The 144,179-nt window shown below is 40.5% G+C and overlaps 1 protein-coding gene across 1 annotated transcript; it reads right to left on the bottom strand.

Annotated features, from left to right (window-relative positions):
* Nucleotides 1-31,811: 31,811 nt before the first annotated feature.
* Nucleotides 31,812-143,843, bottom strand: OTOG (otogelin). The gene is made up of 56 exons (XM_056851946.1): nt 143,786-143,843; nt 142,700-142,760; nt 141,238-141,292; nt 136,392-136,473; nt 131,014-131,106; nt 130,125-130,279; nt 129,256-129,374; nt 128,664-128,869; nt 126,523-126,656; nt 124,626-124,732; nt 124,215-124,324; nt 121,203-121,328; nt 119,908-120,016; nt 119,444-119,490; nt 116,585-116,730; nt 113,546-113,678; nt 111,773-111,950; nt 109,623-109,747; nt 108,842-109,054; nt 108,103-108,268; nt 106,917-106,991; nt 105,070-105,113; nt 104,158-104,308; nt 95,171-95,278; nt 92,399-92,537; nt 90,218-90,352; nt 89,792-89,938; nt 88,580-88,699; nt 87,111-87,227; nt 84,518-84,674; nt 82,431-82,457; nt 79,581-79,748; nt 78,602-78,880; nt 68,019-68,133; nt 66,613-66,692; nt 61,926-65,182; nt 60,519-60,687; nt 59,567-59,712; nt 58,999-59,067; nt 56,680-56,863; nt 52,794-53,014; nt 50,451-50,589; nt 49,456-49,650; nt 48,299-48,511; nt 46,722-46,826; nt 46,019-46,129; nt 44,542-44,643; nt 44,014-44,112; nt 43,302-43,342; nt 41,022-41,101; nt 40,076-40,250; nt 38,819-38,923; nt 37,435-37,554; nt 35,267-35,312; nt 32,164-32,243; nt 31,812-32,043 (listed from the first exon to the last, which is right to left on the bottom strand). Exons 1-56 carry the CDS (start codon nt 143,841-143,843, stop codon nt 31,843-31,845), a joined length of 10,143 nt encoding a protein of 3,380 aa, XP_056707924.1. The 3' UTR covers nt 31,812-31,842.
* Between the last annotated feature and the right edge of the window lie 336 nt (nt 143,844-144,179).

The raw sequence follows: 144,179 nt of genomic DNA, 5'->3' as shown, positions 1-144,179 counted from the left end.
ACTACTGAAACTTAGGCAGTGTATTGTTGGTCATTTGGGAGGTAAAAAAATGAGAAACTGAGGTGTTTTCTCCCTCTCCCATAATACTAGAACGAGGGGTCACCTGCTGAAGCTGGAGGGTGAGAGATTCAAAACAGATCAAGGAAGTATTTTTTCACACAACGCATAGTTAAATTGTGGGACTCCCTGCCCCAGGATGAGGTGATGGCTGCCAACTTGGAAGGCTTTAAGAGGGGAGTGGACATGTTCATGGAGGAAAGGGGTATTCAGGATGCTGCTGCAGTTGTCTTGTTTGGGGACTTCCTAGAGCAGTGGTGGAGAATCGGTTCTCCTGGAGAAAATGGCTGCTTTGGCAATTGGACTCTATGGCATTGAAGTCCCTCCCCATATGCAGGTGCAAACCAATTTATACAAAATAGATAATGAACATTTATTTCTAGAGGTAATGAGAGTCTTAAAGTGAGTTAATTCCATCTGAGCTCCCATTTACGGATTTTGGCAAGAAGATTTTAATTTGAAGGAACTGGAACACTGGAACACTGCCATTACTGTGTTCAGAAACTGCAGTGAATTGTACTATTTCCATATTTTTTGTCAAGTTGCAATATGTATCTAATCTTGCCTTTTCCCAGCAAGTGCAATCAGCTTCTCTCCAGCCTACCCTGGAAGCTAGTTCTTTTACTGCTGATATTAGCAGAGAAAATCATGGAGAGTTTACCACTGCAGTTTCTAATATGCAGTCAGTGTAACAACTATGATTTCTATAGTCTCACTCTGGATATGAGAGTGATTTGGTTGCGACATCTGTCACCCCATTGATCCCCAGGGTTGATTCGGCTGATCTGGCTGGCTAGGCGGGTGTCCCCTACCTCCCTCACCGCTCCATGTGCATCCTTCCCGAAGCTGCGCGCTCGGTGGAAGAGGACGACGATCCCAGATATGAGTGTACCGTACTTTGGTCAAGGATATACGATAGCTGCGCTCCCCTGCTAGAACCTCCAAACAAGAACAAGGTCTATTTGTAGTCTCACTCTGTTTTTTTCAAGGTACCCTTTATTAAGGGCATTGTCATGATTGATTGTTCCAAAGTTATTAAACCTATATCTTTATCATTCACCCATGAGGATAGCTACTTCAATCTTGACAAAAAATAGTATAATGAAATATTTGGTATTGCCAATCTACCCTCCTTCCAGATCCTCTGAGCTTCACACCATGATAATCTTGGCTTTTTCTTCTGACAAATAATTTAATCAATACATTCTGCTATTCTGCTGGGTTTTTATTGGTTACATGCACCAGAGTATTTTGGAATACAATTTTTAGAATGTTTATCCTGTCTAGAAGAGACAGTGTTAAAATCTGTCATCTAGAAATCACGTCTTTAACCTTTTTCAATACTGGGGCATAGTTGGCAACAAATATTCCTTCCATACTCAAAGATGCATAAATATCTAAATATTTAACAGTTACTACGCCTAGGTTTACTTGTCTAACCCAACTCTTATTGTCTAGCTCAAGGGGCTCAATATAGTAAGCTAATAGCAATATTTAAAAAAAATCAGTTTAGTACTTTTCAAAAGAGACTGATGACTCAGTTTATTAAGTGAAGATTATTTCCAGGAAAGTAGTGTCTTACCTATATTTAATTGATAGTGCTCTTCAGTGTTCTGGATAGGTCCGCAAGATGGGGAGTCTTCCTGATTCTGCTTGAATCTGTTTTTTGTTTGTTGTTGTTGCTCTGTATCCTATTGCAGCATGCACTGTATAAATAATAAAGTAAAATCTATTGTTTAATAATCCTTTCTCTTTAATGTTTCTTACCTAATGAAGACTTCTTATTCTATTCACAGTACCAGAAAGCCGAGTTAGGTGCTTATTTGTTTTGGATCAGGGTAGGGTTGCCAATCTCCAGGTACTGGAGAAGAAAAAGGCACCTCTATACTAATACCAATTAGGTTAGGAAAACAGTACAGGGGCAACAGTCATGTACAAAAAGGTGCAATTTATATAAGCTACTGAAGTGAAAACATGTACAATATTATACTCAACAAGGTAACCACGCAACAAACTAACAATCAATATGTACAATATATATAGAAGGAGCCACAATGATTTTCCAAGAGTCTCAGCAGAGTAACAGTAGCAATACAGTTTCTGTGTACAAAATTTCATAAGAAGCCACAATCTTCCATAGGATACGGCCGTTTCAGATTCACAATGATATGGAATCCTTCTTCAGTCCTTCAAATATTGCTTCCAAAAAGTGTGCTGTCATACACAAACTTGATATCATCCCACTAGGGTAAGCATAAATCAGGTTACAAAAAGATGTCAGCAAAGTACATCACATAATGCAGCATCAGGGTCATATGGGGGCAGCAGGTGGAATCTTTATCCAGGGGCCAATGGTGACTCTCAGTGATACATTTTCTTATGTTATTTTTTCCTTGCTTACATTTTCTTAAGTTGAAATATGCTCCATAGTTTAAATCATCAATAAACCTTTCAACTGAACTAGTTCATATATCTTGGTTATATCAGTCAACATGAACTAGTTCATATATCTTGGTTACAATAGTCACTTGGTTTTATCAGTCAACATGCAAGACTACTTTTTCCCCCCAGAATACTTGAGGATATTATAGGTAAAGAAACATAAATCTCAAGTGGTGTCAGTACCCATGGACATACACTGTGCCATACCAAACAGAAGACAACTCCTCCACGAGGCAATAACTGTCAGTATCAGGCGTCTGTCCCTAGCATCCCATAAGCAAACCCATCCAGGCAGGTAGCTCTGAAGCAGTAATACTTTATTAGGAGCAAAACGACAGATTAAAGGACTGACTGCCTACAGGCAGGTGAGGCTAGTAATGGTGAACACAGGCAGGTTTCATGCTTAAGACACTATGGACTGAAAAAATAAACATTGCTAGGCAACCCCGAGATAAGCGATTCCCAGGAAGACAGACTAAACATTACCACAGCTGCAGAAAACAGGATGAGCGGAACTGTACACAGACGTTCATAGGCATGAGAACCAAGGACGTGATGTGTGGCCAGAACCTGGCCTGACTCATGTCAAGAGCCTTTGCTCCAGCAAAAAAGGCAAAGGCCTGACAATAACCCCATGGCAGAAATTATCCCCAGTCAGGGTACTTGCTTTTTAAATGGTCATGTACTCATCTAGGTGTGCACCACATGCAAGATATGTTTTTAATGATGCAGGGGAAACTATGACTTCCATTGGGGATGGGTGAAAATTTGCATGTGCACACAGATGCAGATCCAGAGAGACTGGCAGCCATTGAAATCAATCAGACAGGCATAAACATGACATGGTACAAATGTTTTTGAAGTGTTTATGTCTACATGACTGGTAATTTTTGTTCATTCCTCATTGGTGACAGAGCAGGCGAGGCAGTAGCAATGGGCCTGCAAGTAGGCAGGCACAGAAAGTAACCTGGCAAACAGGTTTGAGCTGCTCACAACCATACTGTCCACCATACAATCATGATGGGCAAGTGAGATACGAGCTGAAATGGCAGGTGCTCAACTGTCTCTAGTAAAGCAGCCCCTTTCCCGGACCTCATTAGTCAAAATAAACTTTGCTAAACCTGATGTGCTAGATCATCACAATCTAATGTCATCATCATCATCATCATCATTGTATTTGCAGTCATAGACCATCAAACAAATTGAGTTTACATTACTGAATAATATAGAGTAAAACAAGTACAAAATACAATTAAAATTTAAATGCTTAAAAATGTAAAAAAATGCAGAGGTACATAGCTAATTAATATCAAATAGAACAAAAGCTGTATATTAATAAAATTGGAATGCTTAATAATAACAAAAGCTTGGTAAAATACGTCTATCAGAAATAAGTCAAAATAAACTTTGCTAAACCTGATGTGCTAGATCATCACAATCTAATGTCTTTCACCCAGGTATTCTTGAAGAACTCTGTTCCTTTACTAGAAATCTAAACCTAGATTAGAATGTAGAAACAGAACAAAAATAAGAAAAGCTGGAATCTTATTTTCAGCCGTATACATGTAGCAATATTTTTATTGATTGGTTTTATTTTTATTTTACATCATTTATAGTCTGCCTCTCTCTGTGGGACTCAAGGTAGATTATGCAGCATAGGTCAATATAATCAACAGGATGAGACATCCAATAGACTATGAATTTGACTGTAGAAATCTGGAAACCAAGGAGAGGTGAAGCACAGCATAAGCATTAACATGTCATGTCAAACAAAGGCAAAAATGACACTGTAGTCTACCGTCCCTAACCCTTTTCCCCAAGCTTCTTTCTGAACCATGTTGTTACAGTGCAGCCCAATTCCCTGTGCAAAAAGTCCTCTTGAATAATTCAGTTTTGCCTAGCTTGCAGGGGAATGGAAACCTTCCTGACCTCATCAGGCAAACCCATAAGGTGGGAACCTCAATAGAGAATGCACATGTATGGGCAGTTGTTGATTTTGCCCATTTGTAGGATGGTACCCATAGAAGGCCCTACTCAGATGAGTGAAAGTGTCCTCATGGAGCATAGAGGGAGAGGCTGTCCTGCAGATATGAGGGACCAAGGCCATGGAGGGCTTTGTAAGTGATAGCCAGTACTTAAATTGAGCCTGGAAACTGATGGGCAACTAATGGAATGACTGCAGAATGGGAGTTATATGCATACTCCATCTGGCTCATGAAAACCAAGCTGCAGCTTTCTGTACCAGTTGGAGACTCTGATTTGGCATTGAGAGGAGACCTATGTAGAGTGCATTACAGTAGTCTAGTCTTGATGTTATGGTGGTGTGGATCCAGGTGGCCAGATTGTCCATGTCAAGGTAGGGGGCAATCTTCCGGACAAGACTGTGTTGGAAGAACGCAGTTTTGCACCCACATTAATTTGTTTCTCCAGCAGTAGTATTGGATCTGGTATAAACCCAAGGCTCTTAACTGAGTCAGCAAGGGTCACCTGAATCCCATCAAATTCAGCAATTCAGGACCAAAGCATCTTGATGTGTCTCTGTTCAGGATACCAAGAAATGTGACATGAATTCATGCAGATGTTAATATATCTATCCTGTTCTTTTGTTAAAAACACATCAGAGATATGTCCCCATATAGAGAAGCCAAATTTGGAGGTAGGGAGGCTTTTTAAAAGACCTGCTATCATAAGCAGTTACACCTTTCCAAAACCATTGACTTCAATGGATTTACAAGGGTGTAACCCTGCTTAAGATAGCATTGAAAATAAGCAAAGTTCTTCACTTGTGTTCTCCCTTACCTCCTTACCCTTCAATTGTCTACTCTCCACCTCCCCCCATTAAATCCTCAACCAAATGATCTAGAATTGACATTTTGTGGCAGGAAAAAAGAAAAGGGGAAAGGGAATAGTAAGGTGAGATGAGTCAAATACATGAATATAAAAAGTGTCAAGAAGATCTAAGAACGTTGACCAAATGTCATTACATTTAGCAAAAAATCTCGTTTACTAATCATATTTTAAGGAGAGAAAGAAAGCAACAGGACCATTTTCCTTTGGTCAAATGTGATGGAAGAGACAGAGTCACTTCTGAGTCTTCTACAATACATTTGAATCTTCTAGAATACTAATGGGAGCTGAACTTTTTTCCTTTTAATGCCACTGTGGCTCTGGTGTACTAAAGAATATTTTATATTCCAGATTTCCAAACACTATGTGGCAAAGTTCTTCATTTGTACTCCAAACTCTGAATCTGTACATGAAACATAGGAAGGGTAAAAAATAATAATAATAATACATGTATTCCAGCATAATACCAGAAGAAAAAGTTCAGTGCATTATTCCTATGCATCCTAAGATACATGGGTTCCTAAAGCAATACAACCCTCATATCTCTCCACAGAGAATATGTGTCACTTCCACACAGCCACATGGCAGTTTCCTGTGTTTTGACTGGAACACCAGCCAGGGATCTTCTGAAGGGTTGCTGTCTAGATCCAGCAGCCTTAATGGGGTGATTGCCCATCCCTTCATAGATTTTCAGCAATCGTAAGTCTAAACCTCACCTGATAATGGTTTGTTCATGATCCCCATAACCAAGAAGGTTGACAAAAAGCTTAATAACACAATGAATGTTAATGGGTTACTTACGATAAATTAACAAAACTGTAATACATTATAGTTTTAAAATTTCATTAAAAGCAAAGGTGTTTCAGCCAATAGGCGTTCCTCAGTGGTATAAATCGTTAAAATTTGTTTTAATGGGGGGAGGGAATTACAATTTGTAATGTATTAAAGTTTTGTCAGTTTATCATATGTAACCTATTAGCAGCCCAGACCTGAAAGACCCAGGCTAGCCTGATCTCATCAGATCTCAGAAGCTAAGCAGAGTTGGCCCTGGTTAGTACTTGGAAAGGAGACCACCAAAGAATATAAGAACATAAGAAAAGCCATGCTGGATCAGACCAAGGCCCATCAAGTCCAGCAGTCTGTTCACACAGTGGCCAACCAGGTGCTTCTAGGAAGCCCCCAAACAAGACGACTGCAGCAGCACCATCCTGCCTGTGTTCCACAGCACCTAATATATTCGGCATGCTCCTCTGATCCTGGAGAGAATAGGTCTGCAACATGACTAGGATTCATTTTAACTAGTAGCCATGAATACCCCTCTCCTCCATGAACATGTTCACTCCCCTCTGAAAGCCTTCCAAGTTGGTAGCCATCACCTCATCCTGGGGCAGGGAGTTCCACAGGAATACCGGGGTTATTATGCAGAGGTAGACAATAGCAAACCACCTCTGTTGGTCTCTTACCTTGAAAACCCCACTGCGTTGCCATATGTCAGCTGCAACTTGATGGCACTTTACCTGCACACACAACCCATTAGCATTCATTCTGTTATTGGGCTTTTCCTCACCCTTCTTGGTTACCTGGCTTTTCTGGGTTGAAATTTTTTTCTTCCCCTTTCTGTTTCGGTTATGTGCATGACCCCACCAGCCCTCAAGCATGTAACGCTGAACCAGACTATATCTTCAGGCTTCTATAAAGTATGGTTACTGTGTGTAAAATAAATGCACTATTGTTTTACAGAAAGAGAGAAGAATCAGGATACAAGCTGTTTCCCAATTTGAGGCATTCTTGCTGTTCTATAGATAATCCTGTAGTTATGAAAACAGCGCTATGACACCACCTAGTGAAAATTTATAAGCATTACATCATAGATTATTTAGAGCATCATTATAAAACTGTGGACAGGGTTATGGGAAGGAATATGAGGGAGTGGAAGTCTATGCCTTGATACAAGTAATCAACCACAAAAAGTCAACTACATCTATTAGTCATGTTAACTCACCATTTGGGACAGATTTACTTCTGGCTCCAAGGTTTCAAACTGATGAGTGATTAATTGCATTGCATATTCTAGACGTGTGTATAAAGAAAGAGACTTCATCATAATATTTGTAAGGTACATTTTATCACTTGAGTTTCTGCCCAGTAAACTCCTACTTTGTGGTTGTCTCTCCTTTCTTCATAGCATTTTTCCACCCAATAGTGGTTGCCTGCACATTAACAATGGAACCGCCATATTTAATTGATTCAGTTGGAAATATCAACTGCTGTTAAAACCACTGCCTTATCTTCTGATTTCATTAGAAACTAGTTTTATGCCCATTGTGGCTCTTTTGTTTGAACAGAAGTTTAATAAGAAAAATGGCATCTTCGATTTTAAGAGAACATTTTCTAATGCTGAGCCAAATGTTTTCAGCCTAAACTTCTTGGTTTGAAGTAGGGGCTGAGGGTGCTGAAAGGTTTTACAAAAGCTCCCACTTCAACTATTTCATATCCCCCCCCACCTTCCATCTGGATGGGGGAAAAGACAACGACCACTGCCAGGTGCTATTTTTTTAATCTGTCCTTGGGATTATTATTTTTTCTTAAAAAAAAAAAAGGCAGGAAGATTTGCCTTCATTCTGTTTTGGCTTCATGAAGATGCCATGTAGCAATGAAATTTGACTATGTGATGACATCTGAAGCTAAACTACATGAGAAACAATAGAGGAAAAATGATCAAGAAAAAATATATATTTATTTGGAAAATTTCTATGTGGCATCTCCCAAGAGAACCTGCTTGAGGTGTCTCAGTATTCAGCAGCGGCAAATATGACCAGTGCCATGTGTAGATAGGTGCTTCCCCCCCTTTCACACATGTCACCCATTGTCTACAAGGAGCCACTGTTCCCAAGCAATGGGTAGCAAAAATGAGGGGGGGGGTTTAGATCAACCCTATTTTTTTCTTTATTACCATGCTTCGAGAAGAGATGACATGGCTATAAGAAACAAATGATAATGGCTGAGTACTACAGAGTCCTTAGAGAGAATCCTAAGTAGGTCTACTCAGAGGTAAGTGCAATTTTATTCAGTGGGGCTTACTCCCAGGAAAATGTTCTTAGGATTGCAGCCTTAATGCTGTAAGATGCTCTCGAGCAGAGCCAGCGTGGTGCAATGGTTAAGAGTGGTGGTTTGGAGCAGTGGAATCTGATCTGGAGAACCGGGTTTGATTCCCCATGAGCGGCGGAAACTAATCTGGTGAACTGGAATTGTTTCCCCACTCCTACACACAAAGACAGCTGGGTGACTTTGGGCAAGTTACAGCTCTGTTAGAGCTCTCTCAGCCCCACCTACAGGGTGTCTGTTGTGGGGAGGGGAAGGGAAGGTGATTGTAAGCCGGTTTGAGTCTCCCTTAAGTGGTAGAGAAAGTTGGCATATAAAAACCAACTCTTCTTCTTCTCTGACCTGTTGTTCATACAGTGTGAAGGATTCATCTTTTCCATTCATGTGAGGCATACATATGTGTGAGGAGAGTATTCAAGTTCTCTTTCATAATTGTGAGTACCAAACCAGGAGGAGATAACTATCTTGGAATAATCAGCGTAGAGCATATATGATACAAGATTTTGCAATATTCAAGACACATATTTTAACACAATAAAGTCAATATGAGTTTTGCCTCAATGGGAGCTGAAAGATTTGGACTGCTAAAACCATGTTCATCAGGGAATGAGCAACTGCCACTTGGGGGCTTTATAGGGCAGGGACTGGTTATACATTTTTAAATCCCATTTCCTTCCAGCAAAACAATAGATTTACTGTGACTTTATAGCCCCTAGATGTCAATCAGTTGGGTTTCCATCGCCAGCATTCTTTCGTTACCACTGACCTGTTGCTTCCACTTGGCCCTAAGCCTCGCAGTAAACCCTTCCGTGCTCTATAGTTTGATTCAGACAATGCCAACAGCCCCACTCACGTGCCCTTCCTGCTTAGCTGAAGGCTGTGGTTGAACATCTTGTTTTTTCATTTGCTATAGACATTTGTTCTCGCAGCTGACCATAGACAGAAAAATTTGCTTGTGTTCCAGAAACGGACAGCTGCGCCACAAATTACCTTAAACCTCCTTGCTTCAGGGATTAGCCGAGTACAGTGAAGGGTGTGTATCTTAGAGAGGGGGGCTTTTCTTACCATAAACATGGTTATTAACCTTTTATTTACTAAGGATGTTTCTAAACTCAGAAATGGATATAATTTGGGTGTCATTGGCCACTTCTGGTTGATAATTTATTCTTTAAAAGAGACCCTCTTACAGCATTTGCTTTGACAGTGGCTACCTCTCATCCCCTCATGAATTAGCCTCTTCTGCTTCTCTCTACTTTCAGCCTTTGTAGCTGCTGTAGGCCACAAGTACTATGCCTACTGACTTCAATGGAATTAGCACTGTAAACCAGCTAACTGCAGCCTCTGGCTTCAATGGGAAACTATGAGGAACTGTAAGATTAAATAAATGCACAATAACTAACTGGTCTCTGATGTGAATGGGAAGTGAAGCATAAATATTTATTTGTTCATATACTTATTTCATTTATACCCTGCCTTTCTCCCCAAAAAGAACCCAAAGCAGTTTACATTATTCTCCTCTCCTCCACTTTATCTTAAGCCTATTGTGCATGCAACATGAAACAATGATGCCATTCCCAAATAACCATTGGGAATTGCAAAAATCATGAGCAGCCATGAAAACTGTCTTGAACATGACCTGCTAGTGTTGGAAAGAATAGCTACTGAGAGCCGGCATGGTTTAGTGGTTAGATTGCTGGACTAAGAACTCGGAGATACATGTTCAAACCTCTACACTATATGCCTACCAACCTCCAGGTGGCTCCTGGAGCAGGGTTACCAACCTTCAGGTAGGGCCGGGAGATCTACTGGAATTACAGCTGATCTCCAGATTATAGGCATCAGTTCCCCTGGAGAAAACTGCTGCTTTGGAGGGTGGACTGTATGGTATTACATCCCTGCTGAGGTCCCACCTCTCCTCAAACCTTACCCTCCCAAGGCTCCACACCCAAGTTTCCAGGAGTTTGTCAGCCCAGAGATGGCAATCACAGCATGGAGTCCTCCTGCGATTACAACTAATCTCCAGATGACCAAGATCAGTTCTCCTGGAGGAAATGGCAGCTTCAGGGGGCAGACTCTATGGTATTACAAGGCCATCCCTACTGAGCTCCCACTCCAAACCCCAACCTCACCAGGCACCACCCCCAAATTTATGGAAATTTCTGACACTGGAATTGGCAACTCTACTGCACTACCATGAAGTCTGCTGGGTTATCCTGGACCAGTCACTCTTTTCACAGTCTACCTCCTTTCACAGACCTATAATGAAGAAAAAATGGGGAGAACCATGTGTACTGCCCTGACCTTGGATGAAAGGTGGGATAAAAAAGTATTAGATAGATACGCATTAAAAATTTCTTGAGAATGCACTGCTAATGTTGGCAAACACTATCTGTAGGGAAAACTAAATAGTTCCATATCTCAGTGATAACAAATTATCGGTGTCTGCCTCCAAGTTAATAGTCTAAAAACCTTTAGAAAGACAATGTGATTTGAGACTAAACATACACATTTATAGTGCATTCCTAAGGAGAGTTACTCCAGTCTAAGCCCATTTATTTCAATGTGTTTGGACTGGAGGAACTCTCCTTAGGAATGCACTGTAAGGGTGGCAAAAGGCTTTCCAATCTCCTTAATTTAAGAAATATCCCTCTAAATTTTGTTCAGAGTTTAACCCATTGCATTGCCATGGATTCAGAGGCAATAAGCACACGAATGGTGAAGGAAAATAGTTTTACTGAAATCCCTCTGGTGTTTCAATACCAGAAAAGAAATCAGCAAGTCGTAAAACAGAGGATACATGCTTACAGCCCTTCTGCTGACTGGTAACCCCAAGGACGACAGTGGGCGGGACTCCTATAACTGGCCCATGTGCACAGCACTGCTCTACTGTCCAGCCTGAGCAGAGGTTCTCTATTGGAGCAGTTCCCAGGGACTTATATACTATTTAGGAACACGTGATTTTCACCTGCATGTGTGTTTGCTTGCTTTTCCCATAAATGACCTTGGTAAAAGGTAAAGGTCCTCTGTGCAAGCACCAGGGTGATGTCACCTAGGCAGACTTTGTTTATGGGGTGGTTTGCCAGTGCCTTCCCCAGTTGTCGTCCTTTACCCCCAGCAATTTGGGTACACATTTTACCGACCTCGGAAGGATGGAAGGCTGAGTCAACCTTGAGCCGGCTACCTGAAACCAACTTCTGTCAGGCTCGAACTCAGGTCCAGAGCAGAGCTTGGACTGCAGTACTGCAGCTTACCTCACTGCGCCACGGGGCTCTTTTGGAGGGGAGTAAAAATCTTGAGGCCAACTGATGTGGCATTCCAGTATCAGGTGCATCAGCATGAATATGAAAACCACCCACTCCCAAAGTGTAATAACAAGAAATAAATTAATATTAAGAAAGAAAAACATGTTTTTAAGAAACAACATCTCCAGTGCCAGTAACCTCTTCATGTCTGGCCCACAGAGCATCTTGGGTACAGATGGAGGAACTGTGGGTAATCCACTAACTCCTGGAATTACAATAGTCTTTCGCAAGTGCCAGTACACCACTTTGTTGCAGTTGCTAGAGTGTTGGCTTTGGATGTGGGAAGAACAAATATATATTTACCTGCGAAGCTCATTAGGTTGGTGGGTTATCATCACTTGGACTAATTTACCACACAGGACAACTGTGAATAAGAATTGTGAAGTATTGTGTTACATTGTAAAGTATTAGATAATATTAGATATCTTTTGTTATGATTACCTGAAAGTATTTAATTAGTAGCATGCAACAGTATTGAATGATAATTGATATATAATGGTATCGCATTTCATAGCTAACAATAATACTTAGCATTTGTATAGCGCTTACAGTATTCTTATACGGTAGGTCAATATTTTGATCCTTCAATCAAAGGTGGGATGTAGGAGACTGAGGCTGAGAGGGAGAGGCTTGCTAAGCCCACCTGGTAACTTGATGGTAGAGGTGAGATTTTATCTGGGAATCTCAGCTCATTCTCTTGGCCACTGCGCTACTCTTGCTGCAAGTAATATGCAATGATAAATCATATATTTTGACAGCATATAAGATTTCATTGTTGAATTTCATCAAAATCAAAGTAGTCAGAGAATGTAAACAAGTCTAAAGCATATGAAAATGGTTCAAATGTGGGGGAGAATCACATTCAAAACACAGGTTTTAATTTTGCTTTGAAATGTGGAACCTTATCAAAAGCCTTACTGAAATCAAGATAAACTATGTCTATAGCCTTTCCCTGATCCAGCAAGGTAGTAACTTTCTTTTAAAAAATGATAAGATTAGTCTGATTCTTAGTAATCAGATCCATCCTTCCTAAATGCTCAAGGACTGACTGTTTGATGATTTGTTCTAAAACCTTTCCAGGCATAGACATCAAGCTGATGGGTCAGTAGTTACTAGAATCTTTTGTTTGTATTGTTGTTTGATTGATTTTTTAAATTCTGTATGTGTATATATTTAGTTGAAAATTAAAAATATAAAAAATGAATAACATTACAATATATTTTCCAGTGCACTATAAGCAAGCATTTTTAAATCATAGCAAAATACTGGGATGGAGGTAAGGTAAAGGTAAAGGTCCCCTGTGCAAGCACCGGGTCATTCCTGACCCATGGGGTGACGTCACATCCCGATGTTTTCTAGGCAGACTTTGTTTACGGGGTGGTTTGCCAGCGCCTTCCCCAGTCATCTTCCCTTTACCCCCAAGCAAACTGGGTACTCATTTGACCGACCTCGGAAGGATGGAAGGCTGAGTCAACCTTGAGCCGGCTACCTGAAACAAACTTCCGTTGGGATCGAACTCAGGTCGTGAGCAGAATTTGGACTGCAGTACTGCAGCTTACCACTCTAACACTGGGCGGGGAATGGTGAACTTTGAATACTCATTTTGGCTCCAGTCAGAAAACTGTGACTGAATTCCAAAATACCCATGATGATAATATGTGTATATTACGGTATGTGAAGTGAATGCTGAATATGTAAACCAAAACAGTTTGTCACATTAGTTACAGCACATTTGCTACCATTTACTATATCATTTCAAACATGTACTGTTTAAAACGTGTTCCCAGAAAATATTACCAGGAAAAAAAATCATTACTTTAAATAATCCTTGTAGCTTGAAAAAGTAGCATTGGTAAAGAGGAAAATATTGCCCAGAATTGTATTTGCATTTCTTACTATCCCTCTTAGCTGCTGTCTTAAATTTCTTAATAAAATTCCAGCAGCAATTAACAAATTTATTTGGAATTATATATGTCCAAGAATAAGAACTAAAGTGCTCCCTTCCATATTCTAAAGAAGGAATAGCAATTCTAAAAACGGATACATTATAAAACAGCAAGTTTGCTGGCCCTATGATTATGGCTAAGAAATGACAACTTGTGCACAGTCTGGAATATTGAACAGATGGAAATTGATACTATTCACCTGGATTAGGTGGAGAGAAAGGGATAGATTATGTATTTACTTACTTAATTTATGATCTACCTTTCTTCCCAATGGGGACCTAAAGCAGTTTATATTGTTCTCCACTGCATTTTAAGAGAATTTGTAATCTGATGTTTTTAATGGGTTAACTTTTGGGATTAACACAGGTGACAAATGCCTCTATTGGAATCAATTATTAATCAACCTGAGTTTAAAATGGCCAAACTAGCAGCTTCAGTGAGTGGGTAAGACATGGTTTGATCAAGTTACTATACTTCAGAGGCATCCAATCAATAATGCCTTCAATGCAGTAAAAGAAAAATGTAGCCCAGATCTCTGTGTACCAATATATGCAATTAAGGCACTTCATACAGGTTCTGTATCTGGTTACTGAAAAATTCTATGGGGCCATTAGGGAACAGACCATGCCAGTATTATCATTCAAGAAAAAATGATACAGAGATTTGTCTGTCACCAGGTCAACAAAAGAGTGGTGCAAGTTGCATAAAGTAATGTATACACCTGGGCTGGATCTAGGGGGGCTAAAGGGGCAGCTGCCCCAGGCAGCATGCAGAGAAGGGCAGCGGCAGCAGCAGATGATATAAAGAAACATATGTATGTATCGGGGCTGTCAACTGGTACTTTTGCCCCTCTTCAAAAAAGTGTAGATCTTATCCTGGTACACACCTACTACGAATGTGGGGATTAAAGAGAATGGGATTAAGCTGCTGTATATACCCCTGTTGGATTTACACAAATCTTCCATTCAAAATGCAACAAATGTGATGAGATGACTGGCACCTTCTTACATATCTGGTGGAATTGTTTGAGATCCAAATATACTGGGATAAAATATTTAAATGCATAAACAAGACTGGGGGTACACAGATCAAGAATAATCCAGGTTTGTCTCTTTTAGGGATCCTATCTGCAGCAGTATCATATACATTTGCACTAAGTATGTTAGCAGTGGCAACCATCTTCATTGCTCAGTTTTGACAGAAAGCATTTCCCAGGCATGCATAAATGGCTTAGGGAAACTTATGAATAAAATAACAGCTATTAGCGGTATGTATCTAAGGGAAAAGAAAAATTATAGGGAAGAAACATTTACAGAAGAATGGCCCTACTTTGTTAGTTATTGGAATCAGAAGCTGAGTTTAAGTAACGTTCAGCAAGAGATTTTATTTTGTGCTCACCATAGATTATTGTATTTGTATTTTTCCCCATCATCATTGGATATTTGTAAATTTGTATATATTTATAATAAAAAGAAAAGAATAGGGAACATTCATTCATCCCTATATTTCAGGACCATTGTGGAAGATAAAAATGGAGTATTAGTTTCATGTGTTTGTCATGAATTGGGATAAGGATAACAGATATAGTAGTATGATTCCCTCAGTAGCCAAAGTATGAAAAGAACCCGAGTTTCCTGGCTTCTGAGACAGTTGTCTCTTGCTGTAGAAAAACCCTCTTTATAAGCCTTCGGCAGTTATTGGAATTCTGTCAACCTTACTGATTAACTTTCAAGACATTAAACCATTTAAATGTCTATTTTCAGATCTGACTAATTCATATCCATGCCCCACCTACTGTTTGCAGACAAAACATTTCAGGTATTCAGATCACACCGCTTGAGGAACTTGAGCAGTGCTGAAAGAGTTAAGAGTTTATGGCGTATTTACACATTTTAGGGGGTCATCTTTCAACAATGGCAGTAAAATCAGCATGTAGCTTAAATTTTCTATGGTTGAACCTTGAACGTGAATCATTATATTACAATGTAGTTATTGATTTCAACAGGAAGAGGATTAAGCCCAGAAAATCAGGTTGGAAACCTGAAACTTTACTGAGGAAAATGGAATTTTTCTGGTGCTAAAAATCTCTTATGTTATGTAAAATACATTAAATTTTGAGACACAAGATTTGACCATTTGGAAAAGATCTTTGCATGTCTTCTCAGAAAATACAATTCTGCAGTATGGTACAGAAGTTCTTTATAGTTAAAACAAAGCATTTTTAAAAATAAACACATGTTCCAAAAAATATGAACCCACAAGTTGGCAATACTAATATTTTCTTCAGCTCTCATGAATAATATAAACAATGTCACTGGAAAAGCACTCATTTACAGGCATGGCGTATAAACTATCTTTGAACTAAGTCAAGGCATTATCTGCTGATGTTTTAGCTCAGATCACAACCCAGTATTATAAGTATGCAGGGCCAAATGATGCATATGTTGGTGCACCATCATCAGATCCTTAGCCGTGCAATTTAGCTGCAAAAAGCAGCTGCAGACCACAGGGCAACATGGATCAGAGCGGGCACTGGGGAAGGAGAACTTGCTCTTTGTGTCATTCCCCCAAGGAGAAATGACCCTGCCCCACCTGCCCGAGCACTCGTAACAAAAAAACAAAAACAGTCATGGATCCATATTGTGCACAGCTTTTCCCCTGTGGGCTTAAAGCAACCCACTTGAGCAATTTCCAATCAGGAAAAAAAAAGCAGGATAGAAAGAGCTAAAATCAAACCAAAACCTTTCCCCTGTGCAACAGCCCCAGTTGATATCCCCCTTCCCCAGTGCTGTTTTGGCAACTAAATTATACATCTGGGGTTCCAAACATGAACCCTCAGCCTCTCATAAAGCTTGGTCCTTCCTGAGCATTCTGTGTTACACCATCTTCTGAATTTAGAATGCAATTTTATAAATATATACAGACACAAATACTGCCCTGATGGCTCATAATAGGCTCCATCTAGTTCTGCATTCCACGGTCAACGATAGGTCAGCCAGATACACCCCTTGAATTGTTTTGTTTGTTTTATTCAAACAGAATAATAGAATCATAGAGTTAGAAGGGGCCATACAGGCCATCTAGTCCAACCCCCTGCTTAATGCAGGATCAGGCTACAGCATCCCTGACAAGTGATCCTCCAGCTGTTGCTTGAAGTCTGCCAGTGAGGGGGAGCTCACCACCTCCCTAGGCAGCCAATTCCACTGCTGAACTACTCTTACTCTAAACATTTTTTTCAATTCTCAAGTTACTATTCTCAGGTCTCAGTTACTCTGTAGCCCTTACTATCCAGGTCATGCATTCGTAAGGGACACCAACAAGGCTTGGCATAACGGATGTTTCTGAGGGAGATAAAAGCTACTGCAGAAGCAAGAACAAATATCATCATCATCATCTGTATACTAATAACCAAGAAAGCTAAATCTGAGGAAACGTAAATCCGGTAACTGGAGCTGAAAAATCTGCAGGAAAATCTGAATTGGGGGGGGGGGAGTTGGGAGTTTAGAAACCCCGAAAATGATAAAAAGAGTGCCTGTAGCTTTAAGCAACAGATTCTCTCAGTGGCCATTGCTAGGCAACCAGATGTTTCAGTTGGATATAATGCCATAGAGTCTACCCTTCAAAGCAGCCACTTTCTCCAGGGGCACAGAGGTCTGTCATCTGGAGGTTAGTTGTAATTCTGGAAGATCTCCAGGTCCCACCTGAAAGATGGAAACCCTAGGCCTGGCAGCAACCTCTGGGTGTCTTGATATCAGCCAACTAGCATGACTCAGCTAGGCCTGGCTGCTTGCTACTAACAGCAGGCACCCTATTAAAGCCAGTGTGACATAGTGGTTAGAGGTTCAGCATATGGTCTGGAAGACCCAGGTTCAAATTCCCATCTTTCTGTGGAAGCTCACTGGGTGATCTGGCACCAGCCACATACTTTCAGCCTAACCTATCTCACAGTGTTGTTGTGAAGAGAAAAAGGAGGAGATGAGAATAATGTAAGCTGCTTTGGTCTTCACTGTGGAGAAAATGGCTGCTTTGGAGGGTGGACTCTATAACATTATACCCCGCTGAGGTCACTTCCCTCCCCAAACCTTGACTCCCAAATCTCCACCCCGAAATCTCCAAGAATTTAACAATCTGGAGCTGGCAACCCTAAGAAGAGAATGAAGCAAGAAACAGGGAGTCTATGGGGACTTTCAAGGAAGGAAAAGAGAAAATAGTGGGGGAGGGGAAAGTGAGATGCCCCTCCACAAGTCCTTTAGGGTTCTTTATCATGCCAATGGGCCTGGCCCAATGGCAAGCACCACACAACTGGGCCATAGTTTTCATAAGTAGAGGATGAAGGGGAGGGAAAGGGAAAGCTGAAGACAGAGGGGCGGATAAATGTAGGAGAAGGAGGCAGGAAAAGGGAGAGGCTAGAGGGGCTTTCAGGAAAGGGAAAGAGGAAATAATGAAGGAGGGGGATATGAGATGCCTCCCATAAGTCTTTGTGGGTTCCCACTTTTATATTATAATAACCATGTGTCACCCCATGTGAAGTATCTTCACATGCAAACTGAGGGCCATGGCTTCCTTTATGTGGTCCTGCTGGCTGTCTCAAGAGATGCTCTCTGGCTGCAATCCTGAAAGGGGGGGCAAATCTCCTTAGGGGCCAGCGTGACCCCACACCTGCGCGGGTGCCACTTCCTCTTTTCCTGCTGCCTTAACTTTTCCTAGCATTACTGTCTTTTCCAGTTACTCTTGTCTTCTCATAATGTGACCAAAGTACAATTGCCTCAGTTTAGTCATTTTAGCTTCTAGAGAGAGTTCAGGCTTGATTTGATCTAGAATCCACTTACTTGTCTTTTTGGTGGTCCACCATATTTGGTCCACCATATTTGGTGGTCAACACCATATTTCAAAGGAATCTACTTTCTTTCTGTCAGCTTTTTTCATCATCCAACTTTCACACCCATACATAGTAAGTAATAGGGAAACTATGGCATGAATTAACTTGATCTTGGTTGCCAGTGACATATTCTTTCACTTAAGAATCTCTACTAGCTCCTTCATGGCTGCCCTTCCCAATCTCAATTTCCTTCCGATTTCTTGGTTGCAGTTTCCCTTTTGGTTAATGACTGAGCCAAGGAATAGAAAATCTTGAACAATTTCAATTTCCTCATTATCACCCTTAAAGTTGACTAATTCCCTAGTCATTACTTTTGTCTTCTTGGTGTTCAGCTGCAATTCTGTTTTGACACTTTCTGCTTTAACCTTCATCAGGATTTGTTTCAAGTCTTCACTATTTTTTCTTCAGGAATGTTGACAGAGGGGGAAATTAGCTCTTCCCCCCCCCCACAGAAGTCCTTGTAGGTTCCTTCAATTTCCAGCCAAAGATTCCCTATTGACACTTTGCACTTCCATCAACATGATCTCCTCAGATCTCAGAAGCTAAGCAGGGTTAGTATTTGGATAAAACATTCACTAGGTAATGGTGTCTAATATATTGGGTATTGGGGGTGATATTACCAAATATATCTTCCCCCCAATACCCAATATATTAGTCACGATTACTTAGTGAATGTTTTATCCCCTCCTCCCAGGATGAGGGAGACAAGAAGGAAGGAGGCAAGACTGAAACATTAAATCGTTGGAGTATGTATAAAATCCTCAAAACACCTTATAACATATTACCAAATATATTAATTAAATGTTGTAAGATGGTTTGAGGGCTTTATAGTTGAAAAGCAAGAGATGAATATAATAAAAAGGAAATGCAATCATTCCATTGCATACTTTAGTTCTGCTTCCCTGTGCACATGTTTATGTGGTCCTGGTGGCTGTCTCAAGAGATGCTCTTTGGCTGCAGTCCTGAAGAAGGGGCAAATCTCCTTAGGGGCCGGAGTGACCCTGCACCTGCATAGGTGCCACTTTATCACGGAAGTGGCACCTACGCCAGCATGGGGGCAAACATGCTGGTGTCCGGGAACCACAGAGCTCCACCAGCTCCTGCTGCCAGTGCAGCCACTCTGGGAACAAACCCCCAGAATGCCCATGCCAGCATGGGAGAGGCATTCCCAGGGCATTCCCAGGGGCACAGCTGCATTTGGGCAGCTTCCTAACCCCATTTGTCCTGGGAATACCCCCTTGAGCTGCGACATGGCTGTGCCACCTTATTTTGTGGTGCAACCTCGCTTTATACAATGGAGCATTTCCCCCATTTTTTTAAACTATTTTAAACTGCTCTTTTTTCTTCCACAGCGGCCTGAAAGCCGAGGAGGAGGCGGTGTGGCTGCACCTCTCCCGGCTGCCATGGATCTCCCCCCTCCTTCAGAAATGGGCTGCCCAAGACCTATGTTGCTGGAAGAACCCCCCCTTTCCCCTTTCCCATTCATTGTTCACAGATGTGGTACTTTCACATCTCAGGTACATGTGGTGTCCTCTATATTTATCAGCAGGCAGAAGAAAGGGGATGTCCGACAGTCTACAGAAGTGATTTGAATGTGTTAGTAGATGAATCTTCTAGTGATGGCAATAGTATCTCATTTTAGCTCTGCTTCGGAAGTTTTCAAACTAATTTGCAAACATATCTTGAAGTGCCAGAATGGAATGAAGCAAATCACTAAAAAAAAATAGTATTTGTGTTTATAAGCCAAACTGCAGTATTCTAAAGGTCCATCAGGCAGCAGGATTGTTATCTTTTTAAAAAGAAAAGAAAGTAAAGAAAAGAAGAAAGTGTACATGTATAAAAATAACATTAGGCTGATTTGTTTTATATTTAAATCTCTATAGATTCGTTTGGCATTTGATGATAGAGGACAGGGTCCATGAACCTGTGTTCAAAAGCAAACATTCAAAACTAGCTTTGGCACTGAGCATGCACCTGGTATCACTTCCCATCTGTTCCCAGGCACCTTTTACAAAAATAATAATTTAAGCAGGATTTACACTAATGCTCCATATTAAAAGCACATCTTAAATGCTTTGGAGGAGGATTTTCTTAAACACTGTCTTGCACCAACCATTATGCTGCAAATGTTTGTGAAACTTTAATTTGAACTTCAAATGACATATTAACCAAACTAGTCTGGGTGAGCAATGAGAAAACAAGTCTCGGGCTTTACTTTGTAAACATATAGCTCAGGTAGTTTTTCAATTAATTACAACCAGCTAAATCATAATTTCTGAGAAGGGATTTGCAATGGGAGACAGAGTCTTTGATGGCATATTGGCTAAAATAGCACTGGAAATACCGAAGTTTTTCTAGAAACAGATAGAATATGACCTTTTATTTTTTGACATCCAGCTAGTTGGATATGTGTCACCAGACTATTAGATACTGGCTCTGCAGTGATGCACAACCAAGTCAAGAGAATCACATATCAGACTGAAATTCTTGATGATTAAAAATAAGGTGCATAGCTGCAGTGCTCTAGCTCCTGGAGTCTCATTATATTGCTGAGCTACAGAGTTATCCCCACAGGGTTAGAAGCCGTGTCAGATCACCAGAACTGTATGTCCCTTCTTTCAGACACTTAAAAGCCCAATGCCTGCTTCTTGTAAAATACTGCTTCATCACCTCTGATCACTCAGGTATCAGAGTTAGGGTTGCCAACCTCCAGGTAGTAGCTGGAGATCTCAAATCACAAAATCACAAAAATCACAAAATCACACAAGGTTGGAAGAGACCACAAGGGCCATCCAGTCCAACCCCCTGCCATGCAGGATCCCACAATCAAAGCACTCCCAACAGATGGCCATCCAACCTCTGTTTAAAGACCTCCAAAGACCGGGACTCCACACACACACCCCACGAGGCAGCTCATTCCACCGTCGAACTGCCCTCACTGTCAGAAAGTTCTTCCTAATGTTTACAAAAATCACAAAAATTATCCTGCTATTACAACTGATGTCCAGCTGATAGAGATCAGTTCACCTGGAGAAAATGGCTGCTTTGGAAATTAGACTCTATGGTATTGAAGTCCCTCCCTCCCCAAACCCCAGCCTCCGCCCCAAAAATCTCCAGGTATTTCCCAACCTGGAGCTGGCAACCCTAATCCGAGTTGAAGAAGGTAAACATGTAAATGTATAAAGTGAAACATCTGAGCAGATAAATATGGCTGCATTGTGGAAATAGAAATGCACTTATCTGATATCACTGAATAAGCTTCAGACTATGTCGCTTTAAAAGCCATGGCAAATTTATGAATGGGACTTTGCAGAGAGGATTTAAATAGAGCTTGGCAGCAAGTGTTCAGGGGCCTGGATGTAGCCTGCCACCGGGGTAGCATGAAATTATTTGATAATTATACCATAGCCAAGGTGGATTAGCATACCATAAAAATATAGGACTGCATCATTTTTATTTATATAACAGATAGATCCAAGAAAGGGATTTTTTTCACACACAAAAAAGAAACAAAGAAAACATGAATGCAACACCATGCCACTGTTGACAGAGGATTTAAAAGTGTCACGATACAGCCAAGCCAAAAATGGGAAAATGTTCACCAGTCTCTCCGCCTGCCCCCAGTCCAGGAGAAGAAAGCTGAGAAACAAATGTTTAAATGATCTTGCATGCTGGGAATTACTCAGGATACAATGTTGTCAGGAAATATAGGTTGGCAGTATCTAGGTGGTTTTATTTTCAGCCCCTTACTATAAGGAACTTTGCTATACAATTAGCACTATGATACTTTGGGAAATTATGAGGAAACGAGAACAAAAGATGAGTGTGAATGCAGAATCAAAACTCTCGTTTTATCTGGTAATTTATTTTGTTCACTAACCTGCAAAAATACTGCCAAATTATCTAACTTTCACATAGAGGAGTCTGAAAATGGCACCTAGTTTTCTGAGGGATCAAACTACAAAAGGGGAAAAAAACAATCATATTGTAATATTTTCTGTGCTCAACAATTACAATAACTCCATCAGCAATTATGTTTCAGTTTACTTTCTAAAAACATGCATCTACAAATTCTTTAAAATGGACATCACCTTGCATCACCGTCAGCTTTAATGTTAACAATTACTTAATTTTAAAATATTTTTTGTAGGCAAATATTGGCTGTGAATAATCTTTGACTCTACTGGGTCTCTTTAGCTACCTTACCACATTTATCTGCTACATAGCAGCAAGATCAGAAAACAGTACGTGTTCACCATAACTCCCCCCCCAGATTCAGTAACAAGCACAAAAAAAGTGGGCAAAGAAGAATGATGCAAGTTTAGAGTTTATAATCCTCTTCAGATGGAATGGAGGGGTCCTGCAAACTTAATTAGGTCAGGCCCTGTCTGCTGGGAAAAGATCTCAGGTTGCAGGATGGCCTGCTGAGGTGAAGGAGCAATTGCTATTAACCCTTTGAAAACATAAAAATAGCAGTTATTTCTATTTGTCGCTAACTTTAATTAGAACACACAGATCCCTTGTAAGACAGAGAACTGTGGTAAAGAAAAACACGCTAACCCTTGTATTAGCAAAGCTGGAGATACATTTTAGATGGTGCTCTAGAAGTAGTTAACAGAAACCAAATTGGGTAGTGTTATTTAGTGGTTAGGAGCCCCGGGGCACAGAGTGGTTGTATTACCCATGGTTCAGAAAAAATGGATTCCAACAGGCAGATATTGGGGAGGAAAAGGTATGCAGCTTTATTAAACAAAAATAACCCTGTATCCAGGCTAATAACCTTAGGAAGATGGGAAGTCGTCTCCTGGGAGGTAAGCCACTTCGTCCTGTCTGGTAGCCCGTCCTTGTTCTGCAGACGCTCCTTCTCTGGCTTCTTATCTGGAGCCCTCTTCTCCTCCTCTCTTCAGTAGTGAGCAAGCCAGATTTATTTCCCCATCACCAGGTGCTCATTATTTACAGTGCAGTGTGACAATTAATTCCCTGAGATTGCTCTCAAATGGAGAAGGGCTGTATTGAGCACCATCTACCTCCTCGTAATACAATGGTCTTCCGCAGTTTCCACTACAGTGGTAAGCTGCAGTACTGCAGTCAAAAGCTCTGCTCACAACCTGAGTTCGATCCCGACAGAAGTTGGTTTCAGGTAGCCGGATCAAGGTTGACTCAGCCTCCCATCCTTCCGAGGTCGGTCAAATGAGTACCCAGCTTGCTGGGGGTAAAGGGAAGATGACTGGGGAAGGCACTGGCAAACCACCCCATAAAACAAAAGTCTGCCTTGGAAACGTCAGGATGTGACGTCACCCCATGGGCCAGGAATGACCCGGTGCTTGCACAGGGGACCTTTACCTTTTACCTTTATTTAGTGGTTGGGAGACATATTATTTCCCCCACAGATCCCTTCCATCATCAAGTCGTCTTTCCTTAGCTATAGGATTCCCTGCCTGGTTGGTTAAATTTGGTGTTCCCCAAAGCAGACAACAAATTGCTTCATATTGTGTGACTTTTTTAGTTGGCCCCAATAAAAAAAAAAAAATATTATGTTACTGTTGCAGCCTGATTTTTTTCCCTAATGGACCGACACAGTTGCCTGTGATTAAGTGATTAAAATAATCCAACAGAAAAAACCACAGCCCCGGACTTATCAGGACCAAGCGAGGAGAGAGGTTCCCCAGTGGCGGCCTGGGGGGCGGTGGGTAATTGGCAGTTGACGGGCAGCTAATCAGCTAATCAGCTGCCAGCCCAGTCACGAGGGGCAGGGCTTCCAGGCAGACCCGGAAGCCAGGGTTCCAATTTAGTTTTGCTCCTCCTGCCTTTAAGAGAGCCACTACCATCGGCAAACCTTGCTAGTTGGCTCTGGCTGCTGAAGAGTAAGGAACAGCATCGGAGAAGATCGCCGAGGAAGTCAGAGAAAGAGAGAGGAGCTAATGATGCGGCACAGAGCATGAGCCCGCGGCAGCAATCTTTTGCAGGGGTGTCCTTTGGCAGCCATTTTCTTTTGTCATTGCAAGCCACATCCATAGTTGTGAAGGCGGGGAGCTGAATTCACAACCAGCGCTTTTGCTTCCCCGATGTGTTTCCTTACAGACCTTGTCAGGGGTAGCTGCAGGCGAAAACCTTTTGTTCAGCCTCTGAGGGGCCAACTCATTGGGCAGCTAGTGCCCCCTTTTTTGTAACAGGGCACACTGTTACAGCCCTGTTACAGCCCCCAGTCCCTTAGCAACCCCACCAAAGGCCAGCAAGCCTGCCCTTTTCTTGTTGTTCCTCTTCTATGCATTTTTACAGCCTTTTACAATGCACCCAAAGAGAGCACACCCAGATCACCAGGTGGGACCTGATCAATGATAAGTCATGGCTGCTGATCATGGGTCCCCACATCAAGGGCCAACCAGATCCAACCAGGGTTGCAAAGGTCGGACTTTGGTGCCCTGTGGGTTTGCTGGTAATACAACCAACGAAAATGCCAGCATACCCACTGCAAACTTGAACACAGGTTCAAACCCCCACTTGTGCCATGGAAGCTTACTGGGTGACCTTGGGACAGGCACATTCTCTCACCTAACCTACCTCACAGGGTTGTTGTGAGGATAAAATAGAGGAGAATGATAAGGGGAGGGGCTGTGGCTCAGTGGTAGAGCATCTGCTTGGCATGCAGAAGGTCTCAGGTTCTATCCTCGGCATCTCCAGTTAAAGGGACTAGGCAGGTAGATGATGTGAAAGACCCCTGCCTGAGACCCTGGAGAGCCACTGCCGGTCTGAGTACACAATACTGATGTTGATGGACCAAGGGTCTGATTCAGTGTAAGACAGCTTCATGTGTTCATGTGATGTAAGCCACTTTGGGTCCCCTTTGGAGAGAAAGGAAGGGTATAAATGACTTAAATAAATAAATAAATTGCAATAGTTGTTTGAGCTCTCACCCTAGGACTTCCTGTCCCCACAACACCAACAATAGTCAGCCCTTTCAGACTGGCCAACCCTCCTCTACAGCCACTAGCAGGAAGGATGGAGGATTGGATGCCTCTCCAACCACTGCACCTGGAGCCCCAAAGTAGTCTGTTGGGGCCTGGCAATTCTTAGCTAGGGCTAGCCTCCACCCCAGTCCGCCTTGCAGTGCTCTGGCCTTTGTTCCAGAGCTACCCCAACCAAGCAGCCATCCATTACCTCCTGGATGGCTTCCACCATGGTTTCAGCATCCTGTTTACTGGCCCCCATACCAATACGATTTTGGGCACAACATACCCAAGGTCATGGCCATGAAGGTAACCAAGGAATGTGCTGCGAGGCAGGTGGCAGGCCTCTTCAGCTCCCATCCCATCCCCAACCTCAGGATCTCCCCACCCTAAGATGGCACCAGGTGAATTCAGGCTTACCCACCACCTGTCATACCCTAAATGAGGCCATCCCCTAGAGGTTTTGCTTGCACCCTCTCCAGCAGCAAGCATACATTGAAGGTCTCCTAGGGCGACTTAACTTTGCCTGCAGGGTTGTGTCCCCTGGCCCGGCCTTCTGTGCCTGCCTCACAAGATACACCATGGGGGTTTCCTCCCCACACCAACACATCACACATGGTATGAAGGCTGACCTTCAGGTCTGTCTCACCTTCCTTTCCCAATTTAATGGGGTGTCCCTTTGGCAATCTCTCTTGTACTTGGGTAGCTCACTACAGATACACAGACACCACCAGAAGTCTTGGGTTAATGATTTACCTCTCAGGTTGCTGGTCTCAGCGGTGGCCCTCATATGGGTTGGTGCCAGCATTTTCAGGGATCTTACCTTTTTGGAATTCTTTTTCATCCTGGTAGCTATTATTATCTGGCAGGGCCTTTTCAGCATCAAGTGGGTGATCTTTTGGTGCGTAAGCCAGACTGTTGTCAGGGACATTAACAATAGGTCCTCATGCTCTGAGCGGGTCATGCGCCTATTGTGTAGGTTTATTTTGGTCTCAGTCCAGTATATTGCAGGTGCAGATAGCAGCATTGCAGATGCCTTGTCTTGCTTTCAGGAGGAGAGGTTCCTGAGCACTGGCCCCTGACACGAACCATCATCCAGACCCCTTCCCAGAGGAGCTGTGGACTCTTGGCAGTAATTTCACAGGGAGTATTTAATTCCACTGGAAAAGACAGTCATGCTAGGAAAAGTTGAGGGCAGCAGGAAAAGAGGAAGACCCAACAAGAGATGGATTGACTCAATAAAGGAAGTCACAGCCTTCAATTTGCAAGATCTGAGCAAGGCTGTCAAAGATAGGACATTTTGGAGGACTTTCATTCATAGGGTCGCCATGAGTCGGAAGCGACTTGACGGCACTTAACACACACACACACACATTTAATTCCATTGTGCCCTCCACCCAGCGCTCTTACTCTCAGGCCATGGCGGCATTCCTCACCTTTTCAGAAGAGAAAAGTGGCAGCAGCTCCTTGCTGGCCTTGGAGTCCATAGTTTTCGAATACCTAGCCACTATGAAGGAAAATGGTCTGGCCTCCAAAACCATGGGCATCCACTTGTTAGCCATTTCCTTCTACAGCAACGCCCTGGACTTTAGTGACCTTTGCAACTACATTATTGCCCCACGGGTTGTTGAGGGCTGGAAGAGGTGCTCCCCTTGGGTGCCCGCCCTCGCTGACTCTTGTAGCACCCAAGTACGAGATTGTCCTGTTTCGCACCGCCTTCACAATAGCTTTCGTAGGGGCTTCTGCAATTATGAGCTGGTCTCGGCTTCACACTGGGGCCACTCAGGATGGGCTCTTAGGTGACAGGATGTCTCCGCTGAGGGGTCCGAGTTCCGTCCAGTGCTCAGGCTTCATGGCATTTGCAATGGCCTGCTTTCTTGGGTGCAGTCGTAGGAGCTTTGGTGAGAGATGGGGGTTGCCCACCTCTTGTGGCACTTTGGGCATCGGGACAGATCCAATTTGGGGGGGAAGGCTGAGCCTGGGTGCCTGCCTCCCCTGGTCTGGGGACCCCCATAAGGGGTCTTGGGGTTTGGCCTGTTCAGTGACATGCCCAACACTGGGGCTGTTGCTCAACTCGAGCCCTCAGATGGAACCACACAGTAGTTTACGCTCATATGGGACCCCACATGGTTCCTGAGGCAATGGTGGTGCCATCAGTCAACAGGCAGGTTGCCCCATGCTGTGCCAAATGCTCTTGTGATTGTACTCAATAAAAGCTGCGGCCTGTTTTTCTCCAAGTGGTGAGTCTGTTGATTCTCCTCACCCTCTCTTGCCCCCTGGACTTCAATAGTGTGAAATAGGTTGCTTCTTAACGAAGCCACTACTTTTTAAATAGTGCCAGACATTTTAGCAGGTTAGTTAACAGCAATTCCTTTAAATGAAGGAATATACTTCAGAGGCTGCATCCAGACACCCTAGGGTGGCCAGGTCCCTTTTTGCAACCAGCGGGAGGTTTTCGGGGCGGAGCCTGAGGGGGGGGTTTGAGGAGGGGAGGGACTTCAATGCCAGAGAGTGCAATGGCCAAAGCGGCCATTTTCTCCAGGTGAACTGATGTCTATCGGCTGGAGATCAGTTATAATAGCAGGAGATCTCCAGCTATTACCTGGTATTTGGCAACCCTAAGACACCCCGTAGAAGCAAATGCCTCTAAGGAGTTCACCCTGCACACAGGCAGCCTAGAGATCTGGCCTATTAGGGCCTGATCAAATGTTAATTTCAAAACTACTTGTCTGCCTTTTGTCCTCTTTAGGAAGGAAGAAGTCAACAACGCAGCTGCTAAAAGGGAATAGGGTTTAGATAACACAGCTGTGGGATTAAGAAGGAGAGATCAAGAGCAAGAGTGTTCTTTAAGCTACTGTTATAATTAAAACATAAAATGTGGAACAAATTGCATTAGGGAAGATCAAATTTGTAAAACAGTTAAATGTATTTATATCCAGTTTCTTCTATTAGTAAGATAATTATGAAAACACAAAGGGCCCTAGATATCCATGCTTAACATGAAAAATGCTTACATCAAAACAAACCTGCTAACCATTCACCATTGCTAGCAGTAACTATGGCCTATACTCTCCAACGTTTAAATCAACCAGAACTGGTTCATATGTCCACTGGAACAGCAGGAGCCTTTCATACCATCATGTATGATACATTGAGTAAAAATGGTTATGTTCAATTTTTATATTCATGTAAACCTTTTATTCAAAAAGGTGGACGCTTGTTACACTTCCCTATTTATGTTTTGAAATTCCCTATTTATGTTTTGAAATTGGGTGTAGAGAAGCATTCAGAAAATGACCAGCACACAGTATTGAGATATCTGACAATGAGATTACAACTACCAATGAAACACCACAAAATTGGATCTTTCTCACCTCCCACCTGTAGCTCCCTAATTCTCATAAAGCCTCTGCCAACGACTGTGGAGACTCTTTTCCTACTCTTTGCAGTTACTAGTGCAGTATGGCACATCATTGTCAAAGGTTCCTTGACGTTCAGAAGCATGGTAATGTAGATGTAGAGGGTTGGCTGCAAGAAGGGGAAGGAGTGAATGATCCACTACCATGAACCTCAGATCCAAGCCACATGACTTTATAATGTCAGGAGGATGACATGTACCTTCAGCTATTTTCCAAGTGTGAGTGACAAAGCAGAATTTTACAATTATTTCATTCTAAATTGTGAATATATCACAATACAGAGTTTTGGAGATGGTGGACTGCCATCAAAAGCTTCTTCCTATGTGTTCTCAGTTAATTGTCATGGGATGTCATCTTGGTAGAGAACCTCACACATGAATACTTTGTTGAAGAGTCACTTTTTAATATTTACAGGACAGATAACACAAGGATGCTTTTAATTTTTATTATTTAGTGTAAAATGTGACTTTTCTCTTGTAAATTTTGTTGGGACAAAATAAAATAGATGCCTTGGAAGAAACGAAATTGCCACATGGGAAAGTTGTATATCAAAAGTTGAGTGAAGAGCTGTACAACCAAAATATACATGAAGGATACAGATGTAAAAGAGTATTGTTACATTTAACCCACTATCCAAACAACTAACTGTATCAATATAAGCCTTCCTGCTTATTACAGTGAATATCATGTATAGTTTGTAAAAAATAATAGCAAACAAATTCTTGTGACCTTTCCTTTAATCATTTTTTATTTAATTGCAACTTATATTATCAGGGATTCTCAGAAGAATGGTCAAACTCTATTAGTGGATTATGGAAGCCTTCTTAGTAATGCACCAGATTACTAACAATTAGATTTAGGTAAAATGAATCAGCAGTCTGGCATATGGGTATTTTGGGTAGGTTTAGTGGTGGAATCCATGAGAAAGTCTCCTGCTGATAACCTGCTGTGCAAACTCCATGACTTCATTAGGGCCAAGGTAGAAATACTAAATGTCATGTCTTTAATAGAGATTTAGAGATGTTTTGCTTTTTGATCAATTGTTTCTTTAAGAAACTATACCCTGTTACAAGCTTAGAGACTGGTTGTTTTAAAACTATATGATTTGCAAACTGGCTATATTAAACTTTTTTTAAAAGCTGAGATAAGGTATTGGAAGCTTTCCCATATAATTTTATTTGCCTTAGTTTCATAAAACATAATTAACCAAACAGCACCTTCAATTAATCAAACATTTGATCAAATTAAGTCTTCTTGAATTTTTGTTGCTATGACAAAAATCTTTTATAACATCTCTCCTTTTGATTTGAAATGCATAGTTACAATCCAGAAAGCTACTCAGGTGTGACCAGAAGCATTTATTTTCAAGTTGTTTTCTTTGAATAGCATTCTTCCATGCTATATTGTCAACTGTTCTTGAAATTCTCCTGATTTTCAAAAGCAGCTTAGTGTAGCAAAGGAATGCTACTGGGTTTTTTTGAGGGGGGGGATCACCTGCCTCATATGTGCTGTTTTGTAGATTGCTACCATCCTCTTTATAAAAATGAGCAAGTCACTTGTGCAATATGATATCCCTCAGAAGGCAAAAGATGTGTAATATTTAAGCTGGATAATGTCAAAACAGTAGCTCTACATTTCCTACAAAATATGCTTTTACATAACCCCATAAAATACTGTCAGAAATCATTTTGTACCAGGGAATCTGTATATACATACATATATAGTTATTAATATTAAAAATATTTCCCTGATAAAAATGCCTGTAATTGTATCATTTGCCTTCTTTTGTATTAGCAGTGTGATTTATGCTGAACAGCCTTGAAAATCTTTCTTACAATCCTCCTTGTAAGTTTCGCAATATGTTTACATTCAGTACTGCATGACATTCTAGGCATTTCACCACTTGAAGAATCTTGAGAAAGCAGTGGTGCCATTGACACCAAATGAACCAGAGTGCAACTGAAAGCAACACCAAACCATCTATCTCGTTGTGTCTTTTGAAGGCAACCCCTTTCCTTTTGAAAGTTGGCACGTGTCACTGAAGAACTGAACTTTATGAAATTAACAAGCCCCCAAATCCTGCAAAACTTTGAACTGTGTTGTAACAATTGATTAAGAAGGATAAGTAATAAAAATGTCTAGCTATAAAAACAGGGACTAAGAGTAACCCATTTGTCCTGATCCAATAGAGGGCTGCAAGCAGAAGCTGCATTCCACACACGCACAACTAATATGGATGTGCCTTTGGATGCACAGCATGACCTGCACTGCAAGGCCCATCTTTCAACACTGAATTGGCAGTACATGGGGATGCACTAGATATACCCAGAGACCAGTCTCTAACAGTTGGTTCGGAGCCATTCTGTGTAATAGTTCTAAAGACTGATTCATGTATCAGTCAGCCACTTGTTTGCTCATGTAATTGTTCAGATGGTTGGTATGCTCAGACGAATAGTGTAAGATATGAATAAGGAATACTCATAATACTGTAAAAGCAACTTTATTGAACAGGGAAGTGTGAAAACTTACTTCCTGTTTATCATAACTGCTGCCATGGTATCATGTGGATTCTCTCCTCACATATTACATTGCTCACATGGGTAGACTCCTTACCACAATCGTTTAAATACTCCTGTAAACTGGCCATCAATGTCATAAGAATTCACACTCAGAACACTGAATGCTCGAAAGGAGCAGCTATTCGTGGGACTGTGTTCAAAAAATGTATCATTGTCGCTGAACGTTGACCTAAACACAACATACCAGGGGATTGATACATATTTAACTTGGGCTCTGTTTATAACTGTGGGTAACTGCATTTTTCAAAAGATGAGATGTTAATGCTTTTTTATATATAATTATCTGAGTAAAATCAATTTCCTGACTTCTTTTAGCATCCCTTCATGACCACTGGCAAGAACAGTCTGTGGGTTCTTGAATTGTGTAGCTGACCCAGGTTGAGTTGCTACTGCAATATAGCTGCACATTTCGTCTATGCAGTCCAAGTTCTCTGCAGCATTTGCAGAATCTTGCGTATGCATTGATGTTATAATTATATATACTGGCTGAAGGGCACTTTCCATCACAGGAAACAATGTTTACCTGAAATAAGCACACACAAAAAACCTATGAATAAATTATTTCCAGTAAGTAATAATACTAAACTTTATTAATGGTAATAGGCTATGAAGAGTATTGATGAGCTGATGGTTCTTTACTTACCGGTGTGTTACTTCGGCAGTCGTTCTTGCGTATTGTCATTCTAACAGTGACTTTTTTACAGAATTTTCCGTCTTCCTTGCCTGCCAAGAGTGAATTGATTGGAAAACATCAGTTCCCAGTTTCTCACATTACTTAAGCAGGAAAGTCCCTGTAACTGCATATGTTGTAACCACCAGTCACACAGTGAGCAGAACAGCTGAGAAGAATTTCCTTGGTCAATCAATTAATCAATCAATCTTTATTAAAAACATACAGCTCTTCTACTCTCCTTGGTCTTACTTCTAACTGTACCAGAAAAAAGCAAGTAACAACTAAAAAAATCAACAGCATTTATACATTATATCAGAAGCTGGAATGGTTATATTTAAACTGATTTATGCTGTTAGCCTAATCAAAGTTACATGATTCTAAGTCCATTAAAGTTAGAAGGGTGGAACTCCACTTAGGATGGCACTGTTAAATGTGCTTCGTTCAATACAACTAACAGCCAAAATACAAGCGACTGTGGGCACAGGCCCTTCCCATGTCTGCCAATGCTGTATTTAAAGGATTTGAAGTTTTAAAAAAAACTGCCACAAGGCCCCAATCTGTATTGGGTGCACAGCATTGCATAAATACAATCCAATAAGTACATCCTTAAAACCATAATCATTAAAACTATTTTAAACCCTAAACAGATGGCCGTAACTATACCTAGGCACCACAGCAATAAATGTCAGCAGGTCAGCCCCCCCAGATTTCAAAGTGGGGGGCGGGATGGGGAGGCCAGTAAAGATAGATCTTCTTGTGGCTGTCCTCAGTTATAGGCCTGGAGGAATAGCTCCATTTTACAGGCTCTGCAGAATGCCTTAAGGTCCCGCAGGGCCCTGATGTTTCCAGGAAGGCTATTGTTATCTTGCTCTTCATTCATGGAGCACAGAGCAGCACATCTAGGGTTCTACTCCAATTTTATCATCACAACAGCACTGTGAGTTGGCTAAAGTGAGAGTGAACTATCCAAAGTCGCCCAGTGAGCAGAGTCACCTTTGTCCTACCCACCTTTAACCAGTGCAGCACTTACTTCTGAGTAGACCTAATCAGGAGTGCTTCCCTAGTGTATTAAACCAATAAATACCCATAATGCTAACAGACACCAATGAAATTGCCTGACTGTGTAGCACAGAATTAGATGGGAGGTTGTGGTAGCGGTTAAACTAGAGATGACTTATCTATGACTCCATTCTAAATCGTTTTGCTGCACCCCTTCAATTCTGTTTTGCACTGGAATTACAAATTAGCCTCACATTCATCCCCAGTTATGTGGAATCACACCATGTGGAAGTGCCTAGTTGTATAAGATTTCAGTGTTTTTAGCTCTTCGCGTGCATGCAAATACCACATTATGATTTCAGTAATATTTTATAAGGAAAGAGGATCTTTAGGTATTCATTCACCCTATACCATTGAGCGCAGTAACATACATGTATGCCATATTATCTGCGGAACTGTTATTTGAACAGCAAGTTTTAAAAAGCAAAGCAGTTTCTATGTTCTACATCATTATTGAAATTACTGAAATGAATCAACTATTTAAACATGCAGCTAGAATCGACAAATTAAACATGCAGCAAACTAAACTCTATGCAAATACATTCTACTCACAGTACATTGTTGGCTAACAACAATGCACTGCCCATACAGTGCAAAATGAAAAGATATGTGTGCAAATCTGAACAGTGAACACTTAATACTACAATGCAGCTTCTTTCAATTAGATTTTGTGGCCTGAGGCATGACGCTCCTATGAGGAAGTACATTGTTGGGAATCAACAATGGTTCTCATCGGTTTGTTTCTATTGATCTTTTAAAAATGTACCTGTGTTACAGTTAGCACTAGGTGTAGGAGTGATTGGGCTAACAAGGAATGGGAACAACTGTGATATTGCAGAACCTAGTAAGAACATTACACATTGAACATATTATATAGGATACAAAGGTGTCCCCAAAACAAAATCTAAATCCTGAATAGTCTTTTAGATAAGTAAATAAAGACCGTGTGTGTGTATAAAGTGCTGTCAAGTTGCAGCCGATTTATGGAGACCCCTTATGGGATTTTCAAGGCAACAGACTAACAGAGGTGGTTTGCCAGTGCCTTCTTCTGCACAGCAACCATAGACTTTCTTTGTGGTCTCCCACCCAAATACTAACCAGAGCTGACCCTGCTTAACTTCCAAGATCTGAAGAGATTGGGCTAGCCTGGGCCATTCAGGTCAGGGCAAAGCCAACACAACAGTGATAGAACGCAGGATTTCAGCTGCCCCCATTTTTGCTTAGTGCAAAAATATTCTACTTTTGACGACCAGCTGTGTGCATTCATTCAGGGGGGAGTGGGAGAGACACTCATCTACCCCAGGGGGAACGGAACACATGAAGCTGCCTTACTATGAATTAGACCACTGGTCCATCAAAGTCAGTAATGTGTACTCAGACTGGCGGCGGCTCTCCAGGATCTCAGGCAGAAGTCTTTCACATCACCTCTTAATCCTTATAACTGGAGATGCTGGGGATTGAACCCAGGATCGTTTGCATGCCAAGGAGATGCTCTACCAGTTAGCCACAGTCCCTTCCCTTTCCAAAATATTCCCAAAGTACAGGTGTAGAGGCATTCCCAAGAGGACAAGGGACTGAGTACTGATTGTAAAGGAACCTTTCTTCCTTCATCTTGCCTACTAGAGGGATCTCCAACAGTTCACAATGAAAGATTTTTCAAGCTTGGTTTATTGTATAGGATTCTAAATAACTTTTCATGCTAGAAAGACCACAGATGTCATAATATCTAAGTGATGTACTGCAGACCAAACTATGGATTAAACTGGTTTGGAATCCTCATTTTTAGCAAAGAAACACATTTCAGTTTATCCAGGTAGCGTGCATTATGAAAATCGTGACTTCTTCCTTCATCAGCAGAAGGGCCCTTCAGAATGTCACTTCTTTTTAAATCAGTTGGTAAACAAATATTAGTACTGCTTCCATCTCTGCCTATTGCTATTTAGATATTTTAGAAGGCAACCAATGCCTTCTTAGTCACATGTACACGAAAATCAGTTTTTCAATGATCACTTACATGTTTTGCAGCATCCATCTAGGAATGGTACAATATATCCTCCAACCTAAAAAAGGAGAAAAAAAATCAGACTCACTATAAAGTAATCATTTAACATTTAATTTACAGTCCCTATTTCTATAAGATATGAACCATTGAAAGCCTACAGTGAAATCCTAAACAGAGTTAAACCAGTCTAAGAGCATTGAGTCAATAGGTTTAGGCCGGTGTAGCTCTGCATAGGATTGCACTGCTAGTCACTCTGTTTAGGGAGCTACACAATAATCAAAATTAGAATATACAGAGCAACAATACACGATTGTTTTAAATTGGTTTAAAAAAAGGACCAAAAGGTTTGCTTCACAAAGCTCTCTGAACTGAATGGAAGTAACATAATTTATTATTTATTATTCATTTTGCAATACTATCCCCCTCTATGTAAAGCCCTTAGGACAAATCATTTTTGGTTTTGGGGGTTGTCAACAGGCTGATGATACTCAGCTCTGTACATCCTTATCCAAATCTCCTGGTGATGCAGTAGAGGTCCTGAATCTCTGCCTGGCTGCTGTGGTTTGATGGCTAAGAATGAATCAATTGAAACTAATCCCTGAAAAGACAGAGAAGTAATGCTGGTTGAGAAGGTGGAGGTCTTAAAGGATATTGTTTCAATAACTGACCCTTGCTGATTCAATTGAAAACCTTGGGGTTAACACTGGATCTGTCTTTTTTTACTGGAGAAGCAAGTTAATGCAGCTGCAAAAACGGCTCTCTACCAACTCAGCCTAGCCCATTAGATGGCCCCGTGCTACAGCTGACTTGGCCACCTGGATCCCTGCCACACTAACATTGAGGCTAGACTACTGTAATGCATTGTACATTGGTCTCCCCACAAAATCAACTTAGAAACTTCAGATGGTCCAGAATGCTGTAGCTTGACTACTAGCAGAAGCTAGATGGAGCATGCATATTACTCCCATTCTGCAAACACTACATTAGCTGCTTATTTGTTACGGCTCAGTTTAAGGTATTGGCTATTCCATATAAAGCACTTCATAGCCTTGGTGTCTCTTATTTATGTGACCGCTTCTCCCCCTATGCTCTGCCACAACAACTCTTCTTGTGTCAACAGGGGCTTCTGCGGGGGCCAACCTGCAAATGGGCAAAATCAACAACTGTCCATACATGTGTTTCCTCTGTTGTGGCCCCCACCTTGTGGAATGGCCCGCCTGAGGCAGTCAAGAAAGCTTCCACTCTCCTGGCTTTCCACAAACTATGCAAAACTGAATTTTTCAAGAAGGCTTTTCCACGCAGGTAGTAGGGTTATACTGTACAAAATGGTTCACAAACTTACTTAGATAAATGATTAGAGACTGTGGCCTATACTACTAGGTATAGCTTATTGTAAGTAGGTTCCTATTATGCAATTTTTGTACTGCTTAATGTGTCATGTTAATACTTATGCTATGCTTCAGTTCTTTCTAGTGGCTCCAGGCTTCTAAAATCCTAAAGCACTGGTTACCGAATATCCCATTTTGTTGATTGTACTGACTCACTATGTGTAACCCACCATGAGTTCTTGTGAAAAAGGCAGATTGTAAATAACACAAATAAACAGATAAATGACTAAATAGCCATGGTCCAGTTCTGAATGTACCAGGTGGACCATAGCAATCCTACTGGGAATATCCATCCCCTGCCAGCTACTGGCCAGTGACAGCCATAGGTGTAGCATAGAACCCATAGAATGGTGATGATCTGCATGGTAGATACTTATTAAAGCCAGGATAAGAATAATTCATTACACAGAAGCTATTTTCGACAGTATTCCATTGCTCATTGCAAGCATAAGATGCATTCTGGTCCTTCACTATCTGGTGCTTCTAATGAACAGGGGCTGTGGCTCAGTGGTAGAGGTTCTGCTTGGCATGCAGAAGGTCCCAGGTTCAATCCCCAGCATCTCCAGTTAAAGGGACTAGGCAAGTAGGTGATGTGAAAGACCTCTCTGCCTGAGACCCTGGAGAGCCGCTGCCAGTCTGAGTAGACAATACTGACTTTGATGGACCAAGGGTTTGATTCAGTATAAGGCAGCTTCATGGGTTCATGTGTGTTCATGTGAACATAGCTAAAAATTCCCTGAGGGGAAAAAACAAACTTTCTGAAATCATATGAAAAATTAATAAAGCACTGACCTTCACACATTCTGTTTCATTAAAGGGTGGACAACTGACCGAAGATGTAATTAGCACAGGTCCAACTGGTGTGTGTGTGCAGTCATATCTGACACAGTTCGAAACCCAACTCGTACCAGGCTGTTCAAACATTTAAAATCATCAGAAACACAAGCGCATTAAGATGCCACCAGAATTTGCAGAAAGAAAAGAAAAGCTGGGTTTATAGCAAGAACATGCTCAAATGTTTACACTGAGGGAGCAGTTGCTTACCTTCCCTAAGGTTCAAAGCACCAGATACTGTGTAATGCACCAGACTCTGTGCTTCTCTTAGAAACCAGATTTCCAGATATATCCTTGCAGGGCCAGTGCCAGTCATTTTTATGCCCTAGGCAAGGCTAACTACTTGTGCCCCCCCCCCCCCATTGCTAACCAATATTTAAAAACAGATGTCTTGTAGAAAAATTAAAGCACAAAACTTTTTATAAGACGTTAAAATTAATTATAATCTATAGCACTGTTGTGGTACTTATCTTAAAATAAATAATATAAATTGTCAGTTGCAAGAAATGAATCTGTTTAAAATTGTGCCCCTCGGGCCAGTTCTGAGGTCTGCGCCCTAGGCAACCGCCTAGTTTGCTTAATGGTAGCACCGGCCCTGTATCCTTGAAGTGATGCAGTATGGCAGCTGCAGTTCTCAAACTACTTATTCCTATAAGGTCTTAACTCAGTCCTATAGATTTCCATGTGATCTCTGCAGTTCAGTATACTCATATGGGAAGCAAATACTATTCAACTACTACTACTACTACTACTGGTTCTCACCTTTTCTTAAACTGCCTCTTGTGAAGCTGAAATAGTAATATCCCAGAGCTTTCGTTATACCTGGACAAAAATGAGTTTTATACCACTTGTACCGACAGATTTACTGAAGCATAAGCTTCTGTGGCCCATAAATATTTCTAGTATTCCACCTCATCAGGCTGCCTGGCTCATAGGAAATATGTGGGGTCTTTACAGCAAGTATCCCACATCTAGTGGTGCCACCATCAGGCAAGAAATGTACAAATTTATGTTTCCAGAATACTGCCTTAACTCATATAGCTAGTTACTGCTAGTTTGAATCATAGAATCATAGAGTTGGAAGGGACCACCAGGGTCATCCAGTCCAACCCCCTGCACAATGCAGGAAATTCACAACTGCCCCCCCACACCCCCAGTGACCAGAAGACGGCCAAGATGCCCTCCCTCTCATCATCTGTCTAAGGTCACAGAATCAGCATTGCTGACAGAGGCAAACTGATTGCAAAGATAAGTTTTTCAGTGCAAATTCTTTTATTTTGATATATAAGCTAAACTCAACACTGTACTTAGAAAACCAGAAAAACTACATATACCAATTTACCTTAAAACGTGAAACTGTTCCGTTGCTGAAAGAGTGAACACAAGACACGTTCTTGCATTGTCCACAGCAGGTTGTTAAATCTTTTGGGGGTACGTATATCTGGTTCTACAAAAATAAAAATATTAGAATGTTACTCCAACTATAGGTTAAATCAAGACATCAGTCTTATAACTGTGGCTTGGATCCCGTGGTAAACCTCCACTAGTCGAAAGGATTTCCATCAGCAGAATGGCAGTTCCTTGCCTCCTCCCCCACTGCTGCCCAAAATGAACCACAAGATGCTGTTCCTAGAAGACAGGGTTGGAAGGAGGGGGGAATGGCAACTATCACTTGTCTTCCATTATCAGAAATTTTCCATGGGATCTAAGCCTGTACATTTATATCATGACATCATGCTGGGTCACAGAGAAACTTATTAAAACATCAAGTCATACTATTATGTTAAATGCATTATTGTATTAATAGTACAGTATACAGTACTGGATAGGACTCAGGGTTCTATGCCTACTCAGCCCAGAAACGTGTGCTTCTCCAAATGACTGATTTTTGTCGTGCACAAGTTCCTTTCCTTTTCCTATCAACATAGCACAATTATCCATAAATTACAATTAGTCTCACTTTTAAAAATACTTTCCTTTTATTAGAAGATATGATCGAGAATGTGGGTAAGTAAGATAAGTAAAGTAGCCCCGTGGCGCAGAGTGTTAAGCTGCAGTACTGCAGTCAAAAGCTCTGCTCACGACCTGAGTTCGATCCCAAAGGAAGTTGGTTTCAGGTAGCCAGCTCAAGGTTGACTCAGCCTTCCATCCTTCTGAGGTCAGTCAAATGAGTACCCAGCTTGCTGGGGGTAAAGGGAAGATGACTGGAGAAGGCACTGGCAAACCACCCCATAAACAAAGTCTGCCTAGTAAAGGTCGAGATGTGACGTCAGGAATGGCCCAGTGCTTCCACAGGGGACCTTTACCTTTTTAAGATAAGTAAGGTAAACACTTCCTATAGTTATGTAAATTGTTTCCTATTCATAAGGATGGATCTTCTTACTCAGGGGTGTCAAACTCATTTGTTACGAGGGCTGGATATGACATAAATGTCACCTGGTCGGGCCAGGCCATGCCTCGCCATCCCAGATCAAGTGTACAGGGTGGCTGCCTCGGATAAGAGCTCTCAAGGGGCTGGATCCGGCCCCCAGGCTGTATGTTTGACACCCCTGTTCTAACTTACCATGAAAAACTCATTGTTTAATTCTGAACTTCTTACCGATCTGCACCTTGCCACACAGTCTACAGAGGAGATATTTATCCGGAAGTATTTGGTAACTGGATCAATGACATTTGTGCAATAAGAAGTGTAACAAACACCATCAGGCGTGTGTTCAACAATGGATTGTCCTGGAAGCAGAACACCTCTCTCGTTGTTCAGGCACACTTTGTCTCTCACTGCAAGAAATTTCCAAAAACAAAACATACATTGAATCATTTTAGATAGTTAAAATTGATTAAAATTACTGTTTTAGAGCAAAGATAATGAAGTGGGTGCTAGCACGTACCCACCCTGGGTACGCAAGGTTTCTCCAAACCTGGAAATGACACCATTATCTGAAAGCCACGATCAGGACGCCATTATTTTTTATTGCTAACCTAATGTTTTAATTATTTATATGATATTATTTCAATTGTAATTCTGTTAGCAACCCTGAGCCAGGCTTTAATTGGGAAGGGAGGGATAAAAATATAACAAACAAAACTTTCAAACATTCACAGGAACCATGAGAAACAAAAGTAATCTCAGTGGCGTTTTGTTGGATCCCATTAGCTTCCTTATATATAACAAGATTAAACCAATGATTTCCACCAACTCATCCAGTAAAATAAAAACCTACAAAGATTTTCTTAAAGGCTTTTGAGAGCAGTGAATGAATTAGAGAAGAAGCCATATTCTCTCTACAATGGCTGAAGGAACATGCCCTGGATTCCCATAGGATGCCATATGGATTTAAACACTATCTACCCATTATACTGGCATTTGTTCTTTTAGGCCACCTGCAAATCTCATATTAAAAAAATGAGAGATGTAGCAGCATCATATGAAACCTTTCTGGCTTAACTGGGGTATCTTTGATACGTCACACTTTACATTCAATTTCTGAGCGGAAAGGGGATATAAAAAATAAATGAACAGAATGCCTTGAAAACACCTTGTCTACTTACAACATTTGTACTTAGTGCAGTGACAAATATTTTCCGTACTGTTCTGGAATTGTTCATCTATAATCAATTTCTCTCCCTGTTCATAGAAGAAAAACAGAGCCAATATATTTACTTTGGGACTGCACAGGAGAAAAGAAGGATACAAATATGAAATCAAATCTTTAATAATACAGTCAATGACAAGCAAATATACACACAAGATCCAAATATCTAAATAAATAAATGTTCCCTCTGCAATTTTTGTTTCATCATCTAGAAAGCAATTATCCTCCACAAATCTTCCACCTTTCTCTCTTGATCCCAATAGCTATTTGCCCTCACCAAAACATGGCTGTGTCTCTTCCTCTTCCTTCCCCATTATCTCCTCTTTCAAGTCTCTCTCTCATAGCCTCTTCCTTTTCCTGCTTCCTTCTCTCCTTCCCACCCATTAGCCATTCTTAAGTTTATCTGTCCCCAATCTTCAGCTTTCCCTGCATCTCTCCCCCCGGCAGGCTCTCTCCAGAAAATGTGTGTGTGGGCCCAGATGTTGGGCAGGGGAAGACCCGGATGCACAGTGCTAGCTGCCAGGCCAGATTCAGTTGTGCTTTGGGGAACCTGCAAGGACTTGTGGGGGCCATCTCATTTTTCCCTGTATCCCTCTCCCTACACTATTTCTTCTTTCTCTTCTCTTGGCAGCCCCCACACCCTCACCTTACCCTGCTTTCTTCTCTCCTTCCTACCTACCAACCAATGTTTTATCTGTTCTTGTAGCTTATCCGGGCTGTGTGACTGTGGTCTTGGTATTTTCTTTCCTGACGTTTCACCAGCAGCTGTGGTAGGCATTTTCAGAGGATTAACACTGAAGGACAGTGTCTCTGTCAAGTGTGTAGGAAGAGTAATGTATAGTCAGAAGGGGGTTGGGTTTGAGCTGAGTCATTGTCCTGCAAAGTATTAAAGGTAATGTGCTAATCATTGTCCTGTAAGTATCAGGATAATGTGCTAATGAGGGTGTGGTATGTTAATGTGGAACCATTGTATCCTGAAGTGATCTGTTAACATGTGGAATCCAAACCTAATCCGCATGGCTATTGTAGACACTGTAGTCTTTGTTAGTCTGGAGGTTTTCAGGACAGGAAGCCAAGCCTTATTCATTCTTAAACTCTCTTCTTTTCTGCTAAAGTTGTGCTGATGTTTATGAATTTCAATGGCTTCTCTGTGCAATCTGACAAAATAGTTGGTAGAATTGTCCAGTATTTCAGTGTCTTGGAATAAGACTCTGTGTCCTGTTTGGGTCAGTCCATGTTCAGCCACTGCTGATTTCTCAGGTTGGCCAAGTCTGCAGTATCTTTCATGTTCTTTTATCCTTGTTTGTATGCTGCGTTTTGTTGTCCCGATGTAAACTTGTCCACAACTGCAAGATATACGATATACTCCTGCAGAGGTGAGGGGGTCTCTTTTGTCTTTTGCTGATCGTAGCATCTGTTGTATTTTCTTGGTGGGTTTAAACACTGTTTGTAGGTTATGTTTTTTCAAAAGTTTCTCCATCCTATCAGTGACTCCTTTAATAAATGACAAGAATACCTTTCCTATGGGAGAGTTTTCTGATTTTTGTTTGGTTAATGGCCCTTCTGATTTCATTTCTGGAATAGCCGTTTGCTAGCAGTGCGTGATTTAGATGATTAATTTCTTCCTTGATGTTTTATCTGCCTCCCCATCTTCAGCTATAGTTTTTTTTTTTATTTACGTCATTTAAACCCAACACTTCTCCACAACGGCAATCCAAAGCAGCAAACATCATTGCCTTCTCTTCCGTTTTATCCACATGAAGATCCTGTGAGGCAGGTTGAGCTGAGAGTGTGTGACTGTTTTAAGGTCAGTGAATTTCCATGGAAGAGTGAGGATTCTGGGGTGGCCCAGATCCTCTACTGAATCTCTTACCACTACACTGCCCTGGCTTTTGTTGAACGGTTCCCCCCCTGCCTTTTACTGAAAGCAAAGCTTTAATGAGAGCAATACTATTGTGGTTACCTAGCAATGCCCACCATGGCCACTAAAAGGCATTTGTTTCTTAAAGCTACAAGTCTGCTTCTATTATTTTGAGGGGTTTTTTAACCCCCTCCCCAGTGGTGGTTGTTTTCTTTAAGTTTTCAGGGTTCTTTCTGCAAGCCTTGGACTTTTTCAGATTTGTAGAAAGATCTGCCTTGTCCTTTCATGGCTCTATTCTCTGGATTTAAGAATCCAGATGGTCATGTTGAGAATTAGGTATGTTGATATAAAATGAAAATTTATTTTCTTACCAGCTTACACTGAGGCCTAGGAATTGTATCACATGCACACTCTATAATTGAAAAACAGAAAAGTGACATAATGAGCATCCAGGAATCTATCCGTATACTAGTGAAAAAGGTGATCTTTATTAGATACCACAGCATACAATCTATATCCAAAGAACTTTGGGAGAATTTCTGTTTATGCAGCTAGACTTTAACTACTACTGTAACCCTTTGCGCCTGACCAAATCTGATCCCTCAGAATCCCCGGGCCTGCTGGAATGTGTGAGATGGGACACAGGCGGTTGCGGCTGGTAGGGAAAGGAGAATTAACAGAAAATCAGATAGCCCCTTTGCATGAGTGGAACAGATTTCTGCTCATGTTTGGTTTCAAGCGATTGCATTTCAATAGCAATAAGGTTTCCCCAGGAACTCAGCAGTTAAATGTCATGTTCACGATGTATTTGAGACGAAGAAGAGATTTTGACAAGTTTGTCAGCCAAGAAGAGAATACTTCAAAACTAGATGATGTTCCACACAGGATGTACTACACTGAGGTAATTTAGTATTAACCTATCCTATCACAGGGTTGTCTACAAAAAGACATTTTCAGATTGGCCTGTAGAACGGGCTGATGGCAGATATTTTGCTAGAAATTGCAATGTTCAATCATTTTGTTAACTAATATTACCTTTTATATTATCAAATAATTAAAAGGAAGTTAAATAAGTGTAGTTACCACATGTACGATATGGACAGCACTTTTCCGGACTCCAAACTTCTACCAAGGACATACCTAACACACATTTGAATTCAGGACAACGGTAGGTTTCACACACTGTACATTGAAAAAGAAAGAAATGGTTTCAAGTGGCCTGGAAGGGAGTGAATTGCCGAAGCTGCTGACTAAGCATAAATGTTGGCAAACACACATTCATCATATGTTCTATGTAAACAAATTAACTATTAAAGTTTTCAGATTTACTGTCCTCAAACTGAAAACCAACATTTTAATGGTTATAGGTAGCACTGGGTGAATAATACACACCAACGTTTAGTAACAGCTTCCCAGGCTTTACATATTGCTGCTTTAAAAATGTATGTATTGTATTCAGCATAGGTTTTTGTTATGAATTTAAAAATGTATGTGGCAGATCAAAATGAATTCCTGGTAATAATAAAACTGCTTCCTTAATTTACTTATAGACTTTTTAAAAATTGCAAACTAATTAAGAAACTCTGTAGAGAAACTGTCAAGTCAACTTACCACACTGGTAAGTAGGGCAGCATCTGTCTGTAGTATTGCCATCCACAGTAAGGACCTCTCCTTCTTGGCACTTTGGCATTTGATCAGAACAAATACCACAGGCTGAAAAAGAAAAAGATGCAAACTACTAAAAAGTGCATGACACATCTCATTAATTTAAGTACTATTGCTATCAATTTTTTTCACATTTTTCCTGTCAGCATACAAATTCTTCCTAACAGTAGGGGAAGTAATCCAGAAATCAAATCACAAATCCTCATTTATTAATTAAGTGGATACCCCACTTTTTCTCTTGGCTCAAGACAGCTTAATTAATCTTAATGATTAAAAAATTCTGCTTTATTGTCTCATTGTCACAATCCAAATACAGAGAGGCTTCCTGTTCTTTTCTATGGAGAGAAATTCTTTCTGTTCACATGGGAATTCCCTGCTGCTTGTGTAGAATATTTGGGGAAGAAAATGGGGAAACCTTGGTACTCATGGAGGTACAGGAATGTACTGGAACTACTAGATTTCAACCAGTGCCTCCACTTTCCAATGTCATTGTTCGTTTTCATTTCAGTATAACATAAATTCCATACAGATTGCTTCTATTCTGATGCCACTCTATACTATCTCCTTGAATTTGCAGAGAAGACAGAATTTTGGTAATGCACATATAATGCACAGAACCATGATGACAACAAACAAAACCAACAAATGGATTAGTCCAGGCTTACCCAAAAAGTCGCATTTGGCATAGAATTGCCACTTGAATCTATGGCTTTATAACAGCTAAGAGTTAAATATTGTTATTTGATTTCCACATATGAAAACAATCTTGATGGTTTAAAATATAAGATACTTGTAGGCATAGTCTGTTTTTATTAACTTTTTTAAAAAAAAATCCAATACACAGCTTTACTAGATAAGGAACCACTGCTTAATAATCTTTTCTGATTAACTCTCGGGCCCATTTCTTTGTATGTAATCTTGTGTATTTCTTACCGTTAGTATGGACACTACCACTTTAAGACAATTTTGAACCTGAATCCTTAATCATCTTACAGTATTGCTAGGGTCTGATCCCAAGATACTTAAACTACCTCTATCCACCCAAGGCCCTGACCTGGATGGCCCAGGCTACCCTGATCTCATCAGATCTCAGATGCTAAGCAGGGTCAGCCCTGGTGAGTATTTGGATGGGAGACCACCAAGGAATACCAGGATTGCTGTGCAGAGGAAGGCACTGGCAAACCACCTCTGTTAGTCTCTTGCCATGAAACCCCCAAAAGGGGCCGCCATAAGTCGGCTGCGACTTCAAGGCACTTGAAGGCACTTTACACACACACACATCCACCCAAGTCCACAGAGACAGCCAGTGATGTCTATTGGTTAGAGTGTTAGACTAGGAAATGAGTGCCCTACTCTGTCGTGAAGCCTGCTGAAGCCTGTATATTAACCTGATGACCGCTAGTAAGAACTGAAATTGACATACCACAGATATGGGATACACAGCAGGTGCCTTCCAAATGGGCAGCAATCAGGGTTTGATCTGGTTGACAGTTTGGAATTTGTTCCATGGACTCACATTTTGCTGGATCACATTCTGAAACACACAGAAGAGTCTTAGTCAACCATTAGCAAGAGTACTGATAACCTATTGCCCTTTGCAATGACACTGGAAATCAGCACGGGGGGAAATATAGATGTAGTATCAGTTCTCTGTATATGCTGAATCAACAGCTCCAACAAATCACATGACCATAGTTTCTACAAACTTATTTAGCAATGAACTATCAAGACATATCCATTTAGGGTTAAGAATACTGCCAAGACCTTCCTGGAGAATATTTGGTCATCTTTCTTACCTTGATATTCCCACCACCACCACCACTGCACATGGTACAGAGTCGAACTAAAATTAACTCTTTGGGTTGGATCCAAACCACAGGATTGTAATGAAAGGTGCTCTTTTGTTAACAGAGGTCTTTCAGCTTAGGAAAGGAACGCTCCTATGAATGGAAGGGAATGTTGGAATCTAACTCTAATTTTTTAAAGAGGAATTTTTATCTTGGTGATATTCTATCTGTGAAAACAATTCCATTTTCAATAGTCAGATAGTGCAGGGCCTTAATTACAGTTCATATATTCAATGCATAGACTGCTTGTGTGATTTCATTCATTCATTTAATACCTACCACAAGTATAATTGGGACAGCAAGAATCATCACGATAATATGTAGCTAGCTTCTCTAGACCTTTGCATTCAGGAACCAATGTTTCACAGAGGCTCCGATTACAAGCTTTTGAGAGAAGAGAGGAAAAAAGCAAATAAAGACAAAGGCATATTACCAAATGTGGTAACAATTGAATACACTTGCTCTGCATCACAAAAAATTCATAGTATGGCATACGTATAAAGATAGATTTAGAAAACCTTTTTTTCAAAAAAGCTGCTTGTATCTACTAATATTAACAATTAGAACTCTATTAGGACTGTATGAAAAGGATTAGTTTGGCTCTTCAAATTCCAATCCCTAATGGAACCGCTTTCTGCAGAACCTCATATGAATCAAGAAAATGCTAGTAATAAAGATGCATTTATATATTCAGTCAGAATGTTTGTCTTAATAGAACAGTATTATTGAGTATCAGATGTAGGCAACTGCTGGAGGCTGAATCCAGACAGGACATTGGTAACAAAAGTTAGTGGGTCTCATGTTTGGATGAGGGTGGCATAGGCATAATATGAAATTTGCTATTTTGAAAGAAGCTCTTAGATTAAATACTTCACTTGAAAGGCAGCCAGGAGTGCTTTTTATTTTCATTTTTAAAAGAAGAGATAAGAACAGCGGTACATCATGAAATCAACTGAAATACCATATATGGCTACACATTATGAACTTTATATTTTAAAATATAAAATAAAAAAAGACATGACCAGCAGTGCTTTCAACCGTTTCTATCTAACGAGAAGTCTTTTCTCACCATAGTTTTGTCACCATAGTTCATGTGTCACAATAGGATTGCCAGGCATGGCCTGGCAACCAGCAGGAGACTGGCATTGCAAGGACAAGGCTGCTGGCAATGGTGAGGTGCCACTTGCAGGAAAACCTGGAAGTGATGTCATGCCTCCATAGAAATTGCTAGAAAATCTTTGGTAAAACAACAGAGGACTGATGCTACTTTCGGTTTCCCCCAGAAGTGACATCAAGCCATGCTATATCATTTCAAGAATGAGCCTGGGGAGTTCTCAGGCTCACATGTTCCTTCCCCCACACTCCACTAATAGCAAGAAAATTGAACATTCCTGCTATAGTTATAACACAATGAAAAGTCAGATATACCAGTAAACAAATCTTATATATTACACATTAAAGGTACTTGTGTGTGCGTGCACACGTTAAGTGCCATCAAGTCATTTCTGAGTTATGGCGACCTTATGAATTAATGATCTCCAAAAAGTCCTATAGTTAAAAGACTTCCTCAGGTCTTGCAAACTGAGGGCCATGGCTTCCTTGATCGAGTCAATCCATCTCTTGTTGGGTCTTCCTCTTTTCCTACTGCCTTCAACTTTTCCTAGCATTGTCTTTTCCAGTGACTCCTGTGTTCCCATAACGTGACCAAAATATGATAGCCTCAGCTTAGTCATTTTAGCTTCTAGGGAGAGTTAAGGCTTGGCTTGATCTAGAACCCACTGGTTTGTCTTTTGGGTGGTCCACAGTATTCGTAAAACTCTCCTCCAACACCACAATTCAAATGAAAGGATACTTACTACAGACTTTCTGAGGACAGCAGGTCTGATCATCAGGTACAATTAAGGCCACTTCTCCAAAGTGCTGGCATTCAACATCTCGACTAACTGAACAATTGTGCTCCACGGGAGTAACAGTGTCATTGTCAACACACTTGTACATGCAACATCCGCTAAGGGAGCTTTTCCAAGTCTCACCCAATGCATGAGGCACTCCAGAGTTGTCTGTACAAGCTGAATTGTTGAGGGGGAAATGTATTAAATATATAGAGTTCTTTTTTATTTTGTGACAGAGAACAAACAACATCAGTCATACAGAAACGGTATATCCAGATTCAGTATTTGTCATGAGAAAGCACTGATAATATAGCAACTTTTCTGATTTATGTAGACTCATCAGTCTAAAATTTTCAGACATATGGTAGCTTCTATGAAATTCATAAATATCTGTGCACCAACCAAGAAATGTCTTACCAGAGAAAGCAATGCAAGCAGGTTGATTGCAAACAGATCTCTAAATTGTAACACTTTGGAAGCAATGCTGCAGTTCACATGCATTTTTACATACATTTATAATCTTGTGAGAGGTATCCCATATTGGAAATACCTGAATGTTCCTAATGTTAATGTATCTGAATATGCTTTATGGCCACACATGATACAGTTCACAAGAATAATAGTTGAAGAAACAACATAGCATAAGCATCAGCTAATGTGCAAAATATTCACGATATCCAATCAACCATTAAAAAGGAATCTTTGCAGATTAAGGGCCTGATCCAGAGATCTGTGAAAGCAGCTGCATGGGGTATGTGCAATGCTGTGCACAAGAATCCTTCTCAATGTACAGTTACAAGGAAATGTAATCTTTGCCAGTGCTGATCATGTGTAAGAAAGGCTAAGGATGGGGATATCTAGAATTAGTCACATGAATGCAACTGACAGTATCTTTTAGAGATAACACAATTCAGTGCACACAGTTCAGGGGTTTCAACAGCTCCTCAATGCAAAGTTTTTCAAGCACATACTACGCTACTTTGTGTGTGTTAGAATACATCTATACAGAAAAGCTTGTTTCATTCATGCATATATTAAATAAGCAGGTAGGGATCATAAGTTTTGGTCATTACATTACTGGGTAAATGTAGAAAAAAATGCAACAGCAGATCTATACCCACCGCACTTCTCTTCTGGGATGCACAGAGCAGAATGAGCACGGTGCAAAATGGTTCCTTCTGCACAGACACATCCCTCTGTGAGTATTAAACAAGAATCTGAATCCTGAAGTACTGGGTCCATATTCTGACAAGTAGTGGGTATATCACAGGCAGGTATACAGGCCTTATAGAGAAAACCTTCTGAGCAGGGAAATGCTAGTGAGAAAAGAAGAAGAGTTGATTTTTGTACCCCACTTTTCTCTACCACAAGGAGTCTCAAAGCGGCTTACAATCACCTCCCCCCTACCCCAGACACCTTGTGATGTAGGTGGGGCTTAGAGAGTTCGGAAAGAACTGTGATTAGCCCATAGTCACCCAGCAGGCTGCATGTGGAGGAGTGGGGAATCAAACTCAGTTCTCCAGATTAGAGTCTGCCACTCTTAACCACTACACCACATTGGCTCTCACATGAAGAGATTAATGTATTGACATTCAAAGGCATAAGAATACCAATACAGGCATCTCCATGTTTTACAAGCTTCCTCCTATGAAAACATCTTCTTAAAAAAGTATATTAACAAATATATTTAAGTAAGAATATTTTAAGCATAAAGAACAAGTTAAGCAAAAAGGACAAGTGCACTTTTAATTCTTAATTTATTTGGCACAGGCATATGTTTTTAAACCCTTAAAAAAAGCTTAGCATCATTGTAGGGAGTTACAAATAATTTATAAAAACTTTCGGCTTGGGAATGCCCCTTTTTATTTTTGTTAAAGATACGCCAGCTTTTAGCTGGCGTATTTCCCGTGCAACCCTATGAGGTTGCACGGGTTTTTGGAGCCGGGTAGAGGTTTCGGCACAGCCTTTTTAGGAGGCAACGCCGCCAGTTTGCCTCCTAAGCCTCCTAAGCCCGGCACGGGCATTCCCATAGATTGCACTGCCTTTTCATCATCTGGCATTCATATATGTTTACTTGGATCAAGGCAAACATAGTATCTGAACACAAAATACTTACGACAGTAATTGGAGCTCCTCCATTCTATGCAGATATTAAATTTGTTACACATGGCTACATAGGCAGCCAGTGCTATACATGGATTCTGAATATATTCTGTATCTTGGACCCACAAATCGCAAAAAGAATCTGGAGAAACCTTAACACACATGCAAAAAAATCTATTAATTTCAATTAGTCATAGGTAACTAGAAAGAAGGCTATGAAAGGAATAGCCATTCAAAGTTGAGTGTCAGAGAGAACTGTTATACTATAGTGGCTAACACAGTACCATACAACTCAAGTACTCCCCTTTTGAATCTTGCATATGCCATGAACCCATTAGGCTGCTTTAAAGAAGTCACTGTCTCTCAGTTTGGGTCTCCTCATCTGAAATATAGGGATTATGATACTATTGACCTATCTTGTTTGTTAAATAACTGAACACTGTAAAGCACTATATACTTGCTGAAAATAAACAAGCCATAGGGACCGAACCAAATATTAACAGCAAATATAATTAACATCAGATCATCTGGATTACAAAACAACAACAACAAAACAGGGTCTGTGGACACAGTCTATTTTGAACTGAAAAGAGCATAATACCAGGGGGCTTCAAGATCAGGGTCCTAGCATGCAGAAGGAAGGGTTAACACTTTTCCTCACACCATTTTCACAATCTTAAATCAAACCCCATTCCCCAAGCCACTACTGAGGGAAACATTCAGGTGTCTGTACAATGCCTGTCGGTCCTCACACATGCACATATATAGTGTGTGTCATGGACTGCCCTGGCATAACATGGAAGGATGAGTCCTCATCAGAGAAAGAGGAGGACAACCTGTCCCCAAGACCTGTCTTGGCAGGCCATTTCTGTGAGGCTCGGGTCTCAGGGCCTTCTCTAAGGGACCCTGAGCCAGCAGCGCAGTGCCCTCAGATCTGGAGGCCCCAGCCTGGGCCTGCCTGTGGCCAGACCCAACATGATCTCCTGCAGCACCCAAGGAGCAGAGGAGGTGAAGGGCTAGAGTGGAGGCATGGACTAGACGCAGGAGTGCACACATGGCAGCCCATAGCCTCCCCTCTGCTAAGGAAATGCTGGAAGAGGCTGACAAGTCATCACAGGAGCTGGACCCAAGTACTCCTCATGAGTAGAGGAGCTTACAGGGAAATGCCTAAGGTGGGAACCAGCAACACCTGTACGGAACTCTCTATATAAGGCTGCAGAGAGGCTGCAGACAATGTGGGATCAACTTATCTGCAGTTTTGCTGATTAACTTGCCAGTTGCTTTTTGTAACCATTTTTGTCACCTGACCTTGGACTGCTTTTGACTCTGCCTTTTGGAATATGTACCTTGGGCTACCTTCTGACTTTGCCTCTGATTGTGTTATTGGAGCCTGGACTGTGCCTTTTGGAGTGTGACCTGAGAACCCCTGTTGTCAGACCCTGTGGTTAACGGGACTTGCCTTCTGCCTAGTGGTCACGACGGAGGGGCTGCACATCTGCACTCAAAAATAGTGCAAAAGGCAGTCCATTTGGGGGTCCAAATTAATTGCAACAATTGCATGTGGAATGTTTTTACTCTTTGAGCAATGGTCCCAAAATAAAACAGGGAAATGGGGTGTGTGATGACTGTTATTCACAGTTTTTAACAAATTAAGGGAGATCCATTCATAGATCTCTTTTGTCATGTATAATTTTGCCCTCAAAATCTTTTATAATCCCAAGGGCTTTTCCACATAGCAGCTTCCTTTACAGATGGACCTACAATCCTGATACTAAACCAAAACCAGAAAAAAATAACATAAAAATGCCAAGTATCATGCCAGGCATGTAAAACACCTCATTATGTTCCTTGGAAAATGCTGTGTGATTATCTTGAGGAAAGCAGTTATATGCCATGGATGCTGAATCAATACCATTTACAGCATAATTAATTGTACATTATTCAACTCTATTCTCCCCTCATGTCCATATTTTTGTTTTGGGGGCTTTTGCTGTTGTCATTTTAGCGTTCTAAAATTCTGTATGCTGTTTTCCCAGTGGCCGCTCCAGAACACCATCTTTGACATGTACCTATAGAAGCTGTTGTGTTACTCTTGGATAGTAAACAGTTGTTAAAGTGTTAAACAACAGGTCAAGGGTGTCAACAAACATGCTCGTATAATGGTCAGACCATGTACAGCCTACCAAAGGCCATTTTCCCAGAGAAGGCTTTTCTCCAGAGTTCACTACAAATATGGACTGAGGAAGTTATGGGTGAAATACAACTCACAGGACAATAGTTTCCACTCCTAAACTATGACTGATCAAAATAGTCAACATTAAATATAATATCATCAGAAAATGAGAAGTTAACATACATAAGGATGGCAGCTGCTGAAAGTCTGGTTCAACAACATATTTAAACATAATGAACAGTCCATGATGGAACAGTTTGTTTCACGGCTTCTTGGTTCTCCAACGTACTTCAGTGTGTTTGGCACCTGCCAGCTATCCACAAAGATAACTGAAGCATCCACAGAACTTACAACAGTCCTGTTAGGTAGCATGAGGTCATTTGTTGAGCTTCCATCACAGAAACCTGCACAAGACAGCAGTCCATAAATTAACACATTTTCATATAATCAATTTATCTTAATATATTAGGGCTAGTCTACATATTATGTCTATACACAGAGGCAGCTTGAAACAGCCTCAACAACATAACTATACAAAATCACCACATTGTGCTTCTGAATTGTTAAGGAATTCCATACTAGCATCAGCATCTAACAGAAAAGTCCAGCGCAGAATTAAGACCTTAATGTGGGTCTAAATTGTGGTGATATTCCATGTTCTATTGTCATCTAGAAAAAGGGGTTGTTAGGACATTTATCATGCAATTTCTATTCTATTTTTATAGAACATGAGCTGATGGAGAATAGTGCCAGCATCTCATCAAGGTTACCATATGAACTAAATGCTGATATTAAAAGTTAGCTGTATGTTCATGTGTGGGATTTAATAATGCTTTTTGTAATCATGGATAGACAAAAGACATTATATTCTGCCTGTTTCTAGCTGGAAAATATATTGTATATATATGTATATAGGAAGATCCTTCAGTTCAGTATGTTTGCTTTCATTTGGTATCTACAATTTCCATGAAAACCCTACCCTCCCCAGGCTCCACTCCCCAAATCTCCAGGTATTTCCCAACCCGAAGCTGGCAATCCTAGCCTGCCAGGAAGGCGAGCTGAAGACAGTGGGACAGGTAAAGATTGTGTGGTTCTTGGGTGGGAAGGAAGCAGGAAAAGAAGAGAAGCTTATTGGGGCTTTAAGGGAAGGGAAAGAGGAAACAGTGGGTGAGGGGGAATGAGATGCCCCCTGCAAGCCCGTGTGGGTCCCCACCTTCTTTTACTATTTTGTTCAGTATTGTGCCACATAGAGACTTGTGAATTAAATTAAGAAACTATTTCCTTCAAGACACTGAAATGCAACATTTGCCATCCACCAACTCCTTGTATTCACAGCTTAAAGTACTGCATCATATCTTGTGCTTTAAAATAAAATACTTGGAAAACCTGAAAAACCTTGTAGTAGAAAAATGATCAGAAGGAAGAAGCACAGAGCTGTGATAAAAAGGACTGAGCAATTTAGAAAGAGGGACCACTAATTTTGAAGAAAGAATTGTCCCTTTCTGGCTCAGCTATCTAGAAACTACTGTATACACACATAGCTATTAAGTAGATGCCTCTTATATTTCTACTAACTTGAATATTATTTTCATGAGCATTTAGGTTGGTGAACTGTTATCTGAAACCTTCTGGTGTCTATGAGATAGGATCAAAAGTGTTGAAAAGAAAGAGTGCAGTTAGATGGATAGTATGCTGGTAACTAAAACTGGGATAAAGGTGATAGATAGATAGATAGATAGATAGATAGATAGATAGATAGATAGATAGATAGATAGATAGATAGATAGCCTACTGCTGAGTTCCATGAATCTATCCTGAAACAGATCATGTCCTTTCTCAGAAGTCAGTACCATTAATTTCAGTGGAATTTACTTTCAAGAATGCTTTGGACTTCAGCCTAAATGTAACTCAGGGTCTTTTTGTTGTTGTTTTCTCCCTTGATTTTACAATCTAATATTAAAATTAAGGGGCAATAAATAGAAACTAGTCAGAACAACTTGGAATAAATAGTACTAAATTATTTCAAGCTCCTCTTCTCTATAGCACCCACTACTTTGCAAGGTCTGAAACTTGACTAAGTATCACTGATATTTCATACTGCAGCTACACATATTTGCCCTTTCTGGAACTTGGCAAGCTTGTCCGTGTATTGATGCACTCTGCATCCATGCCTTCCAGCAAACGATAATTCCAGTGTCAGAATGAAAATTTATATCAATGGATATTATGCTTCCAAGAGGCACACACCTAGAATCTCATCTAAGGTTACAGCTTCTAGAAAGAATGAAGCCATGCGTGCATACCAGTCTTAAGAGCAATTCCAATTTAACCTTCTATTGTTTGTTTAAAAAAATCTTCATGTCTGAACTCGTTCCAATATGTAGATAGATAATAACTGTTTACTCTAAAAATACAGGAATATATATATAAGTAAGAATGTGAACAAGAACAGAGTTTACAAACATTGTGGTTCCCACTTTCAGTGGGGTTCGGCTGACCCATTCTGAATCAGTTAAGAACCTAGCAGTTATACCGGACCCAGCATTACTGCTAGAGAAGAAGTTAATGCAGCCACAAAAAATGCTCTCTTCCAACTTAGTTTAGCCCAGAAGATGGTCCCCTACCTTAGAACAGCTGATCTGGCCAGCTTGATTCACGCCACGGTAACATCGAGACTTGACTACTGTAATACACTTGGAGACTTCAGTTGGTGCAGAACGCTGCAGCTCAGTTATTATCTGGAGCTTGGCAAAGCATGCATATTACACCAATTCTGCAGTCACTCCATTGGCTGCCCATGAGCTACCAGGCTTGATTCAAAGTACTGGCCCTCGCATGAGGAGGTCAGGAAGGATCCCATGTTTCTGGCACTCTACAAACTATGTAAAACAATTGTTCTGGAGGGCATTTTTATAAAGGTGATAGCACTATATTACAAGGGACTTTACTGCTATGTACTGTATGTGTTATCTGTTGTTGTTCTCAGTGCATTGTATTTCTACTTATGTAATACCACCATTTACTGCTTGCTTAACACATCATGCTGGATATTAAGGTTTGTTACAGATTCTTGGTTCAGATTGCTATGATTCTAGTCCTAGTGCATTGCTGATTATATTTCTCATCTTACTGACTACATTGACATACACTACGTAATGCACCTTGAGTCTTTGTGAGAAAAGCAGATTATAAATAGCACCAGTCAATCAACCAATCCATCTGTAGGAATGAGGGGTGACCCTCTGGCCACTGTGACAGTCTGTGAGGAATGGAGATAGATGTAGCTCAGTAATAGTGCACTTGGGTCTCTGCCTGACACCACGTGGTTGGTGGTGATGTGTGGACTGCATGCCTCTTTTGAACCTACCCTCTTGGCCCAGTGGTTAGCATGCTGGTCGTAGGTGTGGGGCTGTGGTTTTCAGCCTAGCCTCTTTTTTAAAAAATCTTTTTCTACTTTTCCATGGGCAGCACTTTTGCTGCCAGTAAGGCCCTTGCTGGGGAAGAAGTGGACATCCTGTCTGCTGCACAGGTGCCTATCCCCTATGGGAGGGGAGGGGGCATGTGGGCCACTTGCCCCTGCTGGTGTTGTGCTGTTGCTGGGTCTCTCCTCTCTGTCCACTTGCTCTTTGTAGGGGAATGGGAAGGGCATCAAGGGGCAGCGGCTAGATCGGTGGGCAATGATTGGCAGGAACATCATTGGCTTATGTAGTGTGATTGGTGGATGTTGCCAAAGTTGCTATGGACTCGGGAATGCTTGGTATGCCGTCTTTGCCTTGTGGAAGGGTGCATGTTGTTATTTTCCCCTGCGGAATGTCTACAGGGAATGGACCTGTGCCACTGCTTTTGCAGTGGCAACTACCTGACACTGTCGCAGCAACCCTCAGGATTCCACTGCCAACCACCTGAATCACTTCAACAATTTACAAAGTAACAGCTCCCCAATTATAATACCACTTCTATGTGATTTCTGAAATCATTTTGCTTCCTAATATTATGTGTCAACAAGTAAATGTGTGGTGTTTTCCCCTTCACCAAACAAAACAACAGAATCTTATGAAAGTTTACTTACCACATAATCCGTTTGCTTTTGGAACGCTGGTTGCATTAAGTTCTATTACCATCACACCAGTGGTGTGAAACCACTGAATTCTAATACTTGTGGGGGTTTCAATAAAATACATGAAACCAGTGTCCTCAATTTTGAATCCATATTTCCTAACTGTAGGCCATGCATATCTTGAGTTTACTGCTATCTGAAAGAATATACCAAGAAACACAAGCAAACATTAATGTTTATTCTTTATCATAAAATGATGCTTTTGAATCTATGACTATTTTTCTGCAAGAAACTTACATGAATGGTAATAAGCTAAGAGAGGTCTACATGGTTTGTGTTTTTATTTAATATATTTCTATAAGCCCTTTCCTAAAAGCTCAAAGGGGTTTCATGCATTATGGCCTTCCAGATGCTCGAGAACTGCTCTGTTTGCAGTCCAAGGTCAATGGCAAAATCAGAGGGATTTTTGAGCATATGGAAGACCACAATACCTGGCTGCTTGGCTGCATTTGGCTTGTGGGATCTCAAGTTGTGTGCAGTCACATTTTAATGCCTTTGGGACACTGGAGAAACCTGGGCTTTTTTTCTGAGACAGTGTGATTTGCTTTCCCGAAAGGTTTCTCACTGAATCACAAACGCTCCTTTATAATTTTTGGAAAGGTTCTCTTCAGTATATTTGTTCTTTAATCCTTCTGTGAAGTATAAGAAGCTGAAAACATTTAAAATGGACAGTGCAGGAAAGTAATGGAGCATACCGGAAGGCTATGTATAATAAAAACTGGATGTTATAATTTCGTATTTGAATCTTAACATTTTTACATTTATTATTGTATAGTTGCAAGAGCAGTTGTACAGTTAAGTCATGTTGGCTTTTTAAAATATTCTACTATAATACCGTCAGGACACCTCATGAATAATAAAATCAAGAGTATTTTCCCCATAAATATGTAAATTGGCTTGGAGAACCCTGAGAGTGGGACGCTCTGGCAAAATTAAATTTACAATGGCTGGGATTAATTTGCCTTGATTGTGAAGGTGAAAGAAAATATATTATTAATTTTTGTGCACACAAAACTTTCAGTTTCTCCATTTGCAAATTTATATTATGTCAAAGGCTCACAAATATTTCATGGGTCTTGCCTCTACTGGTCTGTTAAAATTCCACTTTCAAAGTTCCTACTTAAATTATTTACTGAAGTGACAAGATCACATTGAGTAACACTATGTCATATCTCGTTTGAGTCCAAGAACACTTGGACTACTGAATGGGAACGAAAACTGCGATACAGCTAAAATGAAAAAAACATTTTCTGCTCCCTAATATAGATACTTTACTAACAGAGCAATCCTGAAAGAGGGTGAAAGGCTTCTGGAGGTGGCATGACCCTAGCAATAGGGTAGATTGCCACCTGCAGCGTGAAAATGGGCATCTACACCAGCGGTGGGCCACTTACACTGGTACTGGGGAGCGGCACAGTAGTGCCGTGCTCAGGCACCAGAGCAGCCACTGCAAGGTCTCGCGAGCAACGTCTTGCACCAGCACTAAAGGAGTCACTCCTAAGCCCTTTTGCCCTGAGAATGCAGGCACGGACCTGCGCCTGTAAAAACCATGATGCAGCCCCATGTAACTCAATGGGGCAGTTACTCAGGGGTCCGGGGGGAAATACATTCTCCTTTCTGTGCTGGGCTACCAAGCCACTCAGGAGGCAGTGAGACTGCACTGTCCCCAAGCCAGCTGTAAGAACCCCCCCTTAGGATGGCACTATAAATATTATAAATGCGTAATTGGACTTTTTATTTCAAAACTTTCTCTTAACACACATTTCATATCGTAACAGCCTATAACTATTTCATAAACCATCATTCCTTAAACCAGACCTTCATAAAGGGTATTCTGCTTTAATGAGTTCATTAATAAAGTGACAATCAGACCTACCACTAAGGAAATTATTCCAGCAGTGACTGTAAAACACAATTACTGTGTAATGGATGAAGATTTTTTTTCTAACTCTGTTGACCAAGACGGCTGTCAGTACTACTTGGTTTACATTTTTAATCCTACCAATGTTTTATTGGGTGTGCACAATACAAATAATAAAAGGCTTTTACATGGATCTTCTTGTTGAAATGTGTCTCTTCTAGCAGCTGGTAACTGAACAGTGCAACACTCCTATTAAGCCCATTGACTTCATTGGGCTTAGAAAGTTATAACTATGTTTAGAATTTCACTGTTAGTTACTAGGCCCAGGTTGCTGAAGTGCATGCAAATCCTGGGAATTGAAAAAAAAAATCAGTACAGACTAAAGTTATATCAGAAGAATTGAACTTTACCTTTCTATTTAAACGGTCAATAATAATCTGGTTAGATGAATATGTTAAATTCAGTGATGCCAGGCACAGCTTATTAGAGGCTAAAATGTCCTGAATAGGAACAAAAATAGAAGTTGTCCATGATTAAATACACAATTGACTTTCACAGCAATGTCAACGAAGTAAAATCTTTCATGAAATAATAATACCAACTATTGCATTAGCTTTGAAATATTCCTCTACTGAATAGCTGATTTTTTTAAAAAAGTCAGTTACTTGCAGAATAAAGGAGAATAAAGAGAAAGATGACCTAAATGTCAAAAAAGCCATGAAATACGAACTTGAGCTGATCTCATCTACAGAGGCTAGGATCAACGAGTTAGAAAGCTATGTAGCTAGATTCATACACCATTAGCTAGATAGTATATTTAAGGTTTACAGAATTTAAAAAATGGCTCCAATCCAATAACATGCACATGCAGCAACCCAAGGCAGCGTTTATAAAAAAAATGCTGCATACATTTCCATGCAACAGTGCAATAACTGTTATTTATGCCCATTCACATTATCTAGAAATAAAAGCCATTACCATAGGCATGTTTCTGCAGGCAGTGACACGAATGCTTATAGTTTCATCTGAAGTTTGGGCGACAACATAGGATGCTTCCTTAAATAAAGCCAAATGGTGCCCATCAAAGGTGATATAGCTCAGATCAGAGAAGAGTGTGCAACGACCTGATCAAACAAAATAAGGACTCCTGCTAATTTAATTAATTTTGAAATTTTTTTGTAAAAACAAGCGGCTGACAAAATGTTAGGAGAAGCTTCATTCGTTATTAAAATATATTGTGTGTTGTCCTCGGGAGGGGGAGGAGACAGGACTGGGAAAGAGGCTGGAAGAGGCGGGACTTCCCCCATAATAAGGGGGCAAAACCACTGGCCAGGGAGGAAGGGTAGCCAGTGTCTTCCACACCAGGGAGAGAGGACGAGCTGGAAAATGCAGAGCTTGAGGGGAAGTGCTGCTTAACTCTCCCCATCCATATCTGAGGCCTGCCAATGCCCCCTCTGGGAGGATCCCCTCCCTCCCCCACAAAGGGGGGCTTATTGCTCACGCCATTGGTACGGACCCACCGACAAGACTGATTGACCCGCCGGGGGTGCCAGAAGGCTAGTGAGAGTGCCACTGGAATTAAATTATTGCTTGTCTTTGAAAACAAATATTTGCTGTGATGGTACAACCTACTTCTGACTTTAATACCCAACATAACTGAGTTGTGCCTATTTTTTTGGTCTCTTACTATTTTAAAGCTGTGATACACAGTCCAATTAGAAACAACAACAAAATTAGACAGAACAAGGACATCCTATTTATTTAAACAAAACCAACACTTGATCAGTACATATTTATGGCAATTAGTACCCTAAATAATCCCACCATATGCTACTGTTACAGAAATCTTTTAGCCTACTCGTAAACTCAAATGCAAACCTTTGTTGGTCCAATAACATTTTAAAATCTTTATTGTATGATTAAGACTTACATGCACATTCCCATTTGGGGCAGCATTTATCTCCATTAATTTGAACAGCAAATCCTAGAAATCCACAGCCAGGCTGTGTTGCATTGTATGGGCAGTTCTGTGATCTATTAACTTGGATTAGTTGTCCATCCAAGCAAATGTGCTTTATGCATTCATTCTCTGAAATTGGCTAAGACATATTTTAGAAAACACAGGTTACTATTGTTATTAAAACAATATTCAATAGAACAATGCTTACAAAAAATAAGAAGGCTCATAACAAGAGCCTGATTACAGAAAACTCTAACAGACTGTGATACCACATTGTAGAAGAGATTATCAAACTATTTGATAAGCTTTATTTGGTCAGTGTAGTTGTAATAAGATTGTCTCTAGGCAATTGTTTTCAACTAGTTATGCTAATCTACATTTAAAAATGGTACTGGAAAGCCTTGCTCATGTTTCAAACAATGAAGATTTTTTAAAAAGTTTAATATACTCGACATGACTGTGTTTTGACCCAGTATGAGAAGAAGAAACTAGTCTACAATTATAATGCAGTCATATATATAGCTTCAACCACCACCAAGATCATATTTCTTGTTTAGATGAGCAAAAACAAGTGTCTTCCATTTCCAGTTTTTTGTGACAGCCACCTCTAGCTACACTGAGGATATAATTTACTATATTTGCATAGCATTTGCATCCTCCTTTTCAAACAGTCTTATTCATGTTGACTGTTTGAAAATAACTGTTGATTAAAAAAATCAAACTTAATGATATAGAGAGGGAGAGAGAAAACATAAAGAATAAAAAATTATCACTATCTGTGTTTCTTTAGTCTCTTAAACATATTTTGAGTCAGTCATTATTTCCTCCATTGTCAATTTTGGAAATTATGTGGTCTCAACATGTGTAGTAGATAAGTATGTAGTATATTAACATAAATATATACCATGTACAAAGCCACTTCCAGATTTCCAGTGGGAAACCTTGTGTACCTTGAAGTACACATTTGTCTTTGCAGAATACAAGCTGGGTTTAAATAAAAAAAGTAAAAGTGAAGACATGAAACTCATTTACCCACTAATTTAGAAGTGATCTTGTATATGGCATACATTTTAAAAGAATGCAAAATACATCTGCTTCAAGTTGGGGCAATATAATTTCAGAGTTACACACCAGGACAATCATCACCTAAGCTGCTTCTGAAAACTGTTTTTTTCCTACTTCATTCTGCAGGGATGACCACTTTGATGAGGTAGACTTCAACTGATGCGGACAAATAAAAATCCCTTACAAACTTCTCTAGTATTATAGGTTAGAGAAATACTTTAATTTTTATACACCTGTCACATAGTGGGACCAAGAATCTTCATACACAGAGAAACACTCGTATGACTGGGAAAAGATAACTGTATTACTTACAATACATGTTGGTAATGTTGCTGTTTCTCTGGAGGGCATGAAAACAGATGCTGCAGCGGCAGAAGCAGCTTCAACTGTTGCCAGTTCCACAGAATGTTCTGTCGTGGACTCATATATTGGCTTGGTAGACAAATAAGTGGGAATTGTTGCGGCAACTGTAGCATTTGGAAAAACTAGAACTGGAACTGAGCTGGTTGAAAATGTGAGCACCTCCGTGGCAGATGGTGTCCCAAATGTTGTGGTTAGGATGGTAGAACCAAGCGAAGAAAAGGAGGACGGTGACTGTTTGGTTGGCAAATGCAGTTCTGGAAGCTCTGTAACCAGTGCTGGTCTATCAGCCTCTGTTTCTGGAGAGCTCACACTCTTGGTTTCTAAAGCAACAGAAGATGCTGGAAACAAGGAAGTTGTAACAGGTTCTCCTATCCCTGCTGTTTTCTCTGCTAATGATTTTGTGACACTCTGTGTTGTGAGGCCGCTTATTCCCAGAGGTGCTGACTCAGTCGTAAAATGTGGGGTAGCGGGAGTCACACTAAATGCAGGGAATGCTGAACTATAGGAAATAGTCGAAAGTGGCACTTGCTTGGATAAAGCTGAAACCTTCTCTGTAGCACTCTTGCCCAATGATGTGATTGCTGTCGATACTAGTGGGGTTAAAAATGCCCCCTCCTGTGACTCTATCTGACTCACAGTTAGAGTTTTTGGTGCTTCCAATGTAAAAAATGAAGATGGTGTTGACTCTGATAAAGTGCTAGATTCTGTAAGAGTTAATGCTAGCTTTGCAGTAGGTGACTCAGGTTCTGACTTTTCAGTAGGAGTCAAATCCACTGCTCCTTCCTTTAACGGCAGCAGTGTTGCGGTAACTTTAGATGTAGTAAACAAAGGTCTTTTGCTGGAAGTGAAATCAGTAGCTTGTCTGGTTGATGTAAGTAAAGTTGTCTGAAGACCCACATCAGCTTTTGGAGTTGGCGGTATTTCTTTTTTACTTGTTAAAGGCACCTTTGTTGAAAATACTGAAGGAATGGAAGGAGCAACCACTGGTTCGGAAGTACTTTGGAAAGGGAAGGGTGTTGCAACTTCAACCGCTGACTCAGCCGTGCTCAAAGCACTTTTGGGGTGGATACTAGTTCGTGCCACTTCAGCTGGAAAGTGGTAGGCTGCAGTGGTACCTTTGGTTGTTAAGTAGGCTTTAGAAGCTGGTGAAAAAATATGCTTCCCAGTTGTTTTGGTCATCAAAAATGGAACAGAGAATTCTTCCACATGGGAAGAGATCCTTTCTACTGGAGAAGTAGCAACAGACTGTGTAGCCTCTGGAGTTGTGGCTGATACTTTTGTCTCAATTGGCTGTTTCGCTGTAGCTGGAATTTCAGGCATTTCTCGTGTTAAAGTATATGGAGAACCTGTTGTCTCTACCAGGTATAGTGTAGTAGAAAGTGATGTCAGAGGATAAGTAATTGAGGTAGATAAAGTTGACAGTCCTTTAGTTGAAGCTACTTCTTTGACAATTGCTAACTGGCTGCTAAATTCAGTGTGTGGGGATAAAGTAACACCAGTGTCATCTAAAGCTGCCTTTACTGTCAATTCTGGAGTTGATCTTGAGGTTACTGTGCGTTGTATCTCTGTTATAAGGGGAAACACTGGGGAAAAAGATGTGGGTTTTGTTGTTATTGGTTGTAGGGTAGCAGCTATTGTAACTTGAGCTTCAGGCAATGGAGGGACTAAACTAGGTGGAATCAAAGTAGTAGGCTTTATTGTAGGTACACTAGTGATTTCTTCTGACTGTGTTGTCTCAAGACCCATTGACATAGCATGCAGAGAAAATGAATATCCAGTTGTTTGAACCGGCTCAATTTTTGTAGTTACTAGTGGAACTGTGACAGCCACATCTGTGAATTCTTTTGTGAAATCGGATTTTGTCAAGCTGACAGGCTGTGGTACAGCACTCATCTTTGTAGTTTTCAGGAACAAAGGTGCTTTGTGTTCCGTAGATGTCTTCCGGGACACTGAAATAAGTTTTGGGGATTCTGGGAAAACAGTCATTTTAGAGATTACTTTTGTGGAAGGAGGTGTTTCTCTTAAGGTGTGAGTTGCAACAGGATGCTGGGTTTGTAAAGTAGTCACACCTTCTGTCTGGTTTAGCTGTATCAGTGGGGAATGTTTAATTATTGTTCCAGTTTGTAAAACTCCAGGGAATTTGGTAGAAAGAATATCAGGTTTTGCGGTTGTAGCTGAATATGGAGAAAAATATGAACTTGATGGATGAGTGGATGAACTTCCTGTTGTTTGTGCCGTTTCTTTTTTAACAGTTGAAGAGAGTAAAGCAGTTTGTACAGTGATAGGAAGCTGCGTAGGCACAGGAATAACTGTAGTTTTAATTCCTTCCTTAGTTAAAGTAACTGTTGTTTTTGTTGTTTCTGAAGGAACTGGCTTCACAACTGGCTTTAGTGTTGATAATGCGGCAAATAAAGGAGAAAATGAAGTTATGGTGACATTGGCAGCCATTATAGGCAGTTGACTTATGCCAAGCTTTGTTTTGTCTGCCGTTGTTGTTCTGTTTGCTATGGGTAAATATGATGAGATCTCCAAAGCTTTTGTTGTGGTTGGTTTAGTAAAGAACTTACTTGTTCTTTCTGTTCTTGATGTTGACATGGAATAAGTTGCACTCTCTGTAATTTTTTCAAGTTTTGCTTGCGTCTCCTCGGTAGGGAAACTTGGAGCACCTGTTACTTTAGTTTTGGATACTGCTGTAGTTGTGACTGGTGATTCACTGTCTGTAATAACTGATGGAATCCTAATAATACTTAGAGTAGAAATTGGTTTGCTTTCTGCTCCAGTGATTAGAGATGCTGATGGGGTTGAAGTGATTGTTGTACTACTTGTCTGTTTATCTGGTGATGGGCCTGTAATGGCAGCTGGAGACACGGGAACTTCAACGGAAGGGAAACTAGATTTTGGGGGTGAAAAAACTGCACTTGTACCCGGAGTAGAATGTTCTGAAACATTTGATACTGTGGAGGTGGCTAAAACTGTAGTATTTGGTAACAAAAGGGTAGAAAGCTTAGTTCTTTCTGTTGCTGCAGTGAATTGCCACTTGGATACATGAGTTGTTTCTCTGCCTTTTGATATGGGCCTTGGAGATGTAGTTATCTCTTTACTCAGTGCTGCTTCAGAAGTATGAGGGGCCACAGAGGATGTGTGTAAAAGTGTGGGTGTCTTTGAAGTGGATAGTAGAAAATGAACTCTTGTTGCAGGCTCTATGCCTAAAACAAGACAAAAACAATTGTTATTTTTGACGCTTTAACAATCTGATCTCATAAATATGTGCTACAAGGGTTATATACGATTACAGTATTGTGTAGTGGTTAAGGTGTCGGACTAGCATCTGGGAAACCCAGGTTCTAATCCTCACACTGTCATAGAAACTTGCTGGGTGACCTTGGACCAGTCACACACTCTCAGCCTTGACCCTGGCAAGTATTGGGATGGGGGATCTCCAAGGAAATCCAGGGTCATGATGGAGAGGCAGAGCAAACCACCTCTGAACGTATCTTGCCTTGAAAACCATATGGGGTCACCGTAAGTCAGCTGTGACTTGATGGCAAGCACACACACACACGATTACATATTTAATGAAGAATTTTCATTTTTAGCATAGGTTGCAACTGCTATTAAATAATGATATAAAATGTAATATTTCAGTAATATAATAAATATTTCAATATAATAAATCTCATCTACAAAAATATTACTAACAGTTAGTTCCATTCAAATCAACAGTACTTACTGCATTCAACATGGTTTTTCTATAAAAGTAATGACCTGATACATGTGAAAAGTGTTGTGTGAAGACTTCAGGTAAAGAATTTTTCACTGATAATACCAAGAATGGTAGCTTTCCAGGACTGTCTGCAGACTTTCTTTTTGACCTTTTCCCATCCCATCCCTAAGACCATACTCAAGGCATGTAGCATCTATATGGCTGGCTCTCTCTTCCTGGCAACCATCACAAACTCCACCTCATTCCCCCTCACCTCACCAAGGAAAAGGGTGCTGGAACAGCCTCTCCTGTACAACACATATTTCCATAGGTATCTAAGTCCAATCAGAAGACACTTACTAAGAATCAGTGTTGCATATGTGATAGCATGTTAAACTTATATCAGAGGTATCATTGTTTAATCCTGAAGCTCACTGAGTGACATTTTTCTAATCTATTTCACGGATTTCTAACAAGGATGAAAAAGGTTACTGTGATTGCCTTGGATATAGGTGTGATAAAGAAACATCTTGGGGATCAATGTTATGCTCAGTGGGGCTTCTGTTATGCTCAGTGGATAACATCTGCTCTTCCATAGCGCAAACATTTTTTGTTACTGCCCTGAAGCTATGGAACAGCCTTCCAGAATGGGTGAGGCAGGCACCTACTCTGCGGCCTTCTGGCAATGCTATAAAATAGAGCTATTTAAGGAACTTATGGGGCAGCTTGAAGCTTCTAGATGTGAGCTCTGAAATGTCTACATCATGATATATTTAATTATTTTAATAGAATATTAATTTTGTACAGTATTTCCTGTTGCTTCCCATCTTGGGTCCTGACAGTGTTGGGAGAAATGTGGGATGCAGAATTATCCTACATATAAACAAGCTCCTTTTTTCCAGAGCATAAGAAAACAAACTGTGCTGTACATACAGTCTTCAAAGTAGACACATCGTTGAGTGACTTCATCCAGAACCATATATAAAGGACACATGGGTACACATCCTTCCACTCTAAAAGAAAAAAAATCAGATTTCACCATTTAGCATGTTGAAACAAAACACCAAAAAGCACTCTTCCAGTCCAACCATAAACTATTTCACCAGGTATATTTTCATTTAATCTGGCTTAGTCTTCAAATCAAGGTATTTTAAGATGTTTGGTGATTACAGGCTTAATTTGTAAATCATTTCAAATACAAGAGCCTCAGCATTACTCCTATTTCCCTCATTAGCTTACATTGTGGCTGGCCTAGTTTCCTATTCTGCTAGGTTGAGCTAATTCATGAACAATGTGACATAACCTTTGGAATAAATATCCAATGATGAATATTTCCACTGGGAACTGGCAGAAAGCCTTTCCATGCTTTTGCGAAATTGTGTTCCTTGTTTATACCAAAACAAAATCTCCCAGGGCTCTTCTAAAAATTTGCCTTGCATGGAAAAAAAAGAAGACAAGAACAGATATGACTGGTGAGGTACTATTAGGGAAAGAATGGGATCACGGATACTGGACATTAGGGATAAGCTTCAAACTCTCTGAGGTCAATGCCAATTATTAAGCATTTATGTTAGAAGGGCAGCCCAGTTCAGCACTGGGATCTCCTTAGGATCTCCTCAATATAGGAGGTTATGGAAGTTATTTTTTACAGGATGCCTGAGCACTGTAATTCAAGGACATCAACTGTTTTCAGTGCAGAAGGAGAAGGCTAAGTTTATTTCATTTTCTTTTTATACAGTGAAAGAATATGTAAAGGTTTCAGAAAAAAATGATTTTATTTGCCAAGTTCTGATGTGTGAGCTAGCCGGGCAATGGAATGATGAAGGGAGAAAGAATGTCATTCAATTCCATCCTCTGAAAAGGAGAGCACAAAGGAGTGAGGTTTGCTGGAAGCCCACAGAAGGGAGCTGGAGGGCATTGACACGACTAGGCTGGGGCACAAATAGCTGGGGGGGGGGGCAGCATAGGAGAAGGCTCCTTAAGGCACCATCACTCTACTTCCTGCCTTTTTGACCCACCTCCAGGCTGGTGGTATGCCTGTTAGTTAAGGTGGTATATGAAGTGTAATAAAACGGGGAGAGGAAGCTCCTTAAGAAGTCTGTGGGTGTAGACGAGGATGCAGCTTTGCAAAGGGTCCAGTCACTTCATGCACATAATGCAGACTGACCGAATCTAGACTTTTTCCCCCTTTTTGTTGTTTATTATTACATTATAAATATCTGTGTAACTCCTTCTGAGCAGCAGAAATGGATGTGATACTAATAAATGGTAGGTAAGTAAAACGTATATTTGCAAATGGGAAAATATATAAAAGCCACATGATTTATACACACACTTACTTGGGTACAGCCTGACAGTGTTCTGCCAAAGGATCTCGGCATGTTTTGAAACAAGGACTTGTACAGACATCGTAGCGCCATTCACAGGTAGAATGTACATGGCTGAATTTTGTATCTAGAAATAAAGTTGTAGGAGTTTTATTTTAAATCACATGCTCATGTGCTATAATTTCTCTTAGATCCTTTAAAGTGCAGAATGAGTATGCAATCTTGAATTACCATTATCTGAGGCTCCTGGTAGTATCAATAAGCACCTGCTATTTAACCTTTCATTCCTTCAGTAGTCAATGACATGTTTCAAAAGGGGGCGGGGGGGACTCCTTAAGGATACAGAGGTGTTAGTAAAGAACAATGAGAAACTAAAACACTTGGGGTGAGGGAGAAATGAGAAAGAAGAAAAGAACCAATATTGTGTAGTAGTTAGAGGGTTTGACTGATACCTGGATTCAAATCTCATTCAGCCATGGATCTCACTGAGTGGCTTTGGGCAAAATATTCACTCTGCTTAGCCAACTTCACAGCATTGTTGTGAAGAAGCAGTGGAAAGGAAAACCATGTACACCACCATGAGCTCCTTGGTGGACAGGCAAGATAAAAAGAAATACTTGTTTTTTTTAAAAAAAGACTCATTTTTAAAAAAACATTTCTGAACGCAGAAATGTATTATTAGAGACACCTCCCCATAACTATAATTTCTGTCTAGAACTATATCACATCACATTATTGTTTTCAATTTCCTAGCACTTTTAGTAATTTTAAAGAATAACAAAATCATAATAAAAACTAAGTTTCTCAAAAAGACTCGGGTTGGATTTGTTATGCTAAGTCAGCCTCATGATGCCTGGTAAATGATAGTTCCAGGTTGGGGGGGGGGATCTCACACATAATATATGTAGTCATCGTCTCTCATGGATCTAGCTTCTTGTATAAATTTTGCCACCAATTGCCATTTGGGAGATACATTCCTAGTGGAGTTTTATTACAGGTTGATGGATCTTCACAGGAAACTAAATACAAACATTATGGTACCCATGCATCCTTCTCACAGACACATTTCTGTGATCTCCAGTGGCTTGGCTAATCATTCCTGTTGATGCAGCTTTCCAGCGTCAGGCACATAAAATTTTCCAGCTAGTAAGACATTCTGCCATATAACTAAAACATCTGTCCTTTCTATAAAACATTCAGAAATTAAATTAAGGACTTAGGTTATTTCATCAGTAATTAATGCCAGCGCTTATTGATTTCTAAGAAGCTGACCAGCATTTACAGTAGATAGCCTATCAAAATTCTATCTAAAACTACAGTTCAAAAAGACTTTTACCTACTCCTTGTCTTTAATCTTCTCCTTCCTTCCCCATACTGAAGTACTAGAGATTTACGTATTTCTGTAAAACTAAGATAATTCATAATTCAGTTACAGTTTTTATTATCTTTGTCTCCTAAAAAGACTTAGTTTAAGGTGATGTTTCAACCATACATGTCCATTATAAATTAAAGATCTCAAATTCAAATGTTGGAAATGCCATCGGGGTCATTAGGCCTGCTGCCATATGTCCTAAATTATTGGCATTAATCAGTTTATAATTAATCGGATTCTAATATTTGCGAGAGCCTTCCTCATTCACTCTCCATATCCCTTGACAATGTTACCTTCCACTCTGTGGTACAGGCACAACCTTAGTTTCATGTGACTTTTCTCTCCCCACCCCCAGGATTAAGTATGCTGTGATGACATGCCGTTGCACCCCTTTACCACAGTTGCAAAATTAATCTCCCAGTAAATATTCTGTTCCGTAATCTGGTAATCTCAGGCCTTGACTCCTCCTTCCTAGCCTTTTATTGTTGTACTCGGTCCCCTGACTTCAACATAAAATTAATAAAGGCATTCAGCATGCTATAGATCAGAGGTGTTACAACACATTTGTTACGAGGGATGGATATGACATAAAGGTTACTTGGTCAGCCCAGGCCAAGCCTCACCAGCCCAGATTGGGAGCCTTAGCTGGCAAGCCAGCAGAGGGCTTGCCAGCCCAGATCGGGACTGGGGGAAGGTGGCTCCCTCAGCTGGCAAGACTGCAGTAGACTTGCCAACCCAGATTGGGACTGGGAGGTAGATAGCTGCCTTGGCTGGCGAGCTTGCAGTGGGCTTGCCAGCCCAGAGAGAGAGTGGGGGTGGCTGCCACGGCTGGCTTGCAGGCCGGATAAGAGCTTTCAAGGGCCCTATCTGGCCCCAAGGCCTTATGTCTGACACCCCTGCTATAGAGCATTCACACAACAGAACTTCAGCAGGAACAGGCCCAGAAGGTTATTCAATAAAGCTCCAGCAAGGCAAGTCTTTGCCCAGTGCAGCAGTCTTCAACCTTTTGAGCCTGCAAGCACTTTTGGAATTCTGATACAGCATGGTGGGCACAGCCACAAAATGACTGCTGCAGCTTACCTTTAGTCTCACAGTAAAGATCCATGTGCTGTGGTGTCAGCTGCTGCCACAGTAACATTTTTTAAAAATCTGCACAGCCAGTCAGAAGCCTTGCTGGGCAAAAGCACCACCTACTTTCTGAAAACACTTGGCAGGCACCAGGAATGGTGTTGGTGGGCACCATGGTGCCCACAGACGCCACATTGGGGAACCCTGACCTAGTATCTAAACGTTTGCAGGGACAATACCAAGCAAGGCTCATATAAAAAATGCAAAGCTCCATTGTATTAGATGGAGGCCAGTGATCACAAATGTTATAGCCGTGTTTCCCATTTGAGTGCTGTTTTAGATTTTGTTTTTAACTAAACAGTTAAAATTGCATCCCATTATCAATTTTTTAAATTATAGTTCACTGAATCATGTGCAGCCTTGATGTAAATCAGGGGTGGGGAACGTCAGGCCCGGGGGCCGTATCAGGCCCCCGAAATCATTTGGTCTGGCCCTTTGTGGGTCCTGGCAGATCTCTAGCTCAGAAGGATCTAAGACTGGCGATCTGCCCCCTCCCATGGACAGGAATAGCCTCTATTCAAAGCAGATTTGAGTTTGTTTTGCTGAGAAAATGAACCTTTCCCCCACCTTGCAGAAGAATCATTAGCTATGGAGCTGCTAGGACCGCCCAAGAAACTGTGTTAACCCTTTCCCACCCGGGCCGTGGAGAAACGTATTCCCTCTGCACTACAAGAGGGCTGGGGGCGGAAGTGGCAACAATAGAGGGATTAAAGGGGGCAGAGGCAGAATGCGTGGGGGTGAGTTCTAAGTTGATAATTTTGTATGGCCTGCGAATGATGTTATAAATATCCAAATGGCCCTTGGCAGAAAAAAGGTTCCCCACCCCTAATGTAAATCATAATGTGTTCCACGGCACTGTGTAAATTCTACGTTATTCCACGACAAATAGTAAGAACCCAAAATACAAGGCAAAGACTAACATTAATTCCCAATGACTGTGTAAAACATTTTAGAAATACAGTCAATCCCAGGGTTCTCAGCACCTCACAAGGTTACAGCATAACTGACCATGAGTTTTCCTTGCATGTCCTCATATTACACTTCATGGAAGGGAGGTCAAATCACTGGGTGATCCAACAGAGTTCCTTTATGTTTGTCTCAGTTGGAAGGAATGTTTTCATATTACAAACACAGCAACTTAGGTTTCTGATACTATTTATTTATAGTATGCAGCAATCCCAGCTGAGTTTCAAGTGCCTATGAAAGAACTTTCTTTCTTCACATGCTTAAGTACAGTGGCTAGCTCCTGGAGAATTCTTTTTCCAGAAGGTTGCATGTCTTGGGATTACATAAAACACTGTATACTATCCCAAATATAGTAAACCTTCCAAGATACTAAAACTTCTAAACATAAAAAGTGACCCTCTTTTTTTCTCCTGTAAGTAACAGGAGCTGCTTCTAAGTCAAATCTAGAATACTTTCTAACGTTAGAATTTTTTCCCCAAGGGAGCCTCCCCATCCAAAATAAGTGTGTAACACTTTCTGGACCACACTATTTTAGCCTGCCAAAATAGGATGTAAAACAAAATTAAGCTCCTACAGAAAGCTAAAATATCACAGAAATATATCTCTAGCTCACAATATATTTTCCTGTTTTAATAAAGTTGGAATTGAACTAGAGATATGTTTTAGGTTATACTCTGTGGATGGGATGTTAACTATTACTACATGAGAAGTCTTGATTTGAGGTATTGCAATTAATCCGTTTAGAGCAAAGGAAACATTGGGCGGGGGGGGGGGGGAAATAAAGCAACAAGAAATACAACATAAAAGAGGTAACAGGTAGGAAACAGATATAAAATGCAATGTGTAGCAAAAAGATATATTGTAGCTGTATGTCAGGTTCTGATGGGGTTGGGTCTGAGTCTAGGGCTGTCTCATCCTCCAACTCCAGGGTTGATTTTAGTTGGGCACATGCCCTGGGAGAGAGCCTCAGAATAAAGCAAGATGAAGGGGTCTCTCGTCACCCAGTTTCCCCACTCTGCCAATTACTTATTCCCATCTACCATGGAATGGGTCTGGCTTTTCATCCCTGGCTGCTCCTGGGCATACCTTTTAAATGCTTCCCCAAAGACAGCCAACCCTGGGCTCAGCCAATCCTCCCTCCCCAATCCAGTCCTGGGGAGTGACAGACCTCTGAGCCAATGGTTATAGCTTTGGAGTGGTGAGCTCACTAGCCCTTTCCCCTGGACTTCTTTAAATAGCTGCCTGCCCTGCCTGCCCTCCTCTAAGAAGGTCAGTGCTACTTGTTTTTCCTGCCCCTCTGTCAGAACTCCCCTGAATCTCACTGCCAAAACTTGGGTGGGTTGGCATGTCACTGAGAATTGGATGGGGTCCTTCAAGCTGGCTGATCCCTGAGTAGATTGTGTCAAGGTCATGCCCTGCTGCAACCTGACAGGCAACTTCCCCAGCCTCAGGGCTTGCTGGCGCAGTGTGCCTTTGATGGGGCCTGCTGTCCCCTGGGTAAATGTGGGGGCAGAGGCATTGACCCTGGACAGTGTATTATGTACAGTATTTTGATGCACTCTTATAACACTGGCATTGTCAGATAATTTTACACATTGTTGGAATATACTCATTTTTTATCATTTGTGGGTTCCAGGTGGTTCATGTGACATTTTCACAATTACTTTTTGAATCGTTCTGTACTTTGTTTGGGGAACGACAAAAGATGTTACATGAATTTATATTTTGTCCCCTTGGAAAAAGGACTGGGTATTAAAAGTTTAAAAGGGAAGACTGTATAACATTGTGTGTGTGTGTGTGTGTGTGTGTTAAGTGCAGTCAAGTCGCTTCTGACTTATGGCAACCCTATGAAGTAATGGCCCTGACCTGGATATCCCAGGCCTGATCTCATCAGATTTCAGATGCTTATCAGGGCCGATCCTGGCAAGTATTTGGATGGGAGACGTCCAAGGAATTCCATGGTCATGACACAGAGGCAGGCAATGGCAAACCACCTCTGAAAACCCGACCAGGGGTCACCATAAGTCAGATGTGACTTGATGGAAAAAACAACAATGAATTAATGACTTTCGAAAAAGCATATCATTAACAACCTTGCTCAGATCTTGCAATATGCCATCCCATGGCTTCCTTTATTGACAATCCATCCCATGTTGGGTCTTCCTCTTTTCCTGCTGCCTTTCCTGCTAGATTCTACTTCTCATGGTAATGATACCATTATCATAATCAACAGTAATTTAGGCTGAAGGCCTGTCAAAAGAAGGGAGCTGTGACCCATATGTTAAACTATTAGTTTGAACAAAGCACGCCCATTAGTGTTTAATAATTAACAGCAACAAGTACAAATTAAAGGAAGGCTGATAATTATTAACAGGGATAATCTACTTTATGAGCTAAGAGTCTCTTATATATTAGTCCAAGGAGTCACAGTACAGCATCTTGAAGCTTTCCATGGAAGTGTACGTGCATCATATAAAAGGATTTCTCGATGAAGCTACCATATGCGGGGGGGGGGGTTTGTCAGTTACATATACACAAAATAATACAAGAGGAAAATGTTACCATGAAAAGGTTCAGGTATTGATGTTGGTATGTACCCCTCAATCCACTCAGCAAAGTTGGATTCCTCCCTCCTATCTAAGAAGCTTTCCTCCAATTTAAGTGGCTCTTCTGCCAAAGGAAGACCCCTTCTTCTTTTTTGGAAGAAGGCTTCAAACTTTGTTAAGTGGCCTGGTAGGATACATGTCATTATGGTACAATTATTGGTTTCAAGTTGGAGTGACTTTTCACATGACCTTTGGCAACTAATTATCTACTGTAGTGGTACTTTGGTTTTGAAAAATCTTTTGAATGTGTCTCATAGATCATGAAGAAGACTTGTGAAGGCATTTCATTCCAAGTGAGTTTACAGGTCCTATTATACTACTCCTAATATTTATAGTCAGGAAAGCAGCTCCCAGTTGGAAAAGTTCTGATCTAATAAGTAAAGCATTTATGATAGTCAGCAGGAAACTCAATCTGTCTTTGCCTCTGCACTCTAGAACTGGTGTAACTTTTCCATTAACTTAAACAAATGCTGCTGTATTTTTAGACCATGTAATTACCCTGCATCAGCAAGCGGAGCCTTGTGAAAGAACATTGGAGAAAGATTCAAGCTCTATGTTTCTTTGCTTATAAACTCTGAAACCCAAATCCTCGGATGTGGTGATTAATGAAATGCCTCACGATCATTTGATATGATCCCACTTGCTGAGGTAAATTGTTTTAGTTTTCCACTGGCATACAGAGGATTCTTTGGCATGACTGGAAGGCAAAGACTTCACACTTTAAAAAGATACTCCATTCTCTGCTAATGCACCACAAGGAAAGACTGTTACAGTTCTTAACCTCTTCTTTTCCCTCTCCAAGATAAAAAGACTAAGACTTTTTTGTTCTGGACAAAATACAGCCCATCTTGTATGTCTGGGGAATAGCATTAGCTCCATGTGTTCTGCTGTTGCAAACCTCAACAGCACTATGATTAAAGGAATTTGCCAGGAGACAACAAATATTTGGCAATGACAAAATCTGTCATATTTTGTGAAGTTGGAGTGTGCCAGCCAACAGCTGCATTACGATCTCATCTTAACATGCTTCAAAACATAGGCAGATTCACAATGCCACTATTAACACTGCTTAATAGCAGTTTGATAACAGGAAACTTTGCAAAGGAGGCAGTTGGCCCCTTCTGTCACAGAAGTTAATGCACTGGTATGGCTTGCCAAAATGAAACCTTATTTCTTGCAACATTTCCCCTCTTTGCTTGTTAAGAAAAACCCTCAACATTTTAATTATAAAAATATATAGGAGGCTATACAAAAATATATATGGACCAAATGTCTAGGATATGTTTAGGCATTACTGAACAGTTATTGAAAGTGTTTCTCCTAAGCCTTTTCTAAAGGTGGAAAGAAACTGATGTCCACTGAATAAGCAGTGTATTCATTTTGATAAGAAGACGACAAACAGAAATTTAGCTGTAACCTCAGCATCTGAGCTATAGCATGGAGCTTCTGGGGCATTTCCTGAAAAAGGATGACTTAGTATCTGTAAACAGAAATAGCATAACCTCTGATGTGTGCATGCACACAAAAAATAGCAGAAGCATTACAAATCATCAAAGTCTTCTCTGGCTGAGCTGCTAAATCTGAGCCAGAAAAGAATTTTCCTCTCATCTTCATCTGCACTGCTACTGGGGAGCTATGTAGAGGTGATGGTGGCAGTTAACATTTTTGCTGTGTGCCTGGAACCTGTCCCCCACACGTAGTGCCTTTGACTTGTCATGTATCTTGGAACTGTAGTTCACAGAATGCCTGATGTTAAATAGCTGGCAGTCAACTAGAGTTCCCTGCCTGCTCCACATGCTGTGTGTCCCAGGCATTAGATGCATTCTGGGAAATGTAGTTCCAAGTATGCACTGGATCAGATGGACACTAAGCCTCGAAGGTACTTGGATGGGCGAGGGGACAGGTTGAGGGATGTAGCAGAATATTTCTATTTCTTAGCTGCTTCCTGCCACCATAACACTTTCCAGCAACAGGACATATAATTTTGGGTGGAAGAAGAGAGGAAATTCTAGGCAGGCATGTAGAATTATGGTGTTTCTGACATCAGGTGCACCATGGGATTCTGAGTATTACAAGCACTCAGACACAAATAGGGATTACATCATCGATTGGGCAATTCATCTACAGATTGATTTATCACAGCTTTTCCAAGAAGAGCTGGGTAACACTTGCCCAACTCTAGAAACTATGACTTGTCCATATAAAACTATGATAATTCTATTCACCACGTGCCAACTGAAATGATAGCATATTTCAACTAAATATATGCATTGTAGGACATCCATGCTTTGTTTACAAACTTTATATCCCACCCTTCTGCCCAATCAGGGCCACCAAGGCAGCTAACAACTACAACAGAGCAGTAAAAACACAATACTAGCAATTAAAACATAGGGCAGGAAGGAGCCACCATTGAGGGAACACAGACAAAACAAAACGAAGTCTTCATCTACTGGAGGAAGAGAGTGATGGAAGGGGGCAGATGCATATCTCTGGGAAGAGAGTTCCATAATTTCAGACCAAGACCGAGAACACCTCTCTGAGTTGCCATTCATCTAACCTAAGAAGGAGAGGGCACCAGAAGTTGGGTCTCAGAAGAGGACCATAGCAATCCAGAAAGTCTGTAGGGAGGTAGCCCAATCCTTAAGGTATGGTGGTCTCAAACTATTTAAGGCTTTAAAGGTCAACACTAGCACTTCAAATTGGGCCCAGAAACAAATTAGTAGCCAGGGGAGATGACCTAAGTGATATATTCTCTATGACCCACTCCAGTCAGCAACCTGGCTACTGCATTCTGTATTAATTAAAGTTTCCAAACTCTCAAGGGCAGCCCCACATAGAGTGTGTTGTAATAATCCAATCTAAATGTTACTAGGGCCGTGCACCATGGTGGGCACATGTTTTCTGCCCACAAAAAGCTGCAGCTTGCTAACCAGTTAAAGCAGGTAAAAGGCACTTCTGGCCAAAGCTGGAATCTGGAATGAAACATAATGAAGTCTCACAAGACTAATCACAAGTGTTATAATTGTTCAACACTACACGGTGGAATATAATCAGTCAAGTCAAATAAAGTATATGGAATAAAGCAGCAGTGCTGAAACATAAATTCAGTGAAGAGACAATGAGGCAAGACAGAGTTCTAGAAATCGTCCATTTCAAGCTATCTTCATCAGTCATCAGGTTCAAAATGCTCATACTGGGGATGTAGTTTCCATTCTCCCAGTCATACCTTGTGTGGTTCTGAAGGGGCAGGCAGGCAGGAACACAAAACAGCTGCCCATTCTGTGAGCCCCTGAGGAGGCAGGTGAATGCATGCACAGCAGCCAGCCACAAAGCCCTGGACATCTGCGTGGCCACTGGTGCTTTTTCCTTCCCACTCCATGGGGGGAGGGGAATCGTGTGCAGTTAAGGGATGCCCCATGGCTAAGACCACCCCTGACTAAACGCACATTTATGGGGAGGTTCTATTGAAACTAATTGTGGGTTGGAAATATACTCAGATAGCGCATAACTGCCATCAAGACATAAAAATAACCTTTATGGATACAACAGCTGCAAAAAAAATTGCTTTTAAGAAATAATCACTGCTAAATAAGCAAAGTATTATGATTTTTGTGTTTTCTCCTCCCTTGTCCCTTTTTCTATCCTTTTTTGGTAGTCAATAATACTTTTTCACTTTTTCACTTAAAAGGACTCTCATATTTCATAAAAAATACTACTCCAACCATGCATTTGTGTACATAGAGATTTAAAAAGACCCAAAAACCAGGATTTCAGAGTTGTAGGGAGTGAACACCTGCCCACTTAATCTGCGATCCCTGGGTAAAATCATGTAATACTACAGTGATACAAAAGCCTCTGCATCCTGTGTTGTCTGCTTTTTCCTTTGAGTGTGAGGTACAATAACTGCAACAGTAAGTTTTATGTTGTTATTCCATCTTCTTAGATATATTGATGTTCTAAAGGTAAAGGTCCCCTGTGCAAGCACCGGGTCATTCCTGACCCATGGGGTGACACATCCCAACGTTTACTAGGCAGACTTTGTTTACGGGTGGTTTGCCAGTGATTTCCCCAGTCATCTTCCCTTTACCCCCAGCAAGCCAGGTACTCATTTGACTGACCTCGGAAAGATGGAAGGCTGAGTCAACCTTGAGCCGGCTACCTGAAACCAACTTCCGTCGGGCTTGAACTCAGGTCATTAGCAGAGCTTGGACTGCAGTCCTGCAGTCTGCACCATGGAGCTCTTTATTGACGTTCTATACAGTAATTATTGTTTTTCTGCTTAAGAGATCATCCTTTGCATAGTACTTAAACACAGTAGTTAGTCATAAGTACTTCAGTACAAAGATAAAAATAAGCAAGCTAACTTACCTACTGGGTTCTGGAGTTGATTTTTATGAACAGGCAGTGTCTTCCAATAAACACGTTTAATTTTTATAACACAATAACATCATATAAAATGTGGCCAAACCAAGTTTGCAAGTCTAGCCATCATATTCAACAGTTCACATTTAAGTACTTACCCACAAGTTTAAAAAGTGTAGAAAGTCTGAATGCCTCAGAATGCTGGTATTTAACAACATTCACAGAAGAACCTGAAATGCTGATGAAGGCTCCTGGCACCGCAAATGACTCAAAGGAACTGTATCCCGAAAGCCAGGTGTTCTTATGCACGGCAAAGGTTGATCTATTGTGAAAAATCTCATTTCTTTCCCACTTGGAAAGAACCAGGGTACCATTGGAAGCCAAATGAAGAAAATAATTTGGCCTGTCAGCAGTTTCAAATGAAACTAAGTTTGGATCTGGAAAACAAACAACAAATGTTATGTTGTTAGCTGAGTAGAGAAGAATTTGCAAAGTCTAGCTGCTGGTGTACTAAGCTGCTGCAAAACTACATTTTGATTATTTCTTCATGTTTTAAACAGCACAACCAGATTCTCCCATGCTCAACCTATCATAAAGATACATACCTTGCCAGATAAAATAAGTAATTTACACAGTTATGTAGAAAGTTTGTATATGGAATGAAGAATTTCAATGTAATACCTTTGGCAAGTACAATTTAACTCCATGAGTTACATTTTTCACTAGGAAACCTCCATAAAGGTAATATTTTTTCAATGTTCCTCTTACCCTCCCCAAATACTGTTCAAAACCAACTTACCCCAAGACTTTATTCTTCAAATTATCAAGAATTATGTATATTCATCGAATAAAGAACTTAGTTCAATGAATAATCTTTCTTCTGCACAATTTTCAATATCAGTACTGCAAAGGACTGCCTTGCTATATTAAGCCAATAGCACATTCTCTCTCAAACAATACTCAAGATAATTGAAAACTTAGAAACAGATAATATAATAATATATTTCTCTAGTTGTTTGTACCAAGTATTTGGAACTCAACAATAAATTGGTTCTGATTTGAAAATTAACTTTGCCAAAGTTTTTTTTAACTGATTTTACTAAATTTCTAGATATTTCATAGTGACAGTAAGTTTACCGTGTGCTTTGAGTTTATATAATCCTGAGGTCAACATAAAGTTCACTGTCTCTGCAGAAGGCAGGCCATCTCCTTTTGCCAGAAAAACAGAACCATCCAGCAGTTTGGCTGTAATTACAATTTCTCTGTCCAAATAGCTGACCAGCTTGTAGGGGCCTTTTCCGAGAACTGTCAAGAGAAGGCAATATTACATTTCCCGTTTAGTGCCACAAACATTTATCTCTCCCATGTTTATAGGTCAGTCATACAGTGGCATTCTTCTTCAGAATGACATCAGATTACATAAATTAATGTTGTTCAAAATGAAATTTACATAAAAGCAATAACTTAGAGCTATGCTCCAATTGCAGTCTTCATTCATAAATGAGTTGTTTGACCCCTACCCTCCATCTGCAACAATGAAAGTCATGTTATATTTCCTGATGATTATAATCCGTAATAGCCAAACAACAAAACCTCCAAATCATCACAACCACTATTAGTAAAGGTAGCATATGGCTGTTCTAAATGCAAAAATGGTCCCAGGCCAGAGAGAGGGAGAGTCCTTGTAGGTAGCAAAGACAAATGAACTACACAGAGAAATCTTAGGAGTTTCAAAAGGCTTCTGGGGTTGGGTCACATGGAGGATATCTGTGGGTTGAAGGAGAAGGGCAATTTTCACTGATTCTCCCTGCCTCCGCAGACCTATGGCTTCCTCATAATGCTGTGTTCTGGGGGTCCCCTGTCACCTACAAACAGCATTTCAGAGAGCATTTTGGATTGCTGCAGGAGATGTATGTCACACACAAATGATAGAAGTCTGTTCCATCCATGGAAAATTTCTGGTGAATCCAAATTTCTGCCTCCCAAAATACCAAAAATTGACAGGGAAGAAAAGCTGAGTAGGGGTAATGCTGAAGCAGAGATTGGCAAACAACTGCAATCTCTTAGATGGCCATTGCAGGGAATTTGGTTGAGAGAGAAATTATTCCCCTTAATATAAAGGAATGGAAGGAGTGAAAAAGAAATGTCTCATTTAACATACATCTAAGATCTTCCTTACTTCCTGCTTTTTGTGACCCCATCCTCAGGGGTGAGGCAGGTATTGACTAGAGAGCCAAACTACATCTTATGATAGACAAGGATCCGACCTGTGGCCGTCAATACCAATTTAGAGGAACATCTAGCAGTTTAAATGCTGCTGTGAGAACCCAATCCTGATTGTGCCTGCAGAGCAGCAGCAATAAGCAATCTTGTCCCCCCAACCCCGTACCTTCTAAAGTGCTTAAACACTTTAGAAGTGCTTAAACACTTTAGAAGTGTTGCCCTTGAGCCAATTTTCAAACACCTAAATATTCTTATAAAATGTGATTGGTGGCCACGGGTTGGGCTATGTCCACTGTAGCATATAGTTTGGCTCAGATACACGGTTTGTTCAGTGGTGGCAACTCACCTGTGGCATGCGCTCACCCTTCAGAGTTGCCTGGCATTTATCATCATCTACATTAAGTGCCAGGCCAAAACTTATCTTTTTACCCTGGCTTTCAAACAGCTACATAATGTCCAATACTTCCTAAGTATGCTTTCATTCTCGTCACCAGTCTTCTGAAGAGAAGGGTGAAGAATAATGGACAATTGGTCCATTCTGCAATGGTTTTCCTCTTTTCCAGAGAAACAAGAAGAATCATATCTGTACACAGCAAAATGGGAGCTTAATCATTTCCTACTCTTAGCAGTTTTATGGTAGATTTTTATTTTGAATTATTCCTTAAATACTCTCAGGAACAATCCAAGCATTCTAAAAGAAATGGGATACTATTAACAATCTCAGCCTATTGAGCTTTTCAAATTTTATTTCATTGCTTTGAACTGCCAAAATTGGTGACACAGAAATCTAAAATACACTAATAGAAGAATGCTTTGTGCTTTCATGTTGTCATGTTGTATGACAAGATTCACAAACTGAAAAAGGCAACATACAGCAACCGTTGTCAGTTTCTTATAGCAGCAATATTGAATACAGCCAGAGAATGACTGTCAAGTTACAAAATAGCTCCCTCTCCAGGCAATTCAGAAAAAAAATAGATGCATGTTAATTGTTGATTTTGCTGACATTTTAATATTTCTCTTCTCCAAAATAGTAGCACAGAAATACATTACAGTTTACAGTGTGCTTGAAAATGCAATAGTAAATAAAAGGAAAATTCCATCAGAGGCGTAAGGCAGCCAAGTGTTGCTGTTGGCCAGGGATTGTGACCAGTGATGATATATGTGTCCAGTGATTATATACTTGAGTCCAGCTCCACATCAGTGATGCTCTTTGTACTCATGCAAAGCTCCGAGGGATTGTAACAGGTTGGAACAGGAGGAAAAAGAAGAATGTAAAGGGCCAGGATGGTGATCCACTATTCCATTCCACTATTACCTTGAATCCATGCTACCCTTGCCTGAAATTCTCTTGAGAATGTGAGCTACTATACAGAAGCTTGGATCCAAACTAACCCACACAGCATAGGTTTCCTTCCTCTCCCCTCCTGCAGCAGCCTGGAATCTCCCCCATCCCTGAAGAAACAGGAATGGGGGAAAGAGGAAAGACCTTACTCTGTGTTAAGAAAACCTGTTACCCATGGAAAGGTTAATTAGTTAGAGAATGCAGAAGAGGACATATTGTTCTGAGATGTCTCGATGCAAAATAGTTATATGGATCAGTGTATATTGCAGCTTCTTGGGTAGAAGCATGTGAGAAAAATCCCAGTGTGCTTAAGCAAAAATATGAATTGTTTTCAAAACTGTGGATCCAAAGGTACTGCTTTCTTTAAAAAATGAGGGGAAATACTTGTTTTATTATCAGTTCACCAATCAACTACTTACCCTTATTGACATATTCACAGTCATAAGCTAAAAGGGGGGAAAGTAAACATAAATTAGCAACAGACATTTTGCATCCAATCAGTACACATAATGCTTCATATACATGCACACATATTTACACTAGAATATTTCATTTGAACTGAGAAAAAAGACTGGTAAAATTAACAAAATATTTGATTCATGGATTAGCATGGGTCATCAAAAATCATGAACAATTGACTAAAATATCTGACACGGTATGTATTTCCAGCTGTAATAAATACAGAAAATTATCCTATTGTGACCTCTAGTGGGTAAGAATATATGTAGCTGTTTCCCCCAAAAAACATAACCATATTAGAAGCTAGAATCTGAAGCATGTTACTAATGGAATCATAATTTCAATTTGAAGCTGCAGAAATTCTCTGAATGACAATCAGTATTAAATTTTGACCTTTTTAAACTTCATCTAACAAGTATGAACTATTATAACCCTGTGATGCTTTTTTTCTAAAATGAACAGTTCCTGGACAGTATACTTATTCTTCTTGACAAAGAAGCTTCTCCCTAATTGTAGATTCGCAATTGCAATTAATCAATGATTACAGAAAAGAAATGTTTTTAATCATTGTTTCATTATCTATTATTTTATGTTTCAGTTTGACTACAATTGGAAGTGACAATAGTTTTCCTTGATTCCAGTCAAACTCTGAATAAATGAGTATGGGACCTTTTGTTGTATATATCAGGAAACACATGCACCCAGAAGTGATATATAACCATTCAAAATCTACCGTATTTTTCGCTCCACAACATGCACTTATGGAGCGAATGTGTGTGTAAATCTGGCCCCGGGGAGAAGGGCAAAGCTGCCTAGGCAGCGCAGAGCAGTTTAACCTCCCCCCTCCCCCCGCGCTTCCTGGTCCCGAGGCTCAGCTGTGAGTCCCCGCCCAACAGCTGAGCCTTGGGACAGGGAAGCGTGGGGGGGTGCAGAGGTTAAACTGCTCTGCGCTGCCGGCCCAGGCAGCGCAGAGCAGTTTAAACCCCCACCGCCTCCCTTCCCGGGAGTCCCGGGAAGTCCCGGGAAGGGGGGCGGTGGGTCTTTAAACTGCTCTGTGCTGCCTGCTCAGGGGGAAAACCTCTTAGGAGGCGGCCTGACCCCGCCGCCAGTGTAAGTGCGTGTAATCACGAGGAGCCGCGCCTCGCCCCTCTGCCAGCGTGGCCTCTCTGTGGCACAGGCCACAGCGTACAGTGGTCGAGCTGGCGCAGGGGGGAATTCTGGGGGCGGGGCGGGAGGAGGGGCCGCCAGTTAGGCGGCTCCCTATCCCGGTTCGACCCGGTACGCCAGCGCCAGGAATGGCGGTGCTGTGCCTGTTTTTTGCAGGCGCGGCCTCACTGTTCCCTATGGGGCGAAAGGCCCCAGTTAAACCAAAAAAAGCCACGAAACGGCTTTTTTTTTTTTTACGGCGTGCGCAATTCAGCTTAGGAAGAGGCGCCACTGTGCCTCTTTCCCGCCGACTCCGCACGCCGTATTTTCAGGAATGGGCTGTCAAGCCAAGAAAAAAATGATCTATTACAGAATAAAACTGATGAACTGTCATTGTTAATGACTAGTATCACAATTAATGCACAAACAACTTTCACAATTAATGGACAAACAACTGTCAAGGAAAGTGACTCAGATGTTTTCCTGCAATAAGTAAAAAGAGAGCGCTTTTCCACATTATGTGTAAGTAACGAAACAGGAAGCAAAGTGGGTTGTGCTTCCTTTATTCACACTTGAGGAGGAAAACGCACACATGAGAACTGCACATCTTCCCCACAGGGGGATGGATGAGCACCTAAAATATTTTCAGCTTTTGTAGCTTCTTGCAGATGACATGCATGATGCACTACTTTGAACTTTACTCTCGGAGCATTGAAAAATAGAGTGAATCTCTCACTCTTCAAGTTTGAGTGTTCTTGCTCAATGTGCAAAGAAGCAACAAAAAATAGGGCTTCCTACTTCAACATGCAAACAAAAAATCTCTATTTGAAGGTTTTATGAAAGGTTAGGTTAAAAGTATGTGCTGGCAAAGTACTGATGTTTCTTTTTCAATAATACTCACGACACAGTCGAGGGGACCTCCAGTCTACTGTTACTCCTTGCTGACAACACTGATGTGCGTAAGCTGATACACTTGTACAGAAACATTCACAGTCTCCTCCCTGGTTACAACCACATGTGTCCGTTAAGCAGTTGGAATAAAACCAGGTGACATCAACCTGAAGAACATAAATGTTATCATAATACAACCCTTGAACATTAACAGTGGTTGCAATACTTTCCTTTTATCCCTTAGAAGCTTTTTGATCAATTGATCTTGAGCAGCATATATCTAGTGTTGGAGGGATATAAGGACTGAAACAAATCTTGCCACTGACAATGTAGCCTTGGGGTCCCTATCGTAGTAAAAAAGGCATTATGTCAGTCACAGAGGCATTGGATTTGTATGTTAAAAGGGGGGAAATAGAGTGCAATTGAAGTTACTCGTAAAAGCGGCATTCCAAAAGGGCATGAGCTAATGAGTCAATAGAGCCAGAAGAGCAAGGGCAGATCCTGTCTGAGTATGGTATATTCAGAATTCTGCCCTGCATTACCATAGAAGGGTTAGCAGTGGTTGCAATGCTGGTAAAGAGACATAATGTGCAGCATTTTATTAGTTTGCTTTTATTGAGCTACTGGAATAATATTATAAACCTGGCTTGGCTTTGTTTGTTTGCTACTCTATGGGACTTAAATTTGGTATATAGCTTATGAGCCACTGTAAATTTAACCCAAACACTGTTAAAATGGAGATCATTGTTTGCTTCTATCTGCTCGCAGCCTGCAAAGAGAACTATGTGTCTCAAATGGGTTTTGAGTGATATCTGGATCTTGCTGGACTTCATTGTTTCAATTGACATGTACCTCCATTGTTTATTTTTTCTTCCCAGGATCAGAGGAGCATGCCTATTATATTGGGTGCTGTGGAACACAGGCAGGATGGTGGTGCTGCAGTCGTCTTGTTTGGGGGCTTCCTAGAGGCACCTGGTTGGCCACTGTGTGAACAGACTGCTGTACTTGATGGGCCTTGGTCTGACCCAGCAGGGCTTTTCATATGTTCTTATGTTCTTAAGGTAAGTGTGGGAATAAAACACCTACAGTGACTGAACTAATCTGTGAGCCTGTCAGCATCTAACACAGCCAGAGCTGGCATGAGACTACTTTTTTCCTCTTTAACTTTATTTGTTTTTGTAACATTTGCCTGATGAAGGGTTCTGCTCAACTCAAAAGCCACTACGTGATGTAGTGGTTAGAATGTCAGACTAGGATCTGGGAGTCCCAGGTTCGAATCCCCACACTGCCATGGAAGCTTGCTGGGTGATCTTGAGCCAGTCACAAACTCTCAGCCTAACCTATCTTGAGAGCCAGTGTGGTGCAGTGGTTAAAGAGTGCTGCACTAGTATCTGGAAGACCCAGGCATAAACCCCCACTCATTCCATGAAAGCTCACTGGGTGACCTTGGGCCAATCACACACTCTCAGCCTAGCCTACCTCACAGGATTGTTGTGAGAATAAAATAGAGGAGAGGAAAATGATTTAAGCCAATTTGAGTCACCATTAGGGAGAAAGGCAGGGTATAAATAAATTAAATAAATAAATAGTAATAATAATAAAAAATTAAAGCTTGCACGGTATTTTGTGTTATTTTGCTTGACCCTAATAAAAAAGTATTACATGGATTTGGTTTCTTGTTTCAGGTTTTTTTGTGCCTTTTACAATTTAAAGGAGGCAAAATATTAGTGAAGATTATCCTTTCGATATTAACAGTGAGAAAATAAATAATATGAATACACAAACGGTTCAGACATTCTAATATAATATGCAACATTAGCTGTTGGACGTCATTGTTGCATAGGCATTGGCCCAGTTCATGAAGAGGGATCTTGTCCGAGAAGGTATGAAAACACCTTTCTAAATCAGAGCACTGACAATTGGCTATTCCATCCTAAAGTGGAAAATGACAAATTCCCAACGAAGTGGCTGCTCAGCCTCCTATGCCAATTCCTTTAAACCCCAGAAACAAGACATCTTCCATACACTTGCCTTAAAGCAAGAAAAAGGCCAGGTGTCTGTTTTGCAAGAATGTGCCCATCTGTGCCTTATGGATGCAGGCTCTCTGTTGTGTCGGAACTTCAGACCACTTTTGCTCAGAAAGTGCACCTTGCTAGGGGATAATATAGATAGCTTATGTTGGGCTTCCCCCCGCCCCCTGTATTGTTTGCATTCTGTCCCCCTCTACTTCCATCAATGGAAGAGCCACTTAAATTGGAGGAAGACCTCTTTGGTTGGAAGAAGGCTCTATGGAGGAAAGTTAGATCAATTCCAGTATAAGGGGATAATCATTGTATCACCCATCTAACGAGTGACTGTGTGATTCAGGCTAAACATTATAAATGCTGCTTGTTTACTATAATGGATTTTAGGACCAATGTGAAACTACAAATACCAGTTCAGAGTTCTGCATTATCCTGTTGTGAAAAACAGTTCAGAAACTATTCAAAAAAGCTGTAATTTATGTTTTTAGGTGTGTGGGGGATTATGGCATTACATTCTAAACCTTAAGTGCAGATACCACATAAAAAACTTAAAAATTCTTACTTCCCATTGCTACTCACCACTGGATGACAAGACTCAAATACTTCACTTAGCAATATCCCACATTCTTTCTTGGAGAATGGTTCTCTGAGTGGATTTAAAATGCATGGATGCCGGATGTCAGAGCTGTCAACACACTGAATCCAAAAGCAAGATCATTAACCAGGAGAAAGTTTCTTATAGGCAGTGTGATGTTCTGACTGTTGAAGTAATCAAGTAATGCAACTTACACTGGACAAGAGGGGGATGTAGATGGGGTTTATAGCATGCAAAAACCTGTCACTCCTAGTAATGGATTTGTGGTCCTCCACCAATAAAAATCGGGCCCTATGGCTACCCCTCCATGTGTGGGCAGCTGCAACCACTTGGGAATGGAACAAAAGTGTATTCCCCCGGGAAGTCATTCGTTTGTATTCGTTCACTTGGGAATGAAGTCATGTTCACAGGTGCTTACTCAAGTATACAACTGACAAATTCAATCATCAACTCTCCTACTGCTGCAATTATATAATTTACAGCCCATTCCTGAAGGGAGATAGATCTGTGGAGGCTGGAAGTGGCACAACCGTACCACTTCAGATGCTTCCTGGTCACCGAAAGGAAAGAAAAAAGCATTTTTAAAATGAAAAAACAAAAATGCCCCCTTAAAGCAAAGCGAAAAGGTGGCATAGCAATGCCGCAGCTCAAGGGGGCGTTCCCAAGGCAAAAGGGGTTTGGAAGTTGACTATTGTTAGCTCCACCCCTGGAAATTCCCTGCTGGGATGGTTGCACTGGCAGCAGGGCCCGGCGCAGCTCCACAGCTCCCTGACGCTGGTGTGTTTGCCCCCAGGACATTGTAAATGCCCCTTATCCCAGGTGAAAGGGGCATTTATGCCAACTCGGGGTCATGCCGGCTCCTGAGGATCTTCGCCCCCCCCCCTTCAGGATTGCAGCTTTAAGTACCATAAAATCTCTGCAGATGCCCTCTATTATCTTCTCTTATTTATTTGGCCCTGACTTTCCAGGCATTCTAGATAAATCTAAAGACAAAGTTGTTCCAGAAAGTTTTAAAACATGTTAAATGGTATTTCTATGAGTTTCTATGGGATCTTTTCCCATGGATTGCTATTTTATAGTTAATTTTTAGGTTTTCACTATTGTTCTATCTTAAATTTGCTTTTTTACATTCTCTACGTGTAAGTTGTTTTGAGTACGCAGAATAAAAACAGGATATAATTTTTCTAACATAAAATAATAAAAATAAAAGACAGGGTCACATGAAGATTTGAATGTAAAAATAATAAATTCACACAAAAGAATATGACAAGCCTCTTCTAAAATAATGATTTTTAAAAACTTTTCAGTGTCTTGAGTCTTAGTGAGAGTCTATAAATGAAGTAAATATAAATGCTTATGTCAATAACACGATAGTATTGCAAGGACTGTAGGTGATAAATCTAAAATGACTATTTAGTGAAATGGGATGAGTAACCATTCTCTGAATATTTACCTCTGAAGCTGCCCAGCTACTTCCAAATTCTTGTGCATTTGTTAACTCAAAATTTTCTGGAGTCCTCATTTCATTTACTGTTTTTGAGTCAAAATTCCCACATAATCCAGTCAGCTCACCCTAGAAAAGAGACAACATTAACATGACTTTATTGTAGATTGGTCAGTACTGATGGCATATGTTTTTATTTAAAAGTGCAGAATGCCGCAGCTTGGCTATTATTGGGAGCTAGGCAGATCACGCATATTATTCCCTTATTATGAGAAAGGTGGACTATAAATAACATAAATTATTCTTTAATGAAGTATACATATACAATAATTCAATAAAAACATATAAACACGAGTAACACGAAAAAACAGGGAGGAGGCCTATAACATTGGGGATATGCCAAACAGTACAATAAAATCTTCAACCAATTTTTTGTTCTGCTTGGCAGACCCCAATAATTGGGTTAATATTCTCACATGAGAAGTGTAGGGCACAATCCAGTCAAGGGAGCATTCCCAGGGCAAAACACTTGACACATGAACACATGAAGAACACATGAAGCTGCCTCATACTGAATCAGACCCTTGATCCATCAAAGTCAGCATTGTCTACTCAGACTGGCAGCAGCTCTCCAGGGTCTCAGGCAGAGGTCTTTCTCATCACCTTACTTGCCTAGTCTCTTTAACTGGAGATGCCGGGGATTGAACTTGGGACCTCGTGCATGCCAAGCAGATGCTCTACCACTGAGCCTCAGCCCCTCCCCAAGGGTGACCAGGTGAGGGGCAGAAGACACTGGCAGGCTGAGCTAGGCCCAGCCTCCAATGGGCAGACCCCTTCATAATTTATCTCTTTTAATATAGAAATGCAGTGAAATCCTAAGAGCACAAGACTAAGTCTTTTAAATTCTAGAAAGAAAGGGGGGGAAATCATAGATGTACACCAGATCTCAACTGTCTTGTTTTCTATTTCTAAATCTAGTTTTCTCATTCGTCTCTCTGATTTTAGACTCCTGCCATCCTTAAATACTCAAGGCCAAAACTGTTCAAAGCAGACCGGCTAGGCAGGCTGTATCCACAGAACACCTAGAAACTGGAATTAAGACAGATTCGGTGTCGCCACTAGAATTCCACTAATTTCCACAGGGAAGTTCAGCATATGTTCAGTGAAAGTGGCTACCTTTCAATGAATATTAATTAGATAGAGTGAATGATTTCTCTTTACCTGCCATTGAGGACCTGTCTGTACATGAAGAGTTGTTCGTTGATCCCACATTACTGAAATGTGTTCATTAGGAAAATGAACAAGTGTGAAAAAGCCAGCTTTCCATATATGTATTTGTTGTAGTTTGTCTATATAACTCAAAGGACTCTGTAAAAAAAAAATCAACCCATATATAATAGAATATCTTGCAATTTTAACAGACTTGCTAAGACTACTGAACATGTAGGAGAACGCACAGCTACTAGTCTTTTTTTCTGTCCACTTAGTGTAGTTTTCATTATACAGCTCTAGATTGTCAAAAGATTTCATGTAAATAATGGGTGCAATCCAAGAAGAATTAGATTTGTCTAAAAGTGGCTTTGGGCAAAAAAATTTAAAAAATACCATCATATCTATATTATTTCCTTCTACATTGCTATAGCTTACCGGATCTCCGGTGTCATCATCAAATATTATGAATGATTTTCCCACATTGATGAAAATATACTTTCTGCAAATTATTCCAGTGTTAAAGCAATTAAGATTTTCTATGATGATTGAGAAACTAGTAACCGAGGAACTCTGCAGAGAAAAAAAAAAACAAGGCAGTTTTGTAAACAACTAATAAAAACCCACCAACCACAGCACTTGTCTGCCTCTTATCATTTCCACTGTGATCAGCCTATCCTTTCCATTGTATTGTCCCTCTCCTTACCTGCCACTGAAAATAGAAACGACAGAGAGCTGGTGCTCAGGTTACGCACTGCCACTAAGCAGTGATCAAGTGGGAGCTCACAAATGTATAGGCAAGCTTAGAGAGATGACAGTAGAGAGATGACAGTTGGAGGAAGGAAAAGGTGGGTCAGCACCTGTACAGGAATGAGCACAATCCACCGATGTCACTGGTCCATGCTGGGTGCCATTCAGCAGCCATTTGCCAGCACAGTCTGGCCCAGCTGCACCTGCACTATCTTATAACCACTGATAAGAACATGGGGCTATCTTCCATCGTCGCCCCATCACTCCACAAAAATTCTGGAGAGATGGCCAGGACAGCCCCATCTCTTATCTTTAAAAAAAAGCTTTTATTGTATTAAAGATGGCACAGGGAGAGTACATGATGTCATACACATGCTAGCCTGGTAAGTGGACTAGTAGTAAATGACAAGTGCACATTATATTACATTAACCAGCCCTGGACAGCTTACAGTTCTTAATAATCAGGTATGTTTTAAGTATAATTATTGTGGAAGCACAGGTTTCAAAAGATGAAGAGTTCATAAAGTGGAATATATCAGCTGAACATACACAACCAACAAGGATGGTAACTCCAACAGGTCCAAAAAAATGGACTACTAATTAGGCACGCCCAAGAGGGCTTTGGGCTTGTTTCACTTGAATGACGACTCTCCCTCCCACATGACAAACCACTTTTGAAATGGAGTAGACTTTCTCAACCGGTTAGGTATGCACCTTATTGTTTACAATTTTAAAGTTAAAAACCCCCACTGAGTATTTCCAGGTCCCTGGGTATACCAAAATTACTTAGCTGCATCACTGCCAAAGTATTTTCAATGGAAAGATTCTGAAAGATCTTTACTATGCAATGTAAATATACCAAATCTAGTTTCATTTCTTTCCATAGGTTGGAGGGTAAAGGTAACGTTGCATGGCAATGATAAATAACAATTCAAAAATTGTGAAGAATTTTGGCTTCATCATTTTTAAATGCTGGTCTTAATATCAATTGGTAACAATCCAGGATACAGTTAGGAATGTTTAAGGTCCACTGCGCACATATATTGGCTTGCATCCAGCCATGTGAAAGCAGAAACATAGACTTACAGTGCAATCCTATGTAGAATTACTCCTGTCTAAACCCACTTAAAAGTGTGGGCTTAGATTGAAGTAACTCTCCTTAGGATTGCACTGTAGAACTGCAATCCTAAGGACCCTTTCCTGGGAGTAAGCCACAATGAATAACATGGGACTTTCTTCCAAGTACCTCTGTTTAGGATTGTTCCTTTAGTGCCATTCCCCTTTCACAAGATCGAATGCATCATTGCTATACATTATACTGACAGGATCTGCAAGGAGAAACACAAGTACGGATACAGTAACCGTGCAGTCCTGAAGGGGAGCATGAAGTTCCATAGGAGCCGGTGTGACCCTGCGCTAGCGTAAGTGCTCGTTTAACCTGGAATAACGGGCACTTATGCCATCCCGGGTGGCACACATGCCAGCGCTGGGAGCCGCAGAGCCTCACCAGCCTCCGCCCCCAGCACAGCCATGCCAAGAGTGCAATCCTGGAAGAGGCAGCATGCACCGGTGTGGGTGGGGGGGAGGTTTCCTAGGGGTGGAACTACCTTTAAGCAGCTTCCTAACCCCTTTGGAACCGGGAGCTATTATAGTCTTTTTCTTGCATTTCCACTTGAGCAAGACCTCCAGAGCAAGTGGAAATTTTTCGCAAAATCCAATCTTCAGACTGTATACTGATTAATAGGTATTCTAGAATATATAGTTATGTTCAATAATATTATAGAAGGTTGACATATAAACAGGTGTGTTTCAGTATGTATACATCTGTTGTAGAAGATGCATCCAAATTAAAGTTCAGAATAACTTCACCTTAACCAGGTAAACCTTGCAATTTCCAACGTAATCAAAAGAAAGTCCATCAAAAGTCCTGTAATGGCGATCTCCATATGTAGTACACATTGACGGGCAAGGGTGGAAAGTGCATTCAAATGACCCATGATGGCAGATGCTGGAAAAAAAATGTAAAATCAATAGTAAGAATATCAAAGGTAATATAATCTGACAGATAATCTCTCATAAACGCAAAACATTAAAAACATGACCATCTGAGATACTGACATTTTCTCTTATCTAGAGGCCATGGTGTTCAAACTTCAGTACCCTTAGATGTACAGATCATCCATATATTGTAGCAAATTGAGCAGATCCATGTGCACAAAGAGGTACATTCCAAATCTACCTTTCTCTAGCAATGAATAGGGATACTCATTAATTGAACAAATGTTGAATAAATTAAGTCAAAGGGGAAAGTACCCAAATAAATAGTAGGAAAGAAACAAAGCAACCTGAAAATCTAAATGAAACATATACTCAAACACTGCAAAAATATGTTACATTGAACTATAGATGTATTATTGTCTGTAGATTTGAATACAAAAATGCATGCATTTATAAAACTATAAAGATCTGGCCACTGAGGTGCATGCCCTGGTTATATCTAGATTAGATTACTGCAATGTGCTTTATGTGGAGCTACCCTGGAGAAGTGTTCAGAAACTTCAATTGGTGCAGAATGCTGCACAGCCAGGGTATTGACTGGAATGGGTTGTAGGGATCATATCATTCCAGTCTTGACCCATCTACACTGGCTCTCAATCTGTTTCCGGGAAAAATTCAAGGAGCTGGTGCTGACCTTTAAAGCCCCATATGGTTTGGGACCAACATACTTGAAGGACCGCCTACTTCCTCATGAATCTACTCAGCCACTACAAACATCTTTGGAGGCCCTGCTTTAGATGCCCTCGCATTCTGAGAGCATAAAACTCTAGAAATCTCTCCCCAGGGAGATCTGTCTGTCCTCTTTGTTGCCGTCTTTGTTTGGTGTTTGATGTTTCTTCAGTGATTCCACCCAATCTTTTAATTGTTGCTTTTATGTTTTTTAATGTATTTAGGTATGGTTTTGTTTTTAATGATGTTATTTTTATGGTTAATATGTGATTTTATTATATATGTTTACATTTGTTAGCTGTACCTTGCCTTAAATTTTGTAAAATAACAAAAATAAAACAAATTACCGTAGTCCAATTCAAATTATGCAAATAATTACAGCTTCAAAGGATATTCATTAACTAGTTCATTCTTGTTCTGTAAATGTTATGATAATCTAATACCTTTTGGTATTAGCTAGATTTATGTTCTTCAACCAATAGCAATCAGTAATACCTATTTCTATTTTACCAAACTCAGCTTGAATACACTATAAAACATATTGAGCTTTTATCTTTGAGCAGAACAGAGACTTCTACCATGTGGGTGGGACATGGCACTGAAGTCTATACTGTGGCAAACCTTCACTACTTGATAAGAACAGGAAAAAAATACTGGCATCACAATTATCCCCTTGCTCTATATGTGAGGACCAGGTTTAGACTTCTCAACTGAGACATTATTGTATTTGAACAGGAATAGGGAAAAGCAACTGCCCATTGTCTTTAGAATTTCTGCCGCCCTTTCATGAAGTCCTCTATGGGCATAATGATTTGTACATGTCTGTTTGCATGTGTCTGCAACGAAAGGGACACATGTTCAGACCTAGGGGAACAAGGGAGGTAACCCGGGGTCGCTTTACCTTCCTGCCAAGTAGAGATGGCTTGTGAGTCGCGTCACCAGTCGGTCAAAGGGCTACAAATGTCTTCTAGAGCAGATACTGAGGACCTGACAAGAGGCAGAGGCAGTCAGTCAGCACAAGGCTGGAGTGGGCAAAGACATCCAGACAAGGTATTGACTAGTGCTGACTGGACCAGCCTGGACTTTAGGCTCTGTAGAGCTCTGTAGGCCCAGTTGCAACCAGGTGAAATAAATGGGCCAAACTGACTAAAATAAGGAGTGGATGGAAAAATAAGGAAGCTGAGAGTTAAGTACAGGGTAGCAGATTTGTGTTACTTCCTGACGTTACTTCCTGCACTTTAGTGGTTACACAATTGCTCATTCTATAGCTTACAGAAAACAGCAATATATCATAAACATATTGCATATGATTTCAGGATGCTTTGTTTCAGTCCAAAATATGAAAAATATATAAAGAAAAACATTTTAATTAAATAATTAAGATTGGGATACTTACTAAAAGCATGCACGTGCATGTGGGACTGGGAAGTAACCTAAGGAATACAAAGTTTTTTGATGATGGTACCCTCAGGCACTGAGTACCAGCAACCTTTTCATGGCTTTCTTAAGTCCTTGTGTGGAATTGGTGGAATTCCACTAGCACAACGTTATGCATTTGAGTACTAGCACCATTTTTTGTTGTTGTTTACAAAAATGCACTGGTTTATATTGTTTGGGAATTATTATCATTAATGCATGTAACAATTCCCCAAATGATTCTCTCATGTGGAATTTTAAATACATGCTTTCTAAAAAGGAGAGTAGCACTTTATTAATTACCCCAATGAGTATGCCAATTTTTAACCATCACCTTCTCAAACTATTATTTAGCCATTCAAAAAACTCTATGTTGAGATAGTTCAATAAAAAGCCACAGAAATACAATAACATTAATTTAAAGATTAAAAACAGTAATTCAGATTCATTAAAGTATAATTGCATTTTTAAAAATGAGATTTAAAAGGTTCCACTCACCAGGTATGGCATGAAGACACTACTTTGTCTCCAGGAAAGTATTCTTTGCCCTTCCAAGAACATGGACACTCATCTGGCTTGAAGCATGCATCGCCATGTTTAACAAGTCTATAAAACACCAAGAAAAGAAAAGAAAGAAGATTCATCTTCAATAATTATATGTTCAAATTAGGTATATACTTACTGCTAAACATAACTTGAATTCTAAATGTACAGAAACATTCCTAGATGCTATTGGAAAGCCCTCGCCCTCCACATTATGAAAGGTGGTGGGCCTAGCAATTCTGTCAGAAAATAGCCTTGCTGTAGTAGAAAACTATTTTCAAAGAGTATGTTCAAATTTTGAACATACATGGGGTCATGATTAAGTAGAATCTGAAACAATCCCCCAAGGAAGATGTATGTGAAACACATTGGGGTTATAAAACTTATTAAATAATCATTTTCCCTTTGCACTATCTGTTTCCTTGCCTTCATTTTGCCTTGGTGTGCCCCCCTTTTTTCTTCACAGTATATTGATGTCACAGATGCCTGTATTAGTGTGCAGTAGAGTTCTCAACCTCCAGGTAGGACCTGGAGATTTCCCAATATAACAACTGATCTCCAGCCAACACAGACCAGTTCCCCTGGGGAAAATAGCTGCTTTGGATGGTGGAATCTATGACATTCTACCCCCCTGAGGTTCTTCCCCTCCCTGAACCCTGTCCTACCCAGGGTCAACCCACAAATCTCCAGGAAACACCCAATCCAGAGTTGGCTGCCATAGTGTGCAAATCTCCCCCTACAATTTTGTGTATGTGTATATAAGTGCAGTCAAATCACTTCCAACTTATGGTGACCTTATGAATTAATGACCTCCAAAACTTCCTAATACTAACAGCCTTGCTCAGGTCTTGCAAACTGAGGGCTGTGCCTTCCTTTATAGAGTCAATCCATCTCATATGTTGGGTCTTCTTTTCCTGCTGCCTTAAACATTTCCTAGCATTACCATCTTTTCCAGTGAGTCTTCTTGATCTTGGTTGCCAGCAACACATCCTTACACTTGAGGATCTTTTTTAACTCTGTCATGGCTGCTCTTCTCAGTCTCAATCTCCTTCTGATTTCTTGATTGCAGTCTCCCTTTGGGTTGATGATGGAGCCAAGGAATAGAAAGTCTTGAACAATTTCAATTCTCTCATTGTCAGCCTTAAAGTTGAGTAATTCCCCAGTAGTCATTACTTTTGTGTTCTTGGTGTAATCCTAGTTTGGCACTTCATCAGAAGTCGCTTCACATCTTCGCTCTTTTTTGCCTGTAATGTGGTGTCATCTGCATATCTCAAATTGTTAATGTTCCTTCCACCAATTTTCACTATGCCCTCATCTAAATCTAATCCAGTTTTCCTTATAAATTCTGCATTCAGATTGAAGAGACAGGGAGATAAAATACATCCTTGGCTGACACCATTGCCATTTGAAAACCATTCTGTTTCTCCATATTCTGTCCTAACAGTAGCTTCTTTTCCAGAGTATAGGTGGCGAATCAAAACAAACAGACGCCATGACACACCCATTTCTTTAAAAACCAACCATAGCTTTTCATGATCCACACTTTGCTGTTATCTATGTAGTGCAAGCTGATTTTCTTCTGAAATTCTCGTGTGCTCCAGTAACCAATGTAAATTTGTAATATGTTCTAGTAGCTTTTCCTTTTCTGAATCCAAAGTGAACATCTGGAATTTCTTGTTCCAGATATGGTAACAGGCTTTGTTGTAAGATTTTGAGCATTACGTTTTGCAAAACTAATGTGATGGTCTGATAGTTGCTGCAGTCTTTGATGTCTCCTTTTTTCAGTTTTGTTTAAGGCCTTTGTAGGTTACAGCTAGCACCTTGAACTGAACCTAGCAACTGACTGGGACCAAGTGTCTCCAGTGTTTGCAGATTAGTACAGAGTGCCTACAGACAGGGAATGATATGCAGACTCCACTTGGTGCCTAATAATAGCTGGGCTGCAGTGTGTGCTGGGCTCCTGGCTGCTAGGGAGTGCCAAATTACAGAGAGGCTGATTGTAGGCACTGAAAACGTCACCGAAGCAGAACAGAACCCGTCCGGGATGCAGCTGGGAGATGTAAACAGGAGCCAAAGTCCGAGGGTCAGTAATCCAAAGGGTCGTTGCAGAGAAGCATCAGCTGCAAATGTTTCAGGCTCTTTTGCAAAGTTGCGTCCGCAAAAGAGCCTGAAACTTTTATGCTGTCGTCCTTTCCTTAGTCTTCATCCCCCAAAGACTCACAGTTCTCCATGCAACACCTCTGAGCTTCTAATCTGGCCCTGCACCTTGTAGTGTGTAATTCTACTCTGTGACATTGTCTGCGCTGCCAAACTAGTTCAGGTGAGTTGGGTGGGCTGTTAATCTGAGGAGCTGCAGCAGGGGCTGAGTAAACAGAGTTAGGCATTTCAGCAACCATTCTGGAATCCCCAGCAGGGCTGGTCTGTGATTCAGATTCCTTCTGCTGCACCTTTTCTCTCCCTGCTGTGGGTCGGATTACACTGGGCTCTCAGCCAGCTGAGGTTTGAGGAAGGTGGTTCCTGGTACAGTTCTTCCCCTGAAGATTCCTTGCTTGCTGGGGTCTGAGCCACAACACAGTGTTCTGTACCAATTGTAGTTTCTGATTTGTCTTTAAGGGCAGACAAATGTAGTATGCATTACAGTAGTCTAGCCAAGACATAACCAACATTTCATATGGCCAGGTCAGCAGAGTCATGGTTAGGGAGGCATCTTCCTCCATCTTTCGTGGAGCTGGCAGAATGCTTTTTTTGCAGCTACATCAACTTGCGTCTCCAGCAATAAAGCTGGATCAAGTATCACCCAAGAGTCAGCTGGACTCTGTCAAAAACAGGGGGCACCATGTTCTTCAGGACCTCAGCCTTCCCAACTAACATTACTTCCATCTTTTCAAGGTTCCGTTTCAGCTTGTTTACCCTTAGCTATTTAACAACAGCCATCTCTACCTGGCAACCTGGAAAAATATAAATCTGGGTATTATCAGCATATTGATGATACCTCATTCCAACACCATGAAGGATTTCTCTGAAGGTCTTTACACAGAGATTGAACAACATGGACAAGACACAAGGTAGGTCCCACACCACAGAAAACTTGCCCCAAACAGCAGTCAGAGCTACAGTACTAAATTATTTTAATCTAGTCGCATAGTCCCAACTGACAAAACAACTGATAGACAGTTAACACTGGATTGCAAAAAGAATTCATTGTCACCCAAGATTCTTAATGAGGGAGAAAGAATTAACAAGGATGCAGGAACAAAACTTTTCCCTCTCTCATCCCCACTGGAACAGCCATTAAAACATACACAAGACTGGAAGAAAAATTCAGAAATTAGCCAACAAGCAATCAAGCAATAGTGCTACCTAATTTGTGCCAGACTAAATACATCTTTTTTAAAAAATGGTTGGCATAATTATCATTTCAGTCAATGTCTCAATATAAACAAAACCAAAGCATTTTTGATAAACGATGACTTGGCCAACCTGAGAAATCAGCAGTGGCTGAACATGGACTGACCCAAACAGGACACAGGGTCTTACTCCAAGACACTGAAATACTGAACAATTCTACCAACTATTTTGTCAGATTGCACAGAGAAGCCATTGAAATTTACAAACATCAGCACAACTTTAACAGAAAAGAAGAGAGTACCAAGAAGAGAGAAAGTACCAAGACCACGGTCACACAGCCCGGATAGCCTACAAGAACAGACAGAAAAGAAGAGAGTTTAAGAATTAATAAGGCCTGGCTTCCTGTCCTGAAAACCTCCAGACTAACAAAGACTACAGTCCACAATAGCCATGCGGATTAGCTTTGGATTCCACATGTTAACAAATCACTTCAGGATAAATTGGTTCCACATTAACATACCACACCCTCATTAGCACATTATCTTGATACTTACAGGACAATGATTAGCACATTACCTTTAATACTTTGCAGGACAATGACTCAACTCAAACCCAACCCCCTTCTGACTATATATTACTCTTCCTTGACACTGAGAGACACTGTCCTTCAGTGTTACTCCTCTGAATATGCCTGCCACAGCTGCTGGCGAAACGTCAGGAAAGAAAATACCAAGACCACGGTCACATAGCCCGGATAACCTACAAGAACCGATGAATTAGTCTTCTGTAAACTGAAATATGCTTCTTTTCCCAAGCCATTTTCTCTTGGTATTTCACTGAGCAATGGTTTTGCATTGGGGAGGGGGGGAATCCTTTATATTAAATTGAAATACTATCATTTTCCTTTTATACTGTACTGCTCCAAGTTCTCTGTCACTCACTGGATGGTTAGTGAACTACAAGGCTGAAAATTCCCACTGGTGTTACCTACCAACTGAATAAGCCACATTCAGAAACAAAGAGCATCACTTTGACAAGGAAAGACCAAAGTGTAAATTTCATCTATGTAATATTACCCTGGATGAAACAAGTGCTAACAGCTTTGTCTCTTGAAAAGCCAAACATCCAGATTGATTACAATGATCTAAGTATTCATAAAAACAAAATGCCACTTAGATGACAAGTGACTTTTTTTTAAACTATGAACTCCTATTATTTCTAATGTCAAAGTTAAAAATGCTGCCCACAGATAAATTGAAATGATGCACCTGCTCTTTAATTCAGCCAGCCTTGATTAAATTTCATTGGCATTCTAATCATGTGCCATGCTTGCATCCTTAAATAACAGTCATTATTATTATTGTTGGCACAGCCTCCTACACACATATGGTGATTCAGGAAAACATTTTATACACACTTTAAGATGACTCTGAACATTCTGAAAAAGTAGCAATGGAGGAAATGTACATGACTAATGCATGCATTTCCACCAGAAGAAATTCATTAGATCCCAGAGTGTTAGTAGGAAGATTCAGGAAAACAGTAAGAAGTTAGTAGGAAGAACAAAAATGGTGGTGCAGGCCTGTGGAACTGCACAGAGTAGTTTCACAGGGGTTTGGGGGAGTTATGAACACATGAAGCTGTCTTATACTGAATCAGGTTCATTAAAGTCAGTATTGTCTACTCAGACTGGCAGCAGCTCTCCAGGGTCTCAGGCAGAGGTCTTTCACATCATCTACTTGCCTAGTCCCTTTAACTGGAGATGCCGGGGATTGAACCTGGGACCTTCTGCATACCAAGCAGAGGCTCTACCATTCAGCCACAGCCCCTCCCCTTGTCAACTTGCTGGCTTTGGAACAGTAAGCCCTCAGGAGGTGGCTTGGCTGTACTATGGATGCCACCCCCGGCCACATCACAACTACCCCCCCCCTTCAGAATTGTGCTGTAATTTTTTAAGATGGATTAGAACAAAATGTCTGGGTCTCTTTACTTCAGTTTAGCATAATTTTTCATATAAATGTATTCAATATGAAAGCACATCCTTTTTCTATTTGACCCATCTTTCTTACATTAATGTTTCAGCATCTCTGTTCAGTACACCTGCTAAAAAGTTACTTTTCAGATATGCTGTTTCATGTTAATGCTTTCCAGAAGGCTAAATAGTTCTGATAGATATCTGTGTTAAAGGGCTCTCTACTTCATTGTCTCCAATTCATTCTTATCTACCAATATACTATTATGCAAGACCAGCTATAGTCCAGTACACAAGCAAAATCCTTTAATCAAAGACTGCTTAGCATTCCTTAGCCATTATTTCAATTTAACTTCTAGTTGATAAAAGGTAAGTTTACACCCCCAACCTTTTGGTGAATGATTATGTGTGGAGTGATGATCTTAATCTAGGTTAATGCATACAGAAAAATTAAGATGCTATTATACAGGATGAATGATTCAGGACGAACCACAAAATAACATAGAATCATAGAGTTGGAAGAGACCACCAGAGTCATCTAGTCCATGATTTTATAACTATAATTTTAAAATTATAGTCTTGCTCTTCTCGCCACTGGCGTACCCCGGGCAAACAGGGACAGGAGGCTGTCTAACAGCAGCTACTCCCCCTGGAACACCCCAGGACACCTTCCGGGCCGCCACTGCGGGCCTTTACGCTGGTGGGACACCAGTGGAAGGACCCGCCAGTGTTCCAGGGTGGCACTACGGTGGCGGCAACCGGCGTCTGGGCCTCCACGTGAAGCTGGGACAACTAACGCCAACGTATGTAGCCCGGGCACCAGTGCGGGGGGTCCGAACGCCAGCACAGCGCCTTCCTGGCCTCTTAACGGCTTTTGCCCTCTAGGCTCAGGAATGCAGTGTAATTCTCTTTGGCCATTGATAAGAAACATTCTTAGACTGCAATGAATTCATTATTTTCTTTGTGCAAATTATTAAGTGATGACTTTTCTTTTCTTTTTGAACAAACCTTTCAGGAATTCATTTAAGCTTCTTACAAGTTATTTGATCTGATATGCCACCTGTTTATTAGTATAAGAAGCATTTTTTCTTCTGGGAAGATAAAAGTATTCTTACATGTGTTACAGTTCTTCATTACTCCTGGCCTATTTCATTTTCAAACAATTTACAGGGACAGCACTGAAGTTAAAAATGGGAGGGAGAGCTTCTAATAATGAACTCAAAATTTGTTTTCCCAAAGTTTTTGATGAGCTGAACCAAAACTCTACTGAAATTTGAGCTTACCCATGGGGCCATCGCTTCCTATCACAATTCCCTTTCCTTCTCCCCAAAATTTACTTGGCTGTTGCTGCAGTAAATAGTTTTGGTTCTGTAAGATCACCATTTCTAGGATCTGGAATACTGAAATGCCAGTTTCCCAAGCACCAAGGAAATTTAGCTTTCTGAGGTATCTGAGCACTTAGTACAGACAGAAGGTGTTCTGGAAACTATGTGTCCCAGGGCTCTCTGCCTGTGGATTGGTATCATGTGCTCACAGATGATATCAGAAGTGGAAGCAGTTGCAACTCACGAAATAGGGAAACTAGTTATTTTATGTCCCCCCCTTCAAAAAAAATGCCTAAGTCAATGCCTAACTGAACTTAAGGGAGTTCACCCCTCACCAATCAATATATCCTTTTCCATGACTCACCATTCACCTTTGAGGGAAAAGGTATACACCAGCGGTGTTAAACTCAATTATTGCGAGGACTGGATATGATATAAATGTCACTTGGTCGGGCTGGGCCGGGCCATGCCTCGCCAGCCCAGATCAAGGGGTGGTGGTGGCTGCCTGGGCTGGCTTGCGGGCCGGATAAGAGCTCTCAAGGGGCCTGATCCAGCCCCCAGGCCTTATGTTTGACACCCCAGGCCTTATGTTTGTTTGGTATACACTATGACAAACTGCAGATGGTAAGCTATAGTGTACTTTTATTTTTAACAAACTAATTGTTACCACAGAGGTTATTAAGTGGTTCTCCGATCCTTTGAAAAGTCTTCAGTTTGATTAACATACAGATAGGCAACCTACTGTATTTTTCTGTGTATAAGATGACCTTTTTTCTTAAAAATTTAGCCCCAAAATTAGGGGGGGTAATCTTATACACGCAAGGTGACTGTTGCTGCCGACCCCACCCATAACACCTCTTTCCCCACCCACTCTCTTTTCCCGCCCGTCAGCTGTCGGGTGGGGAAAGAGAGCAAGCTGCTAGAGTCTTGTGCCCTGGCCACAGGTGTCCAGCACCCACCCAACCGGTTTGAATGCCAGATGCTGGCCGGCCAGGGGACAAGACTCCTCCACTTGCTCTCCTTCCCCGCCCAATAGCTGTTAAAAAAATAGGGTTCATCTTATACATGGGGGCATCTTATAGATGGAAAAATACAGTATATGGGAGTTCATGTCATGGATCAAGGTCATCATAAGAGAGCTTGGTAGGTGTAACTTTTCTCAACTGTTATTCATTGTAACAAATACTGTATTTCCAAAATTCTCCTTAAAAACTATCCTGCAGGAATCTTGCTTCAAAAGGAATCCAGCAACTTCAAGAACAAGGCTCCCCCAGAATCATATTATATTGCGCAACCTAGGACCTGCAAAGCTAACTGTTGCCCATCTTCAGCAGCTCACCCCCACGTGGCTAATGACAGGATCTCACTCCCTCCACATCTTCTGGAGCCTTGGGAGACAATTTCTGCAGTGTATAAGACAGTGACTACCCAGGTAGGGGCTAAGATGGTGGTTAGCCAGCCAACAGGTAGATTTTCCACACAGACTATGTAGTCCCAGTACATGCCTGGCATCATGTGAATTATATTTCCTGAGTGCAGTGAGGCAGAGCCCCAATCTGCCTCATGATAACACAGAATAGAGCTTGTGATTCACATAAATGGAGTTGTGGAAAAATAAGCATCTATTGTTGCTTCACTTTCGTGCCCCCATAGTCAAAAGAAATTGATAACCCACATATGAACTGCATTATAGTTACAGGCTGCAGTGCAGGCTTGTTTGATTTACACATCAATCAGGCATAAAAATAGTTTCATCAGATTCAAATAATTTCTGGCATTATCTAGCATCCCCAATGCTGTTTTGAATACCTTCAGAAAATCACTTTCCCATTCATGCATACATTTTTACATTGCACTGACATCTTGTTTAGTTTGAAGCAAATAATGAAGCACACTACATTGCTGAAATTAAATTTTAAAGAGAATGGATTGCATCAATTCAGGAGCCCAGTTTTTATTTAAGCTTATTCAGATTACATACTAAAATGGATATAGTTACAGAACAATAGACTACAATAAACATCTTGGTTCAGAACATAGCACAGTATCTGCCACCACATCGTACAATATGAGTTATTTAAATGGAACACTCCTTTTCAAATGTAACTAGCAAAGCAAAAGCTTGTTACCGTATATTAGAACAAAATTTAGAGACAGTAAAACAATGTCTTTACTAGCCTGAGTCAGCCCTATTTATTACTCCTGGGGTTTGCAGATGCTGTATTGTACACTGGGACAAAAAGTGAGCAAAGTATTGACTTGACCAATAAAAAAGATGTTTGTTTGTTTTTACTTACCCCTGAGGACACATGCATCCTGAAAAACAAGGTTGATGAGTAGAAACAGTGAGGTTCAGCAGCTGGTTTTCGCATGTTCTTTCCCTGCCAAGTTCCATGGTTTGTAGATTACTACAGTTAACATAGATTTGCTCATCTGGGCAGTCATGAACTAGAAAAATAGAATGCACATTAAAAAGTCACATTAAATTTGCTATCAACTTTAAGAGCCTTTATCTGCAATTTTGTATTTATTTATCTGGACTGTTTTCCTGTCTAGTTGTACAAGCATATTATTTTCACTGAGGTCAATGGACTCAAACATGTATAGCTGATTGCAGGATTGCTATCTTAGTTTTCTTCTGAGGGTTATCATCACTTTTTTTCTGGCAGTTTCTATAAATTTCATAAACGGTGAGATAAGCAGAAATTAAGAAAATGATAATTTTACCCATTAATGAACCTGTGTGCTAAAAAGACTAATTTGCTTACAGCACCCACTCTTGCATGCTACTATTTGGGTAAGGGCCAGATAATGGCACTGCCATTGATATTCATATACTTCCAGACAGAATGATAAAACTGCTTTATTGAAGAACCGTTTCTCAACAAAAACCACGCACACATGGTGGGGACTCAGAAAAGAAGAAGCTTCCCATTCCTGATTCAATTTCAACAATGTTAGTTTTATTTTTGTCCTGCTTTTCCTCCAGTGTGCTCAAGGTAGCATACATGGTTTCCCCCCTTCCCATTTTCATCCTCATTGCAACCTGTACTGAAAGAGAGAATAACTCTGAGAGAGAATGGGAGACTGAACTCAGCCTCTTCAGTCTTAGTCCAACAGACTAATCACTATGCTGTACAGGTGCTCTAATTACTGACTCTGTAGAATATTAGAGAATCCTGGGTTAAACATAATTTAATTTTACATACCAGTGTTGCTATCCTCACAGTTCATCAGTCCATTTCTGCAGTGGCTGAAATGAACACATAAAAAGAGTGAGCTTAAAAATCCATTTAGCAATTTGGTAAAAAAAAAATGGAACATGGTAGATTTCACTGATTCTTATCCTTTAAATCCACCACCACTCACATGACACTCAGCTCTATTCTGTGCTACCAGCAGATGCCATATAATCCATGCAGACAGTGAAAGGTACCTGGAGGCAGTTCTGGAATGGATGAGGACGAACAAGCTGAAACTTAATCCTGATAAAATGGAGGTGCTACTGGGGTGTGTGTGTGGAGAATCTGTCCCAGAAAATGGCTTATCCCCTGTTCTGGATGGGATTGCACTCCCCCTAAAGAAGCAGGTTCATAGTTTGTGGGTGCTCCTGGACCCAGGCCTCCTGTGGCTGTGGTGGCCAGGGGTGCTTTTCACCAGCTTTGGCTGGTGAGCCAGATGCTGCCTTTATTGGGCAGAAAATATCTTGCCACTGTGGTACATATCCTGGTAGAATCTATTACTGCACTGTGCTCTACATGGAGCTGTCCTTGAAGACTATCTGGAAGCTACAGTTGTCTCAGAATGAAGCAGCCAGAGTGTTGACTAAAGTGGGTCATAGGGACCATATCACGCCCATCTTGCTCCATCTATGCTGGTTCCAATTTGCCTCAGGCTGAATTCAAGGTGCTGGTATTGGCCTTTAAAGCCCTGTATAGCTTGGGGCCAGCATACCTTAAGGACTGTCTCCTCCCATACAGACCTACTCATGCACTCCAGTCACCTTTGGATGCCTTGCTTCAGTTGCCCCTGCCTTCTGAAGCTAGACAGCTAGCGACCTGAGAAAAGGCCTTCTCAGTCATGGCAACAACACTTTGGAACTTCCTCCCCAGGAGACCATCTACCTCTATCGGCGTCTTTCATCATCAGATGAAGACTTTTTTGGTTCATCCAGCATACCCCCGATAGTGGTAACTGGCCCTCCTTCTGGTGTTGTTCATGTTTTTTAATTGAATTATTTTATCATTTTAACTGTACTTGTAATTGTTCAAATGTTTTAAGGTTGTTTTTTTTAAAATGTTTGCTGCTTATGGGAGCCGACACCCAACTGAGGACAGCCAGGACCTGACTCACCCACACAAGGAAGGCCGGGAGAGGAAGGTGGCCAGGACAGGGAGGTGCCAGGAGCCAGGCAGCAGCAGGAAGGATTATGGTCAGAAGGCAAGGCCGAGCCCAGACCTGGAGAAGGCCAGGATGGGAGAAGCTAAGGGGCAGCCCTAAGCAGCCAGGGGAAGGAGCAGGGCAGGGAGGCGGGCAGTAGGGGGAAGAGGCAGGGAAGGCTTCCATTTCCTTTTATATCCTCCCAAATAAAGTAGGTGGAAGGGGGTTAGATACAGGCCAGGTGTAGGTAGGGCCAGAAAATCTCATAAAAGGGATGGCAGCAACAGCCAGCCAAGGAGGAAGGAAAGGACTGAGCTCCTAGAAGGAGAGAGAGAAAGAATGGGGAAGTCAGAGAACCAGGGTGCCAGAACCCAACTCCTTCCTAATTCTGAGGCTGTGGTAGGGATGTCCTCCTAACTTCCCTTTTGTCTGGGGAACCACAGAGGGCAGGGAGCCCACCCTAAGGACAGGAAAGCCTCACAGCCGCCTTGTGGACACTGATAGGGTGGAAAGACGGCATGAAAATGTTTTGAATAAATAAAATTCTAAATGTTTTCTGTTAGCCCCCGAAGTTCTGAATGTCCTACAAGATGTGATGTGTTCAGTGTGCTTGATAACGAAGAGCCTGCAGAAATCTGCTAAATCAGAAACTATCCCAGAAGTGAGATTCGCTTACCATTTTCCCAAAGATGTAACTATATTTTCTCCCGGTGGATAGTCAATACCCTGGAAATAACAGGGGCATTTACTTCTAAAAAAGGGAAGAAAAAAATTAGTTTCAATTAAAACAGTGTATTCCTCACAAGCTGGAAAGGCATAGAGAAAAACATGACCCTTCCAAGTGACTATGAAGTTCAATTATTCAAATTGTTCTCACCCAACGTGGCATACTAGAATGCATCCCTGTGAAGATACTAACCCTCAACCAGGCAACATTATATATGAAAGAATAAACTGTAGTGTATAACCACAGTGGTTTGCCACAGTATTTTCCCTTCACCAGTAACCTAAACACAGAAAGATAAATCCAGAAAGATAAAGTTTACTGCTCTGATAATCACAAGCAATGATGAATGACTGTATGGTTTAAAATGTATAATATTTAATTAAAAGTTACTCCTTAGAAAAATCACCTTGCAAGCACTGTTCAGGGTACAATCTCTTACTACATATACAGCCAAACTGTAATTCAGGTGCCAAAACTAGCGCAAGCAGCAGTGGTTTTGTGACATACATGGAAAGGAGTGAATTAAGAAATTTGGCTCGAATATTGACATAAAAAGGGCAATACAGAAAAACATGTTGTAACAATTCTACACATCTCAATCTGCAAGGACAGAGTCTGTTTATGTATGGGGTTTTCTGAAACCTCCCAAATAGCCCAGCTGTAGGCAAAACATTAAACCTTGCAAGCATAAAGGCTCTACGATGCTGGGGGTTAGTCAGGTGGTAAAAATAGAATGCTGGGCCATCTGAAGGTGGTGTAATCCCCAGATATAGTGGGGAACAGGTTTTCCTAGCTGCATAATTAAGTTCTTGGAATTCTATATCTAGGTTTCGGCATTTTATGATTTTATAAGCAGATGCTTCAGAAACCAGTGCTAGCGAGTCTAAAGAAATTCCTAAAGTTTTGATTTTTTTGCTCAATATGGCCTAACCATTTAGAAGACTGATATTCAGTGAGCATTAAAGAGGCAAGACTAGTAGAGTCAGGGCTAAAAACACTGGAATAGCACTCTCTTATACTTAGGGGTGGATGTGGCAAAAATGCCAAAATGTCTGCGGTGCTATTTGAAAAGTATGGCCAATTTTCAGCCACATAGTCAGATAAGCAATCACGTTAACACTGTAATTATACCTACTGTTGTACACATCTGTCAGTTTTGCTGTTCAGATACATTCCAGGAGGGCAGGTGCAGCCTTCAGCACAATCACCACTGCACGTCTCTGGCATGGATAATGCTTGGCAGGTTCTGCCACAGGTAGATACACAGGTACTGTACTCCTTTGTATCTTCACATGAAAGAGCTACCCAAACGAAACAGACTTCTCACATTACAAAGTCAAAGCATCAAAAACAATCCATTCCCAAAGGTCTGCAGCGTTTTTCATCCCACACACTGTGATAAAATTCAGTAAACATGAACAATCCAACCACAATTTAGTTAGCTAAAAAGAAATCACACTTTACATCCAGCAATATACAAAGAATATGTACTTCCTACTACACAGACACAAATTAAAATCTAAATTATTTACTACACTCAATGTACGGTATAAAATCCTGTTACCAACCCCCCCCCCCCCCCAATACTTCATTCTATCAAAGTAGTAAAACTTAAATCTTCAAACCAAGACATATTACTCACTATCATGGTATCAATGAGTGTGGGGGGAGACCTTTTAAAGGTGGGCTGAAGAACCAGCAACAGAATTTCAGATTGGATTTTAAAAAATACAACCTAGTACACAAACAGAATTTCTACTTAATATCCCAAAATAAGAATTCAATTTAGATATCCAGCGGGTTCTTTTGAACTCATATTTGGCTTGAAATTTGTGCAAGATGACAAATTAAGTGTACACTGAAGAACAACTTACCACATTCTGGGACATTACTTCGAAAGTCTATGACTACTCCAAATCTGCGGCACTGATGGGCGTAATGGGCTAGAGCGGAACACATACAGATCTGCCCGCATTTGCAGGTATCTCTTCTACACTGTTCAAAATAGGGGAGAGGACTCAGATAGGAAAAGCACGAAGCAAAGAGTTCTTTCGTAACGATGCTGCAAGCTTCTGTTGAATAAGAGGCTGTTGAAGTAATAGAAAAGCCATGTTTTAGTGAAAGTCTCCCTAAAGATAGCAACCCCCAAATTTTCCTGTCCAGGAGACCTTTTTTTATACTGGGCCCAGTACAAACTTACAACATGGGGCCTCTCCCATGTCAACTTCGCCATCCCAACGCATCCATGCAATCTCATGAGTCATGAAATAACGTTTTTAATTTCAATTCCGAAATTACATTTATATTGGTGGGTTAGCTGTTCTTGCCCCATAGCAGACTTTCTGCAGTTTATGATGAGTGCTACCTTGACAAACGTCTTCCTCACTAGCAGAGTGCAAAAAATCCATTGGGCTAGGCAAATTAGTTGCCTTTAAAAAAAAAAAGTAATCTACTTTAATAAGTGGGGGTAGTTCACACTATTTTCCTTAAAACACTAGTTTAACTGTAATAACTAGCACACTCTCACGGTTCTAGAAAAGGGCTTGGTCTGAGCCAGCAACACACTGTTCAGGATGTTGCTGTTTCTGCTGTAATATTGCATCTTAACAGTATTTTTCAAATGATGTTTATAGATACCTTCATCTGTACACTCACCTGCTTGTAGGTGAACATCACACGGATCCATTGGTGAACTGTCATGCTCAGGGCCACAGGCTGATGAAGTTTTCCAGGCATTTCCAAAAAGCTGAGGTGTACTTTCTGGCACTCCTACTGGAGATCTTTTTTATTTCATTTTAAAAAAAGAACATTGTCACAAAAGGACATAATAAAAATAGTTAGTGCAATCCAGAACAATTCTAATTAATACTGTTGCTGCCTTTGACTTTAAGAAGGCTGTTGACTGGATACACTGTGATTAATCCCATTTTAGGGATGTCTAACCCTTCCTAATCTAGGTTTCTCTATATTTTGGGAACATTCTTTTACAAAAAATACCTATTAATCTTTTGCAATCATTCTTATGCTCTCTTTTCTTCAAATCAATTAAAAGACCTATGGATACTACTGCTACTATTTAGACTCAACTCCAGCAACCCAAGAGGTGACGAATATGGAAACTAAAGAATAAATTTTAAATTAGTAATATATTTAATCAATAATACCCGGTGAAGGAGGAGTAGTGGGCATGAATTTATTATTTATTTATTTCATTTGTACCCCTTATCCTTATAACAACCCTGTGCGGTCGATAAAGCTGAGAGTGACTGGCCCAAGGTCACCTAGCGAGCTTCCAAAGCAGAGTGAACATCTGAACCTTGGTCTCTCAGAGCCTAGTCCAACACTCTAGCCATCACTGCACCACATAGAAGCATTCTTATACGACTCATGGTTCTTTCCTGACACTGAATTTGAGAACGCATTTATCCCAACCACAGAACATTAAGGACTATCAAGAAGATCCTCAAAGAATCAGAAGAACATAACACCCAGAAAGAGTTGAAGTGACTAGGTTAGCTGTAGAAATATTCCTACAATCATCAACAGATGTGTACATCTGTGCTTCCAAGAAGGCCTGCACCTAAGTTCCAAACTACGTTATTGTGTGAGAGATCTGTGATTAGATTTCCCAGCATTTTTGTCATTGTCCTGTAAGTATCAAGATAATGTGCTAATGAGGGTGTGGTATGTTAATGTGTAACCATTGTATCCTGAAATGATCTGTTAACAATTGTTACAGGACAATGATTTGCACATTACCTTTAATACGTTGCAGGACAATGACTCAGCTCAAACCCAAACCCCCTTCTGACTATATATTACTCTTCCTACACACTTGACACTGAGAGACACTGTCCTTCAGTGTTACTCCTCTGAAGATGCCTGCCACAGCTGCAGGCGAAATGTCAGGAAAGAAAATACCAAGACCACGGTTACACAGCCCGGATAACCTACAAGAACCAATGAACTCTGACCATGAAAGCCTTCGACAGTAGATAGGATACTTTGACAAAGACCATGCTGTCAAAGGAAGCTCCACTCAGATCACATATTAGATATGTTAGATATGTTAACATATTAGATATGTTATCTGCAAAATGATTGGCAAATATGTCACAGAAGATGACCTAGCAGCTAACAATCTAGTAGGGGGCCCAGAACAAATCAAGGTGCATCCTAGTTGGAACACAGAACAAAAAGAGTAAAAAAAAAAAGGCCTTTCAACTAAATATAGGCTGATAGTGTTCTAAGGTGAGTGCATCTAACAGCTCTTTATAGCCACTCTGAGAAGGACCTACTCTGGAAGAGCAGCCTAAAAATCCAATAAAATAACTAGCTACCCCCTTGTTTAACACAGGTATTATGATCTGTTCTCGTAAGACAGTCTGCCTCCAATCAGAATAAATTAAAATTTTATATTTGCCAAAAATTGACATCTTATACAAAATGACTATTATGGATTCAGGGTCTCCAACATGATTTTATTCTTCTAATACACCAAAGGGATCTATTCCATTATCACATCAAGCCAGGGGAAAATAACACTCTAGATCAGCAATTCCCAAACTTTTTGAGTCATGGAGCACTTTTGAGGAGAGAAATTCGTCACAGAGCACTAATTTTCACCTAGCACCTATATACTAAACCAAATGACGGTAGTATTTTTTTTCCAATCCCTTCACGGAGCACTAGGAGATGTTTCGCAGAGCACCAAATACTCCATGGAGCACAGTTTGGGAACCGCTGCTCTAGATAATCAGGAAACATCAATGTATGTCTACAAAAAGAGTTTTACTGACACTTACAGAAAATCATCTTCAGTATTTCCATTAAATGTTCCACATAGCCCCACAGTATCATCTTTCCACCTAGCATCAGCTTGGAGATAAAGTCTCAAGCCCTCCCAGTCATATAATATTTGTAATCCAATATATGACTTTATTTGCAAAAATACAGAGGAAAGTTTCCGTATTTCAAAAGAATCTAGAAAATAAAAATTAGAGATAATTAAAAACAGTAGCCTAACTTATTCTTAAGAGAAGTTTTAGTCTCCATTTAATCAATTTTCAACTATTTATTGTTATTGATGATATATTTTCTACCATGTTTCTTTGGATGCAACAGACTAATCAGAAGATTATGCGAAAAGACATGTTCTTGTGTATAGTTTAATTTAAACAGTGTCAAAAAGAATATAGTTTTAAAGTATTTTAAAAACCAGCCAAAGAATATCTGAGGGAAAACTATAATTAAACAATTAACATCAAGCAGGCCACTATATATTGTGTTGTTATGCCCTGACTTAGATGGCCCAGGCTAGCCCGATCTCGTCAGATCTTGGAAGCTAAGCAAGGTTGGCCCTGCTTAGTACTTGGATGGGAGACCGCCAAAGCCAGGGTTGCTACGTAGAGGCAGGCAGTGGCAAACCGCCTCTGTTCATCTCTTGCCTTGAAAACCCTACAGGGTCATCAAAAGTCAGCTACAATTTGACAGCACTTTCACCACCAATATTGATACGTTGATATGGCTAGAACAAGATGCTATGGAAAGTGAAGGACTGCTACACAAAACATAAAGTCTGTATTTCATCTCTCCTGTCCCTTAGAATACTGAATATGTAATAGCATGTCATCATGCTGAACGTTTTTCTGCCCCTGAAGCTACTGAAGTGAAGTGAGGTATATTGAAATTCATAGGACAGCATTAGAAAGGAATCAACGGACTGATCTTCTAAGCAAGCCCCAAGTCTACAATAGCATTAAATATCAGCATCATTCACATGCTGCATTTTATGTTAGTTCACTTTCAACATTTTTAAACCAAGGCAAAGTTAAAGTTGCTGAAAATAACAAAAGTTCAGACAATATATCAAGGTTTCCTTAAACAGCATAAAAAGTGGGAAAGACTGTCTCAGAAATACTCTAATGGACCTGAACCTTACAACTGCAGCAAACAGTAAATTTCTACAGTTCACCTCCCCAACTCACATCTCCAAAGGACAAACTCACTTCCAAATAAGTCTGAATTTGATCAAGCTAAGAAATTTCCTAGTCACCCATCTTCTAAAACTTACCCAGGAACGAGGTAGTGGGAAAAGATACTTGTTACAGAATAGGTTTCAGACAGTAGATCTGGAAGCTGTGTTCCGTTCTACTACAAGCCTGTCTAGAAAAGGAAAATGGTAGCAAGAAGACAAGTGGTGGTGGCTGGCAGAAAGATGGTTATTCCAATTATGAACATAATGACCACAACCATAACGTAACAGGGCTTGCTCTTTAAAAACACTGAGCTAAAATGGTTTGTTTTTAGTATTTTACAAACAATTTGTTTTATTCAAGCCCATTCAATACATGGGGAGTTTACACACCCCTAAACTATTCCAGGCATATATGGATTTGTTGACAGATAGCTAACTTCTGGGATATGATGATGTAAAGATTTGAAGAAAAAGAAACAGAGGATCAAGTAGTCTTGTAAAGAGAAGCAAGAACTGCAGAAACATGATAATACACATAATTTAAAATATAACATTTCCCACTTGGAAGCATTATTTTTATTAAATATTTGTTGTTCCTTACCATCAATATAAGGCAGATTAATTTTGTACTGGTCATATACCAAAACATCTCCTGAATGGGTCAAAGTCACTTGCCTCTTGGAGTCTTGGTCAAGGACAAGACTGACTGATTGGATACAAGCTCCATCTTGGTTCTAAAAATAACATCAAGGGCAGCATCTTAGGGATGGTTTGGTGAAGTTAATGATGAAGCAGTAATATTCATTTACTGTTGCTCATTTCAAAATAGAAAAAGGCATAATTGAATCAAGCATCAAAACAATCAAAACTATGAGGGTGTGTTTTGTTTAATTGTTTAATTGTGTGTGTATAGATATCGATATATTTAATTCTCAATGTGGCCTAATTTGTGAATACTTAAATCCAGAGGCTGAAGCCATGAACAGAGACGACGGATCTCTACAAACCTGAAAAAAGCCCCAGGTTTGCAGAAAAATCTGAAATATTAAAAAACAATGTATTGTTTCAATACTGCTACTGGCAGCAAAATTTCTGATTGCCTTGTACTTGGAAAAAAGCAATTCAGAAGAAAAATTGGTATTTTTTGGATCTGGATATCAGGGAGTCAAAAGATTTAGGTATACCCGGTTATTCAGATCCCAAACACCAGTTTGGTATATGGATGCATTTTTTCAGGTTTCCAATATTATTAGGCTCCATTATTCCCTATGGGGAATCTTTCCAGGGAGCTGGAGGGGCTGTTTTTTTAATCTAATAGCATTAAAATTGCAGCAGAGCTGCTGGTGTCTGTCTGCTAAATATGTCCTAAATTTCAAATGAATTGGACCTCTATGGGCTCCTGAACAAAGTGCCACTAGCCATCCTCCATTGTTTCCTATGGGGGGGGATTCCAAGCTTTCTCTAGGGCAAACCGTAGCCAAACACTGAGCAAAGAAAACAACATTGCAACTTGCAAGAACCACAGAACTAATTTCAAAGCACAGAATCTAAGTCAAATCAACCTGGCAAGCTGATACAAAGCCCTGGCAAGAAGACATTGTCAGAGACGCACAGCAAAATTAAAGAAAAAGCAATCCTGATATTCCCGGTTACTCCCAAATTTCTCAGGACCCATTTCCCTGTATCCCAGAAAATCCCAGATACCATCTGGAGACCTGAATATATTAGGAGGAGGGGAAGAAGAATCAGGCATTCCTTCACATTTCTCAATTGGGAAAAATAAACAAATTAAACAGGGAAACATTATATTCCTGACCCTATAAGATAAAGAATATGCTAGAAAGTGAGTTGCACAATTGGCAGGAGTAAATGGGGAAGGCAACACATTACACCTGGGAGGTGAAGAACACCTTAATAAGACACTGGTGCACAGAAACCACCTCCATCTAAACCAAAATAGATTCACAAGAGTAACATCCAGTCCTAAAAGAATAGAAAAACCTAAAAGAATAGGAAAACTTCCATAAGAGCAAACATGTTTGGTTAGTGTTGCATTACATGACTAGACAACTTTGCTGGTTTCAAAACTCAATGCAATGACTAGATATACTCAGATAACAATGCCATTTTAATTTTCGCTGTATCCAAAGGAAGTATGAAGAAAAGTCTTTAAAACTATGCAGTAGTATATCTATCTGGGGAAATTATTGCTAAATAACTATGAATGTGTATTTTTCCAAGTATGTTCCTTTAAAAAACAACAACACCCTACTTACAATAATACTCTGGGTGAACTGTCTTTCACAAGACTAATCTAACTATCAGCAGCTGCTTCCTCATGAATGGTGCCTCAGTCACTAGTCACTTAACAAAAATTCCTACAGTCAAAATACTTTCAACATAAGCAACTACATAATCTAATGATACTGTCACTTGAACCTCAGATAAGGTTAAACTGTGCTGATCACTTGCCTGACTCTCTTTCAAAAAGTGTTTGAACAAAATGATACATCATTCCAAACTCACTTGTTACCTGATGATTATTTATGTCAACAATTCTAAGGCTCTAGATGACTGTACTCCCTTGTGATTCAAAGAGCCAGAATCTCTATGGATATTTATATATATAATTTGTTTGAATGTGATAAAACTGCGTAATTTTAGGGAAATTTTGAATAATGCTTCAAAAGCCTCAGGTTTTTAAAATATATTATGAAATGAAATAATTTAGCCCCATTTCAAATAGAAAGAAGAAAATACTTTTTACCGCATCTGAGAATTTGGTTATTTGCCTTCAAATATTCTAACTGGATGCATTTTACAACCAGCAACCAAAAGAAAAAGATGACTATAGTTTATCAGAGTCCTCACAACTTAACACCTGAAAGGACAGATGCTATGTTCTAAGTTTGCCATTCATACCTGATCAAGGGAGCTTGTATCTATATGTTCTTTTTAAGTATGTTGGAAATATATGAATAGCAATTTCTGGGCTATTACACAGCATTAAGAAGATTAAGAAATGGAAGACACATCCCCTACAATCTCAAGAACTCATTCACCAGTGCAATTTGTTTTGTTGAGGCCATGATTGAACCAAATCTTTAGAATTCAACTGCTCTAGATCAGTCATACATGAAGCTGCATTGTACTGAATTAACCAGTCAAGCACAGGCTGTTACCGCACTAGGTATTCCCAGTGATGTATTAAGAGTTTGAAAACGTTATAAAAAATATTGTTTGCACTTTGTTTGGCCCCTTTAGCTGTGAAGACGTCTTCCAACCATTTATAAGCCGTGGTATCCAAAAACCCTTTTAAAGCGATGTTTTTATAACATTTTCAAACTCTTAATTCATCGCTGGGAATACAAAGTGCGGTAACCCCCTCTGTCTCTATGACAGGTAGCTGGTATTCAAAACTGCAGGCAGAGGTCCTTTCCAGCCATACCATTTAAGATTTTTTTACAGTAAATTCAGGTGCTAAAACACAGGACTACCTAAATGCAAAGAGTGTGCTCTGTTACTAAGCTATATTCCTTCCCCAAAGTAAGAAAGTAGCCACAGTCCAGAGACCCATACAGTATTGCACATAAGAATCTCTTGATGTCAAGCAACCAAGACAAGGGTTCTATAGCCTTACCTGTCCACAAGGAGCATTCTGCAGAGTAACGGCAAATTTACTAGAAGTAAGGCTTTTTGCCAGAATATACTGGCAAGTAGCTTGGAATGTGTACTTGCGTCCATCAAATGTCATGAAGTGTATATCTCCCGAGACCGAACATTCAGCTAACAACAAATGATAAAAGTCTTTCAATATGCTATAAGAACATGATGTGCAGTTATGTACAGTCCTGTCTAGGCTGAGGTATATTAATGCCACAGTATTAATTTAAAAGCCTGAATGAATGATTGACTATATTATTTATTCTGATGGGAAAGCTGTATCCCAATACAGAAAGCACTATAAAAATACAAGCACTAAAGGCTTGTTCATACAAAAAGCTGTAATTACAATCTAGTATAATGACTTGGGCTGAGCCCATGGCAGTCAGCACGTACATGGCTGGTTCATCCTATGACAATACAGCTAGAATTAAAACTGCAATCATGAGAATGGGCCCTCAATCTTATATAATTACTAAATTTGTATCCCACAACAATTCTCCCAAAATGGCCGTATGAATGGTAAACTGAATTTTCCTAAATTATAAAACTCTAGTAGCTACATCTTCCATAGCTTTGCCTTAATTTCTTCTAATAACGGCACTATCGACCTTTCTAGATACGAGGCTCTCATCCAGCAAATACACAGAGGTTAATAATTTGCTGAACCACTCCAGGCTATATTGGTCTAGAACAGGGGTCTGCAAACTGCGGCTCCCGAGCCACATGCGGCTCTTTGGCCCATTGAGTGCGGCTCTCTGAACTTGGTTCGGAGCCCCTGCTGTCGTGCCCGCTCGCGCCGGCAGCCGGGCTGCAGAGCCGGCACGCCTGAGAGAGAGAGCGCGAGAGAGCAGGCGAGCGGGCGCGCTGTCTCTCCCCCCACCACCATGGAGAATGGCCAGGTCCCCCTTTCCCTTGCCCTCAATGGTTGGGAGGCTAAAGCCTCCCCTCCCCTCTAGCCGCGCGATTGCTGGGCGCGCGGCTCGATGGTTCCTGCCCCCCCTGCCCGCCTATCAGCTGTTGGGTGGGGCGGGCTTCCTTTGGTGGACCTGGCCTCCGGCTGAGTCCCATTGGGAGGCCATGTCTACCCACTGGCTTTCTTGGTGGTAGACCTGGACTCTGAGGAGGGGAAAAAGTCCCCTTTCAGAAGCCAGGTGTACCAATTGGCTTCTATGGGCCTCCGGAGGCCAGGTCTACGGCCAAGAAAGCCAATGGGTAGACCTGGCCTCCCAATGGGACTCAGCCAGAGGCCAGGTCTACCAATAGGCTTTTATGGCGGTAGACCAGGCCTCCAGACGAGGACTCTGGACGGGGAGGGGGAAATGGCAGGGACTTACAATTTAATTTTTATCAATAAATAAGATCACTATTAAGTATGATATCAAGTTTTATTCAGTGTACCTTTAGTCTAATTAAGACTTAAAACTTTAATTAAAGTTTATTAAGTTAATAAACACTGTACCTACCTATATAGTTTAAGTTTAAGAAATTTGGCTCTCAAAAGAAATCTCAGTCGTTGTACTGTTGATATTTGGCTCTTTTGACTAATGAGTTTGCCGACCCCTGGTCTAGAAAGCATTTCTGGGTTTTTCAGTTGAAAGTGGGAAGAAATTGAAGTTTCTCAATACTGAAACCCCTGAACTGAATGGCCAGCAGATTCCAATTCAGAGCATCTATTAACTGTGGATACTTTGTTAAAGGTTACAAGGTTCTCCTGCCTGTTTGTCATGCCTAGGATCGCTAAGTATTAGCCACTCAACACTCTTCTAGCAAGCCCAGTACTATACTGTGAACTATTATTTTTTTAATCATTCAAAAAACTCTTAAAATACTGAACATTCCACAAACAAACTATAAGGGGAAAGTGCTCAGCAATCTGATAAAGTTCTGATAAAGGTAATTAACATGAATAAGGTAACCCCTACTCAGCAAGCATGACTGCCTACCCCTCATCACATGGACAACAGGTACGGTCTGATGGATTGGAGCTAGAGCAAACAATATATTCTCACAGGAATTTAGGCCTTTCTGCTGTTTCAAGGAGGTAAGAACTTGATGGCTCTCTCCTCCTACTCTGTCTTCCTACCAAACAAATAATCAAAAGAGCCTAAAAATGGGACAACAGCTAATACAGAGGGAAAGTTAGCTGTCGTTAGGAAATAGCCCTGAGCTTAGGGACGCAGTGAGCTCAGTGGTTCAAAATAAGAAATTCTAAAGATATTTACTCAGAAATGAGTCCTACTGATTTCAATGGAGCCTGCCCCAAGTAAACATGATTCGAATTAATGTCTCAGAGTTGTCTGGCTAGCACCCATCTAACTAATTTTTAAAAAAAGAAAGCAACCAGGTAAAATCTAGATTATTTGAATTCTAAAATTTATTTTGTGTAGAGTGTATTGATCACTTTCCCATATAGAATGCACATAGCATACAAGAAAACTATAACTATCTTAATAATACAAAAAATTACAATTTTTTGTACAGCCAAGTCATAAAAAAATTCCAGTAGTACAAGCAGCATATTCACATGAAATACAGTCAATGTATAAACTTGCATAAATGCATAAATGAAACCATTGTTAGGGATCTGCAGAACTTAATATAAAAGTGTGATTTTGCTATGAAGACCACCTTTATGTTGCAGCTACTTACAAATTTCTAACTAACATGATTGTGCATCTATAACTCCAAAAAGATACACAGTAAAAAAATTAAAACAAGTTAAATTTAAAATAATGATAGAAACTATGAGTGTCAATACAGACACTCATACCACAACTCATGTACAAAGTAACAAAATAAGGCATTTGTATAAAACATCTGAAGGAAGACATACCTGGACAGGTAAGATTTGTGCAAATCCACTTTCCTCCAACACATGTGCTGAAATACAAATAGTTATTTGTTGATTTATGTCTGTTAATATGAAGACACTGAACAGAAATTCCTTACCTGACAACAGGAAATTGAAGAGTAGAAAAAGAAAGCAAATAGTGTAATATGAGACCAAGCCATGAAAAGCCAGAATCTAAGAATACATGGTTAACCAGAGGGATAAACATGGGTTTCCTGAATGGAAAATAATGCAGTTATTCTACCTACTGTCAATGTGCTTTAAACACTCCAAATTTCCAGATACCAGGTCAGAGGTTCTAACAGTAGCAAGAATGAATAAAGAGGCAAATGCCAGTTTACAAGGGTGCACGTTTTACAAAAGTAAGCACTTAAGTTTCAAATGTTCTATACTATTATATGGAATAAATACAATATTAAGGGAATAAATACTTAAAAATTACAAACCAATTGTTGCATTCTTCATGAATCAAAGAACCAGTTCTGTGAACAGTTCCATGGTAATCACAAGGGCATTCCGTAGGGTTTACACATAATCTGTTTTCATAAATAAATCCTAGGATGAAACAGTCAATAAGAACAAAATTCAAGAATAATTTTGGAATACAGGCCAAGATCAAAATTCCATTCACAGACTAAATCATGTCTGGTCAACAGCCGGGTTGCTTTAATGTGGCTAATTTATTTGGACCCATTTTAATCTGGTTTCAATCCTTGTTCAAGAACTGAAACTGCAGGTCAAACTGATAGCCTTACAGTCCAATCCTAAAGGGAGTTATTTCAGTCTAAACCTATTCATTTCAATGGGCTTAGACTGGAGTAACTCCCCTTAGGATTGCACTGTCTGTCCATAGATAGAGAAGTATGTCACTGTTGATTTTCTTGTACTTCTCAACAGCATTTGATATCACTGATCATAAACAGGATGGAAGCTGGAGGCAACTGCAAGGAGTATTTCCACTCCTACCTGTCAGGCAGGTTGTAAAAGACAGCTCTGAAGACTTGTGGCTCCACTTATGGGGTGACAGAAGGTCTTTGTGCAATCAGCCAGTTCCTCTCAGCATGCTAAAACCAATGAATCTAAATATACAGGGTGAGGTGGTCTATTTCTAAATAATTACAGAGCAAACAGACTTTCAGCTTATTCTTGAAATTCGGGCAAAAAGGCCTTAGGAGGCAGACGCCGGCCTCCACCAGCGCAGGGGCCCAAACCACCGGAACTTAGAAGGTGCCCACCGGCGTAAATGGCCCCAGCACCAGCATGCAGGCCTAGGCGCCAGTCCCCAGCCGGCACAGGCTGCGGTGGCAAGCCGGAAGGCATGACAGCGCCCCGGGAGGCGTTCCCAGGGCGTTCTGGCACCAGCCAGGGGGCGGGACCGAGGTCAGTCAGCCTCCCGAGCCTATGAGGGTTGCATGGTTTTTGTGCCGAAACCTCCTTAGGAGGCAACACTGCTGGGTTGCCTCCTAAGCCCGGCGCAGGCATTCCTTTCAGGAATGCGCTGAAAGAGAGCTACTTTGTGCCACATTTATATAACTGCATTCCAAACATTATTAACTGTTAATTTTTCAGTTTTGATTAATTACATTGGTTTGGTGCATTTATTGTTAAGGTTTTGATTAGTTAATAAACAAATGCACATTCCTGGCATTGTCTTTCTGCTTTTAGTTGTAAGCATACCATCATAATTTTCTGAAACACCATAGCTTCTAAAAAAACAACTCTACACCGAAAACTGTACTACCATCTGGACAGTAGCATCCATCAACACATGGAAGTTCACTGTCAACACAGTGAGTTTTTTGCTGACATGAAGCAGGGCAGCAGTCAATACATTCATTGTAGACAAGATGTTCCTCACATACAACAGCTGAAAAACAAGAGACAGAGAAATGTTATATAATTATACTGCTTCGTGAGTGGAGAGGATTGGTTAGCTTAATTTAATTATCTGATGAAGTGGGTTCTTGTAAACAAAAGCTTATGCAACAGTAAAACAGTCATTAGCAATGAGATCCTAAGCAGAATCCTACCGAGGTCTATTCATAGTGCTATCTCAAGGCGCTTAGAAGCAGCATGTCAGAAAGTTACAGAGGATGAGAAGTCTCCATATCTTTTCTAGCCCTCTTTCCGTGTATGCACTGTTCATGTTACTTGACAGCTGGATCTTGAATGCACAGTAAGGAAAGAAACATAGGAGGCATGGATAGCCCCATTTCCCAACAACATCACAGTATGCTACTTGTGTGTGAGCCTGTACATACGCATTAGTCAGTGGAAGGGAAGAAAACGGGATTCTGGCAAGCCAAAGGATTCCTTAACCTGTGGATTTTGCACTATTCATGCAGGAGAAAATTATCATTCTACGTGTTTGGGAACATAATGAAATTGTCAAAAAAATAAGATCTAAAAGTTTTATCTATTTTATGGACTGGCAGAATAAGATATCCAAAGCTGCATTCAAACATGATGACAAACTTCTGCTATACATAAGAACAAACATGACTTGTTGGCAGACTTCCCTGCTCATTCATGACTCTGCTCATTACTGAAGGATTACTGGTGTCAGATCAAAAGCTCACTAGTTTGAAACTCAGTTTGCTGGGCTGCCCAAATGCAGACACTGGGTATATCAGAATTAGTTCGATGGAGGGAGTGAGGTATGAATATTTTAATTAATTAATAAATACTTTCTCCCCCACAAACTAGGACTATACTGTGATCTAGAACTCCCCTCTCTAGGAAGAAAACAAGCCCCAATTTACTGAAACACTTGAATTTGTGCATTATATAAAATTGTTGTTTGATTCCTGAAGTTTTCAATCACTTTCCATGCATGACAGAAGGATGAAAGTAGCACAGAAACACAGCAAGTATGTTTTCATACGTGGTAGAGAAACAGAAGTCGGCCATGATGTCTGACTGCAGTCATAGCCAGAGGCACAGGGTTATATACTACTCTCTCATGCACATTCTATCCTAATTCAACATATGTATTAATATGCTTGCTGTCATGGATAAAAATGTGAAATATGATACTAACAGCACATTCCTGAGGTTTTCAGCCGAAACCTCTTAGGAGGTGGCCATTTCACGTTTTTTTTCTGTTTAACCGGGGCCTTTTGCCCGGGCGGCTTCCTATCCCAGTTCGGCCCGGTACGCCAGCGCTGGGAACGATGGAGCTGCACCTGCTTTTTAGCAGGCACAGCCTCGCTGCTCCCTATGAGGCAAAAGGCCCCGCAAAATGGCTTTTTTGTTGTTTAACAGCATACGCAAAATGGCTTAGGAGGAGGCGCAGCTACACCTCGTCCCCGCCATCTCCGTACGCCGTCAGCTGAGGAATGGGCTGTAAGAGTCTTTCTTTGCCCTTTTATTAAAATACTGTGTTGATCACTGCTACCCATTTAGTGTGATTAGAAAGAATAGCAATTTCCACACAAAGCAATTACAGTCAAGGGAGGTATGTACATCAAAGAGAGAAAACTGAGATCTAATCTAGATAACACAATTATCACAGGGAGAATTATGTTTTCCCATGTTTTTGTTCTTTTGTAATAGTTATCAAGAGTATTTGTCATGTTGAGTTGGTAGCATTGCACCTCAAGTACTCCATGATGACTTCACATGACTTTTTTAACCTGTGACAGAATGTTTGCATTATGCTCCCAGGAAGAAGGCTTTTACAGCCCATTCCTGAGCTGAGGCGACTCTTCCTAAGCTGTTTCCTCAACGCCGTTAAACCAGGGCTGTCTTAACAGTATTATGGGCCCCTAGGCAAACCAGTGTGCTGGGGCCCCTACGACAACCACTCACAGGAATAAAAAGTAAATGGTCGATAATATTAAACATATGGCAAGTCATTTAACATACACAGATTAGCATAGGGCCCCTATGCTCGTGGGGCCCCTGGGAAAGTTCCCATCGGGCCCATGCGTTAAGATGGCCCTGCGTTAAACAAAAAAAGCTGTTTTGCGGCTTTTTTTAACTGGGGCTGTTCACCCCATTGAAAACAGCGAGGCTGCGGCTGCTAAATAGCAGGCGCAGCAAAGCTGTTCTGGCCGCCGGTGCAAGTGGCCAAAAAAGGGTAGGAAGCCGACCAAGCAGCGGCTCCTCCCCCCAGACTGCCTCCAGAACGCCCCCCTGGGCCGTGGCCTCTCCACGCCGTTGCTGGCACCACAGAGAGGCCACGCCGGTGGAGGGGGGAGGTGTGGTCCCGCGGTGCTCGGCCGTCGGCGGGACTGGCCTCGCCGCTGGCGTGCATACGTGTAATTGCGTGATTACACACATTTACGCTGGCAGCAAGGTCACGCCGCCTCCTATCTACTTTCAGCCCCATTCTCAGGAACGGGCTGTTAGTATCTTCTGACCTCTGAGTTCTAATTCCGAACCATAGGAAAGAGTGGGGACTATCTAGCTATTTGTCTATCTATGGTTCTCATTTAAAATAATGGGTTTACAACTTCCTTGAGATAATTAGCAATGACCCAGGGAATACAGAATTTCCAGAGTTTGTGGAGGGGAACATACTGTGATGGAAAAGTTTTTTTCTCCCAAAAACCCTTTATGCCACACAATGGATATCACCATTTGCAATGATCTACAACTCAAAGCATGTACTCTTGCCAGACAGTATGTCACCAGTTAGGAATGTGGTAAACTGATCCTACAGTTCAGGTGAAAGATTGTAAAAAAGGACAGAGAAACATATGCAGAGTCATGGAAAGTAGGTAGTATGCTGGAGCCCTGCATTACATACCACATTGCTCAAACTGTGCCCGCCACTCATAAAGAGGTTTTCCTGCTTGAGCGCAAGCCCTTGCATATTCTGTTAATGCTCGACACCACGTTGCATTACCAACTGCTGACCTTAAAAAAATTGATATAATTTTATTTACCTAATTATCATGCAAATACACAAAAAATCTTCCTAAATGTTATTTCATTAAGATGTCTGCCATTTCAGGGTCTCAGCAAAATCTTCAACTTGCTCTAAAATATTTCATTTTGTAATATAAAAAAAATTACGATAGTCATAACTGGTAAGAGATTGATTTATCACAGCCCCACCTGTGTGAAGAACTGTCTCAGCCATGCGCACTGGCTCTATTAATCCCAGAAACTGCCTTCTAATTCTGAAATTCCTAACAACAACAACAAAGATACTTACATGCACAGGTCATTGGTGCAACTGGCCATGAAAGGATATGGACTCACAAATTCATGACACAGTTTGAAGGGGGGCCACAGTAGCACGCTGCATAACGTGTAAGACCTCTAGATATATAGAAAATTGAGTTATGTAAAGAAATCAGATTTTCAAAATAATAACCAAATATGGTACTGAAACTAGATCATCTGATAAAGTTAAACATCCCGTCTTTGATTTTTAATCTATTGTTTACCAACAGTGTGCTTAGAATTTTCATCCTTGGTGGGGTATACTACAAGAGGGACTCTACCATTCTCAATTGACGCTTTATCTAGTCTCTGTATAGTTTACCTTTTAAATATTTAGTTAAGTATGAGAGTGTAATGCAAAAGTATAACTTCAACTTTTGTTAATGTATTCTCATTATGTAAATATAATGTGAACACATTTTGTAGATACAAGTCTACTCTTTTTCCAGGACACACTTGTGCAGTCCTGCACAGGAAAAATAAGAGGAACTCTGACTAGACAGACATTTTGGACATGCTATATTTTTAAGTACAAAACTGGAAAAAAATAGCCAACATTTCTAACCAGATTTTTCTATGTTGTTATCCAATACATTGAGAAACTCTTTAAGACATATTAATAGAAGTTGGAGAGGAATTATTTGATTAAATTCTGGCACCAGTTATCAGAGGAATCTTCTGGCTGCAGACTTCAAATGCTAAAATAGCAAACCCAAAAGAATATTAAAGGATGAAATACGAGAAGGAATTAAAAATAACTCAAGTATGACAAAAAGCCTTTGTCTACTAATTGTAAACCCTCTTCTAAATAAAAATAGTTTGTATACAGTTCAGGTAAAGAATAAAGAACTGCATCTTTAAATAGTAAAGATGAATGGTGGGGCAGAATCTGAGGCCAGCATTACATGCCGCCTAACCAGTGTGATTACTATCTCCTTTAAGATTGCCCCATGTCAATATGGGCCTCTACAAATGAAACTCACATGGTTTGCTCAAACAGAATACTAGCAATCAATGCAACCCAGTAGCTCAGTTTTGACCTAATGAAAAAACATGATTTGACCATGGTTGGTTTGTGAAATCAGGATTTTGCTTACAGATGTTCACTTAAATTCTGATTAAACTCACAAATGCTGATTTCATTGCCTTGTCTTTGTATCCTGGGGGATATCCCAAGAATCAGGATTCGGCCAGGATGTCTGCATTCAGACATCACATGAAATCATAGTGAAAATTAAATGTAATGTATACAACAAATTCTAATCCTGACTTCAGACCTAGACTGATGGACCCTAACTAGCCATAGTTAGTCAAGTGGCCTGCATTCAGACAACAACACTACCTATAAGCTTAATTAAATAATGATTTTGTGGGATGTCTGAACTAAAACTACATCAGAAGTATATATTAAGTAGGAAGGGATGGTTCAGTGGAATCTTGTTTCTACAGTTTTGTCAATGAACTGCTATGCTAAGGAGTTATTTTTATTTATTTAAAACATTTATTAGCTGCCTTTTTACCTTGCATAACTCAAGATCGCTTACAATGTAAACAAAATTATTATAAAAAAATAAGACAACAATTTAAAAACTCAATTAAGACCACCAATAAATATAAACTAAATCAGTCAAATGCAGCAGTAAATAAAACTGTCATCAGCCGCCTCATGAAGATCTAAAGTGAGGGGGCAGGGCTACCTCCCTGGATAGATTGTAAAATTGTGGGGCTGCCACTGAAAAGGCCCTCTCTCATGTGCCCATCAGATGAGCCTCTTTGGTGGGACGGCATGGGCATGCAAGTCCTCATAGGGGACTACACTATATCCCTATTCTTAACAGCACTGAATTATAATCAAACTAATTTCCTTCATTAATTCTCATGCACACCTGTAAAAATGCTCGAGTGTGAGTCAAACAGGGTGGCTCAAAGTTAAAAGAGGTATCCCAGGAGAGAATATTATCCTGGGGAAGATTTTCTCTCCAGCTTTCTACAAACTCTTCAATGTCTTCTGTAAGGGTTCCTAGGGAAAAGTGCACAAACACATAAATGTAGGAAATTCAAAAGCTACTTATCAAGGCAAATGCATCACACCAGAATAAAGCACACAGACACAGCATAGTGCTGAAGAGTGCAAGTTTGCAGAAACTACCAATGTTTTCTTTCAAATAAATGCAAGTAGAGAGCCCAGTGCTTTGCTGCTCATGTACAGATTAAAGGATAAAACAGCTATTTAAATGGAAAAATGGTCCTTCAAGCTCATTTGCTATACATCTTTTACTTTATTGTTTTCGTACAAATATGATGCTTAGAGCAATAAAGCAACCTTCCAAAGCTTTTACAAAGTCAATCAGAATCCCTCTCTGTTAACTCATGCATGTTGATTACTTGGTAACTGAAAAATCAACAGACAACGTGCAGGTTAAAAAAGGGGTATTACTTCACACCACTTCAAATGCAACATTTTCAGCAAAATCCGTTCACGCACAGAGTTGCTAATAATCATACTCATATAGAGAAATCAATGATAGGGCAAACCTTATCCTAAGCTGTACAAAACCAGAATAGTGTGACCTACCTAAAAGTGATGTTGATGCAAGTGATGCAAGAATAGTGTGACCTACCTAAAAGTGATGTTGATGCAAGTGATGTTGATGCAATACTTTTCTCTCCTAAGTGATATAAAATAAGTTAATTTGAACTAGTTAATGTTTTTTTTAAAATGCTGAGACACTAAAAACCAGATTCTCTGTTCTTCTGTGGGAGAAAAACAACCAGGACACAAAGAGGGTTTCCAAAGCTGGTTTGTGATGAGCATAATAGGCTCACACACACTCTCCCTCCTCTCTTGCATGAAGCGCTCATAGCATATGAAGTCTTCATTCTATCTTCAATCTGTTGGGAATGGGATGTTTAAATGTGGGAGCTTCATTGAATTAGATTCTTTTCCAGTAATCAGGATTCTTCACTATTTGGCTATCACAACAGAATGAAACCTTCTAGAAGCAGGAAGTTTTCAATCACACTCCATGAATAAGGAGAAGGAAGGAGTGTGCGAGCCTAACAATAGACCAGATTCATACTTGCCACAAACAAACTCTGGTTTATTCATGACATGTGAACACAGCCGGGCACTCTTGCTCTAATGCCACTGATATGTCAGGAGCTTATTCCATCCCTGTAAAACAGCAGGAGCAACCATCCATAGTACTTCTCTGGCAGCCCATTCCTAAGCCTCCTGGTGGCCAGCGACAGCGTAGGAGAGACATCGCCACGGCGCCTCCAAAGCAGTTCCCTGGCCACCAGGAGGCTTAAAAAAGCCTTTTAAAAAAATTTTACCATGAAAATGGGCCTTTTTCCCTCATAGGAAACTGTGAGGCTGCGCCAGGAAAAACCTGGAACAGCAAAGATGTTGCCAGAGGAGTCGTCCCAGCCTGGAGAAGCTGTGGAAGCTGACTAAAGTCAGCTCCATTTCCGGGAATGCCCCCCCGTGCCAGCGTCAAGTTTCCACCAGGATTTATATCACACAAAGACTGGGCCCCCGGGCAAGCGGCGTGCAGCTCTGCGGCGCTCAGGCACCAATGGAGCTGCCCCCGCCACCAGCGTGTCTTTTATCATGGATGAAGAGGCATTTATGCTGGTGGCAGGGTCATGCCGCCTCCTAAGCCCAATCGGCCCTGAAATCAGGAATGGGCTGTAAAGCTAATGCAAATGGTTCTCAATATATTAAGATTAATAGTCCTTGGGTATTCTGCACATCATTAGAAAAATACGGCATTATAATGTGGCACTTTTCATGATGCCATACTGTCTTTAATATCTCTAACTGGACACCTCAAAAAACAAGCTTACATTTCAGGGTGGCTCATTTAAACTCTTGATTATATTCGTAATTATCATTTCTTTCCGGTAGAACCTTTATTTTAGATTTATATTTCAAAACTAGAAAAATGTCTGTCTGTAGTTTCTAAGATCAAAAACTAAACTTAAAATATATGAGATGCCATAAGAACATGTATAAAATGCTCACCATAACTCGTAACAAGTTCATCTTGCAAAATGGCGTTGTTGTTACCACACAATCCACGAGTTTTTCCCAGATAGTCAGGGGCCATCTTAATATAAACAGAAGATGTGCCATCCCATGCCAGAGAGAATGCATACTGGTGTCTAATAATGACATATCCAGCTAGTTTTTGAATGTACAGGTTTCCTATGGCATATGGTAACTGCAGTCTGGGAAACCAAATAAATACCACCGTAAATAAAAAAAACATATCATTGCCAGTTTTCCAGTTTATATTCAATTATCAAAAAAATTATACTGTCATCTCATCCAAAGATAGGTAAACTGAAGTCAATCTTAGAAGAGAACAATTATCTCACTCTTTTGATGATCTAAAGTTACAAACACTAAAGTTGAACTGAAGGTGATTTAAGCACCCCCCATAACCACACAATTGAGTTATACTAGAGTGATTTAATTTCATTTACCTATAAGACTATTTGTGGGAATAAAACCAGCATATCTTCAGCGTGCTTGCATTGTACATAACAAAACGACGAGGCAAGTAAAACATTAGAGACTGTAAGATTAAGCAAGAATAAGTAAGTAAATTTACCCAGTTCCTCTGTAAGTAACTTCATTACTTAATCTGATTTCCCCTTCTCCAGAAAAGTATAAACTAACAGATCGTTTACAAGAATAGGGGGAAGAACTGCACTCTGGATCATTATGTACCTGACAAAAATAAAGTGGAGAAATTAATGGTTTAATAACAGCAACTACAACCTCAGCATTTTACCTTCCGCTATAGAAATTGAACCAAGTAATGTACCTACCATGAGTGGGAACTGAGTTCAGTCTCCATATCTAATTGTTTAAGTTTAAGAAAATGATGTGCAGGGGAAAAAAACATGTTCACTGTGCACAGCACTTAGAGGAAGGGCAGGATAAACTCCAACCAATCCAACAATCAAATTTCTCTGTGCTGCTAGAAACAACACAGATTTTGTAATATATGACTATTATTCTATTACTCTATAGAAATGAGATTTTAGTTTTGCCCAGCATCATATAGCATCAGATGCAGTAACACAACCACAAAAGCACAAAGTATGTATGAGTGAGATTTGCAATATTTTGGTTTGTTTGCATAGCCATTAGCAATGGTCATTTGCATAGCTAAGCCACGGCTGTGGTTTTTCATGGTTTCTTCAGTAAATGCTTTGAAGTGGGGGCCAAGCAAAGAAAAAGATTGTGTTAAAGGGGCTCTTAAGAAATGCGAAGCAGGTATGCACTGAATGATGGTTCAGTGTGAAAAAATAAAAAAAATATGAAGGGCATTTCACCCTAGAACACGCTGCTAATTGCCAAGCATAAACGGCCTAAACCACACCATTTTCTCACACCTATTTTTAAAAATGCATTAAAATGTTTACATTTATTGTAAAAGTATTTCAAATTGACTTTAATAATGTTGAGTGTTACCTGTATAGAGAAGCTCTGCTCATCCATTTCATTCTGCCTCACAAGCACATATGTAGATTTCCCAGAGAAAAAGTAGTAAAGCCCATCAAAAGTTTCATAATGGTACTGTCCCCACGTTCGGCATATATTGTCTCGTTCTGCTCCTGTGTTATATACTATGGGGAGAGAGAAAGTAACTCAGGAGTGTACCTTGGTGATGCTTATGTTACTTCTGAAGGAGAGATGATGGGTACATACTAAGATCCAAAGGAAAAATATTTACACAAGCAATGTTATGCTGCATAACTCTTCATCAACTTCTACTTCAGAATAAGAAGCAAGATCCCTAACTTTCCAGTTGCACTCAGTGAGCTTTAGGCAGTTTATTTATTTATTCGATTTGCAGCCCGCCCTCCCAAGCCGAAGCCAGGCTCAGAGTGGGTATCAGTTGAGCTGGTTCTGAGCGCAGTTTTGTCAAGAGGGCTGTAAGCCTAATTTATAGTCTTAAAATAGCCTAGATAGTCTTCAGATAGTCTTATAGTCTTCAGATAGTCTTATAGTCTTCAGATAGCCTAGAATGCCAGCGTGGTGTCGTGGTTAAGAGCGGTGGTTTGGAGTGGTGGAGTCTGATCTGGAGAACCAGGCTTGATTCCCCACTCCTCCACATGAGCAGCGGAGACTAATCTGGTGAAATGGATTGGTTTCCCTACTCCTACACACGAAGCCAGCTGGGTGACTTTGGACTAGTCACGCTCTCTCAGCCTCACCCACCTCACAGGGTGTCTGTTGTGGGGAGGGGAAGGGAAGGTGATTGTAAGCTGATTTGATTCTCCCTTAAGTGGTAGAGAAAGTTGGCATATAAAAACCAACTCTTCTTCTAGATGTGGCATTAAGCATGTAAACAACTCACCTATCTGACATCTTGATCCAGTTGCATTGTATCGACTACAGTCACACAACTGCCAGTGCACACACTCGCCTCCATTAAAACATGTGAAGGAATCTGTTTTAAAGGTGTACACAAGTCAACACACGTCATTAATATTTCAAGGTCCAATCATGCCATCCAATAGATGGATACTTAAGTGGATAGCAACAATATCACATCGTTCTAACTGACAGATTGCTAGGGGTCTTGCCAGAAGATATTTATATAGTATGATTAATTTTATATATGGCTACCATCTATGAGTATCATGTAGCGTATAATGTATGATTGCAAGAGGCAATCATGTAGTCAGAAGATAATGGAATATACCCAATGAATGTATTCAAATGAATAGTGCACATTTTTAGCAGTGCTCCCTCACAGAAAGGGACTTGACACTATTGGTAGGAAGGCCAGACAAGCAAGTAGGTTTACTATATAAAGGAAATTCAGAAGCATACATTTGTCTGATTCTCTGATCAGATGTCACACATCTGTTACCTACTTGAAGGCAGACTGGCAATCCAGCAGCTATGAAGTTTTCATTATCGCCTGTACATTAGTATATAAATGTATATACACACATATATTGGAGTCCCTGCAATAGAGTACTGGCTGTACAAATCAGCTGTGTTTCCTTTTATCAAATGTTGCATTAATTTGTCTTATTAACTTGGGCTATGTTGCACATATTATAATATGTATCCTCAGTCTGCAATGCTAAGAACACTTTCTTGGGTGTAAGCCCCATTTAATAAAATGGGACTTACCTCTGAGTAGACTTGCTCATAGTATTGCTTCCTTAGTGTTCTTCTGACATACAGTCCAAAAATGTAGGATTCTCATTTGCACCCATTACAGGGACAGTCATTACTTCCTACAGTTTGTGCCCAAGTATTACTAGATCAGAAAAACATTTATATGTTGAATTTTGTATTTCAATTACATATAATATAATATAATATAATATAATATAATATAATATAATATAATATAATATAATATAATATAATATAATATAATCAAACTATTTTGAAATAAACAGGAGTCCCCTGGCAACTTACAGACCAACTGGTTTTTTATTCCAGCATAAACTTTGGTGGACTGGAGCCCATATTGTCAAATGCAATGAAGTGGCTCTTTACTAGGTAGATATTTATACATGAGGTTATGTGGTGGGGGAGGGAGAGCAGCAGGACCAAGGGGCCATAAACAGCAGGAAGTACAAGATATAATTATGTTAAATCCAAACGTAATCAAGAGAAGTACAAAGATTTTATGAATATGAACTTTACATAATTACATCTCATCCTGTACTTCCTACATTGTATGAATCTTTGGTCCTTTTCTTTCTACAACCTCCTATGCAAATGTCAGCCTAATGAGGATCCACTATACTGCATTAAAAAAATGGGCTCTAGTCCGAAAGGGGGAAAAAATATTCTGGAATAAAATCTTGTTTGTCTGCCACTAGATCCCTATTTATTTTTGCTATGACAGACAGGCAGAGCAATCCTGAGGTGGGGGGGCCGAACTGGCTTAGGAGCCGGAATGGCCCCTGCGCCAGTGGAAATGCCACTTGCGCCAGCTAAACTGGCATGGAAGCCAGAGCAGGGCCACTTCCGAAGGCACTGGGGAGTGGTGCAGCAGTGCCATGCTCGGGTGTTATTGTTGCCACCGCCGCTGCATTTCCCCAGTGCAAGGAATCACACTGGCATTCCTGGGGGCAGAGCTGGCTTTAGTCAGCCCCTAAAGCCCTTTTGCCCCAGCAACACCTCCTTTAGCCATTGCGAAATTGCGCCAGCAAAAAGGCAGGTGTAGCCCCATGAAACCCTATGGAGATGTTTCACGGGGTTTTGTAAAAATTACCTTTCCCTTGTTATTTCGGGCCGGGAAGCCGCTCAGGAAGTGGTGCAGCTGTGCCGTCCCCAGGTCCGACCCATCTACCTCCCCCCACTCATGATTGCTCTGTAAGGGAGCAACCCTATGGCGGTCTACTCAGAACCAAACTCCATTTTATTCTTTAAGGCTTACTCTCAGGGAAGTGTTTTTAGGATTGCATCCTAACCCAACTGCCCATCTGAAATTATTTTGAACTGCATTGTACATTGTCCAAGATGTCACCTGCACGTTATTTAAAAAACAGCACCACCTTAGTTAAGAGTATTAAAATGAACTATAATTCTTTAAACATCCATTGCTGCAGAGTTACACTGATTCCTGGGTTCTAAACTTTGGTCTTTAGAAGGGTCACTGCCCATTAATTAACTTTCAGCTAAATACTGTCAGAAAATGATTATGATAATTTGAAAGGTTTTTAATTGTCTAACAAGCCAAAAAATAACATTCCTGGGATGCCTTCTTCTGATTTCTGATATCCATCATTAACTAGTTGGCAAGATGCAGCAGATTCCAAAAATATCAATTTAACAGTGATTAAATTTCAAAGCAATTTTCCGCCTAATTTCCTCTTCTAAAAGTTCCTCTTATTAATGTTTTCATTATCAATTTTTCCCCAATACCTATTATCAAACTTTCCCAGTTTAGGATGCCAGCTACGGAGAACATTAATAAAAATGCTACTGGAGCTACTGACCCATACAACTCCTACTAGAAGCCATCAAAAGATTCCCTCTTCCATCTGAGGTTGTTAACGATAGCATGTTGTGTTCTGGGCTCCCTTTCCACAGGTAGTTGTGATATTGACATTTCCCTGTCTCTTTCTACCACTTTATAAAAAAGGTAAAGGTCCCCTGTGCAAGCACCGGGTCATTACTGACCCATGGGGTGACGTCACATCCCGACGTTTACAAGGCAGACTTTGTTTAAGGGGTGGTTTGCCAGTGCCTTCCCCAGTCATCTTCCCTTTACCCCCAGCAAGCTGGGAAGTTATTTTACCAACCTCGGAAGGATAGAAGGCTAAGTCAGCCTTGAGCCGGCTACCTGAAACCAACTTCCGTCGGGCTCGAACTCAGGTTGTGAGCAGAGCTTGGACTGCAGTACTGCAACTTACCACTCTGCGCCACGGGGCTCCTACCACTTTGGATGTAGATAATTGAAAAAGCTGTATAGCACAAGCCCTGATCCAGCATCAGAACCTTGAAAACTAGGCAAATGTTAAGAAGTTGTGAAGAAAAAAGGTTTGTTCTGGCAACTTCCCCTAGTCACTACACAAGACAGCAGCTCGCAAAAAAAAGTTTTGGTCCAGACTATTTCAATCCTATAGGAAATGTGCACTATAAACAATCGAGGACATATTATTTCATTTACTAAAACACTAATTTCTTGTATCTCTATTAGTTAAAATTCGGAAGGAGGCTCTCTCTCCCTATATGTTGCCATGCATAGTTTCACTTCTCCTAGCATGGTTTCCTGTTTGTGCCAACTTTGTCTAAGGTACCCACTCACCAATGGCCCAGGGTTGGGCTTGTCAGTAGCTGTCCTATGCCTGTGGAACAGCCTTCTGAAAGAGGTCAGGACGGCTTCTACCCATCTAACCTACCAGCGAGGCAGTAAAACAGAATTATTCTGCAGAATTTGTAGGGCAACCTGGGCCAAAAGAAATATTTTCCCCATTATGGACAAGGATTTTTAGAATCCATTTCTTATGTAGTTTTAATATATTCATCTATTTATTTTAATTATGTGATTTTATACAGTTTTATTGTTGTTACCCGCCTTCAGTCCTGAGTTCTTTTGGATAAAAAAGGGCAACAGAAGTAAAATAAAATACAATAAAACTGTAAATAAGCCCTCAAACTTTAAATCCCTCTTTGAAAACCACAATTTTTGCGGAAGCCTTCCCTAAACCAATATAGGCTCACTTATTTGTCACTTAATTCCCCCCAACCTACATGCTTTATGAAATCGTATGAAAAGTTTACTGTAGGCGATTAACATTTTATGCACTATGTTTCCTGGAACATCTGACATGGAAGTTCATGTTTCAAAATCTACAAGGGAGACATGCCAAGGAACTACAGCCAATTGTTCTTTCCTGTTATGCATCCCACTATGTATATGAACATGCTTCAAACATTAGTGTTAATTATGACTCACACAACCGTAGTATTTCTGCAGTCTTTCTAGCACACTGTTAATAGTACAAAAATATTAAATCCTAGAAGTCTCATTTGTTCAGGGTACTGGGCACAGGAAACACTCTAATGACAGTCCTGTATTAGACAGCAACTGAATGCCTTCCTAATCTCCTATTCTATATATATTTTTAAAAATCAACCAAAAAGACTATAGAGTCTAGTCCTAATTATGTTTTTCATTTCTTTTGAAAACAAAAACATTTGTGGACCTAAATAATGGAACTAAAGTTTTTAAATCTTTGTCAAGAATTTAAAGTCATAATCCTGATATAATTTAAAGCTGTGTCTAAATATGTATAGCATACATATACATACACATAAATATGCAGACTAGAATCTACCATTTTAAGAACTGTGATCATATTGATGTATAGCAGAAAATCAGAGTGAATTTGCAGTTTCTTTTCACATCATAGTGGAATCTTCTATAACTATCCTACAAAGGTGATTCACATGAAACCTGGACATGTGAACAGGTTCATCTGCCAATACCATAACAACTCTAGTAAACCCCGTTTCTAGTAAAACCCCAAGGCTCTTCACTGAGTCAGCGAGTGGGAAGCACAATGACCTTCAAGACATCAGCCCTTCCAACCAGCATTACTGTCTTGGTAGGATTTAGTTTCAGCTTGTTCACCCGTATCCATTTAACCACATCAGTAAGGCACAGGTTTAAGACCTCTACAGCATCACCAGGCAATTTGGATCAAGAAATATAGAGCTAGGTGTCATCAACATACTGATGACAGCTTATTCCAAAATCATAAACCTGAGCTCCTTGGTAGAAGTGCAGGATAAAAAATATATGTAATAAATAAATAAATACATTTAGTGATAGGCACTTCTGTTCCCACAAGACCAGTGTGACCCAAAAATATCTAGAACTAGAAGGATGTAGTCTGCAGTAGATGACTCCCTTTTCAATAGCCAAAAAGGCACAAATAGAGAGAAGGATTGGGATTCAGGCCTTCGTTTCTACTTGAAGTATCCTTTAATTGCCATATCCCCTAATTCCTTACATCGTAAAAGAAAGGTAGAGTCCCAGTGAGTCCTTATTTTTTCAGACATAATTCTTTTCTTCATAACAAAACTTAAGGTAAAACCCGTGCATGTTTATCCAGAAGAAAGCCCCTCTGTATGAAATGTGACTTTCTCCCAGGAAAATGCACATAGGATAGCCACATAAGGCAATTTATTGGATTATTGTTAAGGCTTTCTGTGATTTTTTTAAAAGAATTAAAAAAGTAATAAGGATCTTACTGGATGATTCACAGATTGTGGTGCGAAATCTTCTTTCCCTGGAAGATGATACTGTGGTAGATGAAGAGTTATAAACTGATACCTTTAGAGAAAGAAGAAAAATATTACAAACATATCATTGTTTGTTTCTTGTAATAATTAAAAATGTAGAATAAAAGCATATGCATGTGTGTGAGAGAGGAATCATCGGACCAAGCTTTATACTCTACCCTGAAATATTACTCAGGACTGTGTACATACTCACACAAACTGCTCTAAAAATATTGCCATGGTTTGATCTTTCGAGATCCTATAGCAATATGTTTTAAGTTGTAACCTCAGGCTGGGCAGAAAAATATTACAGTGAATTTTGGTAACGTTGGATATGAAAATCACCATAATCAGCCCTAATGAAGAATTCCAGTTATGACATCAACCTTAAAAACCTTGACAAAGCTGTGGAGATGTTAAAATCTGCACTTCTACCATATGAATTTGCTACAGGCCTCTGAACAAAATATCTTGACCCCACCCAAAAGAAGCTGGATCTAACACAAAGTAAATGGGCTGCAATATGGAACCCAGCTGAAAGATAACAGACCTGGGAAGAAAGGCTCATCCCAATGGTGCCTTCCTCCTGCACAATTAAATGGCTGCCACTCATTCATACAGAGAGACATAAAGCACTACACTTGTGGTCAATGCTACAGAGTGAGTGACACCTGTCCACAACTCAGGTAATGGACAGCTGGTGTACCATTCACAAAACCAGATGGTAAGATGCAACACCTAAAGCCTGATGAAGATGCTTACAGTATGTATTAAAGTATTTTTATACAAAAAAAAACAACCCCAATAAAAACTAGGTATGACAATCCTGTTTAATCAATTACTAATTGCCATCCAGGCCAAAAGCATGACAAAACATTGGTGTCTTACACCGTCTTCTTAGTCTCTGACTTTCATCAGCAAAGCTATTTCCCCCTTCAATATAACAGTGGCTTCAGCAGAGGATTGGGGAGCAAGGATATACTAACAGAAACTTGTACTCTTTCAGTCATTCAACTGAACTGCTGGCATCACTGTAGGTGAAAATTCAGAAACACACGAATACCCAAGTGCCTCCCACAATAAACTGATGGTGCGCACTATCAATTTTAAAACAACAATAATTTGAGTGGGGGGAGGGCTAAGTCCGAAATAAGTTCTCTCTCCAAACTGCTGGCTGGTCATCTTTTTCAGCAGTGATAATGCTGAATGCAGGGTATTTTCTCTTGCAGAATGCCCATCTGGAAATACAGGGCCACATCAAGATGAACACTCCACAAGTGGCTTTTTCTTACTGGATAGCAAAAATGTAAATTATCTTATACTTTAATCCCTTCAATTTAACAGCATTCAAACAGACAACATAAAAGGGCAATAGTCAAACAAAACTTTCATTGTAAATATCTACTCAATTTTATCAGTGCAAAAAAAAACTGGAGGCTGCAGAGAAGAGACAAAGGGAGGTGTTTTTAGAGATGGGTCATATTTAAGTTTTATGGTTTCATTGTTCAAGACCTCAGTCTAACAACAGAGAGGAAGGAAGGAAGGAAGGAAGGAAGGAAGGAAGGAAGGAAGGAAGGAAGGAAGGAAGGAAGGAAGGAAGGAAGGAAGGAAGGAAGGAAGGAAGGAAGGAAGGAAGGAAGGAAGGAAGGAAGGAAGGAAGGAAGGAAAGAATCATGCCCTGGTTTTGGCTTTAGGAGGACCTCTCTCATATTTTTGACTGGGTTTGAAACTAATACATGAAACCTGCCCAAGTAATCATATGACATCAGATTGTAATTGCATTATCGTATGATACCTGCTTGTTCCACGCTCAACTTTTTTGTCCATATGCCTTTGTTTAAAGGCATGAAACAATTTGTAAAATTAACATTTCCAGCACAGACTCTTATTTGTAGCATCATATGACATTATTTACAGAAATCATTGCTACCAACTAAAATCACAGAGGATGCAGCAGCTATGGCAACTCCTCAGCAATGATCACCTAACAATACTTACACATTCATGTAAGCTTATAGCATATTTTCAGTGGCACAGCAGGAGAAAAAAACTACCTCTGCACATTTTAAGTAGAACTCATTGTTGGAAAGAGATTTTTCAGTTATGAGTGGAATGCTATGAGAGCAATTCTAAGCTGGTCTACTCAGAATAATACTCTGGTCTAGTCAGTGGGACTTACTCCCAGGAAATGTTCTTAGGAGCACACTGTTTGAGTTGTAAGGAGAAAAAAGAGTACCAAACATTTACCATTTCAACCTGGATCAACAATTTTTGACATAAAATCTGATTTTTCAATGGGAATATTGGACAGTCAATAAAGTAAATTAGACCTTCCAATGTGTGATTTTCATACTGAAAATTACACAATGGAAAAATTCAGTGCAGCACAAATCATTATGATTTTTTTAAATCACACAATCGAATCAAAATTAGGCACTTTTAAGTCCCATTGATTTCAATGGGAGAAAGTTAACCATATGAATAATTTCCCCACTAAAATTCCCAATGAAATTCAAGACATTTATATGCCAACATTCCTCCCTAAATATAGGGACCCAAGACAGGTGTAACAACAGGAAACAATCATTGACACTATATATTAAACATACACTAAATAATTTGGGTTAAAAATTACTTACTTTAGCAAGATTGTGCTCAATGTTTTACGTATTATTACATATTGTTTCCCTTAAATTATAGTATAATCTCTCAAACATTTAATTATCTCATGTAAATATATTTTATTAATATCAAAGTTAATACAGCCACAGTTAAGCATTTTAAAGTCCTATTAGTTTCATTTGCAGTTCATTTAAGTGCACGTTTAATCCAGTCATTAGAATCAATCGAATGTAAAGATTAGAGTTAAAATCTCAATTAATATATACTATTTTACAGGAATGTATGCTACTCTCACTTCAGTAAAGCAAAGCAACCCCATGACCCTGTATTTTTTTTAATTTCCTAACTTAATGAGTATTATAATACTCTATTTGGTTTTTACAAACATACTTTCCTATGACTCCTTACTTGGACATGTCCCATTATACACAATGTCATTACTTCTAAATTAACATACATAGGATTGAGTTGCAATAAGCATTTTAATTACTATGACAAATGTTAGCACTACATCAGTACCATGAATATGGTTCTACTCAATAGAATTCAAAATATTAGAAACAATGTTGTCTCTACCCAGTGTATATTTCCAAGTTACAAGTATTCTGTGTGAAAGATTTGAGATAAATTGCCTGAGAAGGCAACAAAGAAGCCATTTCCGTTGCGTGGATGTTTTTTATAAAACCAAGCCTCTGGCCTTATCTGCTGCTGATTTAATTACCTGTTTGTAGTTGTGTAGAATGTTTTTCTCTCTACTTAACTTTCCAAATAGTGGCCAGAAAGAAAGAATCAGAGTTTCTTTGTTGGCCCTAATTAAGCTGTACAAAGTTGAAAGTTAAAGTTTATTTATTTTTTCCCATTCAGCAAAGACTATGCAAAGTATGAAAGGAAAATATATGCATTGATATGGTTCCTATATATCATACAGAATTACTTTAATATCACTGTTAATGGTAGTCTTGCTATTAATGTCCACTCTTGAGTCAGGCCTACAGATCACAACAGAATATAAAACATATGGTTTTTAAAATTGAAATTGTATTGGAAAAATATCTGGCACTATCCACTATCTGGTACAAATAGTAGGGGTACAATCACTTTCTTTTACTACAGAGAGGGGTGTAATTTTATCATTTATATTTGCAGAAGAACTGTGGCACACTTGAAAATCTCCCGAGATCCAACCCATCATTTATAATTTATAATAGTCAACACAATAAAGTAATAATTGATAATATAATATGAATATAAAAATTGTTTCAGTTAAGGTCTTCAGCTTTGTTTTTTTAATTTATTTTTGATGTTTCATTTACAACTAGCAGAAACAAGTTATGCTTTCTAATCTTGCTATGACAGGGTTAGAATTCTTTAACATTGCTAGTAATGTACCAAGAGAAATACGCCCATGAACAACATAATTACAATCCAGTATGATCCAATGAGTTGTAATACTGCTTAAAATATTCATTTTGCCTAGCATTATTCTTATACAATTTGATTAAATTAATACCATAAAAGCAATATTAAAAGTAAATAAGTTGTCACTAATGTACTGTATAGTTGGTGTTTCTGTGGATTTCTGTCCAAATATAACTTCAAAGAAAACTAATACTCAGAACAGATGTCTAATTTTGAATCAATTTCTTTTTGCCTTCTCAGTCTAAAACAAGAGTCAGAATCTACAGTAATGGGACACTTTTAAAATGATGAGCACAATAATTCTCATCATGACTGACTCAAAATGCAACCATAGTCAAGAGATCCAGGGAGTCATTAACATCAAACCTACATAAAATACTTGACTACCTCTTTCAATTGTAAGTAGATATACAGAGGAAACATTTTACTTAACACTAAGACTGTAAGGGTCCATTTTTTGCATATGATCTTAGCAAGAAAACAAAGGCAAAATGCTCTCACAGCAAACATGACTATTAATGAAAGCAAGGCCTTTCACTATTCTCCTCTGGAGACTCCTACAAACACAATTCTTTTCTAACACTGCTGGCAAATCAAATGTGAGGAGATAAGAAAGACATTCAGCTCAGCAGCCAAATGACTGAAAGAAAATATGACACCCCTCCCTTTGGTGAATGTATGGCTGAGCTAGCCTGTGAGCTGTTGGATCACAGCGCTCCATCCTTTAGACACAGAAAAACAGCTCCCATCAGGTGAGTGGGTGCCCTCGCTGTACCTGCTCTCCCAGGGCACTAGGATCTCCTTTCCGAGGTACTGCACTGCTGCCGTTCCTAGGAAGGAAAGAACAAGGCTGGGTTTGTTTGGCAGAGGTAATCTGCACCTTTCTTACTCATGCAGAACACAGGGAAGCTGCAATTCTACTTTTACTCAAACAGACTGAGGCCCCCAGGTGGAATTTGGAATTTACTTATGTGCGCATACTTGACAAAATGGATTTAAGGGGTTTTTATCTCCAGGCGCTGCATGCAGAGTAAATTCTCAGACAGCTCAATTAAATTGGTTGCTAGCTTTTACCAGTTAAAGAAAGCTCTTTGTGGCCCCAAATCCCCCATTTCCATCTTATTGATGGGAAAGAAATCATGTCATTCTTTTGTAGAAAAGTACTACTGTTGCTGTTATTAAACTAGATTCAGCTATTACATGTTGGTTTCCACATATCTTCCATTGGCAAAAAAGGAGGAAAAGGTTCATTCCTTCAAAAATATCTCACAGAGGAAAACTTGATATATTTCATGGGATGGTGAATAACAGAAACAAACAAGGTTAATGCCCTGAAAAGGTTTCAAAACATTAGCTTCAACTATGCTTCCCAACATCACAGATACCATACATTACCAGCTTTAACTAAAGCACATCTCCTGTTCAAAATACTTAATGCTGGGGTTGTCAGATCCAATTGCCAAACAAGGAGGCTATTCCTACCCCATGCCACTGGCTGTTTTTGCTATCTATTCAGGACCACACCAATAACACTCTTGTACCTTTAAAAGTCAAAGTTTGGGAGGCAGAATTTCACCAGGTGCAGTTTTGCCCATCACAGGGCAGCAAGTGGTCTTTCCCAGGGTGGGATTTTCCTTTCTGAGCAACCCTTTTAAAGTAATCTATCAAAGACACAGGAGCCCCTCCCATGTCTGTTTCAGGCAACCTTACCTTCAATAACCTGGGCACATAATAAGAAAAGGGACACATTGGCCATTTATGCATGGGAGGTTTTGCCTGGGATTTGCCACTCTCTGGATGCACGTTTTCCCCATCCATAAAAACTCTGCATGGGGGCTTATTTATGAGTTTTGAGAGTTCGGATGGGGAAAACGTTCATCTAGAGAGTGGCAAATCCAAGGCGAAATCTCCCATGCATAAATGGCCAGTGTCTTCGGGCAGGGGCAAAAATCCAATCCCACTTCCCCAAGCCAGTTGTCCGCAGAGTTACCGGTAGGAGGGCAAGTCAACTACAACCCTTTATGTGGGGGGGGGGCATTTTGCCTTGGATTTGCCGCTCTTTAGATGCACCTCTTCCCCATCCATATTCTCAAAACTCAACCACAAGCCCTTAGGCAGAGTTTCGAGAATTCAGATGGGGGAAAGGCGCATCTAAAGAGCGGCAAATGCAAGGCAAAACCTCCCCGTGCATCAATGGCCTACGCCACCCCCAGTTCCCACCACTACCCGCTGCTTACCTTGACTGGCCAAGGGCCACGCTCGGGCTGAGCTGCGCCGCCCCGCTGCACGAGAACAGAGCTGCAAGGGGGAAAGCACAACTCAGAAAGCATGAGGCGCAGGTGCCCCTCCGCCCCCAAACGTCCTACCCAGGAACCCTTCACACAGCCCCCGAAGGCATTTATGGGAGAATGGGAGGCATGGACAATATATTGTGAAAATGAATTAAAGCTGGGAAGGCTTAAAGGTTATAGTTTGATCTAATTCAAACGAGAGAAGTAGAAATATTAAAAAATATATTATTAAGGATATTGATTTAGATTAAAAGAATTGTAATTAGATTGATATAAGAAATATACTATAATATATTGTCATGAGATGACAAGAGTCACTGGAAAAGACTGTCATGCTAGGAAAAGTGGAGGGCAGCAGGAAAAGAGGAAGACCCAACAAGGGATGGATTGACTCAATAAAGGAAGCCACAGCCTTCAATTTGCAAGACCTGAGCAAGGCTGTCAAACATAGGACATTTTGGAGGCCTTTCATTCATAGGGTCGCCATGAGTCGGAACGGCACTTAACACACACACACACACACTATAATGAATTAGAATTTAAATGCAAAGGGGACAATTAAGTTATCAAATAGATAGAGGAGGGGAGAGGGGAAGTCAATGAAATACTAGCCTTCAGTTTGCAAGATCTGAGCAAGGCTGTCAAAGACAGTACATTTTGGAGGCCTTTCATTCATAGGGTCGCCATGAGTTGGAAGCAACTCGACGGCACTTAACACACACACACACACACACACTATAATGAATTAGAATTTAAATGCAAAGGAGACAATTAAGTTATCAAATAGACAGAGGAGGGGAGAGGGGAAGTCAATGAAATACTAGCCTTACTTAGTTATTTGGTTAAGAAAAATAATGTTTCTATCGTATAACAATGTTATTGAATAATGCAAATTATTGTGATATAAAAAAAACAATAAAAATTAAAAAAAAAACACAACACAGCCCCCGAAGGCGGCCCTGCACGCCCGCCCCGCCGCTCCCCGACCCCTGCCCCGAGACCCACCAAAAGCGCGCGCTTCCCGCAACTCACCGTGCGAGAGCCAGACATAACAAAGGAGCGCCTTGGCGCGCCTGACGCACGGCTCCATGGGCACGGGGCGACTCCCCCGAGGAGGAAACTGCGCCTCGCCTCGCCCGCTCCCCTTCACCCGCGCCTCGCGCGCATCGCCGCGCCAGGGAGCGCGCGCCGAGGGCTGGACCCGCCCGGCCGCCTCTTTGCGCCTCGTCCCAGACGCCGGCTCTGCGCCCTGGCGGCTGCGGCGACGGCACCCGGCCTGGGCGCTGGGGACGCCCCCCGTCATTAGCATAATAGAGCCCCCCCCCCACACCCGAGGCGCCGTCCCTCTGCCCTTTCCCCCCAGGAGGTGGAAACCTGCAGCGCCGCTTGGGGCTCCGCTGGGGAGGACGTGAGGAGGGGGCTTCTT

Source organism: Euleptes europaea, chromosome 6 (assembly GCF_029931775.1).
Source record: "Euleptes europaea isolate rEulEur1 chromosome 6, rEulEur1.hap1, whole genome shotgun sequence".
Taxonomy (NCBI): domain Eukaryota; kingdom Metazoa; phylum Chordata; class Lepidosauria; order Squamata; family Sphaerodactylidae; genus Euleptes; species Euleptes europaea.
This window is presented reverse-complemented; position numbering and strand designations above follow the sequence as displayed.

Coding starts and splice junctions, on each gene's coding strand:
- OTOG (XM_056851946.1), bottom strand. CDS start 143,843: ATGGAGCCGTGCGTCAGGCGCGCCAAGGCGCTCCTTTGTTATGTCTGG. Junction 92,538..95,170: donor GTGTCTTCATGCCATACCTG/GTGAGTGGAACC, acceptor TTTTTTTTCCAG/CATCTGCCATCATGGGTCAT. Junction 53,015..56,679: donor AAAAGCAAACGGATTATGTG/GTAAGTAAACTT, acceptor TGTCTTGTGCAG/GTTTCTGTGATGGAAGCTCA.